This window comes from Pollicipes pollicipes, unplaced genomic scaffold (assembly GCF_011947565.3).
Source record: "Pollicipes pollicipes isolate AB1234 unplaced genomic scaffold, Ppol_2.1 Scaffold_3087;HRSCAF=3621_pilon_pilon_pilon, whole genome shotgun sequence".
In the NCBI taxonomy this organism is placed as follows: domain Eukaryota; kingdom Metazoa; phylum Arthropoda; class Thecostraca; order Pollicipedomorpha; family Pollicipedidae; genus Pollicipes; species Pollicipes pollicipes.
The window spans coordinates 4,300,978-4,426,019 of record NW_023596225.1 but is presented as its reverse complement, the minus strand read 5'-3'; the positions used below and the strand labels follow the sequence as shown (position 1 = coordinate 4,426,019).

General features: G+C 55.8%; 7 protein-coding genes and 1 long non-coding RNA gene across 13 annotated transcripts in view; 4 read left to right on the top strand and 4 right to left on the bottom strand.

Annotated features, from left to right (window-relative positions):
- Window positions 1–3,890: 3,890 nt before the first annotated feature.
- LOC119089700 (cytochrome b5-related protein-like) lies at window positions 3,891–6,415 on the bottom strand. Its single transcript, XM_037212513.1, is given in 3 exon segments — window positions 3,891–5,154; window positions 5,156–5,329; window positions 6,260–6,415. Coding segments are annotated over 3 exon segments (1,440 nt in total). The 3' UTR covers window positions 3,891–4,044.
- Window positions 6,416–13,225: 6,810 nt separating this feature from the next.
- LOC119114959 (E3 ubiquitin-protein ligase TRIM37) lies at window positions 13,226–37,876 on the bottom strand. Its single transcript, XM_037239013.1, has 17 exons — window positions 37,581–37,876; window positions 32,074–32,203; window positions 27,246–27,508; window positions 24,837–25,047; window positions 23,944–24,090; window positions 23,333–23,502; window positions 22,656–22,760; window positions 21,819–21,923; window positions 19,119–19,298; window positions 18,672–18,786; window positions 17,987–18,214; window positions 16,978–17,086; window positions 16,143–16,321; window positions 15,250–15,433; window positions 14,852–14,924; window positions 13,970–13,976; window positions 13,226–13,345 (listed from the first exon to the last, which is right to left on the bottom strand). Exons 2-17 carry the CDS (start codon window positions 32,140–32,142, stop codon window positions 13,226–13,228), a joined length of 2,265 nt encoding a protein of 754 aa, XP_037094908.1. The 5' UTR covers window positions 32,143–32,203; window positions 37,581–37,876.
- Window positions 37,877–38,368: 492 nt separating this feature from the next.
- Window positions 38,369–51,969, top strand: LOC119090461 (TRAF3-interacting protein 1). Of its 3 annotated transcripts, XR_005093235.1 has the most exons (8): window positions 38,412–38,455; window positions 40,346–40,499; window positions 41,127–41,244; window positions 41,505–41,634; window positions 41,944–42,056; window positions 47,667–47,828; window positions 51,481–51,575; window positions 51,828–51,969. XR_005093235.1 is itself a non-coding variant. In XM_037213269.1 (7 exons), exons 2-7 carry the CDS (start codon window positions 40,365–40,367, stop codon window positions 51,898–51,900), a joined length of 696 nt encoding a protein of 231 aa, XP_037069164.1. In that variant the 5' UTR covers window positions 38,369–38,409; window positions 40,346–40,364; the 3' UTR covers window positions 51,901–51,966. The 3 variants fall into 3 exon arrangements, 2 of the variants coding, with proteins under 2 accessions (XP_037069164.1, XP_037069163.1); XM_037213269.1 differs by lacking the exons at window positions 38,412–38,455; window positions 41,505–41,634 and adding an exon at window positions 38,369–38,409 and having other exon boundaries at window positions 51,828–51,966; XM_037213268.1 differs by lacking the exon at window positions 41,505–41,634 and having other exon boundaries at window positions 51,828–51,965.
- Window positions 51,970–53,043: 1,074 nt separating this feature from the next.
- LOC119090460 (uncharacterized) lies at window positions 53,044–55,266 on the top strand. Its single transcript, XR_005093234.1, has 3 exons — window positions 53,044–53,125; window positions 54,683–54,866; window positions 55,236–55,266. It is a non-coding gene; the product is annotated as an uncharacterized LOC119090460 (long non-coding RNA).
- A 98-nt stretch (window positions 55,267–55,364) lies between these two features.
- On the top strand, window positions 55,365–60,391 carry LOC119089663 (TRAF3-interacting protein 1). 2 transcript variants are annotated; one of them, XM_037212456.1, is made up of 6 exons: window positions 55,365–55,470; window positions 55,947–56,081; window positions 56,637–56,660; window positions 57,839–57,953; window positions 58,342–58,450; window positions 59,545–60,391. In XM_037212456.1, exons 1-6 carry the CDS (start codon window positions 55,402–55,404, stop codon window positions 59,714–59,716), a joined length of 624 nt encoding a protein of 207 aa, XP_037068351.1. In that variant the 5' UTR covers window positions 55,365–55,401; the 3' UTR covers window positions 59,717–60,391. The 2 variants fall into 2 exon arrangements, with proteins under 2 accessions (XP_037068351.1, XP_037068352.1); XM_037212457.1 differs by lacking the exon at window positions 56,637–56,660.
- Window positions 60,392–62,183: 1,792 nt separating this feature from the next.
- On the bottom strand, window positions 62,184–67,905 carry LOC119114958 (E3 ubiquitin-protein ligase TRIM71). Its single transcript, XM_037239012.1, has 5 exons — window positions 67,730–67,905; window positions 66,544–67,258; window positions 65,701–66,477; window positions 64,946–65,122; window positions 62,184–64,454 (listed from the first exon to the last, which is right to left on the bottom strand). The coding sequence occupies exons 2-5, from the start codon at window positions 67,243–67,245 to the stop codon at window positions 64,242–64,244; spliced, it is 1,869 nt and encodes a 622-aa protein (XP_037094907.1). The 5' UTR covers window positions 67,246–67,258; window positions 67,730–67,905; the 3' UTR covers window positions 62,184–64,241.
- Window positions 67,906–84,178: 16,273 nt separating this feature from the next.
- Window positions 84,179–92,530, top strand: LOC119089719 (transducin beta-like protein 2). Its single transcript, XM_037212529.1, has 8 exons — window positions 84,179–84,434; window positions 84,852–85,055; window positions 85,292–85,515; window positions 87,308–87,494; window positions 88,023–88,208; window positions 88,562–88,747; window positions 89,815–89,924; window positions 90,698–92,530. Exons 1-8 carry the CDS (start codon window positions 84,314–84,316, stop codon window positions 90,800–90,802), a joined length of 1,323 nt encoding a protein of 440 aa, XP_037068424.1. The 5' UTR covers window positions 84,179–84,313; the 3' UTR covers window positions 90,803–92,530.
- A 2,392-nt stretch (window positions 92,531–94,922) lies between these two features.
- Window positions 94,923–125,042, bottom strand: part of LOC119090637 (cytoplasmic polyadenylation element-binding protein 2) — a gene marked incomplete at its 5' end in the record, with an annotated part of 50,919 nt that continues 20,799 nt past the window's right edge. Inside the window, 6 exon segments of one of the 3 annotated variants that reach the window (XM_037213477.1) lie at window positions 94,923–96,141; window positions 96,402–96,512; window positions 96,873–97,054; window positions 101,987–102,197; window positions 106,630–106,742; window positions 109,658–109,843. In XM_037213477.1, coding sequence (XP_037069372.1) covers window positions 96,025–96,141; window positions 96,402–96,512; window positions 96,873–97,054; window positions 101,987–102,197; window positions 106,630–106,742; window positions 109,658–109,843 — 920 coding nt within the window. 3 annotated transcript variants of the gene reach the window in all.

Sequence of the window (125,042 nt, the reverse complement as noted above, 5' to 3'; positions counted from 1 at the left end):
AGAGGAGAGAGAGAGAGAGAGAGAAGAGAGAGAGAGAGAGAGAGAGAGAGAGAGAGAGAGAGAGAGAGAGAGAGAGGGAGAGAGAGAGAAGTGAGAGAGAGAGAGCTTTTATAAGCCTGTCGGCCACTGTACCCCTTGACCGACACAAGTTGACCCTCAAGTCGAGTTGACAAGACCTTCGTTATCTCCGTGACCCCACCCAATGAAAGATGGCTTCTGACTGATATTCGCGACCCTTGGCCTCGTCGCTGCTCGGGAAATGTCTTCCTCCCTGCGCATTGTGTTTGACAACGACTGAAGTAAAACGATCTATTTGATGCGTAAGCCGCGTGAGTAGTGTCCTGCGTGGAGCAACGGTTTCCGTGCATACGACCAACAGATATGCCACAACGCGAGTCGTGACACCCTTCTCGCGTTACGTCACGAACCAGCTTTATAAGGTCGTTGACCCCGACGTCACACGGCTGAGCAGTCCCCGACCTCTGCCCCCCGCGGAGCTCGAGGCCAGTGGCATGAGGTGCACCTGTTTACAGTAAGCCGTCGCCAGGCTCAGCTGTCTGCAGGCTGGTGAAGCGCACCATATCACGGCGCAATGACATGTCTCTGTGTAGGTAACATGGTCGTGCAGCACGGATGGAACACTAACCATTGCAGTTGGGAACAGTTGAATGGTGGCAATGATCAAGTTCAGTGCTTAAACACGCCATAAGCGCCAGTTCGTTCATGTGATCAATTCATTCAGGCACGTCGCGTGCGCATATCTCAGTCAATCACAAACCTTGCATTATTTTGCGTGGGTCCCGAACACCGCTATGGCATTTCCCCACCTCAACGGTGATTTTAGTCTTTCCATCTTCTGGAGCCTCACTAGAAGCAGATCCGATGGCACATGAAAACTCAACTAAATTTTTTTTTGAATGTGCGAATGCAAACAGGATTATTATAAGGTGGCTAGCACCACAGGATGAATAAAGATACTAACGTCCATATGCATATAACGCCACTAGATCGGAAACATATTAAATCACTAGCAGACGTATGCAATCGAAAAGGGCCACCAGCTGGTGCATTTACCCCAGTAGATAATAGCGTCACTTCCGGCAAAAATGCGCTGCAAAACAAACAAATTACAAAAGTTTTCTTATCATGCTCTCAGGCAAGTACTACTGTAAACATGAAATTGGCAAGCATAATAAATACGCTTTAAAGGACGAGTCAGGGAACAACAAAATAAAAAAGTTAACGGACGTTGAGAAGCATGTTAAAAACAACGTGCTGTGTAATGATGTTTGCTTTTTACGTATGGGCGTAATCTCGACTCTGAGATGTCGGAGAAAATCAGGATTGAACTGTTCATACTGAAATATTAAGGGGGCATCCTAAACTACAAATGGCATTTAAATCGAAAGCTTTAAAGAAGAAAGAAGTATACATGCAAACTTGGGGGAATGCACACATCATGACAAACGGGGCAAAAATTATGTTTTCCGTCCCCCGATCTCCAAAGAGGTTCCGCCACCATTGGGCATGCCATGGCAGCCAGAAGACAGGAGATGGAGAATAGGTGGCAACAGGACAGAACAGGTCAGGTTAGCGCCCGAGGCGGAATAACAGAGGACAAGGTAGAACACGATATAAAAGCATAGGGCATGTGACGACGAGAAAAACAGCGGCCGTCATAGGAACTTGACGACGCACCCAGCTGCTGAGGCTACATGGCGTCACCTGCCTTTCACCCTGGCAGAAATGGGCAGCACGACGGGGAAGCGAACCATGCACCTCTGGTTTCCCAGAAGTGTAGTGGTTAACGCAATCGCGTTGACCATTACACTGCCGGCCCCTTGGGGGTGGAACGGGAGACAGTACAAGTCAGGACAACCATGGAGATGGTTATGACAGGACAGGGCATGGAGATGGCATGACAGGATAGGACAGAAAAGAAGAGGGTAGCACAGTATCACAGCACGTGGTTAGGATGAGCAAAATGAAATTCGTCAATATAGATCGAGAAAACGTGTTTCTTTCATCCTTACTCCAATTGCAATATGAGCCTCGGCTCCTGTACTCCCCCTGCCTCCTCTTTTCACCCAGCAGTGGCCAGTGTCATCGTTATAGCTTCACATACAACATTTCTGTTTCCCTGGATGTGGAACACTCCACGGAGATCCACGGCCAGCGCGGGCGGCGCGCGGCAATGGATGATTACGCGAATCGCGCACGGCGGGCCCACACTGGTATGTTAACGGAGCCACACATCACAGATATATGCTGCAGACACATAAACCTAGACACCTTTGTACTCAAGGAATACTACACTAGGAATACACCTGTTTAAGTTTTGTGTCGCTACAGGGCGTGATCTAATAAATATGAGCACGCGAACCTGCACAAGTTCCGTGGTCAGGAAAATTTGACATTTGTCCTGACATAACCGGCTTAATATCGACCTAAAAAAAGATTATCACCAATCGTGAGATCTCGTCGAGACCAACTCAATGTTGTTTTTCGCTAGCCTTTGCCTTTCTTAGATTGGAAACGGTAGAGGGATGGGAGTTGTCATTAACCCCGCTGGCAGTTCGCTTCACGAAAAACGGCTAATCAGGGTGACGGTCACTAATCACTTGTGTTCTCGTTCTCAAATCACCGGCCGTATTCAGGCGCTCTAGACGCTTGCACAATACATTGACGATATCAGGCTATAGGCATGAAGTTCCCTTTTCAGTGAAAGCCCCCGCTCCACACGTAGACTCCAACCTCCCCAACTTTGAAAAAAACAGTGAGCAAATCCGCGGAAACCCCGTTTGGAGGCGTACTTTTCAGGCGGGTTTCGCGAATGTCAGCTGCTCAGTACCCCACCAATTCATTTTGCGAAGCACGCTTCTATTACGTTATCTGCATCAAGTCTCATAACGAATGTCGTGACGCCTTATGGCACGTACTGGACGCACTCACACATAAATGCAAATGTCTCACGCAGGAGGTTTACCCCTCCCCCTCTCCCAACTTCGAGAAGGAAACGGGCTAAATCCGCGGAGAAACCTATTTCTTGTCGTAATTTGGCAGTAATTGGGGCTATCTACCACTGCTCTGCTCACCTCCACCAACTTATTTTGCGAACCTACACCCATACAGTCTGTGCAGGTTTGTATTTGAAGAGTCAATTAGGGGTGCGTGTTATTTTGTCCCCCCTTTCTTCACCGTTCCTGACCATTTTTGACCGTGATAAGCAACAACGCCCTTTATGTCATACTCCAAACACTCAGTTTGGGGGGACTTGGCGGTGGTTATCTGACCAGAACCGCACTCTGGTAAGTACTTGAAGTTTGACTATGTGCAATCCGCTCACGTCACCCCGCATCATGGCCTTCCGATTTTCGAGCTGACTTCAAGAACTCTTACGACCACGCCGCCACCGCGCTGTTGCGGCTATTATTATAGGGCCTTGGTTGCCACCCCGCCACGCAGTCCTAGCAGCGTAGGATGTTTACGCCTGGTATTTTGCGGACCCAGCAGTCCAGCGGCAAAACTTCTCAGTTGGTAACTCGGTAGCAGATCTTCTCCACCAGTGGCGTTTTTTTACCTACCGGTATACATACACCACCAGCTGTAAAATGACATTGACCTCTAGAGGCAGATTAAGGTTAACCGAGCGGTTCGTGCCTACCTTGCTGGATTTACTTCAACGTCGAGCCCCAGCGCACGACCAGAACTTGAAAATAGCGCGTCTGTCGCTGACGATGAGCGTTACAAGTGCGTCCCAGCTGCCAAAAAAATTTACTGAAGTACCAGGCCGTTGTCATCCCGGTCATCTCAATGCCTCCACGCGTGTTTGCACGATTCAACGAAATGACGTTTCCAAGGGTATACTTCCATGGTCTCAAAAACTTCCATGCAGGTGAAACTTTCTGTATTGTAATGGGCATGTTCAATATATATTTTCAACTTCGGATACTGCTAATGAAGCCTAGCACTCTAGCGACTCCTGCTGATGACGCCTGGCCATCCCAGAGTCCCCCTTCGGTGGCTTCCAATCTCCCGTCCCTCTCAGAGTCCCCTGTTGATGACCTCCGGTCCCCCGGCGCCGGCGGCGGGCATCAGGTCGGAACATCGCGGCTCTGAGCGCACCATTTGCTGGTACTGACCACCGAACATCTCCCGCAGCGAGAAGTACCGGTATCGCACACCGAACTCGGCGCACACCTCCTCGAACACGCCGTACAACGACGCCAGCTTGGCGTGGTCGACCGTGGGGAACATGTGATGGAGGCCGTGGTCGCCAAACAGCGTCAGCACCAGCGGCAGCGAGCCGCGCACCGCCTTCCGGTCCCCCACGGCATCCAGCTGCTGGAGGCCCCAATCCAGCGAGGCGAGCGGCACGTCACCGTCGTGGAAGATGCTCGGGTGGTGGTGCGCCGCCGCAAAGCCCACCGTCAGGAAGAGGTAGCTGGCGCTGGCGTGCGTGAGCGCCCAGAGCGGCAGCGCGCGCGCCGCGGCCGCCAGCCAGCCGCCGCCGGCCGGCTGGGCCGGCAGACTGGCCAGCATCGTGAGCAGCAGTAGGTGCAGCAGCGGCAGAATATTTTCGGGCCGCGGCCGCTGCTCGCCGCGCAGCCAGCGCAGCGTGCGCTTCAGTCCCTCCACGAAGAAGGTGAGCAGGATGGGGATGTGGTAGAGTACGAGATGGCCGAGTCCACGGCGCAGCCGGCTCTTGGCGTGCGTGAAGAACAGCACCAGCGGCTCCAACTGTGTCACCTCCAGGTCGTACAGCGTGTTGGGAAACATGTGGTGGCTGAGCGCGTGCGAGACGCGCCACTCTGCCGAAGACAGGAACGACAGGTCCAGGTAGAACATGCGCCAGTTGTCGCGCTGGTGCAGGAAGTTGTGGCCGGTGCCGATGGCGAGCATCAGCGCACCACCGGCCGCCAGCGCCAGCAGCGGCGACCGCAGCAGCACCGACGCCGCCGACGCCGCCAGAAACGCGCCCACGCACGTGTCGGCGATGACTCGGGTCGCCAGGCCCGGCCCGGTGCCCAGGCGACGCAGCACAGGTGCCGCGCGCCGCTTCAGCGTCCGGTAGAAGCCGTCCTCGAGGAACGTGTAGGGCGCGTTGCGTGGCTGGTGTGCGGCGCGCACGTGGTGCTGCGCCAGCAGGCGCTCCGGTGCTGCCCGTCATCAGACAGTGGCTCGCCTCGAACAGCTCGGTGATGTCCTGACCCCGGGTCACGTCGATCCAGAACCGGCCGCCCGGGTGCCGGGCCGCGAACGCGCTCAGGTCGTAGAGGTCGTCGTGAACGCGCCAGAGGTCACCGACGTCGTCGGCCACGCGCTTGTCCTGTTGGCGGGAGCGGCTGATATAAAGGGGCATTGGCGGGGAGGGGAGAGTGTCAAGGCAATATTTACACGAACAAGTCTAGAGCTACACCTTACAGTGCCTGTTTTGCCCAGTCCGCCAAAGAGCGTGTTTGCGACGTCACATGGTCCTATGACGGCTGAGGCGAAAATGCTTTGTTCGAGGCTGTTCCGTGACTACGATCCCAGCAAACCGTTCGGCCTCCGACAGCTAGGCGACGTGCAGCGTTTCTGGGTTTCACGGCGGCTTCAGCAGCGCCTCTTATCGCAATCTTCATAATTACTCATGGTCAAACTCTTTCACGGCTCCCGTTTATCCCTGCTGACCGTTGGTGTATTCATGCGAACTGATACGACCCCAAAACGACGCCCCCTGGCGCCAGCGGTAAAGCATAACTAACATAACAGCAACGGCTAACGATCAGGAACGGTGGCATGCAAACCCGGACAAACCAAACGTGTTTCACCTCTTGAGAGCCGCTTGCGGTCGATCAGAATTTGAATAGTCTGACGCAATGGTAGTAGTAATCCTTTGCTTACGCAAGACTCGGGATCTCCTTTCACGAACAAACCACGTCCGACCATACCACCACATCTAGATCCGCGAGGGCTACTTCGCATCGACTCCGTGACAACTCAGGACAGGGCAGAGCCCAAACAAGCAGGAATAATCAGGAAAGACAGCAGAGTTTCGAGCTGCTGGGCATCGCGAACCCCCCCCCCCCCCCCTTAGAGCGCCTCACTGAGGTGATTAGAACGACCGCCCAACACGCGACTCGCCTAGATCATTGCCTCAGGCGCGTCACCGCCATATGACCGTATGCGTGACCACCCTCTGGCGGAGGCTGGCCCGACGCGAGCCTCCAGCGGCGGGTCGCGCCATAGTGCTCTCCACCTCAGTCGAGATGCTCACCTGAAGCCACGGCACGCTGGATTTATCCCAGAACCATCGCTGCCGGTGTGGAGGGTAGCGCAGGAACCGGCTGGTCCAGCCGTGCCTCTCGTCGTCCTGCCGGGCGGCAGCGGCGACGGCGCAGCGCTGTCGCGGCGCGCGCGGCGTGCCATCCATCCCGCGCCCCCGTTGAGAGCGGGCGGTGAACTGGCCGTGGGGATGCGGCGCAGTCAGAGATGCCTGCCCAGACGACCGGTGCGGCGGCGTCAAGGTCAGATGTCGGGTACGGACGGCGGCTTCCCTACAGTCGCCCGCCCCGCCGCTGCGTTCGCGTGGGCGGCGGCTGCGCAGTCATGATATTGCCTGATGTGTCTGTGGAACCCTGAACGTCGGCTACGCTGCTTTGGTTGGCTCGTTAGGGATTATGAGCATTGGTTACGTCAAGTTAGCGGTAGTCTAGGATCATTTAAGAGTGTCATTTTGCAACAAATGCAGACTGACAACCTCCTGTGGACAAAAATAGTTATTGGCGCCGTTTGCCGTCACTGATGTGGATTTCAGACACGTGAATGGGCTCGAATCAGACTGTGTCATGCAAGCTTCCTCTAAACTCGGGCGTCTTCCCTGTCATGTGGAAGCAAGCAGACATGATACCGACGCACTATAAGGGGTCCAAAAAGCTGCCCTAAAATTACAGGGCTGTGCCCTTGCTTTCTATCTGTTCAAAAGACATTGGGGAAAATCGTGAGCGATAGCTTGTTACATCAGGTTTGTCTGCCCACCCTTAGAGGCCCGGGTATGGGTATATGTTTTTTTTTAGTGGAAATAGCCCAAATGGAACGACGATCATTTGTCCATCGATTTCGTGAGGGCGCATGGTACTGCTTGCTTTGATGTCACAAGTTTTATGTTGCAAGTTCGATGTTGCATGTTAAAAGGTTAACGCGGATACCAAAACGAAAGCAGACCAATTTGTTTTTTAGTTCCGTCGCTTGAGACTGCTTTCTCCCGGCGGAGACTGGCGTGTTACAGGAAAAAATTGGTTGTCTTTCCGACGGTCCATTTGGGGAAGAGGACTTGATTTTGTGGATGACAACCATTTTTTTACAGGAACGTGAATTTGGTTTCGAAGCTTACACCCATTTTGGGACTGCCCAATTTTGCGTCTACCTCTTTAACGGGCGTTTGTGATATTTGCATGAAGTTATGAACTGAAATAGCCGTCTTGAAGATCATTTGGTGCAGCCCACGGCCCCGCCCTTCTTAAGACCACACCTCTCTAGATTCTGAGCTACGCGCCCGCGGAGGTGTGCAGCCTTTTTCAGGGACACTATTTCAAGGTCGCCCAGCCATCTATGGCACCATCATAAACACTATTGAAAGCCTGCGATTCCAATGAACATGCGGTGACCAAGGCCAAGACAAATACAATTGTCGAGTCGTCAATTTCTGACGTTTGTGAGCACGATTTCCAGGTGTAACAGTCGTCCAATTGCTCTGTATCAATGCTATTAAGGTTACAATGACGTAATCCAGCAATGACGCATTGAGAAACATATTTACCAAACAGAGAAATTGTTGTGTTGTCGAGAGCAGTCTTTTCCTCGTAGAAATATAGTAATAGTTATAAGTGAGCCTGTTTCATGGTCTCTGTCGCTTCAATATCTTCATATGAGCAACATTCCCTTTGAGCGATTCCACTAATTTTTCAACTTTTCAGAATCGGGTACGCTTCGGACTAAATGATATCCAATGGTTCTTCTGTGCGACCTATGGTTTTCTACGTTTTTTCAAAGTGCGGTCAGCTTGTTGTTCCCCGCATGGAAACTTCACGGCTTCCTGAAACAGGTAAAATTGTTTGCGGATGATAACACGAGCTAGTCTCTCGAAAGTGCTGCCTACTTCTTCTAAATTTGCCCTACCTAATAAGTTGAAAGTGACACCTAAAATGTATTCTTTGGGAACAGGCGCTGACAGCCGCGACCAGAGCGGGTTTTCATGAGGCTCTGGCATTCAGAGTACAGCATTTGAAAGCTGAACCTTTGTTTATTTCCACTTGGAAAACAGGTTATGATAACTGGAGTTGTGCGCCTTGGACGATGTATACATTGTTTGGCGACACCGCGGTTTAGTACGCCATCGGCTTGGCCATACGAGTTTTTGGCACGGCACCTGTCCGCGCTATGCAGACGTTTGACTCGGGATTTGATCAACGCTGCCTCTCTAAAGCTTACGGTGTTACCTTTGTATATCATCAGCATAGCTTCCGCTGCCTGTGGGATAGCCTGCCTCCAGGACGCTGTTATGAACGGATCGGACGGATGTGTATTCCACGTGCGGAACAACCAACGGACCGCACTTTTGAAAAGTATAGAAAACCATTGGGCACATGCTACCTTTGAAATGAGTTTGAGAAAGATCGCAGCGGTCTGCACAGCGTACTTTAATTTTGCACACCCTTCGCGGTGATGGTCTTTGATCAGACGGGAAACGAAATGCGCGAGCGTAAGCAGCTCCATGTCAAGCTCCATAGCTGATAAGTTTTGGGAAAAATCGTAGGGGTCCGGGTTGGATGACTGAACTTTGTGAACCTCTGGATACCATATTTTGGAATGCCGCAGTAAACGAGACGATTGTAATCTGCATTCCAAATTCTATCATTGATGAGTTTTAGCAAAGTTACAGGGGTCCGGGTGCACCGGCTGCGAGCTTTGCACACTTCTGCCTTTATGGTTTTTAATGTGGCTCGAAGCGAGATGCACTATCACAATCGACATATTTACCTCTTTCACTGGCATGAGTTTCGGAAATTTCGTAGGGGCATGGACTTAACAATCTTGAACTTAGTAGATGCTGGAGCTCATAGTTTTGAATTTGGCGGGACATGAGGCGCACCATCGCAATCAGCATGTCGGACACTACAATTGGCATAAATCTGAGCAAAATCATAGTGGTCTGTGCTCCGTATTTTAAGGTGAATATATACGTGAATATATATATATATATATATATATATATATATATATATATATATATATATATATATGAATATACATAATTTCATTCACCGTATTTTTTTGTGTTAATATACATGCATTATATGTCAATATGGATATATACACTTGACTGAATCACAAGCCCTGTCGCAAACAATAGAAGCATGATCGAGCTCCAATCTGATCAGGAAAAGATAAAACAGTAAAAGTGTTCCCGTGTCCGCATCATACGGCGTGCGTGCAATGTAGTGCAGGACGTTGGAGTTTTAAAACAATGTGTTCGCGGGGCCTTTACATGGTCTTTGTAGTTAGGCGACGGTCAAATTGCGCGCCGAGGCAGCGAACAACGGGCTCCGACCAGAGGTGGATCCAGAGGGGGCTGGTCACGGGGCCATGTCCCCCCCCCCCTCCTACTCCTTAGACCCCGAATGTGTTCTACTTTGGTGTAGGGCCTTTCCAATTCCCTGTCACTTGCGGAGAGCTCTACGCTCCTGTCGGGGACTCCATCTGTCAACCCGCTTGGGCACGATCCATCGATCGGGGTCTTTCACATTAGGTTTTGGGTACCTCCCATTAGAATGGAGATTCCTACGCTCCTGTCGAGGTTCCATTTGTTAGCCTACTGGGGTGCATTGGATTGTTCGGGGGCCCTATACATTTGGCCTTGGGTACTTGCTATTAGAATGAAGGGTCTTGCCATAGTAGGGCCCTACTCTCTGCTGGTATACCTTGACTCTGTTAATCGATCAAGAGCCCTGCACGGATTCTTCACATTCGCCCGACAGGCTCTATACGCTATTGCCGGCGCCCCACATGCCGGGGTACGCTCGGTAGCTCAGGGACCCTTCTCACTGGTATCGGGTTTTTTTCACTTACTCGGAGTGCTCTGTGCTGTTGCTTGCGCCCATATAAGTGATGCAGCGAGGCACTCGATGCCCAGGGACCTCATATATTGATCTGGGGCCCTTTTCATTTAAGCTCATTTGAGGAGGACCCTTCAACTCGTCAGGGTGGAGGGCCCTGCCCGGGCAGTCTTTGTCGCGCAAGGGCATTAATTAATGTTCACTGGTATTGGGTTATTCCCCTCTGCTGAGAGGGTCCTGTGCTCCGGCCAGACCCTATATGTTACCCTGTCGGGTTGCTCCCGATCGTTCAAGGGTTCCACCATATTGGTCTTGGATTCTTCTCGCTTGCATCGAGGACCCAATACTATTGACGGGAGCCTCTTTGTTGGCCTGCGGCGTCACCCTCGATCGCTCAGGTGCCGTCGCTATTGGTCTTGGGTTTTCCCATAGCATACGAGAACCTACGCCGTTGACAGGAACTTTAATCTTAACAATATGGATTTGGAGCTTTACGTCTTACTGGCTGCCGGGGACATCTCAAAACGGATGCCTTTATTAGGCATCATGTGGGAAACGGTGGTGGTGTGGCTGGGGCCTAAAGCCCACGCCGACAGATCCGAGTCGAGCGCCCTAACCATTATACCACCACCGCGCCGAAACTCGATATCAACTGGCTGGGGCACCCTTGATCGCTCTGGGGCCCTCCTGAATGGCCGTGGGCTCTTTCGATGAAGTCAGAGGGATCTTACTTTATCGCTGAGAGCCCCATATGTGCTTGCAAGCGCCAGGGCGTTTCGCCTGCTGGTGTCGACGGGCCTGGCTAAATTACTTCGCGCACACAAGTCCGAGATCGCAGGATGACGATTTCCCACGGCACGTTAGCCTTAGAGAAGCAGTCGGGTATGCGCTAACGAATTTTCACGCGTAAGTGTCGAACATAATTTCACGCGCCGCTGGCGCCGTGCATTTATTTCCATTGGTTAGTGAACTTATGACGCTTAAAAAACTTGTGGGACACGTTCCTAAAATATTTCGAGTGCTACGATATCGTGTACTGCCTCATAACAATCAAAACAAAAAAGGCGTCAAACATAAGCCATCAGCTGATCACATCGACCAGCCGGCCAGCCGCAAAAAGTTAGGAATACGCTCCTGCTTGACTTTGATGATATTATCAGCCACCTCAAGTGCATTAATTCATGTTTTCTCTGAAATACTTGGCCTCAAAATAACATGATGCAACATGATCTGGAGAATATGAACAAGCTTTTTGCATTCGTGTGCGTCGTACGCCTAATTTTTTTAGGGCTGCGCACGGTAAGATGGGTCTCCGTATAAAAATAGCACATATAAGAATCTCAAATTTAATAGCCAAAATACAAGAATGTTGGGAGAAGCAGACCCAAAACTCTGAGGGGACCACAATGTTGCGTGCCCATCCCCCCCCCCCCACCCTTGACGAAGTCCTGGATCCGCCCCTGGCTCCGACGAGATCGTCTCGCCATAGAGTCGAATCGCCCCATCCGGGCAGCGGCCACGGCAGCGAGAAAAGTGCACCCTTACTGTCAAGTGAAAACCATTAAATATCACCTGTCTCTCCAAGTCCGTCACGGCCAGCCACCTGACATTCCATGGAGGGTATAGAAGAGAGCTGCACCACATGGCAACATCGTCGACGAGCAGGGAGCGATCAACAGACTGAGGGAGACGTCACTGACCATCAGCGCAAAAAGCGCGACACTTGATAACTCGGTGCAAGAGATCCGCCATCGTAATCACGTTTAACACTACGATTGGTAAGGATCTGTCCGTCCCGATAGCTCAGTTGGTTAGAGCGCCGGCCTTCCGATCCAGCCACCGGGCTCGAATCGCTGTGGGCGCGCGCTGCTTGCCCTTGACAGGCATGGCTTGCGGCCGGTGGCGGCGGCCACGTTATGAGCTCATGTGACGTGATATGTGAACCGCCAGAAGGCAGGCGGTTCGTGCCGTGCACTGCCGCGCGTTTAACTTTCGCCACTTGATCATGCCGTTGACATGAAATTGCACGATCGGGTGGTGGCAGTGAGGGCTCATACAGCAAGTGCCGTTTGCTGTATGGGCGTAAATTTTGATCCCAGTAATCCATCCATTTAAGAGGATCAATCAATGTAAACGTAAATATCGCCGACGTGGAATTTGGCGTGCGATATTATAATTTAAGGCCTCAACGTGCAATAAAAAGAAACATTGTCTCTGAATGTCTCATGTCTCTGAACTTTCGAATAATTGTAGGGTCCAGGTTCAACGACCTGGGACTTCTTACACTTCTGACGGTTATGGTTTTAAATGTGTCTCGAAACAAGTTGCACCACCGTTATGGGCTTGTCAAGCTCTGTCGTTGATGACTTTCGCAAAAATCGTGGGGTCCGGGTTCAGCGACCTTGAACTTCATAGCCTTGCGGGGGTCCTGGTCTGGAATGTGGTGGGAAACGAGAAGCACCATTGTAATCAGCATCTCAAACACTGCTCTTGGCACGCATCAGAGCAAAATTGCAGGGGTTCGTCTTTGAATGTGAATATGGCCATGAGTAATAGATAAGTTGCAGTCCCGCTTATTCTAGAACGATCACCTTATTTATTTGTCACCTTCCAAGCCGGGAACGACGGTAACACACGCCTGCACCGATCACCCTTTCCTCGAGCTGCACGAGCGAGTTTGCCACAAGCGTGACGCCCACTCCCCAGGAGAGAAGGAATGACATTCTGCATATCACAGCGATACAGGTTGTTGGAGGGGCGTCTCAGACGTCCGCTATCAGATAACGACGCGTCGCCTGTGCTGGCGACGCCCTCCCAAACACACCCACACAAGAGCACACGTTAAAGCTACTACAGATCCGCGCACGCCGAGAGCCGCGTCCCCCGGTGGGTGACGCTCGACCCCTACCCCTCCCCGTGACTCCGCAGCCTACCCCAGCCGCCCTCGTCAGCGGAGTTGAGCCGGCCGCCGACACCGGGCGTAGTCGGACCCACCGGCGCACACATTGCACAAAGTCAGCACGGCGACGGAGACTCCCCTGGTCCGCGGCGCTTCACACGCGCGTCGCGGCAGAAGGCAGGAGATAAACACGCGACAGGACGCCAGGACACTGACGCCCGGTCACGCCTCAGCGCGCCACTTCGCTCCGCCTGTGCGCCTGCACCGTCCAGTCTGCGGCGGAGACGCGCAGCAGCAGCAGATCGGAGGGCCGAGCCTTCGCTCCACCTGTGCGCCTGCACCGTCCAGTCTGCGGCGGAGACGCGCAGCAGCAGCAGATCAGAGGGCCGAGCCTTCACTCCGCCTGTGCGCCTGCACCGTCCAGTCTGCGGCGGAGACGCGCAGCAGCAGCAGATCAGAGCGCCGCGTCCTGCACGACGGCCTGATTGAGACCGAGGATGGGGCAGGCCCACAGTCAGCCGTCGCCGCCCTCACCCAGTCTGTCCGCACAGCTCCGGTGCCGACGCACGAGCTGGCAGACCGGAGGCCTCGGCTGGTGTCCGGCGGAGCCTGAGCCTGTCTCCGGCGCCGGCCGCTCCGGGAGGAGGCCTCAGTTGGTGCCCGGCGGAGCCTGAGCCTGTCTCCGGCGCCGGCCGCTCCGGGAGGAGGCCTCAGTTGGTGCCCGGCGGAGCCTGACCCTGTCTCCGGCGCCGGCCGCTCCGAGAGGAGGCCTCGGCTGGTGTCCGGCGGAGCCTGACCCTGTCTCCGGCGCCGGCCGCTCCGGGAGGAGGCCTCAGTTGGTGCCCGGCTCCGGGCCCCGGTCGCGGTCAGACACTGGCAGAGGCACCGGCGGCGTGGACGGCGCCGGCGGCGGTGACGTGGGCGGCAGCCGCGACGGCCCCGCGGTCGGCTCAGATTTGACCGCCGCCGTCACCGCCCGCCTGCGGGCACGACGGTCACGTCAGTCGCCGTCGGTCGGCGGCGCGGCGGTGCTCGGCCACAGAGTGGACACACGGCCGCCCAGCGCCCCATCGAGCGGGCACCGCTCCGGCCGACGGCACAGATAAGGCCGCAAGCTGACAACACGGGCTTACGGTCCAACTTGGAGGGCGCAATACTCGCCATGACAATGGGTGGTGAACCTCCAGGAGACCGCACACACCCAGTGCTACCCTATGGCAGACGCAGTGCTGCCCCCCGACAGGCGCAGTGCCACCTTGTGACAGTCGCCGTGCTACCCTGCGACAGGCGCAGTGCTACTCACTGACAGATGCAGCACGGCCGCAAGGTGGTCAAGTCTGCGTGGTCACGTGATAAGACACTGTGTGACTGCACCGAGGACGCTGGGCGACCTACGACGCAAGCTGCGTAGCCGTGCGATATTATGGACGCGTGACATGCACTGTGCGACCGTGAAACAAACCGTGTATGTGGACACGTGACAGGCACTACAGGGCCGTACGAAGACATTGGACAGCCGCACCATGGGAGCTAGGTGGCTAGACAATAGCTGTATAGTTGTGTTTGACGGACGCAGCATGACAGTACGAACGCAACGCGTGACCACACGACATGCTCCGCAGCCACATGACGCCAACCCGTCGTGCGACAGACTCCTCGCTGCCGCGCCGCAGCGCCGGACCACACGTACCCGCCGCGCCAGGCGCCTCGGCCGCCGGCCCTGGTGGGCTCGCCGCCGGCCCTGGTGGGCTCGCCGTCGGCCGGCCGCGCCGCCGGCTGCTCGGGCGACACCGGGTCCAGCGCCAGGCCCAGGTCCGGCCCGGCCGCGGCTGCGGCCACCGCCGCTGCCGCTGCCGCCGCCGCCGGTGCCTGGTCCGGCTCGGCGCTCGTCTTCAGACCGCCGCAGTGCAGGTCCGATGACAGGTTCACTGGCGGCACACGACAGCACACCATCCAGTCACCGCCGCGCAGCGCCGCACGCCGTCAAGCGTGACTTCCCGGCAAGCCAAGATTACCGCGTGCGCATTTGCTGGCGAACATTTGACATCGCGAGTACTCGTTCAGACAGCGCCAATGCCCAGTACAATTCTCGCCGGCCGCCTAGCAGTACTCGCCAGCGACTCACCGGCAACTCACACCCCGTCCACCGCCCGCCGGCTCGAGCTAACAGACCAACATCGCATCGCGCGGCGACACTCGCCCCGCGCTCGCGGCCCGCCAAGGGCGACACTGCGCGGCGCCGCCGACACTCACGAGCCACCAGCTGATCGGCCAGCTTGGAGCCGTCGAGGGCGCGGTCCAGCTGCAGGGTGTGCAGCACGCTGTTGGCCGTCACCAGAGGGCGGCGCAGCGAGCGGGAGCGGGGTCGCGCGCAGGCCCGGTACCGGCCGCCGGCCGACGAGCGTTCCTGCATGTCCAGCAGGTGCAGCAGCATCACCTGCGGCACGGAGAGCAAGAGTGTCGACGGCGGTCCGGCGTGCCGGGGTGGAGTTGAGACGGGAGGCGGTGCTCCCGAGGAGGCGGTGCTCGATGCGGTCCCGCCGCAGGCACGTGGAGTGATTGGGGCATCTTCGCCACCTCCAGAGCACCATCTGACCACAGCATGACGAAACTGAACACTGTTGGGAGGAGCCTGAAGCCAACAAACGTCTTGTAATCTCTAGTCTAGTCTTGCTAGTCTCACAAAAGCATAACATCCGGCCAAAATAATGTTACTTTCAAAACACGTTAGAATTTCAACGCTACGGAAACACAGTTATGCCCCTAATACAAATCTGCAAGATACGCTGAAACATATTTTGTGTTTCGTCTTCTATGCTGTCTGATTGACTGGCTGGTCAGCTGTTATGCTCCTACTCCTCTACCATACGGCATCCAGAGATTCATGTACGGTCCAACCGAAGATGCTAGAAAAACATAGGCGCATCCGCAACCATGAGACAGGTCCACAACGATCCTTTTTCGCTGCACCGCCATCAAAGTAAACTAACTGCCTCCACCGAACAGTCTTCCCGCAAAAGAAAGGCACACGTCTTCTCTTCGCATCCACCTCCAATGACTACACCAGCTCCCACAAATCAACTTCTCATGACAGCTAGCCTCGCCACGGTAAAGAGCCAAGGGCGCGCTGGCGCCGGCCGGCTGACCTGGTCGTCCTGGGCGGAGGAGGTGACGGTGCACGGGTCACAGCCGCCGACGGCGCCCATCGTGTCCGAGAGCGAGTCCAGCTCGGCCGAGAGCAGCGAGTCGCCCAGAAGACTGAGCTGGTCGGAGCCGCCCAGCGACGGCCGGCAGCCGGACAGCGAGCGCTCCACGTCATTGTCGCCTAATGCGGGGGGAGACACGCAGCCAGTCTGAGAGTGCTCCACGCTATTGTCGACAATCAGAGAGCGCTCCCCGTTACTTCCGACGGTCAGAGCGCTCCACGTTATCGTCGACAGGCAGAGAGCGCTCCATGGTATTATCGACAGCCAGAGAGCGCCCCACGGTATTGCCGACAGTCAGAGAGCGCTCCCCGTTACTTCCGACGGTCAGAGAGCGCTCCACGTTATCGTCGACAGTCAGAGAGCGCTCCACGGTATTGTCGACAGTCAGAAAGCGCTACAAGTCATTGTCGACAATCAGAGAGCACTCCAATATATTGTCGACAGTCAGAGAGCGATCCACATTACTGTCACCTCATACAGAGACGTTGCGCGGCATGACCACCGGAAAAGCACACACCATAACCACAAGGTACCATACCAAAGACGGACCACTTTACTGCCGTCTCATACCAATGGATTAAATAGTGATACAAATCTTATCTAAGCATTGATCTATTTAACGACCTGGAAGAAATCACATGCACAAGATTCTGATAACTTAGGTGAAGTGAAGCATGTCAGTGAAGTGAAGCGAAGCACGCCATTAACCTAACCATGACAATGGCACCAAAGGGCCGGTGCCACATTGGCGACGAATCCGTTCGCCGGCTGTTACCTGACATTGCCTCGTCGTCCACATCGTTTTCATCGTTGGAATTCTCGTCCGTGTGCGTAAGAGACGGTTCGAATACTTCAAACACATCGTTTTCTCCTTCACTGATGTCCTGCAACAAAATGTAGAGGTGGCAGGTGGCAAAATGGCAGCCCGCCGCAATGCAAAGGCACACAATCGACACTGCTTTCTCTCCGGGGACGAAATTGACTTTGTGGCAGGACAAGTTAAGTGTTGGTGTAAAGGATACACGCAGCGAAACACTGCGAGATGGGTATAGGACTACTGGATTATTAGGTGGTTGCGTTACAGCAGAGCATACGCGAGTGTCCATCCTTAGAGTATTACGCTGCACAATATGTTCCCCTTCGATACCTCCACTCGTTTCCTTCCTCAGTTTTCAGCGACGTCACAATAAAGACACTTGTTATGGACAGGTGGTTATATCTGCTTATATACGGTCTTGGACTGGGTGCAAATATTGCGTGCGCGCACTGCACCACGTTTGCAGACCAGAGTAATCTTCATTCGATTTCGTCGTGAATGCCATATCAAGTCTGCGGAGAGGGGGGGGGGGGGGAGTAAGCGGAAAACAAAGGGATTTTAACCTTAACTAAGCAGAAACTTTGACACCGACTGTTCCGTCAAAGGGCGTTCGCAATATTGACTTCTGTGGTCATTAATGTAGTAAGTAGCTGAGTAATGTTGCCTCAATCTCGGAGCGGGCACTACTCCCAGCCTCCGCGTGCTCGGCCGTGACACAGCTGCCGTGATGCAGACATTTCCTGTCACAAAATGCGGACAGTCTTACTGGGACTGGAGTCCACACATCGCAATGGTCTCGAACTCCCGGCGTCCGACACCCGCGCTGCTGAGAAAAATCCACCCATACCAGCGGCCGCTCGATCGCCGTGAGTGCGGCACGCTACCCAAACGGCCCGTACGCCGCCTTCTCGCCGCGGTGCGCTGTGGCAGCGCGTGGCAGACGCCCGCCGCCGCCCGGCAGACTCACCTCCGAGTCGCTAGAGCTGTTACTCTGGCGCTCGGCCTCCAGCTCGACGTTGAGCGTCTGCACCTTGCGGGCGCGCGCCGGCTTGGGCCTGGGCAGCGGCAGCGGGTGTGGGTGCGGCGCCGGTCCCTTGATGCTGGTCGGCCCCAGGCCGGCCTCCATCAGCTGGTGACAGTCGCCCGAGGGCGTACCCTTGCCGCTGGTGCCGCGGGTCATCTCCATGGCGATCCGCTGATGGCGGGATGGCGGTTAGACGCCACGTCCGGGCCGGCAGACGGCGCGCTCGCCGGTCCCACGAGCGGCAGTAACGGACCGGTCACTTGGCAACACACCGGACCGCACACGGCCGCTGTCGCCGGCTCGTGCGGCCCGCTGCCTGACTGTGGCCTGTGCCACTCGAACAGACAACAGCGCCGGACCGACACACCGCTCTGGCTGCCCGTGGAGCCGATCCACCAGCACCTGACGACGAGCACACGCAGCGGCCCGTGCTACACATCGGCTGGCCCGCACCACGGTCGTCTGAACGCCGGCGACCGATTCCCCGCCGCAACCGATTCCAGCGACCGATTCCCCGCAGCAAACCGATTCCGGCGACCGATTCCCAGCGCAAACCGATTCCAACGACCGATTCCCAGCGCAAACACGCATCGCAGCGCGGTCCGCAGCCCACACTGAGTCCACTCACCTCCTTCAGGTCGTTGATCTGGGCCACGTACTGGGTCTGGATGGTCTGCAGCTGGTTTATGTACCACTGCTGGTCGCGGCACTTTTGGAAGAACGTGGGTGGCCGCACCTGGAACCTGGGGGGACAGCGGCAGTGAGCGGTGAACGGAGGAGGCGCGACGCACCGCTCGCTCTCTGGGAGTCCGTGTGCTCCCAGCACCGACACCACAGGGGACAGGCCGACGGCCCGGCGACGGCGCCCAGCTGAGTGTCCTCGAACTGGGCCGGGCCGGGCCGTCCTCGGATGTGACACGTGCCAGCGGACGGACAAGCGTGCCGTCACTGATGAACACCGCAGTCGGTGCACCGCCCGGTCGAACGAAGACACAATCGAACGTCCTGCAGCACACGCCAGATCCCCTAGCGCCCGCTGTCGCGCCGGCGCTGGCGCGGTCGACGGCCAACGTACCGCAGTATGAGCGTGTCCGTGTCGGTGTTGAGGTATCCCTCGCTGGCCAGCAGGTCCAGCCGGAAGAAGCGGTTGTAGCCCCAGCACTCGCCAACCTCGAAGTCGGAGGCGAACTCGCGCACGATGTTCTTGCTGGCGTCGCGCGACCCCTGGTGGATCATCTCCACGCGGTACTCGTATCTGAGGCGGCGCACGGTGCGTCTCACCATCGACATCATCGCACACCTCCATCATCGGCAATTCCCACCGCGTTCCACCACTTCACATATCGACAGACGCTGTCACCTTATGTGTATATATATATATATATATATATATATATATATATACACATATATGTTTACACATATATATACACACGCACGCACGCACATATATATATATATATATATATATATATATATATATATATATATTCCACTATGTCCGTTAGTAGTAAAATACCAACATTCTGCCCACGATACACCTCGGTTCAATCGGAATCTGCTCCAGTCTGAACAGCCCTGACCTGATAGTTCATGAACGTTTTGCCGGAAAGGTGTATAAGAACCCCCTGTCTTCTTGATACAACAAGCACATTTACACACATTACAAATGACACCATATGTAACACTACTTATTTTGCTTACAATCGTTCGACCATACGTACACGACATTTTTCATTCTTGCTCTATTTTTGGCTGCCAAAAAAGATGCTCACGCTCAGCTTCGTCGACGACGCCAAAGCATTGTTAACCACTATGTCGTTAAACAAAAAATACCGCCATTTCTAACGCCTAGCTTTCACGTCACATCTATGTCGGATATAATCATTCTGGCCACTGAAGAATCCCTTCAGTCGCGCAGCCAAGAAAAAATTAGTGCGGATAGGACTGTCTTTAAGCCTTACAATCACGTCTAATAACTGTATATGAGTTTCGGATTAACGGAGGTTAACAGGAATTTTTGTGTGTATCCTGTTTGCAACGCTATGACACTGTTTTAATGCCTCCTGATCACGCCTCCCTATTCCAAGATTGTCCACGATATTATATCTGAAGAGAACCAACGGTTTGAGGTCCGATTTCTGATCAGATTTATTCTGATTCCCTCGCTTCCAAATATGTGCGCGCAAAATTTATTCCGAAATTTGAGCCTCTTGCTGTGCCTTTAACTTGCATTAAGAGCGCGTCTGATCCCAGGTTAAAGTTGTTCCCTAAAACAAGCTCAATGATGTTCAGTACGCTTCCGTTGGAATTTTTGGCGATGCGCGTTGGTATAGCGCCCGTAGGTATGCCACAATCCTCTTCCGCAACGGAACGCTGAGGTCTCCTCACAGTCATGCAAAAGAGGGTCGGGATACACTTGTGATGAGACCTGATCGCATCTGATATATTGGTCCCCAGCATCAGTATCCTCACCGACTTCACCCCGCCTCCCGTCGCCGTATCAAACGTTCAAACAGTCCTTTACTTCAGCGAAAATTTTTCGTAGTTGATGGTTTCTTTATGGGAACGCAGTTCAAGCCTTTGCTTGGCATGGATAATTCAGGTGATGTTAACTTCCTCCTCGATAGCTCAGAGACCACCACCAACCATCGCTCCTGTTGATGATGCTGATGCTCCTGTTGCTCCCTCCGCTTAGAAATCGGAACATGAGTCGTTGGTTTACTTAATATGCATCGATGACATTTTTTTTGGAATCTTAGGCGACTTATTCTACATCCGAACTGATTTGTTCTCAAAATCATCCGACAGCAAAAGCTACCTCCCTTTTTCATCAGGTCATCCTTAACACACCAAAAATGTCCTGCCTCTACGACTAGCTATGCGCTGAAAAGAATCTGTAGCGGCCAAAATGATTTGATCTTGCCGGATCTTGTTATCTTGACTATCTTGGATTATACTGATTATCTTGCCGGATATTATTCTGATTATATCCGGCAAGATCTGAAAGCTAGTCTTCAAAAACCGTGGTATCTCGACGAGTAGTTAACAATAGCTTTGACAGGGTCAACACAAATGAGCGTGTGCATCTTTTTGACAGCAGCAATCCATCGAGAATGAAAGAAATGTTGGCACGGGTCCCAATCGTTATAACATACTACAGTCTTTTACCTGACTGCAGACAAATGCTTAAAAATATACAACACGTTTTAGACAACTCAAAGCACTTGGGACTACCCTGCATCCATCTACTTTAACTCACTGGGCCATTCGATTACTGATGTCAAATTTATTGGCTTCGAGGGGGTGCGGAGCAAAAATGTGGTACATAGGAGGCTCAGATAAGTGGATTGATATTCTGGAAACATCACACCTTCACGGAAGACCCAATGAAAAAAGTTACATACAAGACGTGTTGAAGAAGGGTCCTAGCAAAGACCTACCTCACAACCAATAGACATGTGTCGATTATTAGTTTTACATGAGTTTCACGATAGGACGTGGGAGGAACGGGTTGCTGAGACTGAAGCAGGTTCAAGTAGAACTGAAGCGTAGCAAGACAGAATGTTCGTTATATATATATATATATATATATATATATATATATATATATATATATAGTGGAAAAGAAGTGTCATAATAGTAGCCTTGTCAAAGCATTCATGCCACTTACATCGGTAATATCAGTCAAAATTGTGGTTCACGATACCTCCGAAAGTGACAGATATTCATATACGAGCCTGCCTGCCTGTCTCGAGTGGACGGGCCACCTTACTTGGACGTCTCGGGCAGACCGGCGCTCAGCTCGAGGAAGACGGACAGGTAGTTGCCGCGCACCACGCCGTTGCCATCCGGGTACACCTTGAGTCGCCACGAGAGGCTGCCGGCAGCGGGGCGGGCGTCACCAGAGGTCGCGACGACTGGAGGGTCCCATCAGATCGCGGCGGCGAGCGTCACCAGAGGTCGTGACCGCGGCGAGGGTCCCATCAGATCGCGGCGGCAAGCGTCACCAGAGGTCGTGACCGCCGCGAGGCTCCCATCAGATCGCGGTGGTGAGCGTCACCAGAGGTCGTGACCGCGGCGAGGATCCCATCAGATCGCGGCGGCGAGCGTCACCAGAGGTCGTGACCGCGGCGAGGGTCCCATCAGATCGCGGCGGCAAGCGTCACCAGAGGTCGTGACCGCCGCGAGGCTCCCATCAGATCGCGGTGGTGAGCGTCACCAGAGGTCGTGACCGCGGCGAGGCTCCCATCAGATCGCGGTGGTGAGCGTCACCAGAGGTCGTGACCGCGGCGAGGATCCCATCAGATCGCGGTGGTGAGCGTCACCAGAGGTCGTGACCGCGGCGAGGATCCCATCAGATCGCGGCGGCGAGCGTCACGGGGCTCTCAGTCAGATGCCGAGGCAGGCTGGCCCAGCTGCGTCCCGTTACTCGCCGGGTAAGGAGTGACCGCCGATGGGTGCCATATTAACGAGCCCATTCGCGAGTTCCGGACGATTTCACCAGCTGATGCGCTGCGGACACCGACAATGTTTTGCCCTACTTCGGAGCGAGTCGCCCCCAGCCGGCCCCGCGCTGTCGCCAGGGCCACGCGGCGCGGGCCAGCCGTACCCGCTGACGTGGAGCGGCGGAGAGTAGACGGGGTCCGCCTTGCTCTGCAGCGAGCTGAAGTGGTTCATGATGAACGTGCTGCTGTCGTACGGCGGCACGATCTCACTGTCAAAAGGCACAGAAGTGGCAGCGGCATCCAGACGACGCACATCGCACCCGCATCACCATCACGCATCTGCTCATGGCCCTAAAGAAAGGAGACAGAAAACCGATCCGAATTTACTGCTGCAAGCCAAGTGCTACCATGCGAAAATGTAGCCGTTCAGCAACCCTGAGGATATGTGCATCCTCAGCCATTATTCCTAGTTGTTAGAGACATAGAGAGAAAAACAATATACGTGGTATTTTGAAGCGCGCCAACTTCGTTGGTAACTCGCGACCGTGTTTAGGAAATTCAACTGACCCCTCCTAACCGAACTGAGCACCTGCAAATCATGTTCTGCCGAACAAACGCTCAGACGCTAAGACTAACAGTACGGACACATACATACACAACAGGCTCTTAAAGCCACAATACAATTTTGACTAGTTTGGCCGCTGTGGCAAAGCCACTCCAGCACAATAACAGCAACGTAGCATGGAAACAATAATCAAAACAAACGAACAAACAAACTTTCCAATACCTGACGCGCGCTCTCCAGCTGGTGCCCGGCTGACCAGCATGCGGCCCGGCTCACCTCTGGAAGTCGGCCGGCACCGGGGCCGTGACGAAAGAGGCCATCGGCTTCTTGTGCACCTGGTACACCATGTTGAGCAGCTCCGGAGAGCGGGCGATCAGCTCGGAGCGCGCGCTCGTGTGCAGGCTGTGCTCGATCTCCTGCAGCAGGCTCTCCAGCTGCTCCGTCTCCTGTGGCACCGGCCCGGGCAGCCCGTGAGCGGGGCAGCCAGGGAGCGAGGCGGCCGGTGAGATGGTGAGCTGGACGGTCCGGCGTGCCGTTTGTTGGGGCATGGCTCGGGGACGCAGCCAAAAGTCGGCCGAGTCCGACGCTGGGCATGGATGCTTATACCGGCCCTAGGCCGACTACAGCATACATGGTCGAGGTCGAGTCGCACATGCTCCACACCGACACGTGTGACTTAGAGACACACCCCGAAGGCCTGACGCAGGTCTGGAGAACGTTCAGAAACGTTGTCACGGAAATACAGACGGAAAACTTATGCAACAATTCTCGTATCAATGACCCGACGTCTCACATCAATGGCCCCAAAACTGTGTCATCAACGAAGCACAGGCACACAAACACAGCCCTGTCTCCTGCACCGTCCTCGGTCCGACGCCGTGCCGTACCTGTGTGAGGAGGTTCTTCTGCGACATGAGCGTCAGCAGCTTCTGCTTGAGCTGCGAGTCCAGCCGCGCGATCATCAACTCGACGGCGTTACGGATCTCGCGCACCCGCTCGTCCTTGGCCGCCCGCACGGACTCCACGTTCCGTTCCTGCCGGGGCGGACACGCGGGGCGTCATTCCCGTCCACAGCACGCTCACGAGGCGTGGGTGACGTCTGCCCGACGCCGACGCGGCGCCGGAGGGCACAGACCACGGATTCGAGGGAGGGAGTTGGCGGCGAAGACAAGACGCAGCGCTGGTCTCAGGCCGGTCCTCCTGTCTTCAACACAGCTTACGAGGCGGTGTTGGCACAGGTGAGCATTGTCTTATGGAATGCGGAGCCCATCTCGGCGCAGTGAGAGCCACGTGACGCTCCAATAGATTACCTACATATTGCAGCAGCATCGATGGATGAAATACCCACCTCAGCGCGGCAGGTAATAAAACGTCCAACAGTTGGCTATTAGTGCAGTGTAAGACGCCATGGCTTAACTAAAAAGACGACATCATTCCAATGAGCCCCCCACCCACGAGGCCCTCGCCACGTGCTGCCACGTCCCGTCTCGCTACGTCTCCTAACGGCCACGCACCATCCTGCGCAGACGAACGGCACCCGCTCCCAGGCGTTCACCATCCCCTCCGCAGTCCCAGACAGACGAAATGGCGCTGCCGATAGGCGAACAGACAGCTAGACAGACAGACACAAGCAGACCAGAACATAACGATACCCACGCGAACAGCCAACCTATGGAGCGGACCAGAGAACCATACAATGTGCGGATAATGAGACAAACGGACAGAAGGACGTAAGAACAGACAGACGGACAGACAGACGGAGCCGGCACGGCTGACTAACCACTTCCTGGACGAGGCTGATGAGCTCCATGAGACGACGGCGCAGCAGCGACACTTCGGTCTTGATCTGCGCCACGTGCTGCTCATACACGTCCTCCAGCGGCTTGAACACGTGGCCAGAGTGCGTGCCGCCCCACAGCGCGCACTGGTGGCAGATGCACTTGCGGCACGTCCAGCAGTACACCGACATCTTCTCCTGATGGGTCTCGCACCTGGTGGACACACGTGCGCCCTTGAAACGGGCCAACTAGTGGGGAAATGTATGACAGCTCACGGTACACCGCTTCTTGTCCACGAACAGCCCGAGGTCACAGCAGACAGCATGCCGACGCGCAAAAATGACCTTTGTCGCGAGGTTCATAAAATATCGCGCCGTCTGCATCGAGACGACGGTCTTACGCAGCGTCCTTGCTTTTCGTACGCCGTATCGCAAGAGCACGCCTCTACATGACAACGCCCAGCAGAACGTAGCTGACCCCACACCAGCTGCCTATATTCCCTGTCAGCAGAACGTAGCTGACCCCACACCAGGTGCCTATTTCCCCTGTCAGCAGAACGTAGCTGACCCCACACCAGCTGCCTATATTCCCTGTCAGCAGAACGTAGCTGACCCCACACCAGGTGCCTATTTCCCCTGTCAGCAGAACGTAGCTGACCCCACACCAGCTGCCTATATTCCCTGTCAGCAGAACGTAGCTGACCCCACACCAGCTGCCTATATTCCCTGTCAGCAGAACGTAGCTGACCCCACACCAGGTGCCTATTTCCCCTGTCAGCAGAACGTAGCTGACCCCACACCAGCTGCCTATATTCCCTGTCAGCAGAACGTAGCTGACCCCACACCAGGTGCCTATTTCCCCTGTCAGCAGAACGTAGCTGACCCCACACCAGCTGCCTATATTCCCTGTCAGCAGAACGTAGCTGACCCCACACCAGGTGCCTATTTCCCCTGTCAGCAGAACGTAGCTGACCCCACACCAGACGCCTATTCCCCCTGTCAGCAGAACGTAGCTGACCCCACACCAGACGCCTATTTCCCCTGTCAGCAGAACGTAGCTGACCCCACACCAGCTGCCTATATTCCCTGTCAGCAGAACGTAGCTGACCCCACACCAGACGCCTATTTCCCCTGTCAGCAGAACGTAGCTGACCCCACACCAGGTGCCTATTTCCCCTGTCAGCAGAACGTAGCTGACCCCACACCAGACGCCTATTTCCCCTGTCAGCAGAACGTAGCTGACCCCACACCAGCTGCCTATTTTCCCTGTCAGCAGAACGTAGCTGACCCCACACCAGGTGCCTATTTCCCGTCAGCAGAACGTAGCTGACCCCACGCCAGCTGCCTATTTCCCCTGTCAGCAGAACGTAGCTAACCTCACACCAGCTGCCTATTTCCCCTGTCAGCAGAACGTAGCTGACCCCACACCAGACGCCTATTTCCCCTGTCAGCAGAACGTAGCTGACCCCACGCCAGCTGCCTATTTTCCTTGTCAGCAGAACGTAGCTGACCCCACACCAGACGCCTATTTCCCCTGTCAGCAGAACGTAGCTGACCCCACACCAGACGCCTATTTCCCCTGTCAGCAGAACGTAGCTGACCCCACACCAGTTGCCTATTTCCCCTGTCAGCAGAACGTAGCTGACCTCACACCAGCTGCCTATTTCCCCTGTCAGCAGAACGTAGCTGACCCCACACCAGCTGCCTATTTCCCCCGCCAGTCGAGGGTAGCTGACCCCACACCAGCTGCCTATTTCCCCCGCCAGTTGAGGGTAGCTGACCCCACACCAGCTGCCTATTTCCCCCGCCAGTCGAGGGTAGCTGACCCCACACCAGCTGCCTATTTCCCCTGCCAGTCGAAGGTAGCTGACCCCACACCAGCTGCCTATTTCCCCTGCCACTCGAGGGTAGCGAGTGACCCCACACCAGCTGCCTATTTCCCCTGCCAGTCGAGGGTAGCTGACCCCACACCAGCTGCCTATTTCCCCTGCCAGTCGAGGGTAGCTGACCCCACACCAGCTGCCTATTTCCCCTGCCAGTCGCAGGTAGCTGACCCCACACCAGCTACCTATTTCCCCTGCCAGTCGAGGGTAGCGAGTGACCCCACACCAGCTGCCTATTTCCCCTGCCAGTCGAGGGTAGCTGACCCCACACCAGCTGCCTATTTCCCCTGCCAGTCGAGGGTAGCTGACCCCACACCAGCTGCCTATTTCCCCTGCCAGTCGAGGGTAGCTGACCCCACACCAGCTGCCTATTTCCCCTGCCAGTCGAGGGTAGCTGACCCCACACCAGCTGCCTATTTCCCCTGCCAGTCGAGGGTAGCGAGTGACCCCCTGCCCCAGCCCGCTTTCTGCCCTGGCACCGCCCGCATTATCAGCCACGGTGCCCCTGCAGCCGCCGGCGGCGCCTCACTTGTCGCGTTCGCCGGTGTCGAGCTTGAGGTTGGCGCCGACCGCCTGCAGCGTGTCCAGCTGCTGCGTGACCTCCTGCACCCAGCGGCAGTTGACCAGCTCGTGCAGGTGGAGCGAGGCGCGGCAGTGCGGACACTGGCTCCGCTGCTCCGTCAGCCAGCGGCGGATGCACATGTAGCAGCAGAGCTTGGAGCAGTGCGGGCAGAGGTGGGCGTCCCGCAGCTTGTCCATGCAGATGAAACAGCGGAACACCTCGGCCAGGCTCTGTGGGCAGGCGGTCACACGTGGGGAGAGCTCGCCCGAGGCAGGCAGCTCTGCAGTGGGCCACGTGGTCACACGCCGAGGCCGTTCTGTCCGTCCGTACGACAGAGGGTGGAGGACAGTCATCCGATGCCGAGAGCTGAAGAGCTCGTAACAATGGCAGCAGGTGACAGGGCGGCGGCAGCTGAGTCGCCGGGGCTGGACAGGTCACAGCGCAGCTTACACGGTTGAATGATAAGGCGGAGTGACTGGTGGGTCGCGGTGAATATAGTCTCGTCCACTTAGCGATGGAAAACGTCACTCGACGAGAACGCTGGACGCCGGTGTGCGGCACCAGTAAGACCAGAAATCATATGTCAGGCATCAAGTCAGGCACATTACACATCTCCGTCATGCGTCTTTCGCGTCAGAAAGTACTCGTTCCTAACTGGGAAAGCCTCGAAAATCATCGTATTGAAAATGGTATCGGCTTTGTCAACTACAATAACAATATCAAAGTTCCTGCCGAAACCACATCCACTAGAGCAGCTATGCTCAGAGGACGTGCTGAGCAGTGCTCCTTGGGTTCTAACTTAGCGGCCAGGGGCACAACCTAACGCATTATACCCAGCACCGCAAAGGCGGATTGCCGGCAGAGGGCCATTCGAAACCAAAATAATAAAACATAATGGAGCGATAGCGCCACTATCGCCCGCTGCTGTCCTACTTGGGCCGGTGAAAACCATCCGCTTACAGGAGAAACTGCCCTACACCGCCGTCGATGCCTGAGAAAGGCGACCAAAACATGGAGAGCACCGTGGACAAACACCCAGAGCGGCGGGCGTCGCCAGCTCCCGGGAGGAGTACCTCCTGCGTCGACATCTTGCTGGCCATACTGACGGCAGGCGGCGAGGGCGCCGCACAGTCACAGACCGGCCCAGCGTCACTGGCCGCGGAGCACTGGCGGCCCGCGGCCGACACCGCGGCGGGTCTGTCCGCCCCCGCCACCGGCGGCCGCATCCCCTCATCGACCACACAAGGGGTCGTCCCCCACGCAGCGGCACCAGCGCGTACACCGGTGCCGCCGCTGGTAATCACTGCCATCAGCCGGGGATGACTCACTGCCACGGCCTTTGGCGTACTGGCGACGGCGATGTGCCACCGCGCACGCGCGCCGGAATTTATAGTGTGATTCATTACCAATGAATGTGTTCCGTGTTCATTACCAAACCACTCTTTGTCGAGAGAAAGTTGGAAGCTGAAGTTGGAAGCTCTTTGTCGAGCTGAAAGTTTGAAGCCCCTGTTGTCTGATGAAGTGTTCTCATCGGATAACAGTGCGATCATCGAGGGCACGACACACCTCCTCCACAACGGGGAGTCACCACCATCTCAAAACACAGCCCTCATCCGCTGCGGCCGCACAGACCCGTTTCCGCCTGTAACTGGCGTCGCTACCGAGTCACCGACCCACCGCCGACGGCGAGCGGGGCGTCTGACCACACGCTCGGCCGCACAGACCCGTTTCCGCCTGTAACTGGCGTCGCTACCGAGTCGCCGACCCACCGCCGACGGCGAGCGGGGCGCCTGACCACACGCTCGGCCGCCCGCCGGCGAGCATGGGAGCGGTGGGCACCGACATATAGCAGTCAGCGCGCGCTGTTCAAAAGGCGATCGGGAAATATAGACGCATTGTCGGCATGTTAGCGGTTCTTCCTTTATCACCGCAGCTTTCTCTTGTCGTCACTGGGGCTTTACGAAACATTCAGTTGCTGAGGGTAAATGGCGTCATCTTCCTATCGCCCTGGCAGGAAGGGCGGCCACCGCGGGGAATCCCTTCCTGTACCTCTGGTGGGCCAGACAAACAGTGGCTAACGCAGACACTTAAACCACTACAATATCGACACCCCCACTTTCTCCTAGGAGTGCAGGCAAATCAATCGACACTACCAGTTGCATCGAGCGAGTAAAGGCACATGACCGGATAAATCAACATTTTAAATGTTCCGTATTTAGTGCACCGCACGCACGCACGCACATTAGTGTCTCTGTCCGCACATTATTTACTGCTGTGTGCTGCAGTGGCCGCTGATCATGCTATGAACATGCAGCTCTAAGCCTGCGCTAGGTACATGTTACTGTTCACGTCAATTAGCAGCATCACGCGGTCCAGCGCACGGGCTGCAAATTCAGGGGGAAGGGCCGAAACACATGACCCCCGCCTATCAAGCCTTTACATGCATTTATAGGCATGATACTGACGTTTGCACAGTCAGGGGAAAGGGCCGAAACACATAATCTCCGCCTATCAAGTCTTTACATGCATTTATAGGCATGATACTGACGTTATTTAGAAGGATTCAATGTCGCATGTGCGTAACTATCGACGATGGAAAAACAAAGCTAGCCACGCAAAAATAAGTACATTGAAAACATGCGTTGTTGTTATATGCAGTAGAATATTTGACGCACCTGTAACGCGGTACAAAGTTTTTCAGAAAAAAATTAAGATGTGCCCCAATGCAAAACCCCGTATACTCCCTTAGTGCGCATGGCAATAACGCATGTCTAGCTGGCGTTCTATATGCCTTCATCTGAGGACGTCTCATCACGTCCCGTCTGCCCATGTATGCTGCGGTAAAACGACAGTCACCGCGATCCCAGAGACTCCGTCCCCCCATTCATCTCTCCATGCTCTTACTGCTCCTGGAATGTCACGTTAAAGGGTACGTTTACACTGATGCACGAGTTCCGCTGAATGAAATCTTAGTAACAAAGTGTTCGCAGAAAGGTGCGAACTACTGCGTCTACTTTGCTTGGCGCAAAGTCGGTACGTACGGTTTCCATGCTCTAATAGAATGTGCTTGTTTGAGCATGGCGCCACTCTCCAGAAGTATGTGACGCCGCGTGGTAAAGCCTGCGTGGTATTCAACACCCAGTATTTGGTTCAGTGAAACCCATGAGTTCTAATGCGGGTACACGAGTGTGGTTTGCATACTTGTTCAGTGTAAGGCGATGGTAACACTCGCACCCGACATACCCACTGTCTGTATTCCTAGTCCACCGCTCCCAGTGTGAAGACACGCTGAATAAGACGCTCAATTTGCAGTATATCTATAACAAACGCCACTGTTATTTATTGTTTCTACTGGGCTTTTAAGACGCGTCATGACACAGCACATGATAATTTTCATACATATACTTTGACCCATTGGGAGTGGCTGCGAAGCGTTAAATTGGCAGCGATTATGCCATGAAACGCCACCACGAAATACGACGCATTGACAATGACGCCGAAGAACAGCCTCATGTCTTCCAGCATATCATACCAGCACGATGCCTTTTGGGATTGGGAGAAGCAAGGCGATAACCGATGTCCAAATTGTTAGTTGTTACCGTTTAGCTGATCCCAAACACTAAGCTGGCATATCCTACTAGTAAGCCTACCAACGGCAACTGGCAATTGTGACTGACCAAAATATGTCAATTGGCAGTGTATTGGTAATCATAAATAGGGCTACATGCAAGTGCAGCTTTCGTGGCCCAAGCTCTCTCGGTTTAAGCCTCGACGTTTCGCGTTTAAGACCGGTTTCGAAAAAGTTTGTTCCATTTGCTCCCTTCGATAGCAGTGGCTTTTAGCGAGCACTTCGTAGTAGTACCGAATAGTGGCATGCAGCCAACACATTCACATTCACCTACATCGTTCAGCTGGTTTTACGTTTTCATCTGCTCCAGTTCCTAAAACCTGACCGAGCTTAATAACTCCGAAAACGGGCGGATCTAAGACGTAACCACGTATGCGCTGAGCTTCGAGCGTGCTGGTCAGCACACGTCAGCCTCCATTTTTGTCAGTGGGGCCTGCGTCTTTCCTTTCGCTCTTATTAGCCACTCTGGCGTCCCTGCGACGCCCGGTCACCGAGATCTCCACCTGTTTCCGATCCGTGTTTTCCGGTTTTTTCATCGGTAAGACGGTAGTGTTAGCCTTGTTCTTCGGAGAAAAACCATGAGAATGGAGATATAGTTGGGTTGATATTTCCACAATATGCCTTTATCAAAACAATAGCATGCTTCTGCCTTTGTTTCGATAAGGCATATTGGCAAAATATCAACCTAACAATATCTCCATTCTCCTGTTTTTTCTCCGAAGAATAATGATAATGCTTCTGTTTTACTTATGTGAATGTTCCTCCCTAATGCACCGAACCACTTACGGTTTTTCTCGTGATTTAAGTTTTATGCTTGCCACGTGAATCGGATGGGCGACATGAATAGCAGCACTATTCCAGCGTTGTAGGGAGTGCTCGTCTGATAGGACTTGCCTCAATGCCCAGCAACGCATACTACACAACTTTTAAGGCTTTGTGGTTACCGAAAAACGTGCGAGTCCGCGACCAGGCGTTGCAATTCTATTGGCTTCTAGAAAGTGTGACGGCCGAGCCCAGCTGAGCCGCCCAAGTTAAAAATGTCTCAGGTTTCGAGTCAACCCACTGGGCTTACAGACTCGCTCAGAACACCACTGCGATCTGCTCCAAAACATTACTTCCGGTACTATCCATATGGTACTGTGGTCAGGAACATTACAGAGCACCTACCTCCACACTGTGCTCATTTTCTTTGTTTTCTTCTGGCTTCTTCCGCTCAGCTGGCTCAGCAGGGTCCATTTCAGCAGCTCACTTGTGAACTTTTGTCAAAGCATTGAGTGGTGCTGCCGAGTGATCACATCTGAAAACAATGGCAACTGAAAACTCCATCAGTATGCTAACATTACACACAAAATGCAATGCAATCCAAATTGATAAGGCATACTCATGTACTGCAGTGCATTTTTGCATGAACAATTGGGGGCCCTGGTCTCACTGTCGATGCCTGGGATAGCTCTGAGCAATGCTTTCTCCTCGGACCCCAGCAACTTTATCTTGCCATTTGGAGCAAACTGAAATGGCATGTTACAATCGGTTTGCCTTTAATTGCATGGTATGGCCTTTTCGTCGGTCTTTGATGGGCCAACTTTTGAAATTGAACATGCCCACGCACTTCTACAACTTTTGAATAAATCACGAACGTAAAATGAATTATCCAAACACTTAACATATCATAATTTTACATAAGCTGTCAGTACATTTGCGACGAACATTCCGCATATAGATAAGACATTGTTGTTAGCCTTATCCCGCGTCGAATAACCAGGAGAAAGGAGAGGGAGCATATCAATATTTTTCGGCTACATGCCTCCATCAAAACAAACATGCATCTTTATTTGATCATGGGGTTTAATGTTACAAATAACCATGGTTTAAGTTTTCGTTAAACGTGGTCATGGCACTCACACATTTTCCCCATCACTGGAACTTTAGGAATGACATCAAAAGGGTGGTGACTATGAAAGTCAAGTCCAATTGGGTTGATGTCCTCCATGAAGGCGGCGCAGCAGTGATAAAAAACGTTATGCACAACCATTCAGCTAATCATAGGAATGATGTATTATATATAACTCAACATGACGCTTATCATCGCCGCGCCCCCTTCAAGGAGGACAACAACCCGATGGGATTTCTATTTCATGATCACCACGGCTTTGATGTTCTTCCTGAAGTTCCCATTGCGGGGAAAACATTATGGAAGTGTCATGTGCATGTCTAATCAAACTTAAAGGAGGTGCTACACGTTCGTATGAAACTTGAACTGATAACGCCATCTTGAACGTCACTTGGTGCAGCTTACAGCCCTGCCCTTCTCAAGATCTAATACATAGTTTCGGAGCTCCACGCCTGCAAGATTTCCTATCTTTATTTCAGGAGACTGGTGCGATGATAAAGGCCCAGGAAAGTAGAGTAGTCAGAAGCGTTCATATCTGGCGTCCCTGGACACGATTTCCAGATGTAACGGTCGTCAATTGGCTCTCAATCAATGATGTAAGTTATGATGACATAATGAAACAATGACGAATTGAGGAGCATATTTCTTTAACGGATATATCCAGCTAACTAGGGCAGCGTTTTCCACTTAAAAGCATGACAATAGTTTTCGTGGGTTACCACAGCTGATGCTCGCTTCAATATTTTCAAATGTGGACCATTCTCTTTAAAGAAACCATGTTCACTTGGAACATTAAACCCTGCACACAAGTGAGCATATATATGATTGTTTTGATAAGGGCATGCAGCCGAAATATCAATGCATCTATCCCTCCGTCCTCATGCTTATTCGACGAGGAGTACGGTTAACAGCACTGTTATCTATGTTTCATAAATTTACCCATCCATACTTTTCACTGGAGGGCAGACATACATTTACTGTGGACACCATACCAAACTCAAAGACACATTGCAAAACACCACAAAACATGGGCACCAAATAAATACCCAAAAACATGCTGCATGATATCACATGACAGTTATGATGTCCACATATGCCATATATGCTATATATGCTATGCTATGCTATGCTATGCTTGCTTGCTTGCATATTGCTATTGTTTGCTTGCTATGCTATGCTATGCTTACATCTATGCTATACTAGTTCGTCTTTTTAACCCAAATGGGACCAGCTAGCTATGTTGTTTGTTCGGTTTAATGCTTTGAATAAAATAGCTTCCTTTAAGTGTTTGTTCAACATGGCCATGCACTTACAAAAAATTTCCCCCACAGCTAGAACTAAAGAAAATCAAAACCGTGGTGATCATGAAAAAGAAGTCCAAATGAGTTGCTGATATCTTTCTCAAAGGCGGCACAGTGATGAAAAGCATTACCTCACGGGGCGTACGCCCTCCCCATGTCGGTGGCAGGTCACAGTGTGCTGTTGACCTGACAAAGCGCGCAGCTTGTCGCGTAGGTTTTATCGAAGCCAAACGCACAGGAAATGAATATACCTCACTTGACACAGTAGACTGGCCCTTGCACACCTGGATGAACAAAATGCTGTTTTCATGAATTTTGACTGGTCCGCGCTATTTTGCACGGACGAGTGATATTCCATTGGCTCTCACTAACCGCTCCACTTTTTTGCAGCTGATCGTCAGGAAAAGGCAGAGATAAAAAAACGTCACGTTTGCGTTTGCTTCCTTTTGTTCCCTGTGCCATGTTCACTCAAAAGCTAAATCCTTGGGCGTTCTGTCCCGGAGTACACTGTCGGGAACATTTCCCCCTGACTTCAGGACTGCGTTGAGGGTTGAAATTTTGGTGGGTAGCCGCTGTTGTGAAATGTTTGTCTGATATGGCTGATGCTGTGTGTGACTGCTTGCAGTGTGGATAAGAGGCGAACGGTTCCGCGGAGTTCGTTTCTGGGCGTTCCCTAAACACTCAGAAACGAACTGTTTCTGTTTCTGAACAGAAGGTGTTCCATGCAGGAGTTTTTTCATGAGACGAGGATGGGCGGAATGGAAGAGCGGTGATGTCCCAGAGCATGTCTCCTTTATGCACAGCTCTGCACTATACATGTTGTCTGATTGGTGAGTTAGAAGGATATCCAGAAAGGGAATGAAGCCATTGCCATCTTCCCATGTTGTGGTGAACTTGACAAAAGGGTGGAGTGAGTTGATGTGGTGCTGGAACTGTGTGTCATTCCCCATGTCTGTGCTTGAAAATGTCACCAATGTCAGGTGAGAATAAATCTGGGTGGAGACTGGCACTAACTCTTCTGACTAAATCATTAAGTCTGTCTGTCACAGCAGTCGCACTAAAGGTCAAATGACATTGGAGGGTGAGGCGACAAGTTCCTTTTGGACCCAAAAACAACTGTTTTTTTAAGCAACACATGCATATATGTGTGGTCCTTGGTAAATAGCACTTGTGACCAGGGGCATAACTTAGTAAAATAGGCTAGGGAACTAACCAAAGCAAAATAGCAAAACCTGACCCAAAATATGCCAAAAAGTTTGTTGATGCATTAGGAGAGAGAAATTTGATAACAATGTAAGGGGGTTGCAGTCCCCACCTGACCCCACCTAACAGAATATGAAACCGCCTTCCAGTCTGTGACACTTCAAATCAGGCCCTCAATGGAGGAGCCCAGTGTATACAGGCATACACCTTATACAGCTGTTATCCCAAGGCCTAAGCATGGCAGTGACAGTGAGACAAACATTGGATAGTTTCTGCATGAAACACTCCCGCCAGAAGCTCAGATGATTTGAGCATCCATCTTCAGATTCGCCCAACCATAGCAGGATGGCTTGGAGTCCCTCCAAGCATTCACTATTTGCTCCCAACTTGGAAGGCCTGCTGATATGACAGCATTAAGGCATGTACAATTTTTGCTGCGAAGTTCTGCTATCAACCAGGTGTGTCATCATTGGCAGGTGGGGTCAGGGATCACGCAACAAAACTCCTCAGCTTGGGCCTGGTTCAAGAAATCTGCCAACTCAACAGGTTTGGACTACATATCACAAATATGCTTACAGTATAACCTAAGATAGGAAAAGCATGTCACAAAGCACATACATTAATCCCTAAATGGTTGTATACATGACACATCTGACCCAGCTCAAGCATGGACTTAAAAAGATCTCCTTGCGATATATTTGTTTAATACATCATGGTGCAGCATTGCCATATCACCAAAATCAAGGCAGAACCTTGTTTTACAATGCTCACTATGAACAACAATGACATCAAAACAAGTGCTGATGACAAAGTCATTACCCATGATGCAAAAAGGTACAGAATTCAGATTTTCACATGATGATGATAAGTAAGGCTTTAGGGTTCATCAATCACCCTGGTCATATGACACCCATATTTTTGCATGAACAAAATGTGTGCATAGCTGCTGAGATTTTGGAAACATATTAAGATAAGTTATGGTATTAACACAAATTTCAAGCAGTGCCTTCAGGACCTTTTTTAACTAAATATCACTGGATGAGATAATTTGTATAAAAAAGTTATTTGTCATCTAATAACAAAAAGTGGCACAAAAAAATCCAGGAACCCTTGACATGCCAATGGCCACTATTTATCCACAAAATAAATGTGTGAATTTTAAGTAGGCTAAACCTGAGTCATCATTTTAGGCTACAAAATGCTTCTTTAACTCTGGTTTTTCAAGACAATTTGATCAATTATTAAACATGAATTTATCCTTGAGTAAGAGAGATGAAGCAGAGGATATCTATTAATAAGGTCAGGTATGGTTAGAAATTGTAAAATGGTAAATGTTGAGTTTTTCCAAAATCCTATACACTTGAACAAAATGTGCAAGCCTCTTGGCTCAGGAGAGAGTGGAACACAGCCCCCCAGCCCTTTCCATGGCTATGATCCTGGGCAAGATGTAGTGTTTATGGGATGTAGCATTTACTGCTGATGTGCAGAGCAATTTAAGGACCTACCTTGATTTGAGTGCTTTAACTATAAGAGCAGGTGCTGTTTTGAGGGAGGTCAGGGAATCTTTAGCAATGCTGCAATATCAAAATGCAATGCAAGACATATTAAATACAGAAAGGTAAAAAAATCAAGCATTCTAAATTCACAGCATTGCCAGAATGATTTCTGGCATATCTAATTCACTGATACCACTAGGATAAATAAAACTTGGTAGTTCAGGAGCTTGATGACTTGTGATCCTGGCTCTGACAAATTATGTCACAATAATCTCCTCAAAATAGTGCTACCTCTTCATATTAGGAAACTACTACCATCAACAACTATTACAAATGGCAGCAGTACAGTTCTCAAATTTCATAGCAAAACCATATTTTAAATGCTCTTCCATGCACCATAATTGAATCAATACAGAAGCATTCCAAAGCTGGGGTGCCTGCCACTCTCTGTCTAATTCAGTGCTCCTGTCATTGGCATTACAAGCAGTCGCGTGTCAACATTTTATCAGTAAGTGAATTATGATCTGTGCAGTGCTAGTCGTGGCATTTCTTTCACTTGAAAGACAGGCAGACAGATGCTGAACACCTAGATCATTATTGAATAAAGACCAAAGGCTTTCGCTGCGAGCAAAATAGTGCACATGCGAAGGTCCCAAGCGTAGAGCAAGCAATAAACAGGCGGGTATTACTGTCAACACCGTTAACATCAGCGTATGAAAAACGCTGTCCTTGGCTCGAATACCGATACAGCGACTCTGGACAAAGTAAGACACGCCACCTCACCGTAACCACCTTTTCAGCCGAAAATGTAGCGCGGGTCCCACTCCCGTAAGCTTTTCTCTTCTTGATGTAATTTTCCGCAGCTACGCTCTCACAGATTTCTCCCTCGGAGGTATTTACTTGCGAACTATATTTTCAAGTTCCTAGCACTAAAAATAGTAGGACTTGTTTGATGTGAAACACTTAATGCACCAAAAAACAGGAAAGCTTAGAAGACGGATCGTGCTGTACACACGACATGAGGCCTTAAACCATTGCAGAGTCTCGAAAATGTGGCAATTTTACTTTAAAAGTTCATGTTTTCGTCTCTTAATGGTACACAAAATATTCAGTAACAAAAACACAACAATCTTGGGAAACTCAAGACAGCTGTTTGCGATCTGCGTCCGTGTCACTTTTTCTTAAGTGACGTATTTGCTTAGGTTTAGATGTTGAAATAGTTTGTAAGATCAAATAAGTCGTATAAAACTCTGCAAAAACAGATCAGAATTTTAAATATGTTTCATACCAATGTAGCAGACTACATGTGTTGTAAGTGCTTTATTAGGGATCCCGTTCAAGGCTTACAAGGTTTTAACAATGTTTTGTATGAGCCTTAGTGACGTCGGATGTATTGAAAATTTTCTACAAAACTGTACGTATCTCTGTAAGTGAAATTTAGTGTCTCATTGGATCGTCGCAAAAAATATTGATCACTTAATTGATAGTTGTTGCTGCTTACTTTCAGTTCCACCGATCCCCGACTCTTCACGCCAGCCCACCATTGCTTCATTCAGTGTCGTACAGCCGGGTTGCCATGGCTACGAGCTGAACATTCCTCATACACATTCTGGTCCGTGAGTGGTGGCGTGGGCAGTGTCGCCGGGAGTGAATGCTCTGTAAGGATGGTTGTGTGGTGTTTGCATGATGTTTCTCGGTACTTTGGTTATTGTAAGTGAAGTAGACAAAAACAAAAATTGTATTGATTGCAGTCACAGCGGCCTTGAACGAGTGCACCGTACCTAGGCCATCCATGTTAGGTACCGAGCTGCACGTTCCTCTTAAAACCAAAGATGTTCACTTCTTATCGTAGAGGCGGTTTATTGCAGCCACCTGTGGACAGAGGCTCGATATAGACTGTGCTCGATAGACTGCAGCTCGATGTAGAATGTGATCATGGTAGCAGGAACAATGAATCGGGTGTATAAATTGGTCGTCACTATACTTTCGGGGGGTGGGGGTGATGGTAACGGGCATACTGGGCCAAAGAAAGGCATACGGTTTTACATGAAATGCTAGTAATGATCGAATGTGAGTTGTCTGTACCAACTAGCATCCACAAGCCTGGCCTAGGTCCGATATATTTTCCATTGAAGTGTGGGTGCCACCAGCAATGGCCTCAGCTGCACGTCGCTGTGTTTTGCCTCCGGGATAAGGCAGAGGCAAAGCCAACCATGCATCCAAGCATACGAGCGGAGGATTTCAGGCTGCAGGAAAATCGTGGTGTTGGTCTTGCATGTCTTAATAGCTGCATTCATTTTGATCCTTATGTGTTGATTCAAACGAAATATATTTTAATAATTGTCGTGCATACAGGGCTGAGGGGATACCGACCCAGGCCCAGATGCGGTTGGGATTCCCGTTTGTTGTTTGGAGGGTAATCGTTTTGAAAGTCTAGAAGAATAGCGACTAAGTCGAGCATCAGGATTTTTTTTTGAAACGCGCAATTTTGAGAGCCCATCACCCCTCCACGGGTAGGTTGAAAGGCAGACACATTGGCCGAGTGACCTACGAGGGTAGATAGTCGGTTAACACGCGCCGGCGTGGGGGGTGAAATCGGCCCCCTCCCCGAGGGTTTTTCCGGAATGGTTTGCGAACGGTTCGGCGTAGCCTCGCCAAATTTTGCACAGCTGTAGATAATAGAATAGCGCATCGAGTGGTATCAAAAAATAAGATGTACCTGGGAAGATCGTTGACCTACGGCAGGTCAGAGTCAGGCCATAGATGCAGCGAAGTTAATTTCCTGGGAATAGTTCCATCTGATTGAACAACAGAGTGTTAGACGAAGCTATACATCTCTCAGTCATGACCTTCTTAAGGTCAAGCAAGGTCACTGACCTTAAATGACCATGTGGTCTTTTGCTCAGTGCAGGCATCTAGGCTCAGGGGACATTTTGCAGATCAACTTGGAGTTTGGCCTTTTTTATCTTATTTAACGCGAAGGTCGGGACCAAGGAACCTCAAATACTGACCTAAGTACGTTCATGTGTAGGCCAACACACCCGATGAATTTGGTGTCCCTGACCCTCTTAGTTCCTGAAATCTCAGGGAGATCAAATTGACCCCCTTCCCCCCCCCCCCCCCCCCCAGCGGGCGAAAGGTATCCAACCGGTCACTCAGGCGCGTGTCAAAAGACAACAAATGAACGAGTCATCTTGCTTTGCTTGTTTTACTATCTGGATCATGATAAACTGACGTCTTTTTGGTTGGAGAGTGTGCCTAACTCGCTGCTAAAGCGGACCGCTGTGGCCACCAGCTGGCGCATGCAGCTGTTTGCTAGGTCTGCTGACATAGATCCTGTACGATCGAAGCTGGGTGTGGACGCTGCACGTAATGACTGACGTCACAGATCGCGAGTGACATGACTTGACAGAGCGTGGAGCAGCCAATTCGAAGGGCCAGATTATGACGATGTCTGAGGTGATTAGTTTGGCGCCCTCTCGCTACGCACGGAGAGGCGGTCATAGCAGTATCATGGCTGACTGGCTGTGTGCGCTTTTTTGTTGCAGGGACCGTGTGTGAGAGAACATGTCAGAGGAAATTGACCCGGCGGTGCTAAAAGCCACCAAAGATGCTCTCGGCAAATTCGTCAAGAAACCGCCGTTGTCGGACAAGCTGCTCAGCAAACCGCCGTTTAAATTTCTACACGACTTGTTTTCTGCAGTATGTGAGAGGTTCATGTATTGAACCCCAACCTCAAACCATAATGAACGATTGTTTTTGTATGTTTTAGTGATTTTCTACGCAACATTTTGGGATGTTCGCATTCTCCCATTAAGATGTGGCAGTGAAAAACACTGTTTCCGTGCAAGAGCGCAAAGCTAAGAAGCTCTTGTGCACAGATGACATGAATTAATGCATGTTTAATTGTACGGGAGCGTGTTTACAAGAGCTTTTTGGGCGCAGAGAACGTTCCAAAAGTAATCCGAGGGTGCTGATTGGGGATCATATGCAGTGAAATATGCATGAAACAAAGTCCCCAATACCAGCTGTGCCACTCCCGCACTCGACGATTGGGCTGGTTGTCAGCTGTTCGTCGTCGCACGTTGGTCTGCACCATGCTGCTTGTGATGCGGCAGCGCTAGATCTGAAGGCAAAGTCAGCAGAATCTGCGAGTAGTCAAACGTCGCACATACAGCCATTCCATGCACGTCACTGCACTGGCGCGGCCCTTGACCCCGTGGATCAAAGGCCACAGCCACAGCGATACGCGGCGATCCGTTGTTTTGTCCGTCGTCCTCGTCTTCGCAGGCATAGCCAATGTCACACCCAGCTGTACTTGTGTCTCAGGTGATAAGGGACCACGGTTTCATGGAGGGCTTGTTTACTCCTGCCGAAATGAAGTCAGACAGCTTCAAGGACAAGGACAGCAAAGTGGCGTACATTCAGAAAGTCATCGATGTGATGGGTAAGTTGCCGGTTATTATTGCTGTTAATCGCGTCGCAATGTCAGCTTGTTGAAAGTGGCATGTATACTTGCGAGGTGAAATGCGTGCAGCCTGGTGTTCATTCAACGTGAAGTTGAAGTTGGAGGGACGCATTTAGCCACGTGTCGTCATCGGTGCAGACACACGGTTCAAAAAGCGTTGCCTGTGGGCTAAGTGCTGGAGAAGGGGACGGAGCATGTTTTGTTTGCATTAACCTTCGCATATGTGGGTGGTCGTCCAGCACCGAAAGCGAAAAGGAGCTGGATTTCAAACCGGATGGCTGAGTGACACTCCTATTCCTCTTCCTGAACCTCCGCACCGAAGCAATCCTCCACCATCCGGATGGCCGGATTATTTCCGGCGGGCGAAAGGTATTCTTGGAGCGACGTCTTCGACCTTGAGCAAATCACATGTTAATTCTCAGTAACTGGTTCCTCGATGGAAATTTGCAGAAAAATACCGTTTCTGCCGCCAGCCTGCTCTGTGGTTTACCAACTGTTTACATGGTTGTGTCCTTCCGAGTGATTACGCATTTTCACGGATTATGTTCGGATGACACATGTGCAACAACGTGCCTAACTGTTACGGAACTGCATTTTTAATACATTCAACACAGGCACTGTGAGGCCGTTGTGTAACGTTATCGTGTAACAGACTGACTCCAGGTCTGTTCGTCTCAGAGTTTGTTACCGAAGAGAAGCTGGGTATCAAGCCTGGAAAGGTGGTGGCGGGCCTGGAAGCCAGCAAAACCAATCTTCTGCTACAGAGCATTGGAAATGGCCTGTCCAATAAGGTATGTCGTCCGGTAATGCGTAGGGTGCCTTATGCATAATAAAGCCACTTTTCCGCCTCTCAAGCTTGGAATCCTTCGTAGCGAGTTGATGGTCGTCCATGGAGGACTATTTACTCTGCTTTGTTTTTTTTCTGAAAAATGATTAATAGCTATTAGCTTGCTTGGCTGTTGGCAAATGTATAACATTCGGTGGACCGATCTTTGTGTATTTTCGCTCGCAGACCGAGGGGGCTGGGGGGGGGGGGAGGGGGGCACCACCGTACTCTTAAGGGAGGAAACGGTAGCACATCATGCTGAGATGTTAAGCAGCTGCATCTTTATTATTGGCACACCTCCTGACATACGCGAAGGAATGAGAGGGGACCGCGTGCCAAGCCCCAGCTCCATATTTCGAGGTTGGGGCGGATAATGTCGAGTAGCACTGTCCGCCCCCTTCCCCCTCCCACTTTTCATGATTAGTTCATGTTTGGTTTACTTTTGCGCCATCTAAAAAGAAAAGTATGACGATTTACCCAGCCCACCAGCCATCTTCCTCGATACGTGCTGGAAATAATTACTTTATATTATGAAGGAAGTCTCATCGTTTTCAAAAACGGCGACAAAGACATCGTATCTCTATGCAGGGCAGCAGATAAATATTTTGAGACAAGCCCCATTGCACGGTAGTGCCCAAAGCCCCGTTCTGTCTGTTCATATAGCCCTAGTTTTCCCTGTCTCTCTGAGTCGCCCCCCGGAAAGTTCCGTGGAGCTCAGGATATATATATATATATATATATATATATATATATATATATATATACCTAAGGAACACTCCTGGGCAAAATCCCGATACCTTCGTCGCACATACAAAGGCAGACCAAGCCATTTTATTTAGGCTACAGAAAGCAAATGTCCAGTGGACCAGCTCATACCTCAGGCAGATGATTTGCCGAAATGCAGTTTTTGATTTGATGTTGCTGAAGAAAATTCGGCAACACGCACTGAACCAGGCGTCCCACCTGCTTTTCACACCAGTGAGTTGGTATCGATGCTTCAAAATGTGTTCATGTTGTTGGTGACTTAAGAAGAGCTCTTGATAAAAGCTGCCATATTTAAGAGCTGGTATTCAATTGAAAGGCTACTGTCGACGGCCAGCAGCCGGGCAAAGGCTGTGCCTGTCGGCGGACAGCAGCCTGGCAAAGGCTGTGCCTGTCGGCGGACAGCAGCCTGGCAAAGGCTGTGCCCGTCGGCGGACAGCAGCCGGGCAAGGGCTGTGCCTGTCGGCGGACAGCAGCCGGGCAAGGGCTGTGCCTGTCGACGGACAGTAGCCTGGCAAAGGCTGTGCCTGTCGGCGGCGGACGCGAACAGTGCTCAGGCGGGCAGTATCCGAAGACGTACCGTCACTTGGTGGCGACTTATGTTGGCATATTTGTGCAGGATTTGAGGCCTTTTGTCACCTTGTTTTCGCCGGACAATCTTCGAAGCTTCTGAATGAGCTTCTGTGTGAAATGCCGCGCCAAAAAAAAAAACTGAAAAGTGTTGGTCGGGATCCGAGCAATAAAAAAAATTATGGCAATATCGCCTACGGACATTCCATATTGAGCCACTCAAAAGCCTGGTCAGCATCCCCCACACTCTTTTTGAAACGTTCGTACACCTTTGCCTCACGCGAAAATTTCACAACCATAGGTCATGACAGATTACCTTTGATATTGAGCCACTCAAAAGTTTGGCCAACATCTCCCACACTCTTTTTGAAACGTTCGCACGCCTTTGCCTCCTGCGAAAGTTTCACAACCATAGGTCACGAGAGATTGCCTCTCTTTCAAGTCATGTCGGTCGCATTTCGATTCCAGGCGCCAAGTAATGGATACTTTTGGTGCATAAGTGTTCGAAGTGGCTTTTTCACATTAATTTGTCAAATATTGAATTAAAGGACGATCGTACGCAATTATATCATATGCAGTTTGGTCATGCAATTTCAAGCCTGATCAAATGCGCCACGTCAAATGATCTCCGCCCATACCTTTTTGGCATTGAATGACCCGGCATGACATCAGATGTCATGTCGGGTCATTTGCTCATAAAACGCCATCTCATGATCACTGTCACTGTCCACTGATTGACTGTTACGCGGGTTATTCGATGCCGCTGTATTTCAGAGTCTAGAAGTTCAAGAAGATTCTTCTTAGGTCGTACTAGCCGATATATTTTGCGATTCGATAAGCACCATCCAGCGTGGTTTGTTTCATTGTCATGTCGCTCCCAGTTTCTGATACATCGGGTTCTGGACGATACGTACTGGGCCTGGCCAATATGACCTTTTACATGTGATAGATAACTAATTCTGCGTGGCTGTTTTCTGCAGGGTTGGGGTCTCTCCCTCTTACGAATGAGAAAAAAATGGGGCTAAGGAGGAACCTGTGTTTTAGGCGTATTTTGGGGTTAGTTTTTATCCATTTTTATGTGCTCAGCCTCCCCCAATGTATTTTGAATACTACATCACTGCTATCTGCATGATTTAATATTTCGAGCATCATCCAACGTCGCGTTTCCTCAAAAATAGCTCACATGGGTCTGAGTTATACGACTTATGGTTATAATAGTTCTCGAGATAGGAAAAGAAATATCTTATTTAGCCCATTATCCTAGATTCTCTCACAGAACGTCAATTCATGATCAGTGTCAGTCTCCCCTGATCCAGTTTCACACAGGTTACTCGATATCGCTGTTCTTTTGAGTAGCACGTTCGGGTATCGATATTTCACGGCAGCTGTTGATGCCTCTGAGCCCAGAGAAGGGGAGAAAAATCGTGTCCACACAAAAGCCAATTGGAAAGAAGTTCGACGAAAAAATTAAACGACAAAAAATTGACAAGGAATGAGGTTGACTGAGATAAAATTCTAATATGAAAAAGTCCATAGGAAAAGAGTCAAAAGGGATTAAAGTGAAAACGGGAGAAAGTCGAATCGGAAATAGGTTGAGGACAAAAATTGACAGGGATCACAGTCGACAGGGATTAAAGTAAAAAAACAACAACAACGAAGATTCAAGAGAAGAAAACCTCAGCGTGACAATAGCCGACATGATGTCCATGAAGCACGAGTGTGTGCTCATGGTGACATATGGTGATCGCAAGCCTTGCTTAAAGCACCGAGTACTGACAATACAATTAACGTTTGCTCTTTAATATCGCCCAACCATGCCTCCTGGCATATTAAATGTCGATAACTCAGCATAAGAACTCTTAACACATGACGCTGAATACACGGGTGTAGTTCTTTATTCAGTTCGTGAGGGGGTGGGGTGGGGGGGGGGGGGGCTACAGCCCCCTTCCATCCCTACCTCAGTTGACTAGTGAACTAAAAGCAAACGATAAGCTAAGGACATCTGGTTTAGTCCGGTTTGGTCCTGTTTGGTTCGGTTCCGTCCGGTCGCTTCTGATTCTGTTCGGTTCCGTTCAGTTTTGTCTGATTGCTTCCAGACCCGTGCGGTCGCATCCGGGCCCGTTCATCATGCTCATGCTCTGCCCCGTCCCGTCTGACCTCGTCATGTTTCTCCCGGTTTCGTTTGCTTCCGCCTGGTCCCGTCTGGTTCCGTCTGGTCCCGCCTGGTTCCGTCTGGTTCCGTCTGGTTTGGCCTGGTTCCGTCGGGTCCCGTTCTGTTCTGTGTGGTCCCTTTCAAACAGATCCAGTGGTATCCGATCCAGTCTGATCGCGTGCGGACACGCTTGATCCCGTCTGGTGCCGTCTGGTTCAGCCAGGCCCCGTCCTATCTAGTTCCTTTTGGTCTTGTCCGGTTCCATCCGATCCGGGCCCATCTCGGCCGTTGTCGCCCGGTCCCTCCTGGTGTGATCTGCTCCTGTACGGTCCCGCCTGCTCCCGTCCGTTCCCATCCAGTCCCATCCAGTCTCATTCAGTCTCATCCAGTCCCGTCTATTTCCCTGTAGCCACAGTTTTATTCAACCCTCACACTGCATGTCAATATCTTACAACTTGTACGCGTTAAATCCTTTTGACTATTAGCGTTTTCATTCATGCCAGTTGACATCCATCCCTTTCGATGTTCTGTCTTGACTTATTACGCTGCAACGTTTATCACCGGTTAACTTTGATCCCCGTCAACATTTTGACTTTTGAAGTTTTTTTCCAACTCGACTTTTATCCCGTCGACTTATACCCCTGTCGACATCTATCCCTTTCAACCTTTTGTGGTTCGACTTTTCCGATTCTGCTTTTCTCCCTTTTGGCTTTTGGTCCTCGGCTGTTTACGTTCGGCTTTTTCCATTTAACTTTTTCCATAACTTTTTGTCCGGCAATCGTGAAAAACGCTCAGCCGTCAAGGGTGAAAGGGCGTTACTAATATAGGATGACTAACGTTCTTCGGGGCATTTTATCGCCTACAGGCCATGAAAAACAAAGCTGCGAAACCATTTGGGACGCTACGGTGACTTAATGTTGGAAATGACGCGGGAAATGATTCAGCGGCCAACAGTTGTAACTCAATTATCTTCATAGATAAATTTTCGAAGCGGCGTGAGGAGATACCATGAACCTTGATGGCATGGCTTTGAAATGCCTCATTTCCCCATCATAGTCGCATCATGCATAGCTAACGTTAGAGGGATATGCAGGATTTTTAAAAAATGAGTGACACAAGTCTAAGTTTTCTGCTGAAGAACACATTTTAGCGTGCTGTAGGTTTATGAAATGTTTCATGGCGTGTAACAACTTTGGATAGTTCTAATTTCATTAATATGACGTCCGTTCCTCGATTTTTAACCGTCCACATTAATTCAGTTCCCCTTTTCTTTCCGCGTGGTTTCGTTTCGTTGATGTGCATATTTCAGGGAGGTAGTTTATAAAAGCCGCTGACAAAAGAACGAAGCATGCATTTCAGGGACAAAACGTTTTATTCATATTATTATGTGTTTAACCTCCACAAACGCAGTTAACCGAGATGCTGGCATTACGTGGGTCGCGCCCCATCACAACATCAGGTGACGTGAAACGTTCGTCTTTTCTGCGGTGCGGACCGTTCTTATATGATGGAACTGGAGGGAGGCAGACAGTCAGTTGATATCTAACTTACCTTGCACTATATTGGAGCGTTTCGGAAAGCCCTAAACAGTGTATCTGGACCAACCGTGCTGTTTCCAGATCTTTCCAAGGCCTGATGTATAGCTCGCTCCACGTCAGCCTAGCGTGTGAATTAGGCTGAAACTCCGTCCGCGGAAGTGCCTTATGCGTGGCTGCACGTGGTGAAGTTTTACGTGCTTATATTTGCCTAGTCAACGGCCATTTTCAGTCAATAAGTGTTCGTCAACGGGTGTCAACAAGTGGACGTTGAAAATGGCAAAGAAGGATAAGGTAAAGAGGGCGTCGGTAATCAGTAGCCAGTGGCGGGGACCATTGGTGATTTCATTTGGTAGCGGCCTTTATATGTATCGAACAGAACTCTGCGACAATCGGCGTGACGCAAGAGAAGGGAACCGAACCCTAGTTTGCGATAAAACGTAGCCAGCGTAAGTAATCACGTGATATCTGATTACACAAATATACAATCGATGGAGATGGAAGTTTTTCGTTTTCACCGGTATTGAACCCTGATAGTTTATGTTCTATTCCTCAGACAAAGACGTCCGATGCCGTCAAGAAGGTTGTGGATGGCGAAAAACCTGGGGGAAAAAAGAAGGATAAAGACAAAAGCAAGAAATCTAAAGACGGCTCTCCCAAGAAAAACAAGGGTGGCGCATCCCTCTCTGATGCCACGAATAAGTCACCAGATAAGAAGGTATGTACGCTTGCACCCACGCGTAATGATGCTCCAGCCTTGCTGGGACACCGGTCACATAGTGACGCTAATGACCCCGGACCTGGTAGGTAACGGCTCGCAAAATAGCTCCTGGAATGCGTCGTGGTGCTAGAGAGCTCAGAACAGAGTCTCCTGTGCTGTATCTCGTGCGTCACTGAAAATGCAGGCAATTGGTAGTGAGCTCTGATGAAGCTCGTAGCACGTGGTCGTGCCAGAAACCACAAAATCTTACAGAAGCGTTGAATGATCGTGTACAATATATGCTCACATTTGGCTTAAAATAGACAAGTGCAAAAACAACACCCTAAAATGGCATGTGCGTACCCCAAGGACGTCGGCAATAAGACACGAGCGTTTCGTCGTATGGATAAGGAGAGACTAACATCGCCAGGGGCACTAAATTGAAGTGTTGTCACGTTGCCATCAGCGTTCACGAATGAGTGCCTCTGGTTGGGGAACGCAGATGTCATTCTTGGGTGCCAAACCTTTGCATTGGTTTTGTAAACCTTGTAAAAGAGAGTTGACACAGGTATATGCTGTGAGCCACGTGATACCTAAGCGCCGAAAGTTACCAAATTGATATGCGTGTATCACGTATTTGTGCATGCATAATGCGTGGGAACGTTAGATGTCGTTAATTATAGTTCGGCTGCAAATCAGAGCGTCATTAGGGCTTAGATCGCATAAGGTTTTCGGCGATTCACAAGTCCTCACTTTTTCGGAAGTTGGGTTGTCTGTCATAACACACTGGTAATGTTTTAGCGAGTGTGGGTGGAAGAAGCTTACGGTTATCTCGCGGTTAACTGCAGGTTTCGACAGATAATTTACCAAACGCAGCAGCTGAGATCGGACATTTCAAATATAGGTGGCTTGACTGATGCGTCTCGTTCCTTGCTCTAGTTCGGTTAGGTTGAAACGCGGCTTTCCACGTTGCCACATATGGGCGTGTCTGGCGCCGGCCGACTCTGGTGGCCCCTGCTGACCCGTCTCGGTCGGTGCCAGCCCTCAGGACGGCTGCGCGCGGGACACACACCGTACACGTGGCCCCTGCTGACCCCGTCTTGGTCGGTGCCAGCCCTCAGACGGCTGCGCGCGGGACACACACCGTACACGTGGCCCCTGCTGACCCCGTCTTGGTCGGTGCCAGCCCTCAGACGGCTGCGCGCGAGACACACACCGTACGCATGGCTCGTGAAGTGACCTCGATCGATGGGCCAAGGCCGCCCGGTCGCGTGCGGGACACCCACCGTACACGTGGCTCGTGAAGTGACCTCGATCGATGGGCCAAGGCCGCCCGGTCGCGTGCGGGACACCCACCGTACACGTGGCTCGCGAAGTGACCTCGATCGAGGGGCCCAGGCCGCCCGGTGCGTGCGGGACACCCACCGTACACGTGGCTCGTGAAGTGACCTCGATCGATGGGCCAAGGCCGCCCGGTCGCGTGCGGGACACCCACCGTTCACGTGGCTCGTGAAGTGACCTCGATCGATGGGCCAAGGCCGCCCGGTCGCGTGCGGGACACCCACCGTTCACGTGGCCCGTGAAGTGACCCCGATGGGAGGTTGCCTCGATAGGGCCGAAGGCGCCCGGTTGCGCGGGGGCGCGGCCAGCGCGGCGTGTGTCAGTACGTGCGTGCATTGGTTAAACATTTCGGGCCTGCATCGAAGTGAAATTACGAGCCAACTATTCCGCGGTGTGAGGGAGCAGAAGGGGGCCAAGCCTGGAGACTGGTGTGTGCTTGCCTGATGTGGAGAGTTGTTGGTTGACCTGAAGTGATCAGTATACTTCAGTAAGGAGTCCAGATAGAGGCTAATTGGTCTCATTACTGCATGCCCTGGCTGCTCTTACGTTACGTTGTATGCCTCATAAGCGAATATGCCATTGTTTTCAGGCTTGGCCCGACCTGGAATGTTCGGTTTTTGCCTGAGAGCGTAAATACGCATATCATTGGATCGAGAAGTACAGCAATGCATTCTAATCCCCACTATCCGTGCGACTAATAAAATAGTGTGGGTGTAGCAATAATGTAACTAACCTTCGCAAGGTTTAAATGTCAGCTAGGCATTGTCGGCATAGCGAGTGACCCCCCCCCCCCCCTTGAATTTTCTGCGGATGCCTCTCAGGCGTTTTGGTGCATCATAATCAGATTTGGGCGGACTTAGTTTCCATCCTGTGTTTGCATCTGACATCAAAATGCGAACTCCCTACCGTGTCGGATTACAGGCGTGGTATGACTTCACTCCCAAAGGTTTGTACGACAAAATTGTGGAAAATCCGCGTTCCGTGAGAAAACCTTACCTCTGTGCAGCCAAGTGTTCTCGTCCAGTGGTGCCGAAGCTGTGAATACTTGCATCATGAACGTCATCAATGCTCGTGGTTTCCTTTTATCTCGTTTGAGGGAGTGGTTGCAACTGCTCAGCTCGTGGCAAAATACGCCGGAATAACCCTCAAGATGTTTATTTTTAACCAAAATGTATTAAAAAATGTTCCAGCGGTGTGTCTTTATAGGTCATGACCACGCCGGCTCAAGTCGTTCAAGCCGCCTAAAATGCTGCGTTAATGGACCTCTCACAGCACCCATGCCATCGCTGACCTTGTAAATCTTACGTCCAGGGTCTCCCAAGGTCAAGATGAGTGGCCGTGAAGTGACCCCAGGTGACCTCGCTCCTTCTAGAATGAAAAATGGCATGCATTGACTTATAGCAGTACAGGCAAATACGAGCACATCAGTCGTTAACGGAAAACTCGGACCGTTAAAATATGCCCGATGGGCAATGGCGCGTGTCTACCTGGCCCGGAACGTTGCATACTGACCCGAAGTCATAAAGGTATACACCATTAGAGAAACCAGAGGCTGCCTGGCCTCCTTTGATGCCTGCCCTGGCTGCCTTCGAATAACATTTTCACTAATGCACGGTAAATGCGTTTGTGTCCCAAGACGTCCATGTGGACAGGATTGACGGTACTTAAAGGTCAGGTTTTGGCCTGAAAATTTAAACTCGGATAGTGAAGTGGGATGGTGTACATTCGTAAAGGGAAGAAGCACAACTATCCCGTCGTGTATATCCGATGCTGTAGTTAAGTTGGATGCGAAATGCTTGGGGGGGGGGGGGAGTAGCCGCCTCCAGATTCGCTCTCAAATGGGGAAATCGTAGGCGCGAGTATAAACATTAATTGATTACTCACTCACTACTAAAGATTTGTCCGATTCCTTGAAATCCTTGTCATGTAGAACCGTCGTGTTTTATTCCTCCCATTTATTTATAACGTTTTTTGTAGTATACGGAGGTTTCTAGCCCGATGCACATTGCACAAAAATAAATGATCATCCGCATGCTAATAATCACATCTTAGGATCTAATTGTATATATATATATATATATATATATATATATATATATATATACATATCGCGTGCGTTCGAAAGTGTGTTTGGAGGAATGGGAAGAACCTTACAATGCCTATATGGATTGGGGACGGAAGCTTGCTAACTTTTGCTTTTTCAGGTGTCTGGAATTTTAAAATTGGCATGCGGTTGGTCACATTTGTTCTTATTGTAATTAATCATCCAGTCTTGCCTGTAAATGGCTGAATAGTGTGACTCAAATATTAAAGGTAACGGACCTTTCAGCCCAAGAAAGATAAAGAAAAGAAGAAGAAGGATGATGGAGATGACAAGGGTAAAAAGTCAAAGTCCGGCGACGGCGAAAAGCCAAAGAAAAAGAAGTGAGTAGCCGATTTCCTCTCCATATATCGCAGTTGTTTATTTGTGAACCATTCGCGCGTAATCCAATTGTTCCCGCCACAACGCACGCTATTTGAGCCTCGGGTGTTAAGCAACGCGGAATGCGGTTGTTTCATTATTGCTTCCAAAATTTTTGACTTTCCCAAGGGGCACGTTTGCATTACCGGTTCGCCTGACAACCAGTCCCCATTTGATAGACCCAAGATGAAGGAGGTTGTCTTTTGCGTTGACAGAGACGCAAAAGGAGATGCTGGAGAAGACAAAGGCAAAAAGAAGAAAGACGGCACCGGGAAAAAGAAAGAGTAAGTTTTTGCTGGTACAAGCGCATACAGAAATATAATTTTTCGTTAATCGTGTCTAAAGGGTGCCAAATTGGGACCCTGTGGATAAAGCAGTGGGTTGGGGAGAATGTAATGGCACTAGGCATGGGTTATATCTTAAAAACAGCTAATCAGACAGTTAATATTCTTGTTTTTGGATTTGATGTATTCGGGCTCTTCAGAGCCCTTCATTGGCGTACTCTTATTCGTTTAATGACATACACTGAAATGTACTTTGAAAAACTGTGCTTGGTTACGTGCACAACCTAAAATACATCTAATCGCCGCTTGCGCTGCTTCAATAGATGGCACTTGGTACAAAGAAACTGGTGTAACATACTTCGGCAAATGGGTCACCTCGTTTGTTTTTCGCTCAGACTGCGTAGTTTTGTGCTGGTGTGGTGTCGTTTGGATCTTATCCCACGAAACGTGTCGGCCTGTTTCAAACGCATCTTTGGACAACCCATACGATCTACATTGTCTTCTGAGTGATATTTATAATTCATTTTCAGTCACTTAAAAACTTTTCCACCATTTAAAAAAACATTCAATCAACGATGTTCCCTATCTCTCACATGCGCAAGCTTTTACACGCTATCATGCGTCCGTCGTCAGAACTAAATTTCTGGTTGTCCGGTGAGCTATTTTCAAAGCAAAAGCGGCCCAATAATCAATATTTATGTTCTTTATGCAACATGCTTGCAACGTTATGCTATAATATTATATATGTGTATATATATATATATATATATATATATATATATATATATATATGTATGTATATATATATATATGTATATTTATGTATATATATATATATATATACGTATGTATACATGTATCGTCATAAATGTGGTCAGCAGTGACAGTTGATGTGGGCGTACCGGCGGTGGGCCAGTTCCTGTGGTTCATGTAGCGTGTCTGCGTTGCGTGTTGTTGGGCGGGAGCCTGGCGGTGCCGCGTGGCGGCCAGCTGGGGCCGCGCTGTGGCACTGACGAGACCTCACTGTGAGACGCTGTGGCCAGCGGCCGGCGAGGCCGAGGGCGACGGCGAGCTGGACGAGCGGCCGGTGCGGGAGGCGCGGCCGCCCTCCGGCCGGCCCGGCTCCGTGCGGCCGGCATCGGTCCGGCCGGCGTCGGTCCGGCCCGGCTCCGTCCGACCGACCCGCACCGCCAGTCGGGCCGGCACCTTTCTGGAGGACGAGGATGAAGGTGACCAAACCGGCCAGGCCGGAGTGGTGTGGGTCTGCATGGCACCGCGTCCTGAGAAACGGCCCCAGCACGGAACCGGATCATGAGGAACGGTCCAACACGGCACCGGGCCGTGAGGAACGGCTCCAGAACGGCACCGAGCCTGGAGGGAAGGCTCCAGAATGGCACCGAGCCTGGATGAAAGGCTCCAGCACGGCACCGAGCCTTAAGGAACGTCTCCAGCACGGCACCGCACCGTGAATGTTTGACCGAACACAGCACCGCACTGTGAGAAACGACCCTAGCCTGGCACCACACCGTGAGAAACTGCCCCAGTACGGCATTGCACCGCGAATGTCTGACCGAACACAGCACCGCGCTGTGAGAGACGATCCTAGCCCGGTACCACACCTTGAGAAACTGCCCCAGTACGGCATTGCACCGCGAATGTCTGACTGAGCACAACACCGCGCTGTGAGAAACGACCCCAGCTTGGCACCACAACGTGGGAAGCTGCCCCAGCACGACTGAAAGGACCACGATAATGTATCGGAACACAACACGGGACCGAGAAGATGTAGCAAGCCCAGCACCGGACCTAGACAATGTATCGAACACAGTGTCGGACTGGGAGAACGTGGCGAGCACGGGCATCAGACTGGGGCCGTATTGGGCACAGTACAGGACCGAGAGCATTGCATCACTTGCAGCACCGCACGGAAAGCATGGCTCCCTGCTGTTGCCAGTGCATGTACATAGCTTCAGCTCTATCCAGTGGATACAACCTGGATGCTGGCCGATTTGCGAGCAGAAATCTATTTTTCTGACTTCAGACATCTATGTGAACTGGGCTGGGTGGACAACTAATTTTATAACTTGTGGCGTCGTAGCTACCAAAGTATCGACAGATTCTCAGCGAGGATTGCCATTCGCGATATAGCCTCTTAACGTAGTGTCTGGTTTCGTTACTGATGTGGCGCTTTTCAATGCTTGATGCATGGGGTCGTCTTTTGGCCCTCTTGGGTAAAATTACGGTGTTTTTATTACCTCAGCGTGTCGCGATGGTGTCGAAACTCATGCTTGATCTCTGGGCAGTAAGCCGGACTTCAGAGCAACGAAGGAATATTTGTTCTCGTACATATGAAATAAGTCCCCTGAGCTCCTAGATTTTCGGCATTTAAGGTTTTAAGCTTACGTTAACATTAATCAACCTTCAGTTTACCAGCGGGTACTGCTTGAACGGCATTGGCAAACAATCATTACTGTTCTTGTCAAAACTATGGCTCTGTCAAGATTTTAAAGCTGTCAAAACTCCAGTTTTGACAATGTCACCAATGTTTGCTTGAGAAAGTAGTTTACGGTGCCTCATGGCGTATTGAAGGCTGATTATTAGCGGCATAGGAACTCTAAACTCATGATGCTGATTTTTCGTCAAAAGGTCGCGTGTGATGCGCGTAACCGGAGGTTTTCTTTTGAAGGCGTGTTACTACATGTGGCCTATGCTTTTTAGCCGGGTCGTTTCAGTGGACGCGGCACCTGGCAGCAATGCAGCACCTCACGCTGCATTTTTGTTTTCAGAGAAGAAGATCCCCAAATTTGAGGACATCATGGCGGACATCCCTGCTACGGGATCGGAGCCGGCGGTGGAGGCCCAGCCCGAGCTGCAGATGGAAGCGAAGGAGACCGGAGAAGGCGGCGAGGGTGGCGGGGGCGCCCCCGAGGAGGAGGGTGACATTACTATGGACACTACGGTGCCCCTCAGGTGAGGCGGTGATAACTTAGGTCTCACGGTCTCGTCTCTCCTTCCGTCCCTGTTGATATCGCCGTGTCTTGCATTTCCGCAGATATTTATATGCCTCTGGGCTTGTATTATTTCACTTGTTTTACCTCGGATATTCACTCAACATTCCACACCCGCAGCTATAAAGATGTTTTTCGTCATCATCACGCAGTAGAAGTATTGTAAGCGGCCTTAATGTAAGCCACGCCACATTATAATTTATCCCACGACCGTGCGTGTCCGAATCAGCGCACCTCGGTCACGAGACACGTGCGTCATCACCGGAGCGGTCGGGTCCCGCTCGCACCCCCGGCTCCGCGGCGCCGCCTGACGCCGTCCCTGGCCGGCCAGCGACGGCGGCACGGGCTTCTCCGCACCGCGGCCGCGAACGGCGCGCACGGCGCGGCCCAGCAGCGCGCGGCCGGCGGCGCCGCGGCCTAAGACGCGCGCCGCCATCGAACAGCAGCTGGAGGACGCGGCGGCGGTCGGCGGCGCCGGCTCGGCCGCACCCATCGTCATGTTTGACGAGGACGACGACGACGACGACCATTTCGTGGTGGAGGAGAAGAAGGCAGCGCCGGATCCAGTGAGCGAGCGGCGTCGGCGGTTGGGAGTGTGGGGGCTGGTGCCGGCGGTGGAGGCGCGGGAGGCGGTCGGTTGGCTGACCTCGCCTGGGGGACGATGGCCCTGTTCCCTTGCCCTCCTTCACGTTTACGTGCTGGCGTGCGCTGGAGAACGGGGATGGGAGGGGGGAGGGGGGGGGGGGGTGGCAGTGTCGAGTGGCAGTCCCGTTGCCTGCGCCGTCTTCAATAGTGCTGCATGGTCGTTGCCTTTGCTCCGTTTCGGGGAGTTCGGGAAGGCGGTAGAATGGTGCTGTACAGTGACATGTCTTGGGCGGCGCTGTGGCAAAACCGAGCCTTGTGGTACCGCACTGTTGGTATAGCCCGCGTGAGGCTGGCCGTCGTGTCCGGTCTTCCGACCATCAGTGTTGTGTCGAGTCGTGCCGTGCCTCCGTGGCCCGCTGAGGCGTGGGGCCGTACTGTACACCACCGCCGCCGCCAGGGCCTGGCCGAGATGATGAAGGGGGAAGAGAACCTGGCCGAGCAGGCTGAAGAGGGCGAACACGGCCTGCTCGTCTCGCAGATCCTCGAGACCAAGAAGTCCATGGAGGAAGAGCTTAAGGGCAAGACGCAGATCGTAAGTGAGACTGAATTGACCGCATCAGAATGGTGATATCTGCGGTCGGCATAAGTGGTGATCAGCGTTTTCATATTGCTGAGGGCTGTTTTATCCAGGAAATTCGTGAGCTGGTTCAGAATGCAGCTGATCCGTCTTCGATGCGTGCCTGCCTGCTTGCCTTTGTTCGGACGTGCTTGGTGAGGGCCGTATGGTGCTTTTACCCATGGGGTGCACTACTAATCTGTTGTACCCCCTTTTTCGCCATGCAGTTAAGTGGGTCTTTACATGTATCGATCGCTAAGAGAGGCTGAACAGGGACGTTAACTGTTGTAATGAGAGATGTTACGTGGTTATTATGCTTTAAAGCAAACCAGGCGTTTGTTACCAGCTTTATCATATAGTTATACTGTTGTCGTTTGGCGGCGCAGGTCATTCTGGCATACCATAGCCTGGTAAACGCGCCTATTTTGGCTGAGGATGCTATGTTGTGGAAGTGTGTCGGGCGTGGTATTTGGGACTTGAATCGCCTGTTGTCCCTTTATTTACTTGTGTCGTACTTTTTACGCCTACAAGGATCCAGTAAGGCTGGAGTATGAGGTAAGCTGGTCCGTTGGGATCTTACAGGAGCACCATCACGCCCCCGGGAACGTGGCGTACCCCCGCTCCACCTGACACATTGACAGCAGTACTTGCTGTTGTTTGAATTGCGCATCCAAAATTGTCAGCTTACTCCCGGTACTTCCTCACGGAGCATCAGTTTGGCATCTCAGATATCCGTCCCCCCGCACGGACCCTCATGATATCCGACGGTGTTAAAATGGAGATCCAGTAGGGGGTGAGTGGCGTGCTAGACATTCCAGCATGCGGCTCAAATTCCACGGGGCCTCCCGTAAGCGATTGCACAGCGTGACCACACGGGAAGTGTGAGAAGGAAGCAAATACTATGCAGTGGCGGTAGCTGCTAAGAAGTATAGCGCATTCAGCACAAGTATGACGTAGCCAGGCACACGGTTTCTGTCCCGGGCCAGTGCGCGCGTCCGACACGCCGAAAAGACGTTCGTGCGAACAGACCCTTCGGAAAATCGTTGGTGCGCTGTGCCGAACATGGTCCGTGCACGGCCCCAGAAACCGCTATGAGCGGAGTTTCGTAAAATTCGTGAGGACGGGGGACGGGGACAATATTCTTCCGAAACAGCACTCTTTGCTTTGCTGTGGTTGCGGAAGACTTAGTGGTGATTTGGGTTATCTATTAAAGGACGGGCAAACATTGTTGGATGGGCCAATACCCAGCAAAACGATACCCACCAATGAAAGCCGAAGCGGACCCTGCTCGGCAAGGTCCGCTGAGCCCGGTCCGCCTTACATAGCAGCCGTGCGGCACAGCATGCCCGCTCAGTACGGATGGAGTTGGTGTGTAACCCGCTGGCGCTGATTCGGGAGAAAATGTAGCAACAGCCTGATAATGTGTGGGTGGAGACATGTCGCAGAAGTCGTGTCTACGCACATGGATGTTGTGCCATTGGTGAGGGCCAACGGTGCTGGTGCGGCACCCTGCGGTGCCTCGCCGCGTACTGAGTGGACGACCATGACCTAGACGAGACCGGGCGACTGCAGTTGTCGGCTCGCCGCCGTTAGCATGTACCCACGCCGTGAGCCGGCTGTCGTGTGCGGGCCACCACGCTCCCCTGTGGTGTCAGGTCAGGCACTGGCACGCATGTAGCGTACGCAGCCACCGTCTGCTGGCCGTCACAGCGCCGCCGGCCCTATGTGTGCAGGAGCGTGACTCGGGCGCCGACAAGGGCAAGAGTCGGGACAAGGACGCCGTGCGCAAGGAGGTGGCCCGGCTGCGGGAGGCCATCCAGAGAGTCACCAAGTCGGCCAATCCGCTCGGTGCGTCGCCGGGACGGCGGCGTTCGGGCGCCGCGTGACGCCTTCCCTCCCCCTCCCCCCCCCCCCCCCTTCCTCGCTCCTTGTGGTTTGCGCGGTATCGCGCTTTCATCGCAAACTGCTTTGAGGTTTTGGCAGCTGCTGACGGCCCGCGTGTTCTGGCAAGCGGGGGAGGCGTGCGGCGGGCCGTTTGACGGCGCGCCGGTAGGGATGAATTCGCGCCCTCAGGCAGGGAGGCCTGCGAGGGGACTGTGTTGCGTCGTGCATTGAGAATGATGCTTTGTGGTCGTGTGCCCCTGTCGGAGAAATGGTGTGCGTCAGTAGGGTTTTTCGGAACCGATCCGAGTTCAGGACACGGGTGGCAGCAGCGACCGACTCGTTTTTCTTGCAGGTAAAATGATGGACTTCTTGCAAGAGGACGTGGACTCTATGCAGCGGGAGCTCGACAAATGGAGGAACGAAAATAAGACCATGACTCAGCAGATCCGGTCAGAAATGGAGTGAGTACGGTGCGGCGGTGGCTCGCGTCGATTCCATTTCTTTCGTCAAGCCAGAGGAGTCGGGTAACCCCCCCCCCCCCCCGTCGGTGATGAAATCAGCCTGATGCAACTGCAGAGCCGGGTAGTCGCCATTGCAGCAATGATCCCGCCTTGCATTCCGTATCACCGTCAAGGTTACGTTCATGGGCGTGGGCCTGTCGGTATGTGTGAAGATTGGGGTTTGGCATGCGCGTATGTGTGTCTTCCCTCTTGCTTTGTATCGGAGGAGATGAGCCGAGTAGAGTAGCATTTCGCTGCTTGCACCAGGAGAAATGAGTCAATATAACGTAAAGGCTTGCCCAAAATTATCGCCTGTGGCTGTCCCCCAGACGTTGACCTTTCGCCATTTTGGTGTGAAGCTGCAAACGCGGCTAAGAGGCCGATGTGTTCTGAACCCGCTTCTGCCTGAAAGGGATGTCCAGACCCTATACTAAAAAAGGTGCCAACTGCTTTGAGGATCTTTGGTGTTAATTCTTCCTGCAATCATTCCATCTCGACAGCGCTTTGGTCGTGCGTGTATTTGTTAGACAACACCCGATCTTAGGTATTGAAACCAACGGATAGAAACCACGGCCTGCATCCGTTATGGGGTAACGGCGGAGGACGGTAACGCCACCAGACACGAAGCATCCAGCTGACAACGGCTAGCAGGACTGAGCTGACGTGGCGAGCCTAAGCTTTCTCATGATCAGGGTTGTGCTTGGAAACGCCACGGCCCATCGCGCGCCGTCGTTTTGCATGCAACCTTTCACATGACCTGTGTGAGGTGGAGCGAAGGGTCGGGTCGGGTCCACCCTTCAGCCCCTCTATAAACCACAGGTAATCGGCGTGCTCGAGCTGCACTGGAGTATTGCACCTCTCCTTACCCGCCCGGCCAATTTTCCGTCGCACTCCGTGCCAGGTGTATTGCCAAATGGACCAACTCTGATTAAAACTTGTACCGACCGCAAGAGTAGTCATACCGTAAGGGTTCACATGTTTCCGCCCAGCCATCATCACAGCGGGATTTGTCCCGGTCCGAATGTGGCCCGCTGACGCCGGCCGGCTGTCCGCAGCACGACCAACAGCTCGATCGAACCGCTGAAGGCGGCCATGGCCGAGTACGAACAGAGCATCCAGGACCAGCTGGACAAGATCTCGGCCGTGCGCGCCTCCGTGCTCTACAACGAGGAGAAGATCTACAAAATGATGGCGGGCGTGATGAACGTGGCCGCCGCGGCTCCGTAGCGGCCCGGCCTGGCGCGGGGCGGGGAGGGACGGGGGAGGCGGGCCAGCGGTCGGTGTTGGGCGTCCGACGACCGTGAGCAGCGCAGGCGAGACGCCGCGCGTGCTGGCCGCTGGGCTGGTGCGCAGACGTGTGATATTTGTGCGTTACCTTGTCGGATGGACGTGAACCGATCCTGCGCGCCGTGTCAGATGGCGCCTGGCGTGCGGGGCCGGTCGGGCTGTCTTTCCCGCGCGCCCCCGGTACGCGGCTCCCATCGGGTGAGCCCGCTGGCGGTGGCACATTACTTAGTGCTCCAGACCTGGCGCCGCTCCCACCGCAGCGGGATGGTCGGGCCCAACGCTCAATGGAGGAGGCGCCTTGTTGGGTTGGTGTCCGGTGGGTTTCCAGTTCACCCCGCCCGGTCTTCGGAATAAACAGCTCGGAATTACTCACAAGAGCCCACCCAAGCGTTGTCTTAAAACATAATTTCGTTCCGCTAACTGTTGTCCAATGCTGAACCTGGTTTGGGCCCTATATTTATGCAAGATGAGCCCCGGTACCCACGAACACCGAACGCAGTGGGCAGCTGCGTTAATTGTTGCTGGGCGGTTGTGATGAGACGTGTCGTACTTGCTCGCGGTGTTTCAGTCGACGGGACTTACCCACACTGATATTGACAATATAAGGATGTTGACTCCCGGCGATGAGACGTTTTCACGGCAAGCTGTGGGTATAACCTCAGGCGTCGACGCGCCGGAAAACAGCGAGACGGTAAGACGGCGACCAAAACGTTCGTGTTTGAGATGGTTCGACGCCCGCCCACGTTCTCTCGCTCCACCAATGATCGAGCGCCGCACGGCTGGCAAGGAAACGCTGATGCATAGGTAATGGCAATATTTGATCGTGGGTAGTAACCTGAAGCAAGCCTGCGTCTAGGCGCGGCGGATGACGGGGTCGTTGGTCAGCTTGAATCACAACTCTATGAAAGCCTTAGCAAGTGCGCCGGACCCATCACGGAGTAAGCATCGGCAACTACACGTAGACAAGGTGTACGCGCATGGGTGGTGCAGCCCCTCGCACGGTGTCACATTAGTGTTACGGAAAAACTCTAACCGACAGCAGTGCTGCATCAGGTATACACGATATTACTTATGCTGCGAAGACTTGCACAGACTTCACTTATTCGCGGTGTTACTTCAACTGCAGACTTAGGCACAACATGAGCACTACACTACAGGACCTTCGCCTCAGAAACTTATATACGTCATTACATCTACTGCAAAAGCTTAGTATTTACCTTCACCCGACACTACTCGTAATGCAAAAAATCATACACATTGAGTGCCGGACGACAAAACTTATCCCGCAAACACAAAGTGATTACTTCTACCGCAAAGACTCCACCGTAAGTCTTTGAAGTAGAAATGATGTGCAAAAGCAATCGCTGTATAGGTTTTTACGGCAGAGCAGATGACGGATATAAGTTTTCGAAGCATAAGTTTCGTCGTGGAGCACTAATGTCGCGTATACGGTTTATTGCAATAGGAATATCTTTTGCAGAAGTTTTGTCGCGTGGCACTCATGTCGTGTTAAGTATTGGCAGTAGAAATTACGTCAGGATATGGGCCGCACCTGTCGGTAGGAGTTTTGGTTGTTACGCCAATGTGGAGTCCCCTGTCACCGCCCTCACGACAGCCGCGCGTTTCGCCGGCCTCAGCATGCCGGCCCAAATAGCAGCTTCTAACACGTAGCTCTGCCATGTTCATGCACGGCCTCGGTGCTAGCCACGGGCGGATCGGAGGGGGTGGGGAGGAGGCAATCGGGCCATGGCCCCGTAAGTTATGGGAATAGTGGCGGGAATAGTGGCATTTCTAGACTTTGAAAAAAGGCTAAGCGGTTTTTACAAGGAAAATTTTGTTTTCGAACATCCCTTGAAGCGAAAAGAAGCGGCACCCGATGAGTTTGAGAAAACCAGATCACTTGGGTCCCTCTGAGCTGTGCAACCTTCCCCTCCCCCGCCCCCCCCCCCCCCCCCCCCCGTCGGCGTTGTGGGTCCCCACTTGGTACCGGCCCGCCACGCGCGCAGCATTAAGGCCTGCCCACTTGAGCCATAGCCCTCCGCATGAGCTGACGACGCGTGCGATCCAGCAGCTGGGCGCCATGCCAGGCCGGTCTACCTTAACGTAGTCAGTATTACGAAGGTTCAAAGAGACTCGCTTTTTCTCCGACATCTTGGTGAACTGATTCACTGCCAGCAAGGTAACGGCGGCAGATGGCTGCACTCCATTTTGGGATATTTTCTGTTCTTTTCACAATATTCCGGCTGCTTGTGCATCTCACACGAGCTTGCGTCGCCACTCAGCAGCTGTTCCTTGGCTTGTTGAGTACGCGGTTGAAAACGGATGAAACAGATTCGGATCGTACGTTCCGCTGGTCATGGTCGTTTTCCCGCAGGAAACTTTGAACATCAATCTACACAAAATACAATGCAAAGAGAAGAAGAAGCTTTATTGGTAATCTCGCACGCACAAGCTGAGAGGTTAAAGGGAAAGATAACAACATCTATAAACACAGCGGGAACGTCGACGGAATCGAAGTCATTTTCCACTGTTTAAACCTATCTGCATATAGCACATGTTTCACCTTAGCATCTTGATCGAGTTCCCCGTGAGGTGTAATAAGACGTCCAACAGACGAGGTTTTCATCTGAAAAGCGTCTAAAAACCGGACCGGCCCGGAGACGGGCAAAAGGCCGCACACAACCCCGTGAGCCCGCAGAAGCAGTGAGAAGACAGAAATGAAACAAGGACAGCTATACAATCATATCGAGCGAGCGCGGAGCTCCCGCCTGCAGGGCCTCGCCCCGGCGGCATACGAAGCTGCGGCTTACCGTCCGGTTGGCAGGTGGCGCTGTGCCTATTGGTAAGGATTGGATCCTTCTACATGTCTACTGTCGGCGACCGATGGCTTCTCATCCCTGAGTTCGTGAACGTGCGTGTAAACACCACACCCTGAGAGGCGACCGAGGTCATGCCATGACACGAAAACACGGAGCGGCCGGCGCAGGCGACCTGCGGTCCCGGTGCGCGGCCACGGCCTGAGAGGCGAACTGAGGTTATACCCGGCCCTGAGTACGGAGGCAGACCTGAGGTCCAGCCGGTGCGCGCCTGCGGTGCCGCCACACAGCCCCTGAGGTCGTCACAAGCCTCGGCAGCGCCCACACCGCCAGCTCGCGCGCGTGCACACGATTCGCTACCGAGATTATTAGCCCGTAAAACCGCTGGCATCCATAAAACTAAATCTTCCACACGGACCCGTGATCAGGAAACCAGATTTCCGCACCTCCCCTAAATAACGGCGACAAGCGCGTCCGACGCCACTGCACTGGGACCACGCTCTCTACGCCCGCCCTTCCGTGGCGTTCCTCCGCCGCGCGCTCACCAAGCGTCCACAGGAACCCGTAGTCGTTCACCAACGCAGACGCTTGCACCCTACCAGCGCCGGCGGGGACGGCGTCAGAGGCCGACCGAGGCCGGCCGCCGACCCGGCCCCGCCGGCTTCGCTGCGCACAGCCGCAGGAGGCACGGCCCGCGGGCGCCCGGGCGGCCCGCTCTCACACGGCACGCCCGGGCGAGGCCCCGACCCGCTCTCAGCCCGGGACGAGCCGCTAGTGCTGGTGCGCCCCCCGCCCCCTGCCCCCGAAGACGAGCGATAGCCTCACGGACCACGGCTTCTCCAGAGCGATCAATCAAATACAGCCCGCGCTACACACCGAGAAAACCAGAAGAACGCGTTTACGTCGCTGGCGCGGTGCCAGACGGGCGAAGACGCCCGGGCCGTCACCCGTCAGCGCCAGTGGCGGCGCGCGGCGCGGACCGCTCCGCTGGGGCCCGTCTCACGGCGGCGGGGGCAGCGGTGCCCCCGGCGGCGCCCCAGCCCGTCAGACGGTCCGACCGGGCGGCGCGCGGCGCACGCTCCCGGACGCAGGAACTGCTTGCGCGGCTGGAGGCGGCGCCGACGTCTCAGAGACGCCGGCCGCGAGCGCGGCGACCGGCGCCAGGTACTCGTCCTGTTTACTTGTAAACCAAGGTACCCGTATCGTCGACCCTTGGCCCGGTGGCGGCTCGGCGGGCCACGCGGCCGGCAGACGACCGCCCACGGCGAACATGCCGCACCCGTCCTTTCCGGCCCGGACCACAGCCGGTCTCGGACCGCGCTTTGTACAGAGCGGCGCCGGCCCGCCGTCACGGCCGGCGGCCCGCCAGCGACCGGCGGAAAGCCGGCCGTCTATATACACACACACTCCCACGTCACGCACGCGACGCGCGCGGACTTCGACCCTGTCTTGTTTCCTGAGACGTCGTTGTACCGGCGAGGGCGGCGCGGCGCCCCCCACGCGGTCCCTCCCGTCAAACCAAACCACCCAACTTGTTACCCGTACAAATGGAGGTACATACGTTCGAATGCACTCGGCATCAGCCGTAGGAAAATGGCGCGGCGGCGACCGCTCCGTCCGGGCGGCGCCGCCGCGCTCGTGGCCACCGCTCAGAACAGCTGGACGCGGTGATTCTCCAGGCAGACGACTGCCAGCTGTCCGCTCGGGCCGACGGCCACGCCCTGGGGCTGGTCGAACTGGCCCGGCCGGCTGCCGTACTCGCCCAGCTTCATCAGGCACTCGCCGGCCGGCGTCAGCACTTGCACGCGTGAGTTGCGGCAGTCAGCCACGTACAGCCGGCCCTCGTCGTCGGCGGCGATGCCCTGGCGCAGCCGGCGGCCTCGGGTCAGGCACCGCACGTGCACACCGGCCAGTCCCGCCAGCGGCCGCGGCGCCGCGGCGGCACGACCGGCCCCGTAGCAACACCGGACAATGTGGCACGCCGGTGCCGGCCTTTTCAGTTACATTGAACTGACGTGAACAATCACAGGTAATGATAATGAGAATAACAACAATAATGTAATAATATAGTAGCAATAATGATAATAACAACACTAATAATACTACTACTGCCACTAATAATAATAAGAATGACAATAATGCGATCAGTAACCAAATACACATGCAGAAAGCGTGCGATGACCGTGGGGGGCCTAAGCATGGCGCCAGCGTGCCACGCCCGGTTGACCCCCAATCATCCCCTCCCCTTCCCCCTCCCCCCCGCAAACAAATACCATGCCGAGCCAAACCCCAGACATGCGTGCTGGACGTTCGCCGGCCCTGACGACCGCCCGCCTGGCGGCGACCGTCTAACCTGGGGTCGCAGAAGGCGGCCGGGCTCAGTGCCCTCGCGGCAGAGGTAGGTCATCTTGCCCGTCTCCGGGTCCAGCGCCACGATGCGGTGGTTGTTGAAGTCGGTGATGTAGAGCTTGCCGTCCGGGTGGAAGGTGAGGCCGCGCGGCGAGTCCAGCTCCTTCCAGTCGGCGCCGTCCTGCCGCCGGCCGCACCGGTCACAGGCCGGCCGTCACACCCTTCACGCCCACATGCCAGGACCGCTTGCCCTCTTACTGAAGGCGATGTAGGCTACCCAGCCAACAGAATCACGGGTATGGATGCATTTGCATCCCTGACAGAAACCACGGGTATGGATGCATTTGCATTCTCAAACCAATAGCTCGAAAATTATTTCGCATAAACGTACAATATCAGGGCAACATGAGGAAGACAGGACAGGACACGACTGCATGCCCTGTTTGTAAACAATTTTCTCTTATTGTTCAGAGTAATTAGTATCGTTATTGCAGCAATGTCAGAAACCAGGAGCGACTAAACAGAAGAGAACAGATCTGAATAGAACAAAAACAAAATGAACAGGAGCGGAATTGACTAGACAGCACAGGTCAAATCAGGTGGAACGGAAGGGAACGGGACAGGACGGGACGGCACACATCAGGTTAGGCCAGGGCTAGACCAGGATTAAGCCGTGTCAGGTCAGGTCAGGACCGGACACAGCCCGCAATGTCACCCCCCCCCCCCCCACACACACACACACCCTCGCTACCAACCAACCTGCGCGAACTTCTTCAGAAGCAGGCCCTCCGGCGAGAAGAGCTGCACGCGGTGATTGCGCGTGTCGGTGACGGCGATCTGGTCTAGCGCGTTGCACGCCACGTCCCACGGGTAGTTGAACATGCCCAGACGGTTGCCCTTGTCGCCAAACTTGAGCACAAACTCGCCGCCGGCAGTGAACACGCACACGCGGTGGTTGTCCTTGTCAGCGACGATGATGCGGTCGGCCGAGTCGACGGCGACGCCAGCCGGCCGGTTGAGCTCGCCGTTCTTCGAGCCGGGGCCGCCGAACGCCAGCAGGAGGCGGCCGTCGGCGGCGAACACCTGCACGCGGTGGTTGCTGCGGTCGGAGACGACCAGACGTCCGTCGGCGCCGAACGCCACGCCCCAGGGCCGGCACAGCTGGCCGGGGTCGGTGCCCTCCGAACCCACCGTCAGCCGCACCGGCCCCAGCGACGAGAGACGGCGCGGCGAGATGGCGCGCCGCGTCCACGGGCTGTGCGCCAGGTGCTCGCCGTTCACCGTCACGCTGAACGTGTGCTCGCCGGCGGCGCGCGCCACGAAGGCGGCGCGGTAGCGGCCGGCAGCCAGGTGCTGTACGTCACAGCTGAGCAGACGGCGGTCGGGCGTGACGACGCGCGCCTGGACGCGGTCGTCGCCGGCGCGCCGCTCGTCGCCGTAGTGGTCGCGCACCTGCACGACCAGCTGGTAGGGCCGGCCGACGACCGGTATGGCGGCGCTCTCCAGCAGCAGACTTTGGGCGCCGCAGCCGGCCGTCTCGACGGTGCCGGCGGCGCGCAGCAGCGCCTCGACGGCGGCTGCCGGCGCCGGCACGTAGCGCAGCGCCGCGTCTTCGGCCGGCGTCAGCTGCGCCTGCGTCATCATCAGGTGCAGCTGGTGGTCGGCAGTGAGGCCACGCACGATCTGCTCGGCGTCTCCCTCGCCGCCGCCGGCCGCCGTCAGCTGCTCGAGCAGCACCAGCACGCGGCCGCGCAGCTGGTCCAGCTGCTCAGACTGCTGGTGCAGGCGCGCCACCTTCAGCTGGCACACGGCAGCCGCCTTCTTCTTGAGCCGCTGCTGCCAGGCCGCCAGAGCGACACGCAGCTTGTCGCCAGCCGCCGCCGCGTCCAGCTGGGCGCGCGCCGCCCGCTCGCGCACCAGCTCGGCTGTGGAGACAGCACGGTGGCGCGCCTCCGCCAGCGCCGCCAGGAACGCCTGCGCCTCCTGCTGGGTGGTGCGAGTGCGCTGCTGCGCCATGGTGGCCGCGCCGTCCAGCGTGTCGAGGCTGTGCTCGGCGTGGTCCATGGCGCACGCGTAGCAGAGTGGCAGCTCGCACGTGCTGCAGACCATGGTGTAGACGGCCTGGTGCAGCGAACAGCGGCTCGTGTGGCGTCCGCCCGCGGAGAGTACCGTGTGCGAGCGCGTGACGCGCATGCGTCGGTGAGCGCAGGCGCACGTGTAGCACAGGTAGTCGTTGCACTCAACGCATTGGAACGTGGCCGAGACGGAGGTGTCGTCGCAAGTGCCACACAACGTGACGCTCATCAGCGGTGCCTCCCTGCGACCGAGACGAACGAGGTCACGGGCGAGCAGGGTGGTGTTGAGAACAGCGCTACACAAAGGGTGTGGGACGACGTGTCACAAAGACTGACGTACCAAATAAAAGGCCCGATAGACTTCCTGTGAGAAAACAAAACCCCGCCACACATGTAGATGCAGACACTGCAGTGACGGTCCGAGCGCTGGCCATCAATTCCCAGCAGAGGCGCCCCGTATCTCGTCAGGCCGTGCGCAGCTGCACATCCGTCACAGGCCGCCGGATGACACTCACTCTCGTGACCGGTCATCCGTCACGCTGCAATGTTGCCACTTACAAGTGCAATGTCAGCGATTGCACGCAATGTCGCGGTGGTGCTGCTGACAGAAGCTAGCGAAGATATGGGCACCAGCCGCATCAGCTTGGTGTGGCACAGACCTTACAACGACCAAAGCTGACACCTCTGCGGTGGTGGCGTGCGCCGGTCCTCACCTGGTGCCGCTGCTGTTGCCCGAGTCGCTGCTGTGGCGAGAGATTTGCTGTTCGGAGCGCACCAGCTGCGCCGCCGCGCTCAGCACGCAGTCAGACGGTGTGTCGAAGTGGGCGCCGGCCGTCGCCGCCTCCGGCCAGCCGTTGGTCTCCTCGTGCAGAGCCGCGCCGAGCGAGCCGAACAGCGCGAGCGAGTCCAGCGCGCCGGCGCCGCCACCGCCGGGCGGCGAGGCGGGCGTGGCCCAGGCGCGGCTCGGCGCCGGCTCAGCCGCACCATCCGGCCGCGCGCCGGCCGCCGGCTCCTCCAGGCTGCGCCAGCGCGCGCCGAACGCGGCGTCGGCGTCGAAGGCCGCGCCGGCGCCGCGGCGCACGCCGGCGAACAGGTCGACGGAGGCGCCACCTGCGCAGAGCGCGCTGGCGGCCGGCAGCGGCGCGCGGCTGGCCACTAGGTGGCGTAGCCCGCTGGAGTCGGCCATGCCCGCCGGCTACTGGGCTGGCGGGCGGCGGCCGGCCACACTCGGGCGGCCGCGAGCGGCGCACACTCTGGCGTCGACGCGCATTGAGGTAGAAAATCAGGTCACTGCAACGGACGGGGCCGTGTCGGTGAGGTGTCGCCGACGGCCGGTGCCCGACACGGCGTGGTATGCGCCAGCACTGAGCGGTGGCAGATGGAAGCACTCCTAGTTTAACGTTATGATCACAACCTCATGACGCCAGGGAATGAAAAGCACGGTGATGAAGGCTGCGCAGTGTACAGCAAGTGTCCTTTTGGTATTGGCACCAAACACTGGGATAGCCTTGGCTCCCATCGCAGAGCGGGAGCCGCACCAGAGCTCCCCATGACGTCTATCGGCAATATGTTTTGAAGGGCCCATTGCATGACGCTGAAATTTGCGAGTGTGAGCTTCCAACATTGTGTATTTTCAGTAAGTTGAAGACTGTAGACCCCATAAGCCACGAGTAGCAACCAGGGACGACTTTAGGGTAAGGTCAGTCGCAAGTCATGTCCAGGCGCCTGATAACGTATATACGCTCGCCGTGGAACACGCCTTAAGAAAAAGGCACTCACTGGTGCGCACAGAGCTGAATGGTGGGGGTAGGGGCATACAAACGCAACAACTTGGAGGGTCTTCATTAACAAATAAAAAGCTTAACAAGCAGAATGATGTACAAGACCATGCTCATGGATGAAGGTTCAGTTACAGGACAGGGCTACCCTTGAGTGGGGAACTTGTTCACACCAGTTCAGATTTTGTCGACACGAGTCCAGATTTGACGTGTCCCGTTTAGACCGTGAATCCATTTTTCGCGGATTATCCCCCCTCCCCCCGCCGTCCCCACCCCCACCTGTGTTTCAATCTTCGGCCACTTGGGTGGCAGAGGTGTTGATATTGTGTCATGCCATTACACCACCGGGTTGGGGTTGACTGCTTGTTGTCCCTCACCTTACTCAAAGTCGGCCAACCATTATTAAACCGGAAGGCGGTCAAGCCAGCATCTAAGCGCCTCAGGCTTCCCAAATGGGCCGGGAGGGCCACATGTCTGGGTTTGGGGTCCAAGCAGCGTTGGAAAAATGGACGTTTCCCGGTATAATGTATACTACGAGATTCTGTACTACAAGATTGTGACCGGATAAAATGAAATATTTCGTATTCCACCATGACACAACAAAACAACTTTTGGAAAAACTCATTTTGCCTGGTTCAGGACAAAATGAAACCAGAAGGTGCAACAGCTTGGGACTTACTACTTCCATCATAAGCCATGTGTTGGTACTTGCAAGAGCACAAATCCTGCACCCACCAGGCTTGGATGCCAAATAACAAGCGACCTGTGTTGCGACCTGGCTTCACGACAAATTATGTGTGAAAATGACGAAAATGAAGTGTGTGAATGTTGAATGGAGTCGTCTTTGAACAATGTCCGGAATTGAGAGACGTGACGAGACAGAATCCCAACGGTCTGCAAGTTAGCAAAGCGTCCACTTCCCACGCCCTACGCAGATTGGACATGATTTAACCAACCATTAAAGACAAACAGCACCAACTGCCAAGGATGCAACGAACGGTAACAAACAACCGCACACCCAAGCACCTACCACAGACGGCCCCGCGCTCCATCACTGTGTCATGGCAATGAAAATAGGAGAATCAACCACAATTTAGCGTCGGAAACGTCTCAACTATTCAGTGACCTGCGTCCACCTCCCAACTCAGGTGGGCTACGAACATCCCAAAACTCTCCAACTGGTTTAAAAGATTCGCCCCGCCGCGGCTGATTCGTTAAGGTCAAGAGCGTAAACGTGCTGTTCGCGCTCATGTCTTGAACAGACTTGTATGATTTTTGAGGGAAGCGGTATAGAGATGGGCATCAAGATTATGAAGGACTTACTCGTCCTCGTTCACACCTGCCTGTGGTTGGATTTCTTGCCACTTCCTGGTATCCGGAGTAAAAAACCTAAAGGCAACTGGGCATTGAAATGATGTTAATTTTGTCATTTAAGGGTCTGAAATTAAAGCCAATGATTGAAGGTTAAAGGGTATCCTTGTAAGTAAAAAGACGCTGCCATAAATGACAAAAAAAATGTTCCGAGACAACAATCCCACTCCGGGAAAAACACCAGGAGGCCAAGGTAATACGAACACATTAATTTGACCCGGCGACTTAAAGAAAAGGATTTGTCGGGATAAAAACACCAATGAATTGATAATAAATTATCACATTTCATAACGATGTCGTTTAAAGTGCACCAACATCCATTAATAACTTGTATTATCCGCCGGAGTCAGCGGAGTGACTTGACTCTGATCCTTTTGGCCAGCCCGGACGGGACTGTCAGGCAGTGTACTTGCGCTACCTTGGCAAATCAGTTGAAAGTGCTGCCCGTCTCTTTTGATCGGCTGGGACCTGCGGCGCCTCGTTTGGTGTCCGGAAATTGGGAGATGAAGGGGCGAGGGTTTTACGGTGTTTTTGCTGTTTTTAAAGCCAGTTACCAGGCGGGGCGTCAGAAGCGTGACCGTGGTGGAGCGTGAGAAGCGTGATCATGGTGGAGCTTGAGTATCGCGTTTGTGGCGGAGCGTGTGTAGTTGGCCGTCTGTGGCACACCCCTCATTGGCGTTTTGTTGTGTGATATTTTTCCCTGGTCAGCTCTAAACTTATCTTGTGAAGCTGCACCCCTCACTAAACGACTTGATGGTCCCTTTGTGCGAGCCACATAAGGTGCTTATTATTTCACACCAATACTTCAGAACAAATAGACTTGCCTAGATCCATGGTATGGAAAGCTTTTTCAACAGATTATCCACTCCCATATGTTATTGAGTCTGAGAGTGTCATTTCAGTGTCCTCTTGAATGTTGATGTTTCTACATTTGAAGTGCTTTTACATAAATTATTGTATATGTAATGTGGCCCTTCTGTTGAGTACCACCCATTGTACCACCAATATCCCAATGATAAGTTAACTAAATGTGTAATGACTGACAGCACTGAGAAGATGTTGTACTCCACTTTGGAACATGTGATCTCCTCTGCCCAGATTTTTCATAAAAAATTTCCAACACTGGGTGCAAGGGGAACAGATAATTGCCAGTGAATTGTCTGCAGGCTGTGAAGGCGGCGATTTGTGGACGCCGCAGAACCAGGATTCTGGTAGTATGAATTCATTCACATCCTGGACACTCTACTACATGAATTTTGGAACAATGCCCCCCCCCCCTCTCACTGCCTTAATTCACATCTATATCACCTCAAATTGTGTTTTGTACAGCATTCTACTATTCAAGTCCCTGGCCATTACTACCAAACAAAGTTAGTTCCAAATAATTTTGTATTCAAGTGTCAGTTCCAGATAAAATGACCAGTGAATGTCAGTATTAACAATGTGGAATGGTGTGATGAAGGGTCCATCCCCCCAAAACAACAACAAATGCTTCCAAACAAGCAGTTAACCACTTCCATCTATTGAATTGATATTAACACAAAATGTGGCTTCTGGTGGGGAACAATGGGCCCAGACAGCTTGTCATGATGGCATGTGCTTCTTTGGCTCACTTTCTCCAACCCTGTCTGTTCAACATAGAGATGGTCATGTCAAAGATGACAAATGGATAGGATTATTAGATGATCACTAGTTTCCATTCCCAAAGGTGATGTAGTTTAAGGAGTAATAGGTTAAGTTTGCTATATTTGATTTATGATGGTTATGCTGGGCTGGGCTGCACACATATGTAGATGCTGGTGCACACAAATGTGTATATGCAGGTGCAGGTCTGTAGGTTTGGGGCTGGGCTCAACTCAGACTTGGACTTGGACATGGACTTGGACATGGACTTGGACTTGGACTTGGACTTGGACTTGGACTTGGACTAGGGCTTGAGCTTGAGCTTGGGCTTAGGTTAGGCCAGACTAGGTGCACAGAACTGCACTGTCATAACTGCAACTGCCCCAGGTTCATAACAAACTTAACAATTTGTGTATAACATACCATAATTCACATGATTCACATTGGTCACTTCCTTTAAAGAAAATGCTTCACATTTGAAGATAATGAAGCAAACATCAGACATGAAACAAACTCACTTAGACCTACTGGTATACTTTTTAAGTGGAAAAAACTTCCCTAGAAAGCACAATTCTCTGCTTAATAAACATGCTCCTTGACACATCATAACTTGATAACATCATCATACCTTTCACGACAGTGAATGAGAGCCAATGGAAAGATACTATATCTGGAAATTGTGCATCACAAATGCCAGACGCACACATCTTGAATGCCAGACCTGGAAGCCTTGACAATTATAATGTTCCTGGCCTTGATTGATGCATGGCTTATGGAATGGCAGGACTTCAATGATGTTATTACAGTGTTGTCAACAACAAGGCGACTGTGAAACACTCCCCCCTGAAATACCTTTCCCCATTTTTGCAGGCATGCAGCTCAGAAACTAGAGAGGCTTAGGTCTTAAGACGGGCAAGATGGAAACAGCACCAGGTCTTCAAAATGGCTACAGCAGTGCAAAACCCCACATGTGACACCGACTAACCACATTTTCACCTTCTGGATGCACAAAGATGTAACATTGATGGTGAAAAATGTGAGATTGGGTTATCCAATTCTCCATCTATTTGTTATTTTGAACATTTAATTTTGTCATTTTTACACTTATGCATAAACAAACTGAAGCTTGAGTGCAACATCAATGAAATTTGCAATGTGGTACACATCTGCTTTACTTAGGTATACTCTATTTGTACAATCCAAATTAAAGTTTGATTTGTGTGATCATATTTTTATCAGTCATATCTAGCATAGTATCTTTTTGATCAGTGGCATATTTTGGGCTTGTTCATGTTTCACTGACAAGATTTATTCTGCCATTCCTTCTGGAATATTTATTAAAGACATCTTTTTGTGTTATTACCTTCTTGTCACTTCATATCATGGTCTCGCATGTCAACATGATAGCACAAATTCCAATGTATGTGTGCTGTATATCTGAGCAGCCAGAATTTGATGCAAATAACTAACTTATTTAGCACAAATGTGTTGAATATACTTCTAACTGTAGTCAGGAAATTGCTTAAGGGAAGTATGATGTAAATGTAACTTCAACCAAAAATACTTGAAAAAACATGTTCACACAGGCCTGGCCTGAATTCAGCACACATGAGCACAAGGTTCAGCACACTAATGTCATATAGGCATCTAGCACAACAGATGGATTATTTGCACACCTGCATTTATGCACCACAGGCTACTTCATCACTCCTTTAGCCTTCTGTGACAAGCTCTAAGCTCCTCCAAGCTAATCAAACCATTATTGTGACTCCTCCAACCTCCTCCAAGCTCCTCACAGCTCACACCTAGCCCTCTCCAACTAACCCAGAAGTTAAAGGTGTTTTTTCAGTTGGAGAAGGCTATGGTTGAGCAGGAGGAGCAGTTATATGCTGTTTGGGCTCAATCTGTTGACACATGGCAGAAACAAAGAACTAGTGTGTAAATGAGTGCAGATTTCTTATGTCCTGCATAACTTTGTATGCTCATAATCATGTGAACATCATTGTGCATATCCATAATTTTGAACCCATTCCTCAGCTTCACTGCCAGTGCACCCAAACAGTTTTGCAAAGTTGTGCACCAACAGATGATAACCCCATCAATTGCTCATCCAGTAGCAGATTTCAGCCCTCTTCACCTTATCCCAAACTCATTTCATCTGTTATTGGGGAAGCAGCACAAACACCCCATGTCTGTACTTAATCCAGCAAGGAATAATGCATGTTATCCTTAGCATGACCAGCATGAACACTGTAGTTTGTAAATAAGGCAGTTTCAAGAAGAATTACAGCAGAATCTGCACACCTCATCCGTGTAACCTAATAATTTGTGTTAGATACAGACATTGCAGCTGCATACGAGCACACGCTGCGCCAGTTTTGCCCACACATCCCTGGAATGCATCGAAAACAAACGACACCAAGAAAAGGCGTACCTCTGCAGGTGGTTTTAAACCGGTCGAATCCCTTTTTCACATTTTATGCTAGCATAACTGAATTGACGATCAATTTTGAACGCAGTTCGGCTTGGAGCTACCACCGACACCCAACACAGAAATTTTCGCTGAGATTTAATGGCGTTTATAGTGCGTCGCTTCCGTCGCATGCTAAATCTTCAGCCTTCCGCACATCTTTCGCAGAAGGGACTGAGCGGCCAGTAAAATCTGTTGAAAACCCTTGCCCAGAGTCTGTGGCACTAACCAACAGCAAATCTTCACCATTCGATAATATTTGGACAATAGCTTATCCCCTCCAAGACATGGTGACCTTGAGTCTGGTCAAAGCTCATCAAAAATACAAAAGAAAAGGAAAATAGATTTGCGACAAACCCATGCTCCGAGCCCGAGAGACCGATCGGCCCAAATTTGTTACTAATCGATGCAGCACGTTCAGCGCGCAGCGAGACCCTTGGCAAAGAGGTACACAGCGTTAACAAAGGGCCCGCTTATAATAAAAGCCCTCGCCCTCTCAGAAACATTGCCGGATGTGGCCCATCTTTTAATGAGGGCATGTTTTTCTCATATATATATATATATATATATATATATATATATATATATATATATAATATCTCTCTCTCTCTCTCTCTCTCTCTCTCTCTCTCTCTCTCTCTCTCTCTCTCTCTCTCTCTCTCTCTCTCTCCCTCTCTCTCTCTCTCTCTCTCTCTCTCTCTCTCTCTCTCTCTCTCTCTTTTAGTATATACGCACACAAGTGTGTGTGTGTGTGTGTGTGTGTGTGTGTGTGTGTGTGTGTGCGTGTGCGTGTGTGTGTGTGCTTTACCTCCCATAACTGGAAAATTTAGATCAATTCTGCCTATAGGTTATAGTCAACGAACCGAAAATCATGCGTTAAGCCAGTGCATGAATTAAATCGTTGGCGCTCTCCACTTTACACCTCGGTTAGCATGTGCAACTGGGACACATGTGGTTCCGAGATGGACGGTCATATGGGGCCCATCAGTGCTGCCCACTTCGGTCCCATGTGGGCGTGTCATGGGCAATCACCTAGGTCCCACATGGGCAGTCCACCTGTGACCCATATGGGGCCAAACTGGAACCCACATTGGGCCCGCCTGGGCTGCCAAGTAGGGACCCACTTCAGGTCCCATGTGGGCATGTCATGGGCAACCAACTGGGTCCCACTTGGGTAGCCGGTCTGGGCACATTTGGAGTCGAACTGGAACCCACATCGGCCCACTTGGACCGCTCAGTTGGAACCCACGTAGGAATGGTCAATTGGGTCCCACATGGGCAGCCCACCTGGGGCCCACGTGTGACCTGACTGTGACCCATGGGGGGGCACACCTATGCCGCCCGGTTGGGACCTACATGGACATCCAGCCAATAGTCATATAATCAATCCAGATGGGACACATATAACGCGCCCAAATGTGACCTTTTTAACCACGCCAGGTGGGCCCCACTTGGACTTCACCAGTTCGCCATTTTAAACCCCGTCTGACTGATGGTCCGCCGTAATGTCAGGCAAACTGCTTCATAGTATCAATAATGATCCAGGTCGAGGTTAATTCATCATCTAGTTCTCCGAAACTGTCTCGGCAATAGCGCTGATGCACAAAACGTACACTTTCTGTTATGATGCCCGATGCGACAGTCGCTAAACCATTCAACAGATGCCTTACATCACAGCTTAACTGTAGTAGTTTCGAGTTAAGTCATAACAGTATGAACTAGCAAACACTGACTGTCAGTCGTTTGCTGCTGTTACAGGCAACACTAACGTTGGAAGCCTATTAGCAAGGACCACCAAGACAAAGATTTTAGGACAAAAATGCGCTTGGAAAAAAGGAGTTGTGCATGAAGCCAATTTATACACAGCTCTAAGTCAATAACTGTGCGTCAAACACATGATGTGAAATGCGTGTGGTAAAAAACCTGCGCAAACGCTCTAACCAAAGGCCTCGTAATATGGTCCAGTGGCTGTTCTTAGCCCGATAGAACTCAAAATACTTTGTCCGGATTTTTATCAGCGTTGTATAGAGATATCAAGGACACTGCAAATCTAGAATGAAGATAAAAACGAACCAACAATCTGTATCAGCATGACCAAGTGATGCTCGCAAATGTTCAATTCCAGTCATAATCGATTAGTAATGCAAACTTTGTGAGGTAGTTTTGAGCATACGCGCCCGCAAAGTTTGGCAAAAAATCTCGATGCGAGGCGTTGGAGTCTCCATGGACCACGTTGCGTCGGCTCTGCGGCTAACGCTAGGCCGTTACCAACAGACGAATGAACATTGCACGCATTTGAAAGAAGTACGATTGAACGGCTTAGGACATACATTCGTACATTTAGAGGTATTCCTGATGTATTTTTCACCTGCGCGATTTTGGGATTGATGACCAGATAATGTCTTGGCCTTAACAGCACCGCGAAGTATGGCTGGAATCTAGTGGAGGAGCTTAAACAGTAAAGGTAGAATTTGCATTATTCTTATTACTGTAACTGCTAATCTGTCGAGAGGAGAACCCCAGAGGTGCAAAAAAGATTTGCTTGGTCTAATCTTTGAACTGTACGAAATATTGAAAGACATTCAGACACATTATTTTGTGATGGTCGTGGTTGTGCGCACGGCGCCCGCCGACCCGCGCTACTTGCAGCGCAAAAGCCGTTCAGTTTTACAGGAAACTACAACCCAGATTATCGCTGCCCTTGGTACCCGACATTACCGGCGTGCCATTGAGACTTTACGACGCGTTCAGCTGATGAGGTTATATGGCCCACCTCTCACTATCGCAGGACGGGTGGGCGCCGCGGGGAATCGAACTCCGTACTTAGTTTTCCCAGACGTGGAGTAGGTAACGCAGGCGCGTTTACCACTACATTATCGGCACCTAGGACACAGGCTCAAACCGTTTGATGCTATTTGTTTCACTAGTCGATTCTGCAAAAGAAAGAACGTTCTCAGGCAAACACGGGATGGCCTTATGCGTTATTTAACTTTGTCGTCCCATTCCGTACAAGTCCAATGAGACGCCTTATTCCCCAGAAAGGGGCCCCTTGAGTAGACACTACGGGGCACATTATTGTTCCGGTCAACAGCTGAAAGATCATATTGTCATACCGCACTGTCTTCCGGCCGCCATCCTGGTGACACAGCGCGGTATCCCCTGGCCGATCCGGAGGCCCTGAGAGGAATGCATCATATCACGTTGGTCCGCTGCTTGACGCGAGAGGCCTTTTGACCCGCACAGTTGACCCCGGATGGACTCAGGAACTCTCATTGACGCAACAGCATCCCTGATCGCCGCAGGTGGTCGAATAATTGGTACGTAGACACCAGTTCGCTAAACGGTCCTACGCTGGAATTGGGTTGGAGGGCCTATCGTTCGGAACTAAGGGCTCTGACTAGTACAGAACCTTTCTATCGCCTAAATGTGGGTTATCATCGTAAGGTATCATACTTTTTTCATTGCAGAGGGCTCCGACCAACACAATAGGCCCTCTATCATTCAGCGGCCGTCCCCTTCTCTGTCGACCAAATCTTCCCCCTACCGATTTCAGGCCCCTTGCTGACACGGAATACCGTGTTGGGCACTGCGGGCCCCTGAGCGATACAGCAGCCCCGACAACAACGAGAACCGTGGGCTCGGCCGTGCCTCTGCTTGAGAAATGGGGTCCAAGAGCTCAGACCGACACGGAGCCGACTGTTCGCTGTAGGTGATTTCTGGCCAACATAGAGGAACGCTCCGTCTCAAGTGTCCCTACCTAGTGGACCTCTTGCACCTATCGGTGCAAGGGGTCCACTTACTGACATTTGGGATAACGGCCCCATGGGCTTAACGGTCCCATGGGCTTAACGGCCCCATGGGCTTAACGGCCCCATGGACCCCTCATGTGACCTATAGCCAACCCTTCGGACCTTTCAGCATTCCAATCGAGCTCTTGATCCTTGGTTTCGAGAGACCCTTCGACTCCTCTTCAGGCCCCCTCGAACACCGCTCCGACTCGGGGCTACTTGTCGTTACAAGGCCCCTGTTAGGGACTGTGGCCCCTGACCGACTCAGGACCCCATCATTGTGTCAGGGACCCCAAACACTGCGAATCGTGGCCCCGATCCCGTTCTTGCCCGGGAAATTGGTCTCAGGGCTCAGACGTACACCGAGCCGACTGTTCGGTGTTCTTGGCCTCTGGTTAATTTAGACACCCACATCGTTTCAGAGGTTCCTCCAACGGTGCAAGAGGACTTCTACTGATACTTCAGGTGGTAACCCTACGGGCCAAAACTGGTCCACAATTGTGGACTACAGTCTACTACAGTGGACTACGCTACAGTCAGTTCTTTGGGTCCCTAAGCCCTCCAACCGGGCCTTTGATTATTGGTTCCGGTGGACCACCTGGGTCCTTCTTCGGGCCACATGGAACATTTCCCCTGGTCGACTTAGAACCTTTGCGAGCACAGGACCATCTGCCAGGCGCTGTGGACCCCTGACAGATACAAGACCCTCAACCAGTGTGAATCACTGGCCCTGGCTTTATAGATGATTGAGAAGTAGGCGGCCAACGCCAACACGGAGCCGACTACGCGGTACTGGTGGCGCTAGACCGACATATAGGCCCATATCAACTCAGAGGTGCCTGACAGGCGCAAAGAGCCCCCTGGCCGTTATATGAGGGCCCGTCCCCACAAACGGGCCCCCTGGATACGACTACGACCAGCCGTTCGCGCCCTTAGACCCTCCAATCGGGCCCATGGCTGTCGTACCCGGTTGGCCATCTAGGCTCTCTGGGCCACTCGAATACTATGTCCCGCCGACTCAGGACCCCTTGACAACACAGGGCTATGCGGTTAGACGCTTAGAGGCTGTACGGCCCTGGCAGACGCTAGGGCCCAGCCCAATGTAAGTCGTTGGCACCGGCTTTGTTCCTGCCTGGGAAGTGGGCCCTCAGGTCCAGGCCACCACGGAGGCGACTTTGCGTTGCTGGTGGTGTCTGACCGACAAATGGGCCCTTATCGACTTGAGAGGCCCCCTGATCAACGCACAGAGCTTCTTGGTTGGCACTGGAGTGCCCGGCCCTGCGCGCCGGGGCCCCTGAATGCGACCTAAGGCCGGCCTTTCGGGCCCTTAATCGTAGGTTTTGAGGGGTCCAAAAGGCCCCGCGGAATCTAAGGGGGCACATTCCACTGCCCCCCCCCCGCCGTTTGCCAACGCTACCGCCGAAAACCCAATGTAGAGAGCCCACAAACAATCGAGTAGGCCGAGCAGGTTATCAGATAGGGTCCCCGACAAAAGCGTGGGACCTTCCATTCAAATAAAAAAGTACCCAAAACCGATGATGGATGGCCCCTGAAGATCGAGTGTCCCCAGGCATGCTATCAGATGCCCTCGACAGGAGCGTAGGGCCCTACATTCAAATGCCAAAACCCAATATGCAGCGCCCCCGAACAATCCAATGTGCCCGAACAGGTTCATTTTGAGGGCCCGAACGACCGAGTGTGCTCAAGCCGGTTAACAGATGAGCCCCCGACAAGCGGGTAGCGCCCCAAGCAAGTGACAAATAATTGGAAGACCCGTAGACCAATGTGGGGGGCCTATGAATGAGCACACTGTGAGTGAGTCGGTAGGTTAACTGAAACCAACGTAAAGGGCTTCTGAGCAACCGGGAATACCCCGGCAGGCTAACATATGAGGCCCCAACTATAGCGCACAGAGCCTTTCTGACAAATGGCGCTGATCCGTGGAAGGCCCCTGATTGACAAGAGTGCTCCGGACGCCAGCAGGAAGGGCCCAACAACAGTGCACGGCCCTCCGAATCAGGCACGCAGCCAGACTTGGCAAGGGGATGCAGCGTTGACAAAGGGCCCCCTGATCGTAGGAGGGTCCCCAAAATCGCCTGATATGGCTAACTTGCTAATGGGAGCATGCTTTTCTTTTGAAGTGGTATATATATATATATATATATATATATATATATATATATATGGCAATACACATTTGTGTGTGTGTGCGTGCGTGTGCGTGTGCGTGTGTGTGTGTGTGTGTGTGTGCGTGTGCGTGTGCGTGTGCGTGTGCGTGTGCGTGTGCGTGTGCGTGTGCGCGTGCGCGTGCGCGTGCACGTGCACGTGTGCGTGTGCGTGTGCGTGTGCGTGTGCGTGTGCGTGTGCGTGTGTGTGTGTGTGTGTGTGTGTGTGTGTGTGTGTGTGTGTGTGTGTGTGTGTGTGTGTGTGTGTGTGTGTGTGTGTGTGTGTGTGTGTGTGTAAAATACATTTTTATCTTCCATAACTGGAAAGGAAGCCAGACGTTAGAGCGAGATTAGTTCTGTCTGACGTTTAAATTCGATGAACTCAAAAAATCATGCGCCGAACGACTACATGAAATCACTTGCTAGCCTTCTTGATTTCACAATGGTGCAGTGCACTCTTTTAAGTCAATTTTTATTTACGTTGTGCAGATATATCAAGGACCCTGTAAACGCATATTGAAGATAAAAATGGACCAACAATTTGTGTTAGCATCGCAAAGCCATGTTTGTCTGGATGCGTCCAACATTCGGTCAGAGTTGGTTAGTGATACAAATTACGTGACGTAGTATTGGGCAAAGGCACTCGCATATCTTAGCAATAAAATCCTTGACGCCAGACGTTGCAGTCTCCATTAGCAGCGCGGCGGCTGTCTCGTGGCTAACACTAGGCCATGGCCAACAGGTGGACGAAAGTGAGGACGTATTTGAAAGAAGTAACTTTGGACGCTTTAGGACATAACATCACACAATTGGGATAGAGTTTCGACGCATATTTATCTCTGCAATTTTTAGATTGATGATTGTAACGAACTGGCCTTAACGGCACTGCGAAGTGGTCCTGGAATCTGGTGGGGAAACTTGGTGGAACTGAAGAGTAAAAGCAGAACCTCTATTTTTAATGTTGCTGTAGCTGTCAATCTGTCCACAGGACCACCCCAAAGATTTGTAAAAGGATTTGCTCAACTTAATTTTTAAACCGCGAATGAATTCTGAAAGGCATTCAGAAACATTACTTTAGGATGGTCGTTCTTGCGCGCACGGCGCCCACCGCCTAGTGCTAACTGCAGCGACCAATTGCGCTCGGTTTTACGGAAACTGCAACCCAGGCCATCGCTGTTCTTGCTCCCGAGATGGCAGGTGCGCGGGCCCAAATACCTTGATGTAATTTGTTTCACTAGTCGATTCTGCAAAATAATGGACGTTTTCAGGCAAGCATGGGATGACCTTGTGCGTTTTTAATATAATTTCGACACACGTTTCAACAATGAGACCCATCATTTCTTTCCGGGAAAGGGTACCCTTGAGAAGAACACTACGGGGCACATTATTATTCCCGGCAAAGTGCTGAAGGACCATTTTGTCCCACCGCAGGGTGTCTTCCGGTTGTCACCCTGGCGACACGGGGCGGGATCCCCTGGCCGATCCGAAGACCGTTAGAGGAACACATCATATCGCATTGGCCCGATCCCTGAAGCGGGAGGCATTCTGATCCGCACGGTTGGCCCCGGATCGACGCAGGAACCCTTCTTGACGCGACAACATCCCTGATCGCCGCAGGTGGACAATTAATTGGCATGCAGACTTCAGTTCGGCTTAACGGGCCCATGCTGGCATTGGTTTGGGGACCCACCATTGGCACTGGGGGCCCTCACTGGTACAGGACCCTTCCACTGCCTCAATGTGAGCACTCATCATGAGCTCTCACGTTTCCTTACATTTTCAGAGGGCCCCGACCGACGCAAGAGACCCTCTGCAATTCGGGGTCCCGTCTCCGTTTCTGTTGAGCAAACCTTCCCTTGACCAACTCAAAGCCCCTTTTGGCACAAACCCCTGTTAAGCACTGTGGGACACTGAACGATTCAGGAGCCCGACCAATGTAGACCACGTGCCTGGCCTTGTCCCTGCGTGGGAAATAGGCCCCCCAGAGTTCAGGCCGACACGGAGCAACAGAGCTCACCCACGACATGACTGTTCGTTGTTGATGATCTCTTGGCGAAATAGAGGAACGCTCTGTCTCGGGGGTCCCAATCGGTGCAAGAGGTATTCTAACTGACATTTGAGATCACGGCGCTATTGGCCTCCCTCATGTGACCTACGGTCAGCCCCTTGGACGCTTCAGCGTTTCAATCAGACCTTTCATCTTTGGTCTCGAGAAGCCTTTCGGCCCCTCTTCGGGCCCCTTCAAACACCGCTCCGACTCGGGGCCACCTGCCGCCAAAGGACCCCTGCAGGTACTGTGACCCCGGAGGGACACAGGAACCCCTCATTTTGTCAGCGACCCAGAACATTGCACATCAGGGTCCCTGGCCTCGTTCCTGCTTGGGAAATAAGTCTCAATAGCTCGGAGGGACATGGAGCTGACTGTTCCGTGTTCATGGTCTCAGGGCGACTTAGACACCCGCATTGCCTCAAGGGTTCCTCAGCCGGTGCAAGAGGACCTCTCACTGATATATTTAGGCTACGACCCTACGGGCCACGATTTTTTATGACATACGATCGGGCCCTTACCGCCCGTCGGGTCCCTATGCCCTCCAACCGGAATTTTGGCCGTCGGTTCCGGTGGGTCGCTCGGGTCCCTTTTCGGGTCTCATCCAATACAGGACTCTCTGTTAGGCGCTTTGGGCCCTGAAAGGTACAACGTCCCCAACCAGTGTAGATCACTGACCTCAGCTTTATACCTGATCGGAAAGTGGGCCCTCAGGCCCATACCAACACAAAGGCCATTGTGCGATACTGGTTATGCCTGACCGACATCTAGGCTCATATCGACTTCGGGGCCCCGATCGGCCCAAAGGGCCCTCTGGCTGTTGTTTGAGGGCCCGTCCCCGTAGGCCTTGCCCTTTAACAAGACTCCGACGAGCCCTTCGTTCCCTTAGACCCTCCAATTCGGCCCTTGATAGTCGGACTCGTTAGGCCCTCTAGGCTCTCCGGGCCTCCTCGAACACTGCCCCTGGCCGGTTCAGGGACCCATGCCAACACAGAGCTCCTGTTAGGAGCTGTGGGGCGCTGACAGACACTGTGGACCCGACCAATGTAAATAGCTGGCTCCGGCTTTGCTCCTGCCTGGGAAATGGGCCCGCAGGCCCATGCCGCCATGGAGCCAACTGTGCGTTACTGGCAGTGTCTGACCGACATATAGGCCTTCATCAACTCAGGAGGCCCCTGATCAGGGCCCTCTGGCAGGTTTTGGAGTGCTCGGCCTTGTGGGCAGGGGCCCCTGAATGCAAATTCGGGTCGGCCTTTAGCCTCTTCGGCCCCTCAAACCGGGCCCTTAATCGTAGGTTCCGAGGCATCCGAGTGCCCGCTCCCCCCCCCCCCCCCTCCCCCCCCCCCCTCTGCCCGCGCTACTGCTCCGAATGCAAATAAGTCAAGGACGATGAGAAAGGCTTGCATGCGCCTTCTACTGGTTGCTTGGAACTATGCTTGGTCACCTGAAAGCCCAAAGACGTCCAACTCATTGCGTTTTGTGTAAGAAAACTACGTCTGTTTGGCCGGTTATAGCCCCTTCGGAGGCTATCCGCCCCACCGGGACCTAAGGGGAAAGGGCCTTAGCCCTGTGGCCCCCTCTGAGCCTGCACCTGGATCGAGCGCTCCGCCAGCACGCATGACATCACGCATTCCTGCTGAAAATCGCGTTGACGACTGACGGAATGGAGCCAAAACATCCTAGCTGCAGTCAGCCGGCAATTGACGTCACATGCTATCTAACTTTGCGATGACGTTACGTGACGTGACGTTGGGAGAAGACTGGCTCATGATTAGTGCTGACAACCGTGCCAACAACTGATCGAACGCGGCCATATCTACCTGCGTTGCCATTCACAAGCTACCATATTCCCCAAAACCGGCGCAGCAAGGACGAAAGATATTTGTCTCCGTGGAAAAGTCTAATAGCTGCCTCAGCGCCTTGGTTTTGCGTTACAACCGGTAAAGCCGGTGCTCTTGCGCTGCAGTGACGTAAATCCACGGGAAGGCCGCTCAAGAGACATCTTGTCAATCAGCAAACAAATTGTGCGACTGCTTTCACAGTTAATGCATAGGCATGGATCTCAGCAGTATTTTGGCCCTTAGCCCCATTTTTCTGACAGTGCTCTCTGGCATCGCAATAATCATTTATTTCTCTAAGAAGGCCGTGCCAAGTCATGAATCTTCAACTGGAGGTGGTATGTGAATAACTTATGCTTCTAACATTCATTAATGCTGATGATCATTGTTATTTGGTTGGGAGGGTAACCCTATTAATGCTAATGATTGTTGTTATTTGGTTTGGAGGGTAACCTTAATGCTAATGATTATTATCATTTGGTTTGAAGGGTAACAGTCTGTTTGCTGGGGTGGCTGTGTTACATTTCAGACAGCTAACTCATAGGTTGTCAGTTGTTTGATGATGTGGTTTGTCCAGCACCAACCAGGTTTAGCAATCAAGTGTTTGAAACATGGTAGAGCATATCATTTTGCCCTTGATAGAGTCACAATCTTCATTTTGATGATGAAATACTCAGGGTACAGCCCATGCAGAACATCTGGAACATTTGTCTCAGAACTGTTTGTTCTTATTTCAACTTCTGTGTTATTTTTAGCTTCATCTGAAGCTGCAGGTGATGTCAGTGCATCTACAAATGCCAGTAAGCCCAAAAAGAAGCCTGAGAAAGCCCCACCACACAGAGATAGCAAGTTCAAGTTCAGCCACGCTTGGCTGTCATCATCATTGAAAGGCCACAATGAAAATGTGCTGGACATGAGCTTCAGCCCCAATGGAAAATACTTGGCTTCCTGCTCCAGTGGTAAGTATGTCATCTATTTTAGCTTTGTTGTTGCATGGGCTGATGTCATGGAATATAAATATCATGCTGTGGTCTATTCTGATGCCAGAAGAAGTGCTGTCATTTCATCACAGCATTTTGACAGGTTTTATTGAAGCATAATCAGCATTACCCTTCACAAGGTAGCTGTGAGGGTATTACTGGTATTAGAGCTCGGCCTGTTACCTGTCCACTTTCTGATTGCTGCCACCGCCCAGACCGCAGCGTGCTGCTGTGGCAGACCCGCCATTTCGCCGAGCGCGAGCACAAGTCGACGCGAGTCAATGTCGAGTACGACCACGCCACGGGTGTCAGCTGGAGCCCCGACAACCATGCCCTGTTGGTGGCCAAGTTCAATGAGAACCGGCTGCAGGTGTACAAGCTGAGCAAGAAGCCCGATGGTGTGCTGGGCAACCCGCAGGTGGCGCTCACCTTTGATAAGGTTCGTGACAAGGACGCGGGAGATGTCACTTACTGTCAGCACCGGCTCGTGACTGATGCGGGCCTTTATCTGCTTTCAGATATTATCAGGCGAGTGTTACGTACCTATTGTACGCTTCAGAGCTCGTCCAAAGGCATGGCTGTTCTCGAGCTTGAGTCAACATCATTAAGAGATTCGCAGGAAAAACTCGCATTGAAAACACTCGCGCAAACAGAAGTACATTTGGCGTGACAAAACAACTAGATAGATGTTGCTTCAGCACAGAATCGCACTAAGTCTGGCAGATATATTTGTAAGTCCTTGCTTAAAGGCCCGCAGTGGACAACTGCTTATCTTAAAAGGTGTTTAACTAAATGTTAATGCAAAACGATAGCTGAAAGTCGTTCCAGTAGACTAGGCGGATGGTGCGCTACAAGGTGACGGGCAAACAGTCAATTAAGCATGCGAAGTATATCGCTTATATGGTCGTGTTTTCGCCGTCCTGCGATGACCCATGCGCAGAAGTTGGCTGGCTTTTGAACACGTTCCATGGACCTGGTGTTGCACCTGCCATAGGCGCCAATGCGGTACCTCACAGCCGCGAGCAGTGGTGTGGCAGCTATAGAAGTGAGCATTTCTTCCGGGATGCGTTGTTTTGCGTGACTGGGACCAGTGAGGAGACCCGTGCGTCCATTTTCACGTTGTCCGGTGGGCGGCTCCTACAGCAGCGTCTATCACCAGAGGCCGCTTCGTCACCTACTGCACCTCTTGCTAACGTTCGTCACGCAGCTGTCGTATCCCATGTACCTGCCTGCTTCGGCCACCAGACCTGTCTTCGTGCGGGACAGGTCGCTGCCCGGTGGTAGTATTGACGGGCCTGACCTGCCCAGACGTCGGCAGTGACGGGCCTGACCTGCCCAGACGTCGGCAGTGACGGGCCTGACCTGCCCAGACGTCGGCAGTGATGTGCTGTGACACCTGCCGTCGTCCTCCGGACTGTCCGGATCCTCTGGGCCCGTCCTCGTCCTCCGAACCCTCTGTGCTCGTCCTCGTCTTCGAACTCTCCGTACCCGTCCTCGTCCTCCGGACTGCCCGGGGCCTCTGGACCCGTCCTCGTCCTCCGAACCATCTGTACCCGTTCTCGTCCTCCGGACCGTCCGGACCCTGTGTACCCGTCCTCGTCCGCCGGGCCGTCCGGACCCTCTGCACCCGTCCAGCCCCTGTGTACCCGTCGTTGTCCGCCGGGCTGTCCGGACCCTCTGCACCTGTCCAGCCCCTCTGTACCCGTCCTTGTCCGCCGGGCTGTCCGGACCCTGTGCACCCGTCCAGCCCCTCTGTACCCGTCCTTGTCCGCCGGGCTGTCCGGACCCTGTGCACCCGTCCAGCCCCTCTGTACCCGTTCTCGTCCGCCGAGCCGTCCGGACCCTCTGCACCCGTCCAGCCCCTGTGTACCCGTCCTTGTCCGCTGAGCTGTCCGGACCCTCTGCACCCGTCCAGCCCCTGTGTACCCGTCCTTGTCCGCCGGGCCGTCCGGACCCTCTGCACCCGTCCAGCCCCTGTGTACCCGTCCTCGTCCGCCGGGCTGTCCGGACTCTCTGCACCCGTGCTCTGCAGCCGTCAGCTGTCTCGCCGCGTCGCGTCGCCAGCCGGTGTCTGCTCCGCACCAGAAGCCGCCGCGCAGGAAAGATCTTTTTGCCGTCAGTAGTACACTGATTGACGCAAATGACCCACAATACGGTGCAGCAATTTCCCGGTATTCCGACGCTGCGTGCCCGGGACATGGCTCCAACTGACCGCGCCGCCTCGCCGCCAGCTGGACGACGACCCGCTGGTGGGCAGCGGCATCTCCAGCTCGGGCCGTTACGTCATGTCGTGCTCGGAGCACGGCCGACTCACCGTGTTCGACCTGAAGGGCGCCGTGCTGGCCGGCACCGACACGCGCCAGGTCACCGTGCATGCCGCCCGCATCTCGCCCTGCGGCCGCTTCATCATGTCGGCCGGTCAGTGCACGGGGTTTGTTTGACGGCAGGTGACATGGCCGGGGTCGAAGGCGGGGTGCGGTTTGGCATGCTCGTGGCGGCGGCGAGCGGTGGTGCGGCTGGTGATAGGTTCGAGCCGGCGCGCAGGTGGCCGTGAGTCTAGTGTGGTGCGCCGAGATCTGCCGTTGCCGCCGGCCGGTCTTGGACGGCTGCAGTGGATGCGGGGTGTTGGCTCTCGGTTTTCCGAACAACACTCGGCCTAGAAGCCGGGACGTGTGACAGCGGCAACTGTACCTGGCTGCAGTGACAGGCCTCACCCGGCTACACTGGCGGCTACAACTGGCTGCGTGCATTGTCCATTCAGGTCATGGTGCGTAGGCAGACGCTGGGCGTGTCGCGTTACATTAGACCCGTGTTACTGAACCGTGCCGTCTGTGTTATAGCCGCGCGTCCTTGCACGCCTGGCACCGAGCCGTCGCCACCAGCCGCCAGGGCCGGTGCTGCCCCAGCGTCCCCCCCCCGGTGACCTGACCCGCCCGGCCCCGGCAGGCTTCACGCCGGATGTCAAGGTGTGGGAGGTGGTGTTCACGCGCTCGGGCGAGTTCGACAAGCTCAGTCGCGCGTTCGAGCTGAAGGGCCACACGTCCGGCGTGCTCGACATCTCGGCCACCCCCGACAGCTTCCGCATGGCCACTGTCAGCAAGGACGGCACCTGGCGCCTCTTCAACACTAACGGTGGGTGGGCGACACGGGCGGCGGGCTGCTCGGAGCCCGGAACAGCACGTGCCCGTCAGCTGCAGATGGTGCCTGTGGTGCTGACTGGTTCAGCTCATCTCGCTGATCCTGAAGTGTTCTCGGCCGTTGTGTCATTCGCTGCCATGTTCGCAGGCGGTTTTTGGGATCATGACTCAGCAGCTCGTGTTCCTGCTATTCAGTGGTGCCGTTCGATGCGTGCCGTGCCAAAAAATTCCAGCTCTGTCTTATGTGTCGGTCCCGTGCTTGCTGCGGTATGGTTGATCGCCAGAGCCCCCCCCCCCCCCCCCCCCCCCTCCTGCACTCGTCATCTGACCTCCCGCCTCGCCACGCAGTGGAGTACCGCATCGGCCAGGACCCGCAACTGATGCAGTCGGCCGAGTGCGGCGACGGTGGCACCGCCACGCGGGTCGCGGTTGCTCCCGACTGCAGCACGGTGGCCGTGGCCAGCCGCGCCGATGTGCGGCTCTTCTCGGCCGAGACGGCCGAACTCATGGCCACGGTGGCGGCGCTGCACACCGGTGAGTGGCGCCGCCGCCGCCGGATGGCGCCAGTGGCTTGTGTGGTGCTGACACGGGCTGCCAGGCTCTGTCGGCGGCGCGGTCACGTCTGGGACAGGAAAGCCGAAAGCGGGGATGTTGTGATTGATGTGTCGATTACATGTTTGGAACGTTGCAATCTGCTAGCTTAATGCAATCATCTGCGGTTACATTGTCGTAGCTCGTGGTTTTTGCAACTCATGTCACCCACGACCTTGGCGCGCGGCCTGTTTGCACGCTGTGTGTCCATGCTGTCGGCGCACCCCAAACCCAGCCGTCGTCGGGCGCGCAGTGGGGGCTCCCCGGAGCTGGCTGGCATGATGGCGCTGCTGTCGACGGTGCGCGGCCGCTGCCGTCTCGAGAGCGGCAGGCTGTGCCCGTCGGCAGGCTGTTCGGGACGTGTGCTGGTCGCCGGGGAGCATTCATGGACCAGTCGGCCTCAGCCACGTGACTGGTCAGAGCAGACGTGTAACGATGGTGCGGTCAGTGACGTTTGAGCAGTACGTAACCCGGATGAAGTAAGCTGGGATGTTGGAGAAGTCATTCTTTTTACAGAAGCACTGGCTCTAGCAAAAACACGAGTCATTCTGATGTTTTATCAGAGGTTTCATGCCGGGTGGAGGCTAATGCGGCGTTGCGGTGTTTTTCGTGTTGTCCGTGTTGCGGACAGCGGCGCTCTGCCCGCCCCAGTCATGACGTCACGTGCTGTCGGCGCGTGGTGCGATCGCCGCCAGCCGGCTGACGTCCCCGATCTTATCGTGCTCGCCATGACACTCGCCGGCGTCTGCATGGGGCTGACTCAGGCCGCGTATCGTGCACCAATCAGCCGCATCGGTTCGAAAGTCACGGTCAGCAGGGAGGTACGCGAACTCCTGAAGGCGGGGACCGCGAGACAAAGCAACTTCACTTAGTTACACTCTCCCCCCCCCCCCTCCTCCCCCACTGACCCGCTGCGCACCCCTCGACAGCTGCCATGACTGCGGGGTGCGGCGGCTGCCGTGTGTGGGTGCCCCCTGACCCCCGCCTCCCCCGCCCCCGCCGTCCGACAGGTCCCATCACGAGTCTGCTGTTCGACCCGACCAGCCGCTACCTGCTGACAGCAGGCGACAAGCACATCCGTATCCTGCACAACGTGCCGGGCTGCCGGGTCAATATTCAGGTGAGTGCGGCGCCGGCGGTGGCGGCGACGGCGGCGCGGCTGCGTCCGCTCGCCGGGGACCGGAGCCGGCCGCGGCGCGCGCCACCGCCCGGCCCGGGAGCTGGGCTGGCGGCCGTGGGAGGCGGCGGCGCTGGCTGGTGCATGGCAGGACCGAGGGGGACGGGCGCTGGGTGGGCAAGTGGTTTGAGCACGTGCGAAATCAAATGAGTGGTTGATGAGTGAGTGATGCGTGGGTGGGAAAAGGCAGCTTCCGATGTCATAAGCTGACACGCTGGCAATGCGCGTGAGGCAGAGTCGATCTAGATGAGGATCCCGACCCGCGGACCCGCTAGCTGCAGCGTGACTTCCTGCCAGACGTGTTACTGAGCTGTGATTGGACAGGACTGCTATAAGCCTGATGACTGGGCCACAGACCATATTAAATGCGCCGCGGAAGAGGCTTCCGAACTTCCAGCGTGCCGCTGGCCAGGTGAATGATCTCGCAGACACCCCGAGTGCGGAGGTTTCACCGTCGCTCTGTTTCTGCGGTGGTTTTGCTGACCGCCGGCGGGTTTGTGTGCGTTGGTTTTACGGATCCTCTATGTGTTTGTATGCGGGGATTTTGCGGCCTCCCCGCGGTGCGCTCGTCTGCGCTTGTCTAAACTCCGTCAGCGGGTCCGGGTGCGGCAGTGTTCCGCGTGACGCCGCCCTCCCCTCGGCCTGAGGCGGAGCCGTCCTCGGCGTGTCGCGCCGCTGCAGGCCGCTGACCGCCGCGCCGCCTCCGTCCCCGCCAGGTGATGAAGGATAAGCTGGCCAAGACCACCAACAGCACGCTGAAGGAGCGGCTGAACGCGCAGGTGCGCGAGCTGCAGGCCTTCCTGGACTCGCTGAAGGAGTAGTGGGGCGAACGTCCCGGCCTGGACCTCCGACGTGGATCGGCGGAGGACGGTAGCGGCGAGGACCGCAGAGCAGGCGACGGGGCGGGGCTTTGAAGCTTTGGGGTATGGTGGATTAACCCTGTGCATACAAATTACGGGCACTGACGGCGTTGGCGCGCGTTGCGCCGCTGTTTTTGGTTGAAGTGGACCCATTCTCGACGATCGTGCCGAGGGCGCGTGTCCGCTGCTGAGAACATACTGCATGCCATGCGTGCTGTTGTTGCGCACGCTCCGACCCGCGCGCACGCTCGCCGTGCTAGGCGGGCTATGCGGTGACCATTTCCGTCACGATGACTGCCAGACGCACGGAGTGTCCCCACACGCTGGCGGTGACCACTTATTTTGTGATATGCCGTGGATTTGCCGTTTCACTTCAACCTCCGATGAAGTCGAGCGGCCGTGACGTTTTCCGATGGCATTAGGAAGCGGCGCCCGCGACGCGGGGTCTGAATGCGTGCCACAGGTTGAGACCTAGCCCCTGCGATGGCATGCACGAGAAAAATAGTCACACGCATAAATTGTGCAGTGCTCAGCGTGATTTCATTTCATTTTGCCCGAAAACAAACGTTTCTTTTCGTTCAATTGATGCGAACTGTTCATATGGGCCTCGCGGGCATGTCTCCACGGGAGCCATCGGTCTCGCGGGCATGTCTCCACGGGAGCCATCGGTCTCGCGAACATGTCTCGACAGGAGCCATCGGTCTCGCGAACATGTCTCGACAGGAGCCATCGGTCTCGCGAACATGTCTCGACAGGAGCCATCAGTCTCGCGGGCATGTCTCCGCAGGGGCCATCAGTCTCGCGGGCATGTCTCCACGGGAGCCATCGGTCTCGCGAACATGTCTCGACAGGAGCCATCAATCTCGCAAACATGTCCCCACAGGGGCCATCAGTCTCGCGGGCATATCTCCGCAGGGGCCATCAGTCTCGCGGGCATGTCTCCGCAGGGGCCATCAGCCTCGGGGGCATATCTCCGCAGGCGTCATCAGTCTTGCAAACATGTCTCCGCAGGGGCCATCAGTCTCGCGGGCATGTCTCCGCAGGGGCCATCAGTCTCGCGGGCGTCTCCGCAGGGGCCGTCAGTCTCGCGGGCATATCTCCGCAGGCGTCGTCAGTCTCGCAAACATGTCCCCGCAGGGGCCATCAGTCTCGCGGGCATGTCTCCGCAGGGGCCATCAGTCTCGCGGGCGTCTCCGCAGGGGCCGCCAGTCTCGCGGGCATATCTCCGCAGGCGTCGTCAGTCTCGCAAACATGTCCCCGCAGGGGCCATCAGTCTCGCGGGCATGTCTCCGCAGGGGCCATCAGTCTCGCGGGCATGTCTCCGCAGGGGCCATCAGTCTTGCGGGCATATCTCCGCAGGGGCCATCAGTCTCGCGGGCGTCTCCGCAGGGGCCGTCAGTCTCGCGGGCATATCTCCGCAGGCACCATTAGTCTCGCGAACGTGTCTCCCGAGGAGCCTTCGACGCATGCCGACCTCTTATACTGAAAACGATGTGTCCATTCTACACTCTACCTGTTTGGAGCTGAAGCGGCTGTTCAGGCCTTTAAAAGTCATTTTCTAGGTAGATGCCTATTGACATTGGAAAATATCATGGCCCTGAGGTTTGTAAGTTCAAAAGTGAAATGGCGTGTTGTGGGCGTGTTAACGTTGTACCGACGTGTTGTGAGCAAATATATGCTTTTGCATTCTATGCCGTTTGAGAAGTTCCGCAGCGCGCAACTACGTTGGACCGGGTCTGCTCCCGGTAAATAATTCCAAGCGAGGAACGGTGCGGCGGAAACTTGGGTAATGCGAGCTGGTGTCTGCGCCCGACGATCGGTAGCAGAGCACGCCCTAATAGGCGATGATAAACTGTGGACTCCATGGAGCCCGGCGGAGCGGACGTTTTGACCCGTAGGACACCGGTTGGATCAATCTCGCACTGCACAGGTAGAGCCGCCGGCCTCAAAAGTGACTCTTCTGTGACGCCAGTGGAGCGTGAAGTGAGAGCAGTTCTCTCAGTATCAAGGGAGCATATATTGCGCGGCGCGCGTGATGTTCTCGGGATGAGAGCTTGCATTTTTACCGCAGTAACGCCACCGCCAGATGTGCCACTGACGTAACATGCTGGGGCTAGATCCTCACCATGTGGTGGTCTGCGCATCGCTATTCCCTATTCAATTGCAGCCGCTGGGAATGCGAGGAATTGTTTGCTCTTTGGGTTCTGCTAGTTCCGATGGTGGCGCCCTGTCCGGATATTGCCCACGGCGTGCCAGTTGGAGCCGTGTCCCGGGCACGCAGCACTGGAATACCAGGAAAGTACTGCACGCCATTGCGGGTATGTGTGCCAGTCAGTGTACCACTGACTGCGAAACGATCTTTCCTACGTTATTCACCAATGGAGCGCGGAGCATGCAAACGCATGGATCAGTCGGTCCGACCGCTGGAACTTTCCGACGCTCCGCCAAACTTCCGCGCGCCGCCGGCCTCCGTCCTCGCAGCTGGTGGTTCCCGCCCATCGCACTTCCTCCTCCCGGAAGCCGATCGCAGCGGGCGAGAAAACTTGTTCTCGCTACAAACTGCTGGCTCCGACGGGCGAATGCCACCGCTCCAGGCACGGGGCGCGCGCGCGCGCGGCCCAGCGGCGCCCACTCGGTCAGCCCACACCTGCGCCAGCTCGCGGTGTACTGCAGCCGCCCAGCGCGCTGTCCCGGTGTGGCGGCAGGGAACGGCAGCCGGCCCTCCGACAGCCGGCCGATCGTGGCCAACCTCCGCTCTCGTCCGCCGACTCACAAAAACACCATGTCTGTGATCTTTATGTAATTATTTATCAAAACATAAAAACGTCTGACACAACAAAATAACTGTAAACTGCCCCGAACAGGTGAAACGAACGGCGGCGGCGGGCCGCGCGCCCCGAGGTCGGGCTCGCGGCCGCCGCCGGCGCGCGCCGCTACAAAATTAGAAAACGGTTTACAAAACGGCGCGTTAACTAAGGTGACTGAAGCGCCGAGCCGCACCGGCGGGCGGCCGGCCGCGGGCGGGGGCGCGCCGCCGCCGCCGGGTCACGCCCACAGCCGGCAGCGCCGGCGCGAGCCAGCGACCCGGGCGCGGCCCGCCCCCGCCGCTCAACGAGGCGCAACGTAACAACGGACAAGTGGGCAACGTCTATGGAAATACGAACCATTCAGCAACGGGCACACTACCGCACAGACACTGTCCGCGGCGTTAATTATGAAGCGTTATAAAATCACTTCCGATTTGCTAAAATCATACTATAAAACCATGTTGCTAGCAGTGTACTTGGACTAGGAAAATAAATGAATGACACCTTTAATTTTTGTACAAAACCCACGGTCGCGCAGCGACTACAGTACGCGGGAGTTCGGTAGTCGCACTGAAAACGGGCCGCTTTGAAATGGCGCGCACTGCACAGCAAAAGGGCGCTCCACCAGCGGAACGGGGCAGGGGGCAGGGGGCACACAGCCGGCAGCAGGGCCGACGCCCATGGCGGGGGGGGGGGAGGGGGGGGGGGGGCGGAGGTACGTAGGCGAAACCCGGAAGCTTCCTGTGGTACTATTAGAAAAATAAACTACAAATTAATGCCCACGTACTGCTACCCTGAAAACAAGCGTGTCGACACGGGGGACGGGGAGCGTTACGGTGAGGAGACGGGCACGGCTCGCAGGCCGGCGCAACAACTACTGCTGAGTCTAGCACATTATGCTCTCTCGGGCAATTTACCGACCCGGTTATGGAGCTTCGCCCCCTGTGATAGACGACGCACACACCGCGCCCGCGCCTACACCTATCCAACAACGGGCCCGGCCAGCGGCGGCGGCGGCGGCCACGACCGCCGGCCGGGCGCTCACCCGACACCGCTTTTGATTCCCGATCATCATGCGGCTCGCCGCGGCTTTTGACGTCTTTTGACCCGCATCAGGGTGGGCCGGGAGGCGGCCGGTGTCGCGCGCCACACCCCGGGCGTCGCACTGCACGCTATCACAAGCACTACCACAGCGGCGCGGCGGCCGGCGCCGGGCGCCAGCGCGCGCCGGGCGGCGGCCGCGGCGCGCGGCGGCGGCCGGCGCCGGCGCCCGCGCCCAGTCGCGCACACATAGGCAATACGAGCCTCCGCTCCAGACAACCGCGAAACCGACACACCGAGTACGCAAGGTGCCGGGTAAGCTACGATACCACTCGACACCGGTTAAATGATGATAACACGCGAAATAATAAACGTCTGAACTAGAAAATTAATTGCATAAATTAGGTCAAATCACAATAATGGATAAATACAGCTATCACATAACCTCCTATTATACATATGCCCGTGACGGAGCGAGTTGGGCGCCAGGCCCTCACGACTTCAAATATTGAGGATAAATAGAAAACAGCGGTGCGGGGGCGGACCTGCGACAAGGCGCCGAAGGTCGCGCCCTCGCACGGGTGGGGCGGCGGCGGGGACGGCGGCGGGGTCGGGCGGCCAGCGTATTAAAAACACGGTCACACGGAGAAACATACGGCAACGGCAATGTCATTCCATGGGCCGGGCGGCGCCCGGCGGGCACAGGCACGGGGCTCTCCGTACAAAAGGCGCGACCCCAAAAATAAAGAGGAGGAACTATGCGATTTCAATCCCACGTAGTGCTGTATAAATATCGGCGATTTGTACATAAATCTATTTACAATTGCAAACGGCGACGATACAAAAACGGTGAAAAGGTAAAAAATGTATCCAAAGTGGCGCCCGGCAGGAATCATACGTGCTGCGGCGACAGCCGGAGGCTAACAACTACGGTAATATGTCACAGATATATAAAACGGCAGCCGGCCGCCCCGGGGCCCGACCCCGTCCCCGCCGCCGCCGGACTAGGCTATGGCACATCACACGCCGGGAGAACGCACGTCTAGCCTAACGAGGAGCCGAGCCGGAGCAGTAAGGAGAAAGAGAAAGGTCAGCAGGGCCTGCGCCGGGACGTTGGGTCGCTGACCGTCCGCCGGTGGCCGCTGACCGTCCGCCGGTGACCGCTGACTGTCCGCCGGTGACCGCTGACCGTCCGCCGGTGACCGCTGACCGTCCGTCGGTGACCGCTGACTGTCCGCCGGTGACCGCTGACCGTCTGTCGGTGGCCGCTGACCGTCCGCCGGTAGCCGGTGGCCGTCCGCCGGTGACCGCTGGGGGCCTGAGGCGGATGCCGGCCTAGCACCAGCGGTAGGGCACGGCGCGAGGCCGGTCGGCGCCCTCCTTGACCAGCGGCTTGTGGAACTCCCGGCCCGGCCGCGAGTGGATGGTGGCCCAGCAGTGCTCGCAGTAGTACTGCAGCAGGCGGCGAAGACGCGTCAGTGAACATCAACACACGAGCGGAGACGGCTGGCACACTGTCACCGGGGCGCTGAGAACCGGGAGAGTTTGACTGACCATGTGGTATCGCTCGACTGATGCTTATGCAGTACGACATGCTCGGCTCGTGACATTGCAAACGTGACCTGCCGTACGCCAACAGGCTTTACAGTCGCGAGTCGCGAGCCTGACGCGAGAGGGTCGCGAGCTTCCAGCGACAGCAGGCACCGACTCGCCTGCAGACAAGTGACGTTGGCGCAGAAGAAGGGGGCGAACTTGCCGCCGCAGCGCGTGCCCTGGCACTCGTCGCACATCTGGTCGTCCAGCACGTACGGCTTCACTTCCACCTACAGGACGGACAGGACCGTCAGCGGGGTGGGGCGGGGCGGGGCGGTAGAAGGGCCAGCGCCCCCGTCGGGCGCCGCGTCCACGCGCGTCAGAGCCCGCCGCTGGTCCTGATCGTCCCGGCGCCCGCCGCCGGCGGTGTCCGCACGTGCGGCGCAGAGAACAGCTCGCCAATCGTGCCAGCACACCGGAAGAGCGAGGACTTCTCCTCAGACGCCCGTGGGCACGGGCGTGTGGACGCCCGTAGACACAGTCACCGCTCCACCGCGGCAGGCGGCGCAGAGCCTTCGCCATTGGAGAGGTGGCCGGCTGGCGCGGACAGCCAACAACCGACACTGCCTTGATCCTCCGCCGCGCCTCACCCGCTTGTCAATGTCGCCGTGCTGTAGCTGCACGAAGCGAGCGCTGATGGCCGCGATGTAGCTTTGCTGGTTGCTGAACGCCACTCGGCCGGCGCCCTTCGGGTACTTCAGCTCCGGGTCCGTGTCGATGCCGGCGTAGCAGACGCCGCCGTACAGGCGGTCCATGATCATGGCCAGCTCCACTGCCGGTCAGATCAGGCAATGTCAGGTCACGGCAAGACAGCTCAGGTCACGGCAATACAAGTCAGGTCACGTCAGGGCAGGCCAGATCAAAACATGGCGGGTCAGGTCACGACGGGACAGGTGAGGTCACGACAGGGCAGGTTGGATGACGGCACGACAGGCCAGGTCACGGCAGGTCAGGCCACGTCAGGACAGGGCAGGTCAGGTCACGGCAGGACAGGCCAGATCACAGGGCAGGCCAGATCACGACATGGCGGGTCAGGTCACGAAGGTTAGATCATGGCACGACAGGCCAGGTCGCGGCAGGTCAGGACAGGCCAGGACAGGACAGGTCAGGTCACGGCAGGACAGGTCGGGTCACAGACGCCGTCACGCCGGCAGTCTGTGGCGATGGTGCACGGTTCATGACCTTCATGCTGCGGCGTCCCATTCAAGGTCACGGGTCACGGCTAACCCTGACCTGGCCAGGCGGACTCAGCCGGCAGGCGCAACACTCACAAGCTTAGCCATCTGCCACGGCTGCTCAAATCCCATCAATAAACACAGGTCATAAAGCGGTCTCACAAAAGACAGGCGATCACCAATAGCTTGTGTGGAAACATGACCTCGAAGGCCCCGGGCTATCAATCACACAAGACAAAGCAGCAAGGCAGACACCAGGGCCACTTCTAAGTAAGCCAGACGGGGTCACAAAGTCACCAGCCCACTTCCGGACATTGCTTGAGCGCAGTCAGCTTCAACTCCCCAAACTGGGCGGCAACTTGAGAGGTCTCATCAGTGTTACGCGGTGCTTAATGGCCGTTGGTTGGAGTTTGCCACTCAGCCGCGCCAAGTTATCCCCGTCATTAGCTGGTAAACGGACGTCATCCAGGACGCGGGTCCCATGCGAGATCGTCTATCAGAGAGCGTCGGGCCCGCGGATCGGGACATTAACGCTTCAAACATCTGCACACATATTGTTCGCCCGTCACCTGCTGAATGCCGGCGACAATCCAACTGAATCCGATCAACGCCGCTCGTTCCTGTCCCTGGTGAACCCGACTTTAAGGCATTCCTCACGAAGAAAGGCTTGAACGGTGTGGCATCGCCTTTCCGTGAAATACGCACTCAGCGGGTTGCCGCATGACTGCTGGTAACACGAGTCGCTCGCCCGTTACTCCGTCACTGCTGGCTGACAGGGTGAGTGGTGTTCTGGCAGACCATCCACTAGCCTGCGGTCGCCAGCGGGCGGCGGTGGGCGGGCTCCATTTCTCAGCGCCGCGGCGCAGTACGCGCCGGCTGCCTCTCCGTCGGCCTGCCGGCGATCACAGCCGACCACCGGCATCGGATCCTCCCTCCCAACCTACCTACTTTCCTCTCTCTCTCCCTCCCTCGCCAGTTCGCCCGACTGACCTGACCCAGCTGACAGGGGTCGACACCGAACGTGAAGGTCGGTGTCATGCTGCCCCCCACCCCACCCCCTCCCGCCCTCCTCCGCTAGATTTAAGGCGCGAGCGGCGGACAGCCGCGGAATCGACCCGGCTAAAGGTCAGGAGGTCACCGGGCGCGAGCCCGCCGCCGGCAGCCCGGAGCGCCCCCGCCCCCCGAACTGGCGGCGGCCGCGGGGGCGGTGGCGGCGCCGGGCGGCCCACTCACACCTGGCACCGTTGTGCCCGGACGGGTCAGGGGGAGCCACGCCAATCGTCGACGCCGGTCGGTCGAGGGCTGCCTATGTCATCCGTCCGAAGACCACAAACGTACTCGGCTTGAGTCAGGTGTGGCGTTAAATCATGCTTGCCAGAAGTCGCACACATTGAAATTTAATGGAGCCACTGAATCAATAATTGCTTGTTATTCCGATTTCAAGAATTCACCAGATCACGAAAAAACACTTTTACATTTGCTTAAGTTATGGTAATCGTGATATAAACCGGCCGTTTCATTTCAGACAAGCCTGAGCCGAGCATCAGCCTGCCGCAGGTCACCGGTGCTCGTGACCAAAAACCACATCCCCACCTGACCACACCGCGGGCCGGACCTTCACGCCCGAGGCCGACGGCCACCACTCAGCCTGGGCGCCGACCCGGACACCGACCGACCCGGACACCGACCGACCCGGACACCGACTGACCGGGACACCGACCGACCGGGACACCGACTGACCGGGACACCGACCGACCCGGACACCGACCGACCCGGACACCGACTGACCGGGACACCGACTGACCGGGACACCGGCCGGCCGGGACACTCGCCGACCCGGACACCGACCGACCGGGATACAGACCGACCCGGACACCGACCGACCCGGACACCGACCGAACTGGACACCGGCCGACCCGGGCACTGACTGACCGGGATACAGACCGACCCGGACACCGACCGAACTGGACACCGGCCGACCCGGGCACTGACTGACCGGGAAACTGACCGACTCGGACACCGACTGACTGGGACACCGACTGACCCGGACACCGACCGACCCGGACGGCTTGCCACCCAAAGTCCACCGGCTGCCGCCCCCTTTCCCATCAGCCATCTGATGGCTGGGGGAGGCGACCAACAATACCGACCGACGGGGACGATCATAGACAAAGTCCGCGGCGGGCGTGGGCGGGGAGGAAACCAGGCAGGACCGTGGCGGGAGCGTGCGCTCTGGGGCGAGGGCGCCACCCCCGCCAGCGGGTACGAGCGGAGGGGAACCAGGACGGACCGTGGCGGGGGTGTGCGCCCGGGGAGGAGGGCGCCACACCCAGCCGACAGCGGGTACGAGCGGAGGGGAGACCAGCACGGACCGCGGAGGGTGTGCGCCCGGGGAGGAGGGCGCCACACCCAGCCGACAGCGGGTACGAGCGGAGGGGAGACCAGCAGCGGACGCGGAGGGGTGTGCGCCCGGGGAGGAGGGCGCCACACCCAGCACAGCGGGTACGAGCGGAGGGGAGACCAGCAACGGACCGTGGCGGGGTGGTGCGCCCGGGGAGGGGGCGCCACACCCAGCCGACAGCGGGTACGAGCGGAGGGAGAACCAGGACGGACCGTGGCGGGGGTGTGCGCCCGGGAGGACGCCACACCCAGCCGACAGCGGTACGAGCGAGGGGAGACCAGCACGGACCGCGGAGGGGGTGTGCGCCCGGGGAGGAGGGCGCCACACCAGCCGACAGCGGGTACGAGCGGAGGGGAGACCAGCACGGACCGCGGAGGGGGTGTGCGCCCGGGAGGAGGGCGCCACACCCAGACCGACAGCGGGTACGAGCGGAGGGGAGACCAGCACGGACCGCGGAGGGGTGTGCGCCCGGGGAGGAGGGCGCCACACCCAGCCGACAGCGGGTACGAGCGGAGGGGAGACCAGCACGGACCGCGGAGGGGTGTGCGCCCGGGGAGGAGGGGCGCCACACCCAGCCGACAGCGGGTACGAGCGGAGGGGAGACCAGCACGGACCGGGAGGGGGGCTGTGCGCCGGGGAGGAGGGCGCCCACACCCAGCCGACAGCGGGTACGAGCGGAGGGGAGACCAGCACGGACCCGCGGAGGGGGTGTGCGCCCGGGGAGGAGGGCGCCACACCCAGCCGACAGCGGGTACGAGCGGAGGGGAGGACCAGCACGGACCGCGGAGGGGGTGTGCGCCCGGGAGGAGGGCGCCACACCCAGCCGACAGCGGGTACGAGCGGAGGGGAGACCAGCACGGACCGCGGAGGGGGTGTGCGCCCGGGAGGAGGGCGCCACACCCAGCCGACAGCGCGCGAGCGGGGGGAGACCAGCACGGACCGCGGAGGGGGTGTGCGCCCGGGGAGGAGGGCGCCACACCCAGCCGACAGCGGGTACGAGCGGAGGGGAGACCAGCACGGACCGCGGAGGGGTGTGCGCCCGGGGAGGAGGGCGCCACACCGCCACGACACGGGACGACGGAGTGAGACCAGCACGGACCGCGAGGGGTGTCGCCCGGGGAGGAGGGCGCCACCCAGCCGACAGCGGGTACGAGCGGAGGGGAGACCAGCACGGACCGCGGAGGGGGTGTGCGCCCGGGAGGAGGGCGCCACACCCACTGACAGCGGGCTGACGTGCCTGCCGCCGCGCCAGCCCGAACGGACTGCCAGTCCCGGAGGCAAACACACGCACACACACAGCTGCGGACACAGGCTGTGTCTGCAGACGCCAGCGTCTCTCGTGCGGAGAACGCAGAGCGACTTCACGGAGTCTTGCTCAGCACACCAGTCACACGGAAGCCCCGTCCCTGTGGTCCTGTGGCCCGGTTAATCCGGACGCCCTGTGAGATCGCGACCGCAGATGTGGTCAGATGTGCTCAGATGTGGTCTCGAAAACGACCTGGGCAGCTGAGCCGGACTTTCCGCTCCTGGTCTGGATTAAGATGCTACGACGGGTTGGAAATCAAAGTCAGAAGTTTGAAAATAGGCCTCGGCGACATCTGGCATTGTAGTAAGCTAAGCGTAACTAAAGAAGAGGGGTACATCCGAACCAGTTTCTCGGATGCATTGTTTCGGACGATGCAAAATTTTCCCAACTTTAGAGAAAGGAAAAAAAAACGCCTGGCGAATGAAAAATCAAAAATCATATGAACCACGGAACAGCGTAGCGTTTTACGCGTGACCCATAAGTACCCCCGCGCAAAGAACCGACAAACGACCTCTGTTCGTGGGCCGCATCCTACTAATATCGTCATGGCAACGGGGCAAGCCAGCGCTTGAGACTCGCAGGCGAGGAATGCCGAGAAAAGCTGACAAGGCAAAGCTCCCAGAACGAGCGCTCCTCAATGGCAAAACCCCCAAACAACACCATTCCAATGGCAGTTAGTAGAGCCGCCGCTGCACCTGCCGCCCCGCACTCTCGGACCACGCCTGCCAGCGGCGGCCGCCAGCGCGCCCCGCGCCGCCGGGAGCCGGCTGCGGGCCCCAGCTGGCGCCACAGGTGCACCGCCGGCCCAGAGACTGGACGCACCGGCCTTGAGCGGACGAGGCACGCCGCCGACGAACACGGTCTTGCGCGGGTCGAGCGGCAGCGAAGCGTCCAGCACGTAGTCGGCGTCGGAGAGCTTCCACGGTCGGATCTGCACCGGCTTGTCCTTGATGGTCGGCGACGAGACACACAGGTAGAGCTTGTCGTCGTCCTGGATGCACGTGTCGATCAGCTGCTGCACCGAGCACTCGTCCTGCCGGGCGGGGCGGGGCGGGTCGGGTTAGCCGGGCGGACTCACTCAGTGGGCGTGGACTCGGCGGGCGCGGCCATGACGGACGCGAACTCGTCGGACACGGACTCGACGGACGCGGACTCGGCGGGCGCGGACTTGACGGACGCGGACGCGGACTCGGCGGACGCGGACTCGGCGAACGCGGACTCAGCGGGCACGGACGTGACGGACGCGGACGCGGATTCTGCGGAACACGGCGGATGAGCCGGCCAGATTAACCAGTGGCCGCCGCGCTCCGCCTAATGATGTCCCAGCGACGGCCGGGCTCGTCTCGGGGTTCTCATACATCGCCGCCCCCGAGGCGACGCAAAACGGTCGAAGCCGCGGTCAGCCCCGCCGTGGTGACATGCCCGCTCGGCAGGCGGCCGCTTTTTGCCGGCGGCAGCCTTTGTTTTGCCACAGGTAGCGCACAAGCTACGTGGCAGACAGTCTAGTTGCTACAAATGGAGTCGGCGAAAAACAACAGGGCGATTACGGCCTTTGCGGAGCCGAGGGCACCGCGCAGTCGGGCCACCGGGACTGCCCCGGGCACCCTTGCGCCGAGGGCTGCTGGGGCTCGTGCAGCCCTACACGGAAAACCGCGCACCAGGGGCACAAACAGCGCTATTGCTCGAGTCAGCGCAGCGCTGGTGCATTGAGACTAGAGGTGCGGGGTTCGACTCCCTGTGGTGTCGCCCTTTCTGCCAGGGCGAGAGGCAGGCGACCCCATATAGCGTCAGCAGCTGACCGCATCGGAAAGCCCCGATGACACCCATACACACGCACACACCCACATACACAAACACACACGCATGGCTACCGCATGAAAGGGAAATTGCTGCCGGCGGTTGATATAACGAAACCTGAAGCAACCGCATTTATAAACCAACTGTACATACATCGTGTAAAAAACAATGCAATGGGTAGCCCATAAATCAGCCAGAAAACACAGATGCTATGCAAACAAAAATCGACTTCAGGCAGCGGGTCATTCCAAAATCCCAACACTTTCAACACGCTCCATAAAGTTTGTTTCAAATACCCCACCAATGACTTCCGAATTTGCAATTCAGAGTGGGACCCAAGCACAGGCGACGTGAAAGCCACCACCCGCCCCAATGCTTCACGGCCCCGCCGATATCGTAACAGCCCTGGTGCGCAAACGGGGACCAACGGCGCCCCACAGGACGCGGGCATGGTGCGTCACAGTCATGTACCCGGTACCGTCTCAAAGACATGGCCAGGGCGCAGCGCATGCACATGTACTGCACTTCCGGACGCCTCGGCAATGCCAGAATACGGCGGAGGCCGGCTCAGCACCAGCGAAGAACAGCTGGGCGTCTGGCGGTGAACTGAGACAGTCCTCGCGGGAGCCGGCGGATGATGGACAGCGCTCACGTACACACTGAGTCTGGCTCCATGTCAGGGTAACAGGTGCCGCTCCATGCAGGTCAGAAGTGAGGCGCTCTTATTTCAGCTTTCCTCGCACAACAAGAGCCTTGAGATGCCTCAGCAAAACGTTGTGGAGGAAAGAAGTACAAAGTTTCATGATGTTTTGAGATTTAGCTGTTTCCAGAGTTGGCCGAGTTCAATTATGCACCAGTGTTCACACAACGCAGCTCAAAACACAGTTCCGTGCGCCTGGCTAACCCGCGCCCGCCTGCGCAACGCCTGCCTGCGTCCGCCAGGCCGGGCTCCCGCGCTCCTGCTCCCCCGTCTCTCGTCCGTGCGTCACGAGACGCCTCGGCCGGCGCCAGCGGCGGTGCTGCTGCCGGGCCGGGCTCCCGCTCTCCTGCTCCCCCGTCTCCCGTCCGTGCGTCACGAGACGCCTCGGCCGGCGCCAGCGGCGGTGCTGCTGCCGGGCCGAGCTCCCGCGCTCCTGCTCCCCCATCTCTCGTCCGTGTGTCACGAGACGCCTCGGCCGGCGCCAGCGGCGGTGCTGCTGCCGGGCCGAGCTCCCGCGCTCCTGCTCCCCCATCTCTCGTCCGTGCGTCACGAGACGCCTCGGCCGGCGCCAGCGGCAGCGCTGCTGCCGGGCCGGGCTCCCGCTCTCCTGCTCCCCCGTCTCTCGTCCGTGCGTCACGAGACGCCTCGGCCGGCGCCAGCGGCGGTACTGCTGCCGGGCCGGGCTCCCGCGCCCCTGCTCCCCCGTCTCTCGTCCGTGCGTCACGAGACGCCTCGGCCGGCGCCAGCGGCAGCGCTGCTGCCGGGCCGCCGCGCCGCCGCTGGGTCAGTCAGTATCGACCGGCCTCCGGGGCCGGGGCAGCACAGTTGCGGCGCCGGGCGGCGCACACGCAACACTTGGTGCCGCTGCAATTACGGCCGGCCGGCCGCCCGGCTGGGACGCATCGGCGCCGACAGGCCGACCGGCACACATGTGCGCGCGCGCGGCCGGCTGCGTCGGTGCAGGCTCCCACCCGTACAGACAACGGACTGCGTTTGTTATAGATGCACTGCTGTCTGCGGGCAGTGCTGGGAAACGTGGCTAAGAAGTTTTGATGTCATTAGGTTGCGTTGAGGCTAGTCCTTGCTAGATACCACAGTCCTGACAGCATAACGCGCTGAAGCTGAAGGCATTCTAATTTCGAAATAGGTAAGCTTGACAGACCTACGGGTGACGGAACTACTACACACCAGCACCACACAGAGGAAAGGCTCTACGAAATGTTTAAGTACTTTTCGTGTGAATGATTACAGGCTTAACACGCAAGGGGACTCGTCTACCTTCCAAACATTCAGCGGCTTAGCATTGTTTTTCAACCAGAAAAAGAAACCGATGCTGTCAGTATGTATGCATGGAGCACGGAGGCAGTTTACGGGCCTGATCACGGTTACTACGGAGGCAGGTTACGGGTCTGGTTACGGGACTAGCCTGAGCTCAAAACACCGTGACCTAATGCAAATGACCCCTCCTGGGCACAACCAGCGTTGTGCGGGCGGCCGGAGTCGGACATTCTCCACACGAGCGCGCTGGGCGTTGATCGGACAGCGGGCCGCGATCGACACGGCCTCCGGCGTCAGCGGCCATCGCCTCCTCACCATGTACCACGGACTCACCTGATCCCCTGACTTAATCCCCTTGGAGGGGGGGGGGGAGGGGGACACCGCCGTCATGACCCGATAGCAGTGGCTGCAGCAATCAGCGTCGGCGTCGTGCAGACAGCCTGCACGGCGGCGCGCATGACCTCCAGGTCCGCAAACAAAGTACTAATCTCTCGAAGGGGCCGACGTATCTCATTGTAACGGAGCCGACCCCCGGTGTTGACACAAGCCGGCAGTCACATCCTGGACGAGAGTGACGACGCTACGGCAAACAAGCGCAAAAAGGCGAATGACGATACGAAGGTAAGCAAGTGTGAGGGAAGTAATGACGTCATGATTTTCACGAAGGATTAATGTATTGAAAAGCTATTAACAAGCTTTTCAAATGTTCCTTCAAGTCCTTAACAGGGAGCAGGTAAGCCAGACTATCCCACTACGAATAAGTTTTATATTAAAAGAGACCCTTTGTAGAATTTCTTCAGGCCATGGCTATAGTTCACTCAAATTCAAGGAAAATAGCAGGCCTGGCAATCAGCAACGCGCATCGGTCGCCGGCGCTGGATGTCGGCTGCCCCGCTATTGTTTACATCGATCCTGTATGGAGTAAGGCGGCCTTTAAGAATCATCTCATTCAAGGGTCATTCATCTTGGATCATGTTCAGGTATGTAAGCCCTGTCAGCTCTGTAAGTACTGTCAGCAAGTTCTGCGAGTATTGTAGGCTTTGCAAGCACTGCATACCTATGAACACGAACGCTACACGGATACAGGGGTTTCTTCTGTTGCGTCAGCGTTAGAGATACCAGCGAAGGTTTTAACAACTTTTCAAATATTTCGGGAGGGGGAGATCTGGTGTCACACCTGTCCCTAAAAGCATGATCTTGCTTATAGCTTCTTGATGCCAACCGCAATTTCATCAACTTTTGGGTCTTTACAAATATGTTTTTAAATATATGCGAAACATTTTCAACCGGAGATCGCTGATAAAAGTATGTGGTATATGTAGTATGTGGCCAGAAAATAAACGTTGAAAAGTTTTATAACTTTAGGAAAAATGTTTTTATACCGTATTCTCTCGTGAAAACGGCTCACGTAACTTGATATTATGTGGTAATGGAATGGGTGTACCATACACGATAAAAGAAGCACAAAGTTACCCTCACTAAACCAGTTCCCCCGCATGTAGTCACTTTGAAGCTGACATTCTTGGGCGGATCGTCCAAAGGCTCCCGTTGTCTCCGCACCCGTTGCGCCCCCTGCCCCCCCCCCCCCCATCCCCCTCCTCCCGATTCTGCCGTCCCGGCCTCAGGGTCCTGCGGCGACCTCGGGCCCGGCCGCGCGCCCCCAGCCAACACGTGGCACCCGGGCACTCACCTGGAACAGCAGGAAGGCGTACCCCTTGGGCGGGAAGTACGACTTGGACTCGGCCTTGTGCGGCCAGTCGACCACCAGCGGGCCGAAACGCCGGAACGAGGTGGTGATCTCCTCTGTGAAGGGCGGCACACAACGCCGGTCACACCGCGGCCGGCGCGACGGGCGGCAACGCGAGCACACCGCCGCCCAGCAGGGGGGCCGCCGGAGACCCGCTCTACAAGGCGCTCGACGTCCGCCGCACGCCACGGAGGGGACCCCAGGATGGTAGCGTGCATGCATTATGCAGCCTGAGCTCTAGCGAGGGGTCACGTGACTCAACACGGCCCGCCTGCCACGGATGCGTGCCACTATTCGTCACTAAGACGCATGGCATGCCCCGCGCGACATGCGATGGAGTACGAAGAAGCGTCAATAGTCCCAGTCAGTGTGCGTCACACTGCTGTCGCCCCCGACGACGGAGCCAGATGGTGTAAACGCCGACGGGCAGAGCGTTAGGACGGAGCAGCCCCCGACAGTCGGCGGTGATGGTCCCGACCCCTTCTGAGGCAGCCCCGAGGCGAAACAGTGAAAACGGCGGCCGGTCTCCGCCGGTCACCTCTGTCAGCTTAGACGGGATCCCTGCCGTCGGGGTTCACCGCGCGCGCGTCTGGGCCCGACCCGTGACGACACCGCCACGACGAATGGCGCCCAACGTAGCGCGTCGCGCGCTGTCACGCCGATCGCCTAAAAAGGGGCCGACAGATACGATCGCTCGCCGGCCGTTTTTCATGTCGGGGACCGCGACGTCACGGACGGTGTCGCACCCATGGTGAGTGGTGAGTCGGCTGTGGCCCGGCCAGCGACCGATGGTGAGCGGCGGGTCAGCTGTGGCCCGACCAGCGACCGATGGTGAGCGGTGGGTCAGCTGTGGCCCGGCCAGCGACCGATGGTGAGTGGTGGGTCAGCTGCGGCCCGACCAGCGACCGATGGTGAGCGGTGGGTCAGCTGCGGCCCGACCAGCGACCGATGGTGAGCAGAATCGGCTGTGGCCCGGCCAGCGACCAATGGTGAGCGGTGGTCAGCTGTGGTCCGACCAGCGACCGATGGTGAGCAGAATCGGCTGTGGCCCGACCAGCGACCGATGGTGAGCGGTGGTCAGCTGTGGCCCGACCAGCGACCGATGGTGAGCAGAATCGGCTGTGGCCCGGCCAGCGACCGATGGTAAGCAGTAGGTCGGTTGCCTGACAAGCGCTCAAACGCTTATCCGATGGCGAGCCGCGCCCCCTGCGCCGCCAGCTTTTCTGTTGTCATTACGTCCCCAGCGGTAGCAGAGAAAACCTAATGCCGTTTTTACAGCTTATCTAATTCACCGTTTCCCGCGATGTTTCACGGACGATGACACTTAAAATGCACTCAAAAGCTTTGGTGAGAAAACCAGCCGAAAATTCCCAGATAAGTTGCCATTGAGAACGCACAGGGTCATTTCAGTCAATCGATAATTACTGGCCATCTGAACGATTGGGGCCAAACATCAAACGTTCAAAAAATGCCTATTAGGTATCCCGCGAAAAAAAAACCTGACGTGCCGAAGCGTGACCCTCACGCTACAGCTTCATCCAAGCGCGGCAGGGGCCGAGCATGGTTCCACTTCCCCCACAGCACGCAACGACGAACTGTGTCTAGGCACAGCTCACTCCGCCGCTACCGCCGCGGCTGCCTGCTCGCCAGCCCGGCCCTCGTTAGCGCTGCCCGCTCCTCCTCTCTTCTCCCGACGGCAGACCGGGGCCGATGGATCACCGGGGCGCACGGCGCCGCCAGCAGCGTCGGCGGAGCCGTGTCCATCGTACATCGATCGGTCCCGCCGAGGGCGGCACGCACCGCGCGCGTCCCGGCCGCCCGCGCCAGCGTCGCCAAAACACTCCGCGCAGTCCGTTGTTTGCGCGGCGCGGCGCGCGGCGGGTTTGCCGGCGCCGACAGCGGCGCACGGTGGGGCCTCCTTGTTTACGGCGACGGCGGAAGTGGCGACGCGACTGTTCGCCGGCACCGCCCGCGCCACGCTTGACGACACGACGACACGCCGGCACGCGACGCGCCGGGCAATCAACGTCGTCGCGTGGCGAGCCGGGTGACCGGCGCGGCCACTTCCATTTGGGCCTGGCGACGGCGGCCACGCGCCGGCCGAACTGTTTTCCGGGCAGCCGCCGCGCCGAGCGGCGGCTCATCATCGGCGCACGAGCGCCCCCTTACTCGACCCATTCGCGCAGCAAACTGTCTGCCTAATCAGCGACGGGAAAACGAGGCGCAGTTAAGCCGCTCGTAAACACCACAGGAAGTGTTTCCAGGCAGCCTGAAGATCACAGCATAATTCGGCTATCATGATGTTGTCCTGGTGTTTAGCGCGCGGCTTAGACGCCTTCAGCCCAAACAACAACCACTAGATAGCGGCAAGGCTGGGAGGGCTGCTTTTACGAGGGAGCAAGACACAACATGCTGTAATCTGTAACATCACGTAAACACGTGGCGTGATATAATGCGCGTCAAACAAAAACCTTGCGACACCAAGAACTCCTAGCACGTGGATACAGTGTAAACACAGTACGATTCAGGCATTACGTTCTGGACAGTAACATTTTTTTGTCTTCCAATATCGCCGATGCCATTCGCCACGTACGGCATTTCAGTTAAAGTCATTTAATTACAGACGGCGTGTCATGGCATGGAGCTCTTACGGATAGACAAATGTAAACCTTTACCACCCACAACGTCACACAAAAATGGCGGTGAGTAAGTAAGGTCTGTGCGAGAGGGTGGGGGAATAGATGAGGGATACGTGCGTGATCGAAAGAATAAACTAAGTAGGTCTGAAGATGACCGAAAAACACAAGTGGCTTCATACAGGCGAGCGAACAGGCAGACAAGCAAACCGGCCAATGACTGGATACCCAAATGATCGCATGATTTCGAAGTTCCCATCCATGCATGCTTCCGCGCTAGACTTTGTCCCGCTGCCCCGACCCCTGCACTGCGCGCGCTCGGCGCCCTCACGCACCCTCGTCGATGTCGGGCGGCAGGCCGCCGACGAACACCTTGCGCGAGTAGCGCTCGCCGTTGTCGCCCGAGCCGGAGGAGCGGGGCGAGGTGCGCGACGGACTGAGCGCCGACAGGCCGTCCAGCAGGCCGTGCTCGTCCAGTAGGTGCGCTGACTCGTCCAGGCCCGGGTAGAAGGGCGGCTTGCCTGGAGGCGGACGAGGCAACGTCGTTAGAGGGGCTGGTTTAGGGGGGGGGGGGGCAAACCCGTTGGGGGCACGGTGCGATTCAGGTGTGGCTGGTCTTGACACCAGACGATTCAGAAACACCCAGGACACTAGAGACCACACAGCACACGCCAAGAAGGGTCGGGCTGACGCAGTGACGTAATGACGAGAGGGGTCGGGCTGACGCAGTGACGCAGTGACGCAGTGACGAGAAGGGTCGGGCTGACGCAGTGACGTAATGACGAGAGGGGTCGGGCCGGCGCAGTGACGCAGTGACGAGATGGGTCGGGCTGCTACGGTGACGCAGTGACGAGAGGGGTCGATCTGACGCAGTGACGCAGTGACGAGAGGGGTCGGTCTGACGCAGTGACGCAGTGACGAGAGGGGTCGGGCTGACGCAGTGACGCAGTGACGAGAGGGGTCGGGCCGACGCAGTGACGTAATGACTACATGGATTGGGCCGCCGCAGTGACGCAGTGACGAGAGGGGGAGGGCTGGCGCAGTGACGCAGTGACGAGGGGTCGGTCTGACGCACTGACACAGTGACGAGATGGGTCGGGTTGACGCAGTGACGCAGTGACGAGAGGGGTCGGGCCGGCGCAGTGACGCAGTGACGAGATGGGTCGGGCTGACACAGTGACGCAGTGACGAGGCGGGGAGGGCTGCCGCAATGACACAGTGGCGTGAGGGGGAGGGCTGCAGCAGTGACGCAGTGACGAGAGGGGTCGGGCCGGCGCAGTGACGCAGTGACGAGATGGGTCAGGCTGACACAGTGACGCAGTGAAGAGAGGGGGAGGGCTGCCGCAATGACACAGTGGCGTGAGGGGGAGGGCTGCAGCAGTGACGCAGTGACGAGAGTAGTCAGTCTGAAGCAGTGACGCAGTGACGAGAGGGGTCGAGCCGGCGCAGTGACGCAGTGACGAGATGGGTCGGGCTGACACAGTGACGCAGTGACGAGAGGGGTCGGGCTGACGCGGTGACGCAGTGACGAGAGGGGTCGGGCTGACACAGTGACACAGTGACAAGAGAGATCGGGCTGACGCATTGACGCAGTGACGAGATGGGCCGGGCTGCCGCAATGACACAGTGACGGGAGGGGTCGGGCTAACGCAATGACGTAATGACTACATGGATTGGACTGCCGCAGTAACGCAGTGACGATGGGTCGGGCTGACGCAGCGACGTAGTGACGAGATGGGTCGGGCTGACGCAGTGACGCAGTGACGCAGTGCAAAGAGCAGCGCGCTGACCACACCAAGTCGACGACCTTGACAACCAAATCACCCGGCGACCTTCGCACATCTGAGCATCATTCCGTGCAAGATAACACGCAACGCTGCGCGTGTTCTCGTTACAGCCCAAAGTGTCACACTGCCGGACTGGGCCTGGCTCGGCGTTGCATCTCGCGCCACGAGTCCGGGTTGGATCCTGGTTCTTGTTAGATCCTTCATCATAGTGCGGTGTTGAATCCTGGTACATGCTGTATCACTCGGCACCATTCTCGGACCCTGCGTCCCTCATCGTTCAAGAACCAGGATCCAGGGACCGGTTCAGAGGAAGAAAGCTTGGCAACTATGCGCATGTTTGGTACAATATCACAGTGCACTGTGAGCCGTTTAATCCCGGCCGATTACACGGGAGTACTCTGACCACTGACGTGCCGAACAAAGACAAGCTGGGTTCACCAGAACAGGGAAAACCACGCCCAGCGGCGGCGGGCAAGCCTCCTCCCGAAAGTAACGGAAAACGCTCAGCACGGCAGATTTGTCCTCGGGTTGTTTTGTACTGTTTTTTTCTTGATGACAACACCCTTGCTGCAGGGCCGTCTCGACAAGGGCCGTCGCGACTGATGTATTGTGAATCAGACGTCGCGAAAAACCGGGCGGCTTCGAAGCGAGTCATTCTGGCTAGCTATTTTCATGGCCAGGATATGATAAGTAAATATGACTTCCAATCACGGCGCAACGGAAAGAGCTATCCGGGAAGCCACCGTATCTGTATGGAGCATCAGTAGCGAACAGTGCCAAGGTTTGTTTGTACGGTCCCGTCGAGCGCCAGCAGCAGGAGTGATCCATCACTCGACCGATTCTGTCCTGCCACCCAACAACAAGTGTCAGACAGCGCGCAAAAACCCACAAAAAACGCGCCCAGGCTCACATACGGAAAAACAGGGACGGCTTTCCACGGCGGCGGCGAATGAGGCGGTGCGCCAGAGCGCCGCCCGTCGGCAGCGGCGCCGGCCGCATCGCCAGTGTGGCGGCACCGCGGAGCCGTTCCCGGCAGCGACGTGGCCAGCTCTGATCGACGCCGACGTTTACCGGCCGACCAGCGCGGCGGCGTGCTGACGGAGCACGGCAGCCGGGGAGGGGCGGAGGCACAGCCACAGTCCAGCCAGCCCTGCAGACGCGGCCGTCTTCTCTACTTAGTGTCAGGTTGTGAGCAATGTCATGTGCTAGATAGCGCGGCAACGAAAAACCAAAACAAAACACAGATGCTGAGTCTCGGAAATCTAAATGAGACAAAACATCAGGCATAACAGAAACGCAACAAAATCACGAAGAACAGCCTCAAGAGCAGGCGGCCGGGCCGACTCTGAGCCGCGCTCGGCCGACGGGCGTCTGGCCCGCGGTGCGCTGTCGATCAGTCGCGGCGGCGGCCGGCCCTGCGCAGCACGCAGTCATTGTCAGCCGGCCGGCGCCGCCCGCCGGGCCGAGACAAACCACTGACAGGCCAAAGGTCAACACCAGCGGCACAGAAGTCCTGCGCCGCGGCTGCCGACAGCGGCCGGACCGGGCCAGATGACCGGGCGGGCAGCGGCGCTCGCGACGTCACGACAGGCGCGTGCTGGCGCCGACCGCCGGACGCGTGGGGCGCTCCAGTCAGCCGCTGCCCGTTCAGCCGTCAAAGTGAGCAGCTGTTCGCCTTTTTCATGTAAGCATTTATCACACGACACGCTCAGCGGTACTTTCCTGCTGCGAGCGAACCTTCCATGGCTAAGGACCGGTTGTTCGTACAACGTCTCCCACGGACGGACGTCCAAGAAGGGCTTAAAAAACGACGAGTCCCGCACGGTCCGTGAAGTTCCCGGAGGCTCCGGGGCTGGTCGGGGTAGTCCCCTATCCAGGAGCCGTGTGACCTGCAGATCAGCCGCTCCCCCCTCCCCGCCCCTTTGTGTGGGCCTCGCCGCGGTAGACTTCACGAACGTTGCCGTGTTTTGCAGATCAATCCAGACACGGAAAGTTAAGCTCCTCGACATGTAATCTTCTTACGGAGGGGCACACTGCCGTCGTATCGCGAGCGTAGGCGTAAGCACAACACAAGCGGGAGGGGTACAAAGGAGCACTGTCCACAATTTTGCGGCTGAGGAATAAGCTACTTCGCTTACGTGCTACCAGTGCAGCGTAGCGGTCGACGGAAAAGTTCCGCGGCGCTTAACAGCAACAGCTCAGCCCGATGCGTTGCGTAACTGGACAAACAAAGTGGTGTGATAACGAAATGGGGTTTGGTGAGCTAAACAGCCATCACCATGGAAACGTTGAGTATTGAGAGCGGTTTTTTCGGAAGACATGGCCGGAGGAAAAATGTTGGATATAATGTTGTACCGCGCTGCGTTCAGATTTGGCAGTGCAGCGCTGATGACAACGCTCAGATGCAAAAAAAGGCACTCATTCACTCACACCTGAAGTGACATATCATCTCAGTCGCGGCCCCAGGGCTGTGGGCTGGAAGACGCGTGTGCGTGACAAGCGCCGTCGGCCGGCCAAAGAGGCGCCCGCCACCCTCCGCTCGCGTGCGTTTCGCAACGGCGCCAGCCTGTAGAAAGGCGCCGCACCGCGCGCCGGACGCGTGCCCTATCCGGCCAGCTGTTCAGGCCTCACGTGCCCGGGGGGGGGAGGGGGGGGGGGGGGGCTCGGCAGGAGGTCGCCGCCGGGCCGGCGAAAGGCGCGCTATCGTCACCAGCCCGCTCGCGCCCCCATGACTCAAGCGCGCGTGTCACCACACCAGCGAGCAGCGGGGAGCCCAGGCGGGGTCCGGCTGGGCGTCAGACGGGCGGCGGCGGACGCGAGCAGAGCGCTCGGGCCAGCAGCCAGGCAATTACACCCAGGATTTGGGGGGGGGGGGGAGGACGGCTAAGAAACATTTACATTATCTCTTTCCATGCACCACCATAAGCCTGGCGCTACTTTTTCCCAGAGGTTGGTAGGATCGAGACCCCACAAAGCGATAATTCCCACCATGCCGTGCAACCACCATGCTGTGTGTGGCTTTTCGACACGGCTTGAAATCAAGCAGTTGTCAAAACAGCAGTCGTGCCAAAGCATGACTTGCTGGCCAACCGCCGACCACTGAGCTGGATAGCCAACGCGTCTGCGTCAGCGCGCAGTCTGCCTTCTGCGCCAGCGCGTCGAGCAGCCATTTTCGGCGGCCGCGATGTAGTTGGCTGATGCTGCAGCTCTCCTAAATACGGGCGCACGCATTCACAGCCGCTATCGCGGACCGTGCCGGCATAGCAGAGTCCACGGCGGGGGAGCCGCGCCAACCCATGCCGGAACCACAGGCCATTTAGAACGGCATGATGTGCTGAAGCGCCTCCCTCGGGGAGCTCGTTGGCATTCAAAGCAGGCGCGCCCGAATAAAGAGCCGGGCGGAGAAGTTCGACACGACGAAGTGGGTACAAAGTGGGCGCCTACGCTCCTCTGCGGCCGTCCAAGTTAACCAGAAGGGCGCGATTTTATAAGGTACAAATTGAGTGATCTTTTTAGTTTTGGATATATTGTCACTTGTGTGCCAAATTGCGGATGCCAAGGGCGTTCCCAGAACAGGTGCATCCTATCGTTCTTTTCAATCAGCCAGATGTCACTGCATTCCAACGTGGGGACAGACCACAAGTGTCCCGAACGTCTCCACCGCGGCTGAAGCACTCGCAAACGAACTGCGAAATATCGAGCCGCCGCGTCGTTACATAACTTTAGCAGCCACCCAACAGCGCCCGCTGTGCGCGAGGTCGTCTGCACGCTGCACCAGAACACGCCGTGGCGCCGTGGCGCCGCGGCGCCGCGTCGGAGCGGTCGCAATCCGGTCCCAGTGCCCCGGCCCAGCTGGCGCCGTCCCCTGCACGGTGGGAAGCGGGGAAGCGGCGCAGCGCGGCGCCACACGGCGGGGCGCCGGCGGCCGCGGCTCTGGCCTTGGTGCGGTCCCTCACACGGCCCAAACCAGTTAACGTCGCGCCGGCCGGCCGTCGGCCGCGGCATGCGGGGGAGGACGGCACAGGTGGCAGCCGCCCCCCCCCCCCCCACGTCAGCACGGCGGCCCCTCCCTACCGGCCGCGAACTCGGTCGGACTGCCGCCACGCGCCGCGGCTCGACCATCGGTGGATCAGGCATCCGGGCATTCCAAACCGACGGGAGGGAGGCCCCCTGGACCGCCGGCGAGGGCGCCGAACGAGACGGCATGACAGCAGCGGCCGCAGAGTCATGCAACGCGCTCATGCCGGGCCGGAGCGGCTATAACGCTGGCAGGCTCCTGAAGACGGGTGTCTCCGTGCTAGATCGGACCGCGCGATAAGCAGAGATCTACACGGGTGACTCAGGTTCTTCGATTGACGTGGCGGTGCACGCTGTCTGCCTGAGTAGGCCACTCAAGGTGCAGGCGGATTACAGTGGCGCGACGTGTTTTTTGCTGCTGCGTACCCGACCCCCTCCCCTACCAGGTTCACGGAGCAGGCAGGCCAGTTCGGCACAGGCGCTTCCTGTCGGCAACCTTCCACCAATCATCCCCAGATCGGCCGAGGTGTCTTTCGGCCACGCCACGCCGTCCGTCAGTCGCCGACAACGGATGGCTCAAACGTAAACTGCGAACTTTCACCGGTCATTTGCAGCCTCCGTGGTCCGAGGCAGGGATGCTATCCGCTATCTGACGACAATGGGCACGAACCCCAGAGCGGGTGCATTGTTTGGCCCGACTGACAGACGGGCCAGCTGGCAACTGGCTAACGAGGGCCGGTCCGGGCCCGGACCGACCGAGCTGCAGCATTGTCAGGCACGCGTTCAACCTCCGCAGTTCTGCCCGGTAAACAAGAGGAGGGGGGGGGGGGGGGAAGTATCCGTCTAACTGGGCGGCACAGCTTGGGTGGTGCGTTTTTTGCTCGTGCCTACCAGGGCACGAGCAAAAAAGCTTTACTTAACAAGTAGTTTGAACCCGAAGCCACCCGCATAGCCGTTGCAAACAGCTGATCGGATAAGGTGCGTTTACTTTGGGAGGCGCACAGAGAATAAGATAATCACTGAATTTCACTCAAAACGTCCGCGGAAAGACGACTGCACCCTGCTATCCGCCCATTCCGAACGACGCGACCAACCTGTGCAACCACCAGACCTTGAACCTCTGCAGAAACATCCGAAAACGCCAGCCCAACTGCCACCGACAAACATCCCGAACATAACAGACGTTTATTGCCCCACGACTCCGCCCCCCCCCCCCCCGTACCCGGTCCCAACCCCACCACTGCAGCGAGCCGAACGCCGTTGGCGGGCTCCGGCCACCTCCGGCCAGCAGTAGGACACCAATGAGCGTGACACCGGCGGCCGGCCGCTGCGCCAGCATCGCGGCCCGGCGCGCGCTGACTCGGCGCCCAAGATTGCAGCGACGGCAGGGTCGCACCGCCCCAGCCAGATCGGCGCCCACCGGCCGCGCAAACAGATCTATAAGCGGCGGTGGCGGCGCGCGCGGCCCGTCGGCGACGTGGCCCGGCGGGCGGCGCTGGCCGCACGCCAGCGGCGCGGCACCCGCGGCGCGGCCGGCACGCGCCGCGCCGCGCCGCTCAGCTGACGCCGTCAGGTGACGCGCCGCGTCGCCCGCGGGGCCGCACCGCGCGGAGCCCGGCCGTCTCGAGTGGGCGACGCGCGAGGCACGAGATAAATGGGGGGCGGGGAGGGCGGGGAGGCGCCGCGTGACCCACTTGGGCCAGAGGGAGAGACAGAGGGGCGGAGGTCGTCCTGGCACCCGATGACGGTTCGTGCCGCCCACAGACCCGTCAGCGGGCGCGGTGGGACGTAAATGCTGTCGCTGAAAACGTGTTCTAATCTCGCTGAAAATAACGGTTCTTCTCGTCCACACATTATTTGTAAATGTAACACATGCAAACGCATCCCAGAAGTGCGCCACGCACCAGACCGATACCAACCTCATCCTCAAAATACAGTCAGATCCACTCCACTGCGCCCCGGTCCGACCGGGGAGCCACATCGACGTCACCTCTGGCTGCAGGACATGACAGATGCACAGCCGCACCGGCTCCCGCAGATCCCGAACGGCACACACGGCTGTGGCAGCGAACGGCTCCGCGAGCGGCCGACCATAGTGTGCATGGACACACTCTGGACAGCTGCGCTATTCATTGCTGGCCGACGCTATCAAACGCTTGCCTTTCATTTCCCGTGTCCATATTGTCTCAACCGCGGTGGAAAGAATCAATCCCCTTATAACGGACTCCATAGACCGAACCTGAACGACGCATGAGCCACGAACGTACAGTGCGTACGCACACATTAGTGGCTTTGCCACGGATCAAAAGTTGGGAGACGCTGAACATTGTTGAGGCATTTCTTTCCATGCAACGCTGTAGCCGGCATAATGTTTAATTCTGCAGAAGGAGGGGGCGTGCCGTGCCCAAGTCGAAGCCCATAGACGCAAACACACACCGAGGATGTTTGTAACAGGACACACAACAGCGACCTTCACGCAGAGGACGCCAAAGTGTGTCCTAACGATGTTCAAAACTGCCGCATCATGGAGGGTCGCTACAGCCATCCTCCGCCGGAAGGGAGTGACCCAATCCCAACCAGGGACAACGAGCGCGTCAGGCTGACGGACCGTCAGAAGGGAGAGACCCAATCCCAACCAGGGGCAACGAGCGCGTCAGGCTGACGGACCGTCAGAAGGGAGAGACCCAATCCCAACCAGGGACAACGAGCGCGTCAGGCTGACGGAGCCGGCCGTGCGTGGTGCTCTCCAAACATGACTTCTCCGAATAAACGAACCCCGCACTGACCCACCAACACAGGCAGCTCACAATCTGCATACAGCGGTTCCCCAGTCCCCACAAGACCACACACATACCACTCCCTAATCTCACAAACCCTGCAAACGCATCTATCTGTAACTTTCCACCTGGCAATACCACAAACAACATCGGAATTAACGAGAAGCTATTGCTGAGCCAGCAGCAGGTTGGTGCCACACAGAGTTTGTGCACTCCATAATCAAACACTTATTCTCAATGTCGAGTCATCAACCAACCTTTAGATAAGAATCAACAATCAACCCCAACGAAGGCAAGCACACAGGAAAAAACGGCAAATACAGGCCTACATCAAATACCACGAATTTTGGATGCATATAGACATCGGTTTTGCATCCTAAATCCGAGAAATTGAAACTACCGCGGTGGTGCAAAAAAAAAGAAAGCGACCGCTGGTCATGTTCCGCGCTGGTAACATGCGCACAAACGCACAACCCATCACACACATTCACGCAACCTGCCAAACACAAAGCAACACCACATACGACGCCCGTCAATCACCGGCAAGTGCTTGAAAAGGCGTGACTAATACTTATGGCATACGAATTACGCGACGACTAACATACCACATAGTTTAATTATGCGAGTATTGTTCCCTTTCCACCTCAAACGCAAGCTGTCTGAGCCATACCAACCAGAAAACAACACTGGCGGAAGGCTTGGCTCCGAAGTCGCCCCCAGGTGGCCGGCTGTCGTCCTAACAGGCCTCGCAGGGCGCCATCGCAAGCGTGGCGACAGGCCAGCAGCACCAGGCGCTGCCCGTGCCCTCGCCGGCGCGTAAAGGTCAGGGGGCAACGAGGCACGGTCACAGCCACTCCCCGTCACCCAGCCCGCCGCTGAGGTGGCCGGGGTCGCCGGGGTCGCCGGGGCCTGCCCGACCCCGACGACCCCGGGGCTGCTGGGAGCGTGCCGCGGCCGTAAGCCGCCCGGCGGCCGGAGCCGAGCCGCGGCACCTGTCGTCCGGTCCGCGCCGCGCCGCGGGAGCCGCACAAAAACTGGGCGCAGGTGGCAGCCGCGGGCCCATCACAGCCTCCCCGGGCCGGCGGCGGGTCAGGTGGGTCGGCGGCCCCACAGCATCGCTCGCGCGGACGGACCGGAGGAGGACCCGCCCCGCCGGGAGGACGTCCACGGTATCTCCAGCGATAGCAAGTGGCGCGTGCCTCCGCCGCCAGCCGCATCACGAGCCCGGCCGCCGGCCCGACCAGCTCGACGGGGGGTAGGAGTCGCTGCTGCAGGGCCCTGCCCGCCGTCTGGCGCCCGTCTCAGGGCGGTCGCGGCGCGTCAGGTGCGCCGGCGCGCCGGCAGCGCCGCGCCTGCCACCGACGGCAAACACGCCGGCCCGACCGCCTCCAAGCAAATAAACGGCGGCGCGGCGCACGTGTGACGTCACCGCCAGGACGGGCGCGTCGTCGACGTCCCCGTAAAATATCTTCTTAAAAGGTGACGTCATGCATGCCGTTTGTAGGGCTGTACTCAGACCATGCTCACGGAGAGGGCGTTGCGGTGACGTTGGGGCTGACGTCAGGGTTGACGTCATCCTACAGCCCCTGCCATGACGTCACGCATGCCTCTGGAGTGACGTCAGCGGCATTCGGCACGACTGAACGGCGCCGCCACACGCGGCGCCTTTAAATTCGGTCCGTCCGGCACCCCGTCTCGCCGGGCAACCAAAGTGGTCGTGGGAGCCACGGACGGGCCCAGCTGGCGACGGGGGGCTGGCGGACAGGGCGTGGCCGCAAGTCCGCGGGCGCGGACCGGCCGGGCCAGGCCGCCGCCGCAGTCTTACCGTGCAGCTGCGCCAGCGAGTGCATCGTGCCGTGGCCGCAGTTGGCGTAACCTGCAAGGCGACAGACGCACGGTCACGATTCGCTTCGGTCCTGCTCGGCAGACAGGACGTGGTGCGAACGGCCGGTCGCCGGCAGCGGCAGAGGGCATCGCAGCGGCGCTCGGGGAGATCGCGCGGAGGGGGGGGGGGGACGCCGCCGCACCGGCGACACACCTGTCGGGCGCCCCGGCGTCACGGCGAGACATGGGCGGACGGCGCGGTAACACGGCGCGGAGCCAGGCAGCGCCAGCCGAGTGCGACAAACGCATGGCAGCATACTCGGAGGCGGGCCGACGGGCGCCGCCGCCGTCCGCCAGCCGGCCGACATCCTCCAGACCGCACCGCCGCGGCGGATAAACACACGCACACGGGCGCCAGTCATGGGCAACAGGGCGTGCGCATATACACGTGACGGCTGCAGCGCCGCCCAGTCGGCACTGAGACATGATGGTGGGTGGTCAGCGGCCGGGCCGCCCCCGGGCTTCGACACGAGCACACGCCGTGCCAGCGCCGGCCCCAGCACGGCCGCGCAGCGTGCCCAATCGCGCCGCAGCACGCTCGGCCGCTTCTTGCCACGCCACGCCAGCTGGTGCCGACGGGCGCGTGACTCGCCTCGACCGCCAGGCGCGAGTCGGGCGGGGTCAGGCCGCCGAGGCGAAAGACGAGGCAGCGGCCGAGCAGGACGGGCCGCGGCGGGCCTCGCGTCAGGGCACCGAAGCGGGCCTCGCGTCAGGTTACCGCGGCGGCCTAGCGTCAGGTCACCGAAGCGGGCTTCGCGTCAGGTCACCGAAGCGGGCTTCGCGTCAGGTCACCGAGGTGGCCTCGTGTTAGGTCAAAGCGGCGAGCTTCGCGTCAGGTCAGGGCGGCAGGCGGGCCTGTCGTCAGGTCAGGGCGGCGGTCCTGTCGTCAGGTCACGGCGGCGGGCCTGTCGTCAGGTCACCGAGAGGCCCGCCGCCCGAGCACGAGCGCCGGTCCCGGCCCTGGTCCCGTCACGGTGGCATCGCTGCGCCGACAGTGGCGCGTGCGGACACGCCTCCACACGAGCCGCTCTGGACGGGGAGGAGAGGAGGCAGGGTGGAGGGGGGGGGGGGAGGGGGGTGAGCGCGGGTGAGCTCCGCTCCGATGCAGCACACAAATGCAGCACATGATCCGGTCAAATGCAGCACACATTCCTGCCGCGCAATAAACATTCCTGGGACTATCCAGTTTGATGGAGCCACATACTTCACGGCTGAGGCATTCGGTAACTCTGAGAGCGAGGCGAATTAAAAATGCTGTGCATTCCTGTCCAGCAAGACACCAAATTAGGCACCGTTGTTCATTACATACCGTATTCCGCACCTCTCACACGATTTCTGCCAGTTAGAGGCACGGTAAGAATCCACCCCACTTTTTGTTCTTTCCTCGATGCGCGTCGGCGGCCGCTTAGGGCCGGGACACTACAAACCAGTCAAGGCTGGCCACACTGTTCTAACCGAGGTCATGAAGAAGACGGGGTTGCTGTCCTCCGTTGATGACGTCACAGACCACATAACCGCCCTGACAGATGACCTTCTGAAGCCATCGCACGGGCAAAAGGCCGGGCCGACGCCAAACCCAAGGAGACGGCTGACGGCATCACCGAAAACAAAACTAAACGCAATGTTGCCGATAATAGTTTCCTAGACCATCGGCAGTTTCAAACGTTTCTTGAAGACCGACGCACAATGCGCGGCGACTCGGCAGCCAACAAATGTGACCTTCCGACGCCGTGACGTGGAGATTTCAGCGGTGCTTCCTCCCCTCAGCCCGTTTAAGCGGCGCACAAAACCGCGCGCGTCATTTGTACAGATTCAGCGCAGGGCAAGTGAACTACCAGCGGCAAATCTGCTGACGGTCGGCTGAAGCCATACTGAGCCCTCGAGCGTCGACGTTCGCCAACTAAAAAACACGCCCCGCTAAAAGGCGCATACATGAAGCAGGCATGCAGCCGGAATGCATGGGAGCAATACGCAGCGTGACACGTGAACTCCATAAACCTAAATTCGCACAAAACCCGTGCAAATCCGGTACCAACTGGCAATAACAGCAGCACAGCGCAGGACAATAGCAGAAGCAGAGTCTCGGTCCCCGAGAGTTCCGAGCGCGGAGAAGTAAGGCAGAGGTGTAAAGAAGCGGGCGCCCGCGGGCGCAGCCGGCGGACACGGCGACCCCGACCGGTCGTGACCCCGGGCGGTGCGCGACGTGGCGGGCGGCGGTAACGATCGGCGCCGCAGACGTCTGGCGGCCCGGCTGACCGGCCCGCCGCCGCTCGTAACCTCGCCCGGACGCGTCTGAGCCCGCTGACCCGGCGGGCAGGGCGCCGCTGCCGCCGCTCACACAAAGCGTCCGGCCACAGGCCCGTCCGCGCGCCTGGAGACGCGGCGGGTTTCGAGGCAGCATTATCGCCAGTCGTGGTCGCTAGCGTCGCGGGCGGGGAGCGCGCTCGGGCCGCCAGCCCCGAGGCCGACTCGGCCGGCGGGGGAGGCGGAGAGCCTCCGCCAAGGCCCCGCGGCGACCGCCGCCCGCTGGTCGATATCTGTGCCGGTCGGCGGCGAATGCGCGCCGGTCACAGCCGCGCTATTGACCCGCCAGCCGGCCGGCCGGCGGCCTGCGTGTCACGCAGCGGACAACCCGGCCGACGGGCGACGAGGGATGCGTCGCCGCCGCCACCGCCGCCGGCCGGCCGGCGGCCTGCGTGTCAGGCATTGGGCGACCCCGGCCGACGGGCGACGAGGGACTGCGTCGTCGCCGCCGCCGCCGCCGCCGCCGCCGCCGCCGGCCGGGCGGTTCCGGGCTGGCTCCATTTCCGAGCGGCACGGCCTCGTCTGCGGTCGGCGGCCGGACGGTCGGCTGACCTTGGCTGGAGCCGGCCGGCCCTCCCACAGGCAGCAAGACTGCTGACGGCAGCGGGGCTTCACAGCAAGCGCCGCTGGTAGGCGCGCAGTTTCCGACCACCTCTTCCGGAAAAGGACAGAGTGGTAGGCAGGGAGGCAAAGCAGAGCGCAGCGTAGTAAGCAACAATCGGAGCTTAATCATCAAAGCCGGTTTATTGAGCTGAAGTACGCCACAACAGGAGATTATGCCCGTGCGGTGGAACACCACACGTGTTGCGTGCGTGATGACGATCAGAGAGGCTGAAGAACATCAACAGCGAACGCACTGCAGATGACTGGACTGGAACGGGATGAAGCGGACCGAGGCAGATCCGCAGTGACATTGTGCAACGACACATTCGGCGTATGGCGTTGTGCGAAGTGTTTCTTTACGGACACGATTTACTTTATTTTCATCCACCTCAAAACCACGGAACTCTCGATAACGAAAAAGGCCGTGGTAGAACACATCTGCATTCATCTCGACTGGTTTCGTTATTCATTCACGAACTATGTAACGTTAAAACAGCAGCCCCAACACATTTTGAACGCATTGGCTCCCTAGAGGTGGCGCACAAAATACAATCGCACGCAGTTTTTCTTTCATTCCAGGCCCCGCCTGAAGTCGGCGGAGACATATGGGCCTCATAAGAGACTCGAAGCCCCGGCAGAATGCATTGGGAGAGACTGAGCGCGGCGATGCCAAGCCAAGCCGTAAATTCCCTCTTGTTTGCTTCCTTCGGCGCCGTTTGCATGCCGAAGCCCCACTTATTCGCGCGCGCCGCGTCGAGGCGTCCGTCCATCCGACGTCAGCCGCCCTGGCAACATCTACTGCGGATTAACACATCGAAACGAACAGCTCAAGGGATGCAGCGTCAAATAATGCGCTGGTTACACGCCATAACAGGATCTGGAGGCGGAAGAGCCTTCCAAACAACTCCTCTGCGGACGTGACTCGTAATGGATTTAGAGGCGAATAGCAATCCTTCAAACCACCTTCCGTCCCAGCACCTAATGACGCGACACCCAATTAATCTCCACCTTCAAAATACCCAGCATTAAATATAACGCTAAGCCCGGAAGGTCACCGACGACCAAAACGGGCTTGGCGAATCAGCCCAATCAGCACCATACGTGGGGCGCCGCGCCGGCTCGGGCGGCGGCGCTAGGGCGGCCGGCTCGGGCGGCGGCGCAGGGGCGGCCGGCTCGTCGCAGCATCGCGAGCAGCGGGGCCGCGCACCGGCGGCGGGGCGCGCAGCCCGGCGAGCGAGGCGCCCTGTCTATCGATTGTCCCCCGCGGCAGGGTCCAGAGCCCCAACAGCGGCCGGCGCCGGTCGACGCCCCCGGCGGCGACGCGTCGACGACCGGAGGCGGCCTGCCGACTCGGGCCGGCCTGACCCGAGCCGATCTGACCTCAGGCCTGACCCGACCTGATCGCGCCGGGACGCCCAGGGCGGGGAGGAAGGTGCACCGGCACCGACGCCGCGCGTGACGCCCGCTCGGACGGCGACGCCGCCCTCGGCACCGCCGGCGACCAGGTCGATGTGCGGTCGACGACCGGTCCGAGAGACAGCGGCGTTACGTGCCCGATGAGGCAGGACACCACCCACGGGCGGGGATATCTCGGAGACAGCGGCGGTGCGTGTCCGATGAGGCAGGGCACCACCCACGAGTGGGGATATCTCGGAGACAACGGCGTTACGTGCCCGATGAGCCAGGACACCACCCACGGGCGGGAATATCTCGGAGACAGCGGCGTTACGTGTCCGATGAGGCAGGGCACCACCCACGGGCGGGGATATCTCGGAGACAGCGGCGGTACGTGTCCGATGAGGCAGGGCACCACCCACGGGCGGGAATTTCTCGGAGACAGCGGCGGTGCGTGTCCGATGAGGCAGGGCACCACCCATGGGCGGGGATATCTCGGAGACAGCGGCGGTACGTGCCCGATGAGGCAGGACACCACCCACGGGGGGGATATCTCGGAGACAGCGGCGGTACGTGCCCGATGAGGCAGGACACCACCCACGGGCGGGGATGTCTGGGAGATGGCCGGAGGCAGGACAACAACCACGGGCGGAGATGTCTCAGAGACTGCGCCGGTACGTGTCAGATGAGACATGGCACCACCCACGGACGGGGCGCGGCGAGCTGCTCATGAGGCGTGAGAGAGAGGCCTCAGCTCTGGAGTGCGGGCGCCGGTATCGGCCCATCCCGCTTCTTGTAAATAATACCATTGATACCACGTGTGGTTTGGTTTGGTCGGAGCTCTCGCGGCCAGCAATCGTCGTTTCAGAGCTATGGCACTAACGAGAGGCGAGTTGTAGGGCGATACTGCAAGATCCGGGAGATCTCCGCCGCCGAGCCGTACCCGCGCAGGA

What these genes read in the sequence shown, in the direction of transcription:
- LOC119114959 (XM_037239013.1), bottom strand. Translation starts at nt 32,142, where the DNA reads ATGGACCCTGCTGAGCCAGCTGAGCGGAAGAAGCCAGAAGAAAACAAA. An exon ending in GGTCTGCCCGAGACGTCCAA is followed by an intron (nt 19,299 to 21,818) that starts GTAAGGTGGCCC and finishes GCGCCGCCTCAG; the next exon opens with ATACGAGTACCGCGTGGAGA. An exon ending in ACAGCTCTAGCGACTCGGAG is followed by an intron (nt 17,087 to 17,986) that starts GTGAGTCTGCCG and finishes ATTTTGTTGCAG; the next exon opens with GACATCAGTGAAGGAGAAAA.
- LOC119090461 (XM_037213269.1), top strand. Translation starts at nt 40,365, where the DNA reads ATGTCAGAGGAAATTGACCCGGCGGTGCTAAAAGCCACCAAAGATGCT. An exon ending in ATAAGTCACCAGATAAGAAG is followed by an intron (nt 47,829 to 51,480) that starts GTATGTACGCTT and finishes CGGACCTTTCAG; the next exon opens with CCCAAGAAAGATAAAGAAAA. An exon ending in GAAAAGCCAAAGAAAAAGAA is followed by an intron (nt 51,576 to 51,827) that starts GTGAGTAGCCGA and finishes TTGCGTTGACAG; the next exon opens with AGACGCAAAAGGAGATGCTG.
- LOC119089663 (XM_037212456.1), top strand. Translation starts at nt 55,402, where the DNA reads ATGTTTGACGAGGACGACGACGACGACGACCATTTCGTGGTGGAGGAG. An exon ending in AGAAGGCAGCGCCGGATCCA is followed by an intron (nt 55,471 to 55,946) that starts GTGAGCGAGCGG and finishes CGCCGCCGCCAG; the next exon opens with GGCCTGGCCGAGATGATGAA. An exon ending in TTAAGGGCAAGACGCAGATC is followed by an intron (nt 56,082 to 56,636) that starts GTAAGTGAGACT and finishes TACGCCTACAAG; the next exon opens with GATCCAGTAAGGCTGGAGTA.
- LOC119114958 (XM_037239012.1), bottom strand. Translation starts at nt 67,245, where the DNA reads ATGAGCGTCACGTTGTGTGGCACTTGCGACGACACCTCCGTCTCGGCC. An exon ending in TTCTGAAGAAGTTCGCGCAG is followed by an intron (nt 65,123 to 65,700) that starts GTTGGTTGGTAG and finishes GGCCGGCGGCAG; the next exon opens with GACGGCGCCGACTGGAAGGA. An exon ending in GCCGCCTTCTGCGACCCCAG is followed by an intron (nt 64,455 to 64,945) that starts GTTAGACGGTCG and finishes CGGCTGCGCCAG; the next exon opens with GGCATCGCCGCCGACGACGA.
- LOC119089719 (XM_037212529.1), top strand. Translation starts at nt 84,314, where the DNA reads ATGGATCTCAGCAGTATTTTGGCCCTTAGCCCCATTTTTCTGACAGTG. An exon ending in CCGCTTCATCATGTCGGCCG is followed by an intron (nt 87,495 to 88,022) that starts GTCAGTGCACGG and finishes CGGCCCCGGCAG; the next exon opens with GCTTCACGCCGGATGTCAAG. An exon ending in GCTGCCGGGTCAATATTCAG is followed by an intron (nt 89,925 to 90,697) that starts GTGAGTGCGGCG and finishes CGTCCCCGCCAG; the next exon opens with GTGATGAAGGATAAGCTGGC.